Source organism: Centruroides sculpturatus, unplaced genomic scaffold, assembly GCF_000671375.1.
Source record: "Centruroides sculpturatus isolate CEXI.00-Female unplaced genomic scaffold, Cexi_2.0 scaffold77, whole genome shotgun sequence".
Taxonomy (NCBI): Eukaryota; Metazoa; Arthropoda; class Arachnida; order Scorpiones; family Buthidae; genus Centruroides; species Centruroides sculpturatus.
In genome coordinates, this window is record NW_019384320.1 from 1,030,321 (window position 1) to 1,174,499 (window position 144,179).

At 31.5% G+C, this 144,179-nt stretch overlaps 5 protein-coding genes and 1 long non-coding RNA gene across 9 annotated transcripts; 4 read left to right on the top strand and 2 right to left on the bottom strand.

Annotated features, from left to right (window-relative positions):
• Window positions 1-11,708: 11,708 nt before the first annotated feature.
• LOC111625365 (choline O-acetyltransferase-like) lies at window positions 11,709-31,848 on the top strand. Its single transcript, XM_023368506.1, has 15 exons — window positions 11,709-11,986; window positions 12,097-12,285; window positions 12,348-12,463; window positions 13,074-13,127; window positions 13,207-13,372; window positions 17,019-17,196; window positions 17,269-17,462; window positions 17,539-17,639; window positions 17,706-17,834; window positions 18,595-18,717; window positions 18,799-18,937; window positions 19,006-19,065; window positions 19,145-19,282; window positions 19,354-19,568; window positions 31,673-31,848. The coding sequence occupies exons 1-15, from the start codon at window positions 11,966-11,968 to the stop codon at window positions 31,713-31,715; spliced, it is 1,866 nt and encodes a 621-aa protein (XP_023224274.1). The 5' UTR covers window positions 11,709-11,965; the 3' UTR covers window positions 31,716-31,848.
• LOC111625415 lies at window positions 22,608-23,072 on the bottom strand. Its single transcript, XR_002756725.1, has 3 exons — window positions 23,004-23,072; window positions 22,820-22,909; window positions 22,608-22,736 (listed from the first exon to the last, which is right to left on the bottom strand). It is a non-coding gene; the product is annotated as an uncharacterized LOC111625415 (long non-coding RNA).
• Window positions 26,204-29,366, top strand: LOC111625394 (choline O-acetyltransferase-like). The gene is made up of 7 exons (XM_023368532.1): window positions 26,204-26,327; window positions 26,438-26,626; window positions 26,689-26,807; window positions 26,878-26,931; window positions 27,003-27,171; window positions 28,878-29,052; window positions 29,127-29,366. The coding sequence occupies exons 1-7, from the start codon at window positions 26,307-26,309 to the stop codon at window positions 29,363-29,365; spliced, it is 966 nt and encodes a 321-aa protein (XP_023224300.1). The 5' UTR covers window positions 26,204-26,306; the 3' UTR covers window position 29,366.
• Window positions 31,849-32,113: 265 nt separating the features above from the next.
• Window positions 32,114-33,074, top strand: LOC111624998 (choline O-acetyltransferase-like). The gene is made up of 5 exons (XM_023368011.1): window positions 32,114-32,239; window positions 32,309-32,368; window positions 32,448-32,585; window positions 32,657-32,874; window positions 32,945-33,074. Exons 1-5 carry the CDS (start codon window positions 32,114-32,116, stop codon window positions 32,985-32,987), a joined length of 585 nt encoding a protein of 194 aa, XP_023223779.1. The 3' UTR covers window positions 32,988-33,074.
• A 3,762-nt stretch (window positions 33,075-36,836) lies between these two features.
• On the top strand, window positions 36,837-45,082 carry LOC111625007 (choline O-acetyltransferase-like). Its single transcript, XM_023368021.1, has 15 exons — window positions 36,837-36,946; window positions 37,058-37,246; window positions 37,309-37,424; window positions 37,495-37,548; window positions 37,656-37,791; window positions 41,747-41,924; window positions 41,997-42,199; window positions 42,663-42,763; window positions 42,830-42,955; window positions 43,942-44,064; window positions 44,149-44,287; window positions 44,356-44,415; window positions 44,496-44,633; window positions 44,704-44,921; window positions 44,992-45,082. Exons 1-15 carry the CDS (start codon window positions 36,926-36,928, stop codon window positions 45,029-45,031), a joined length of 1,842 nt encoding a protein of 613 aa, XP_023223789.1. The 5' UTR covers window positions 36,837-36,925; the 3' UTR covers window positions 45,032-45,082.
• A 10,160-nt stretch (window positions 45,083-55,242) lies between these two features.
• On the bottom strand, window positions 55,243-100,459 carry LOC111625331. Of its 4 annotated transcripts, XM_023368472.1 has the most exons (5): window positions 100,259-100,459; window positions 97,545-97,599; window positions 63,250-67,879; window positions 56,030-56,155; window positions 55,243-55,948 (listed from the first exon to the last, which is right to left on the bottom strand). In XM_023368472.1, exons 3-5 carry the CDS (start codon window positions 67,876-67,878, stop codon window positions 55,913-55,915), a joined length of 4,791 nt encoding a protein of 1,596 aa, XP_023224240.1. In that variant the 5' UTR covers window position 67,879; window positions 97,545-97,599; window positions 100,259-100,459; the 3' UTR covers window positions 55,243-55,912. The 4 variants fall into 4 exon arrangements, with proteins under 4 accessions (XP_023224240.1, XP_023224253.1, XP_023224232.1 ...); XM_023368485.1 differs by lacking the exons at window positions 97,545-97,599; window positions 100,259-100,459 and adding an exon at window positions 84,243-85,382; XM_023368464.1 differs by lacking the exons at window positions 97,545-97,599; window positions 100,259-100,459 and adding an exon at window positions 76,575-76,766.
• Window positions 100,460-144,179: the final 43,720 nt, after the last annotated feature.

Here is a 144,179-nt window from a genome sequence, read left to right on the forward strand (position 1 = left end):
AAATTCATAAACTTATTTTTTTATTAACTTTTACCTCTTTAGGTAGAAATTTGGTACAGCTGCAATTTAGTTCTAATTATTTAATATTTGAGTGGTTTATTTTGGTTTATTTAGGAAATATTTTTTAGGAAAATGTAAAAATAAAAAAATTTCATCGCCAGATTGCATTTCTCACGAAATTTTATACAATGTGGGCAAACTTTTTAAAACAGCTTAGCTGCACAGCGAGAATATTTACGATTAAAACCAAAAACCGTTAAGTTTTGACTTCGATTATTTCAATAGATGGCACCACCAAACGTTGCCGAAATAGTTAAATAACTCGTTGCTGGTTTTTTTAATAAGATACAATTATCATTATTTATCAATAGGCACTCGCGTACAATGGACAGAGATTCATCGAATACGAGCGGTTTTATAATTCACGGGAAAAGAAATAAATAAATAAACAGGTTCGAATAAGAGATACAGTATCTCCGTCGCACACGTGTTGCGCTGGAAACCTCCCCGCTTCGCTCACCTTTACTTCACTTCCACGTTTAAAATAAACATCGTGTTAAGTGCCTATCTGCCTAGAAAGTACACAAAGACATATTCGATAAATTGGAGAATGCACTTAACTTAATAAGAAAGTTTCTATAAACATTAATTGTCGTGTTTGTTCAAAAATTAAAATTACAAAGACTTTCTGGAAATATCGCATCAAAATTCCATATCACTTAAAGTGCAATAAAAATCTCATTTATATAACTAATCAATACATATTATTATAATAATATCACTTATGTTACATAAGTGACTACGCAGTAATATTTAAATAGAAAGCTAGCATTCAGTCTGCTTTCTACACAGAAGTGTTGGATTTACTTTTACGTGAGAAAAGAACAACTGCGAGTGATTGTTTTAAATTAAATTGTATATTTTATTGTACCATCACTTAATTCGGTTATTTAAAAAATATGATAAGAATCATCTCTAGCGAAAGTCCCGCGGTTGATAATCAGAAAGAGAGGAAATATGTCAGCAGTGTTTTCTCTCTTCAGTTACTTCAATTTCGAAAGTCTACGGCTTGGAATTTTTTACTCCTTGCTCCCGTAACTTAAACACTGACGGTCGCTTCCGCGTACCTTTCAACTTTTACATCTCGTTTATTGAATGTCTTCATTGGATGCATTTCTTTCATTTTCTATGTATGACAATTCCTTACGTATCGAATGCAACTCCTTGCTTTTCCTGGTTCTCGGTAGTCGAGTATGACATATTCGTCAGAGTAGCATCTGTGACTATTAACTTAGCCATGGCTGTAATATTCACTATTGTCAGAAGAGTCGAACTGAATCCGAAAATACAATTAAAAAAGTCGTATCGCTTCCCTAAACATCAGTTATATGCTACTGTTAATTTTCTACAACTTTTCGCAGTAATTATAACTGTTACTTTTACGATAATTTTTCAATGTATAATTTGTTTTTTACTTTATCCTGCTTTAGAAAAAGAAAAGTCTTTTAAATACGAACCATTTATCTGCTCAATTGAAACCGGTATCTGCGGCACTTTAGTCATTGGTGCTTCAGTATACATCATTATGTTCCTCGTTCTGTTTCACTTTATTGTAATGAAAGCATTCGAAAAACTATCAGAAAATCTGTATTTGACGAGAAAGAACATTCGAAACTTGAAATCTCGACTGAATGAAATTATAGAGCAGCACGATGAACTTTGGAATTTTACCAATCAACTGAACGGACCGTTTAATTACGTATTCGCAATATTGTACGGTATTTTGTTAATGGAAACGAGTCTAATGTACTTCATTTTCAACTTTTCTGAGTTGCATTTTGCGTTGAAAGTTGTCTTTTCTTTGCTGTGCGTTGAAAGTTGTCTTTTCTTTGCTTTTGCTGTTTCTCTTACTTTTGCCTGTATTTTAATCGGATTCTCGTTATCCGCCTTCACGTCTACTGTAATGTATTTCTGTCGAAAATTCAAGCTTCTACTACATTTGCTGGTATTTTAAAATTCGTTAAATATATTTTTTTTCAGATGCAAACGTCTTTTCAAGACATCGGCAGATTTGCTGATGGCGATTTCGAATTGGAACAGAAATTAAAGGTTTTATATATTTAGAACATATCTTTATGTAGTAATTATTAATTACGTTTACGTGTAATTATAATATAATAATAGAAATTAATAACTTTTCAGATTTTGAATTTTATGAAAAGATTCGGTAAAGAATCCCTCTGTCTGTCTTGCAGAAGTTACTTTAAGATTACAAAGAAGTTTCCAATAAAGGTAATAATTTCTAAGAAAATAAAGTATTGTTTTTGTAATTTGTAATGTTTTTTGTAAATCCATGTTTTAATTGAATTTTTCATTGAAACATTTCAGATGGGAAGTTCTCTACATTCCATGTTTTCTGGTCTTTTAAATATAAAGAATGCTTCGAAACGTAAAACTTAATAACACGAAATAAGATTCTCCTTTTGAATGACAACCGTAAATGACAGTTATTTCTTAAACTACCACCTCGCAATCACTAAAATTTATTAGATTCCACAAGTAATTTGCTTTAATTGTCCGATATTGAGTTTTACTCTTGTGGTCACCCTTCGTTTAATGAAGATCACGCATTGTAGTAAGTGAGGAAATTTTCCGCCGCGATGAGTAATAAATCTTAATTTTAAGATCGGCACTCGAAAATTGAGCGAGAAAGTGATAAAACTACACATTAATATTCACGTAGATTTATGTAGATGAATAATACTCGACCATAAAGACAAATAATAGTTGTATAATGTAATAATTTCTGATGAAAATCTGAAATAGACTGAAATAATTTAATTTTAACATAAAACGTCGTGAATTATAATTCATCGAAAGACATTTCATTATATAAAACGTTGATCGTAAAAGTCTGGAATACCGCATTCATAATCGTAAATTTAACAGAATTCTCTGTTGTCATAGAAATGTATTGGCCAAAATGGTCGAAATCAATATATCGAACAGTAATGTACTGAATAGGGTTTAGGATGAAAGACACAATCGATTGTTTTCTGTTATTACGTATTCTAAATTTAAAGAAATTGTTTTTAATTATGTAATGATTTGTCGAATTATAATTACAAAAGAGAAAATTTAAACGTTTATAAGCGATAATAAAAAAAATAGTCTTGAATCTGTTTCTTCAGAGTTTTCTGTTTTAAATCATTTGCATTTTTCATAGTAATTAAACAATTGTTTAAAATAGAATAAGAAACAATAAATGTTGTTATCGTATTTTTACTTTTCAGACAATTACAATTTGAAAAAAGAAAACTTTTAATGTATAATTTTCTTTATGAAGAGACTAGCTGTTACCCGCAACTTCGTCCGCGGAGGTTTTGCAAGCAAACCCCATTTACATTCAATATTTCAATAACCATAGTGATTGTCATACACTATCTGGCCAAAAGTATTCGGACACCCAGTAGTACGAACTCGGAGAGTCCTGAGGCATATATTAATGTGATGTTGGTCCTCCTTTTGCATCGATGACAGACTGTACACGTCTGAGGAGACTTTCCACTAGTTTTTGATAGGTGGCCATTGGAATTGACTTCCAGCGTCCATCACGGCTGAAGTGAGTGCTGGCAGTGAGGATGGTCGATGTGACTGACTACGTAATCTGTGTCCTAATTCGTCCCAAAGGTGTTCTATGGGATTTAGATCTGGATTCTGAGAAGGCCAGTCCATTTTTGAACATCCATTTCATCAAACCATGCCTGCGCAAGTCTCGATGTGTGAATGGAGCAGTTATCCTGCTGGAAGAGAAATGGGCCTTCCCCGAAATATTTCCATAGAGTTGGGAGAGCAGCATTGTCCAGAATGTCCACATACATAATAGAGTTCAGGTTTCCAACCACAGGAACTAAGGGATCCAGGCCAAACCATGAAAAGCACCCCACACCATGATGCTGCCACCACCAAACTTTACAGTCAGCACAATACAGTCACGTAAAAAGTGCTCACCAAGCATCCGCCAAACCCAGACACGTCCATCGGACTGCCAGATTGTAAAGCGAGATTCATCACTCCAAAGAACACTTTTCCACATGTCCACAGTCCATTGACTGTGAGCTTTGCACCACGTGTTTTCACGACGTGTTACGTTTAAAATAGAATAAGAAACAATAGACGCCGTTTTCATGTTTTTACTTTTCAGACAATTACAATTTGAAAAAAGAAAACTTTTAATGTATAATTTTTTTTATGAAGAGACTAGCTGTAGGGCCGTGCCGTAGATTTTCTCAGTGTGATGCAAGTCTTCGAAATGTTGCCCCTTAAATGTTTTTCTCTAAAATACCTTCGGTTGTGATTTTAAAAAACTGCAGAATTGTACCAATGCTAGTTTTATTTTGAAAATAAAAATTTCTTTAAAGTAATGATATCAAGTATTAACTACAAGAATCTACTACAGTTTTACCCTTCTAACTTTAGCAAATTCGTTAATTAGGGAATCGTAATCTAGAGTGGCAACTAGGGTTTCTCATTTCCCGGTCTTTTGCTTGTCCCGGGATCCCGGGATAAAAGTGAACTGTTTCCCGGGATCCTGGGAAATCCCGGGATAGAATTAATTATTTTTAAGGTATACAAAATATCTTGAAATCAAATGATATAATTATTTTCCATTTTTTAAAGTAATTTTAAAGTTCTGTAACCTCCAAAATCATATTAATAATGCTGTGTAAGGTCTATAGGCCTATAATAAAAATTACCTTTAAATAACGTAGAAATTTTCACAAATAGAAAAAAATTAATTAAAGTTTGCTGGAAACTGCATACAACAACAACAAAAAAAATGTTTTGAATTGAGTTAAAAATTAAAAAAAATGAACTTCTAATTTAGAAGGTAATTTTCGTTTTTTAAATAAAATATAATACAAAATATTGCAAACTTTTATAAGATTTTAAAAAGCAAAGATGGTCAATACTCCGATAACTCACTCTAATTCTTATTTTAGTAATGAAAAGTCTTGCCACCGAGAATGCCCTTTCCGATTCAATTGATGTGATTGGAATAGTGTTTAATGCATTTAAGAGAAGACAGATATTATGTGTTTTTTCACCTGTAGCCTGGAAGATTTCGAGTTCGTTTTCGAGATTGTAGTACTTCTTTCGCTCTCTAGTATTCTTGATTTGTCTACCTTGGCTGCTTTAATAGCGGCATCAAGCTTAGAGCTCGATAATTCGGCAATTCATTTGGCTTTAATAATCAGGTTTATGAAGAAAAACTTCATACTTGCAGACTTTGTACTCGTTTGTATCCTTGCCCAATTTGCACAATCTGGCGTCAGGCATTTATTGAAGCTACTGGGCATGGTTAAAACTCAAGACAGCGTAAGCACAATTATTCCAGATATTACAGGTTCCGACAAGTAAAGAATTTTTATAGTCCTGCCACAAATAAGCTATATATTGATTATTGACCATTTGTGACATGCTATAACGAGCAAAAATTTAAAAAAACTAATAGGTAGGTTTAAAATTAATAAATACAAATGTATTCTGACAGTGAATGAGTTAATTATGCTTCCTATTTGCAAAATTCCTCAACCTTAACACAAAATAAGAAAAAAAGTGAATTGTTAAGAAATTTGCGGGATTTCCCGGGATAAGAAAAATTTCCCGGGATATTTCCCGGGTTGAAAAACAACCGGGATCCCGGAATCCCGTTTGAGAAACCCTAGTGGCAACCGATGTAGATTCAATAGAAATGAATGATAGATTTCTAAGTTTTGTTTGACTTATTGAACTTCTTAAGTAGCGTTTTATTAATCTTAATTTGGAAAAACTTCTTTCCCCACTACTTACAGAGACAGGGAGTGTTAAACCCGCGGGAGAGAAGGACAGGGTTAAGGATTATCTTAAAGAACTCTGCTTTACTGTACTATTTTAGATGCGGTTTTTTTCGTTTTTGCAGAAAATCCAACATATTTTCAGACCATATAAAAATTCTCTAATTAATCTCGGAAGAGGGAGACCTAATTCTTGCATCCGGTGAAATCGGCTATAATCTAAAAATCTTAATCTTCGCTATCGTTATTTTTTGCCCGTGCAACGCTGGGCTCATCCGCTAGTAAAGAGATAACGAATATCTGTCAAATTGACAGCTAGCAGCCGTTTTGACATACGCCTTTCCTTAACTTGTCATTGTATTGGCTCCACTTAAACGTATATAAATTTAGTAAAAATAGAGCAAAAAATAACCAACGCAAAAGTAGCAAATGCAAATATTTCCTAAGCAAATCTCTCTATCACATACAGAATTTAAAAGTAGTCCAATATTACCTAAATAACTATCACACACAGGCACACGTTCCCCACCCGATATATACCCAGTTCATGCAAAGGCTACTTTTTAACTCCAGTTCTAATTGTCACAACATAATCCTTTTCAATGATAATAAGTAACTAAAATTGCTGTAAAAAAACAGATATATATTTGATTCACTGATTTAAACACACCACAGCCACTCGCTACTTACAGAGACAAACTAACGTTAAAACCAAATATTTTCAATAATTTAAGGTCAAAGCAGAACTATCAACACGTTACACGTGCAATTGTCTTTTATGATAATTGCCGCCTCAGCTTTTAGGAGAGTCGCGCGGTATATTACGAACAATAACAATAGCTTTGCGCTGTCTTGTCAAAAGCCTTTTGACTGCCGCTCTCCAACAATGCATTTGCACCATAAACCGAAATCAAAGGGTACCGAAAGCACTTAAGCACAGGCGTGCGATAAATCATTAATTAATAGTATACATCAATACCGGAATAACATAGATCAATATAAAAAAGCGTTGCGTAAAAATTTTTAATTATTGAATGGGACACGTGGTTTTTGTTCTAACAATGGCGGCAATGAGGGTTAATCCTACAATTGTGACGGTCTGGAAAAAACGAAAAATAAATGAAATAGAGGAGTTTATTGAATCCGTTCGACCACATCGGTATCATGTATAAAGACACTGTATTTAAACAACGTTCATGGATGGCTATAGGTGTTAAATTTCAAATAACAGATAGGTCTAGTAGAATCTATATATAGGCCTAATATTTAGATCATACGTTCTTTATTTAAATTCGGAATACGAGTCTATTAATTGAAATTTTCTATATTATAACTGAGGAAGTGGAGAAAAACTGGAAAGTACAAAGTGATAGATAGCCTATATTAGAGGAAAAAAAATTAATAAAATTAGCACTCTAGGTGGCAGTGGTGTTTCCTATTCGGCCAGAATTTTTACGTATGTGTGCTCTGGGATAAAAGCGTAAAACAGAAACAGAAAGCTGATTTCTGATTCGGTTTTCTGCCACACAATTTCACGCATGTGCGTTTCCATGACGTACCCTAACTGTCTACCAAATTTCACCTATTTAGGTTAAGCGGTTTGCTCTGGGCGATGATGAATCGGTGAGTGAATGAGTCAGTCAGTCAGGACAGAAGCAATTTTATATATTTAGATTCACCGAGTTCCAGCAAGTTACTCCGTTAATTTACAATTCAAAACATTTATACAATACTTAACGTCACTACGAAAAAATCATCTTTCATGTTTTCCTTTACACAGGTTTCATTTTATATCGAATATGCTTCGGACAAATTGGGGTATATATTTATTTCAACTGTTTCTTTTCACTACTGACAAATCTTATGATATTCATTTACATTATTACGTTAGATCGCAGTTTAGCATGATACTAATTACTTTACAGATAAAATTTTCTTATTACGCAACGTTACTAGCATTTTGAACAGGTCTTAATCCTATGAGGGTTATTGAACTGTACATCTTATACATTTTCATGTTTTATATTTATCTTGACTCGTTTATAATATATTCGTAATTATAACGATTCGCTTTAATACAAACTCCCGTAATTGCATTCTAAAAAATACACGAAAATTAAATTTTCGTTTCGTTCCGACTTATGGAGGATAAACAACTTTAAGCTTTAAAACATCAAATACCGTTCACAGCCCGGCACACGTATTTGTAAAATCTAAGTGACTCGTACAACATGGAATTCATATAACACGGAATTATCTACGGTGTTATAGGGGGGTCTAGTAAGCGGCTGGATGGCCGAGTGGTCAGGATGACAGCCTACCGCTCTGGGAGACTCGGGATTGAATCCGAACGGGTCGAAAAATCCCCAGGAATCTTTCTGGGGGTGGTCCGTTTGGATATGTCGGACCCGCCCCTCACCCCCCCCGGCAGCCCCATTGTGGGCCAGGCCGAACCCATAATGGGCTTGCAAAAAGAGGCCCTCTTAGTGCCCACAGGGCGGAAAGAGTAAAAAAGGGGGTCTACTGTATTAACGCAAACAGCCATAAAAAACTAAATTTAATGCATATTTACGTATTGCTGGGCAGAGCAGTGTAACAGTACAACGTGGGCTGTAAGCTCGACATCGGTCACAAAACTAAAGATACTTGCGCAAAGCGGAAACAACACAAAAATAAATTATGAACTATGTAAAATTCTGGCGGTCAATAGACTTTAGTGTACTAAAACACCAAAACCGTGTTTTAGGCTGAGACTCCACTACCGTAAAAACCCCTCGCGGTAAAAGCTTTTAATCACGTGATCCTGATATTTTACGCCTGAGCAGGTCGTAAAACCAGCCTAAAAGCGAGTTGAGCAGTGTTCAACTTTCGACGCGAATACGGCCGTAAAGAGGTACATTCCACCAATCAGAAGTCAGTGAAATCTAGGTCATCGCGATACGGAGCTAAAATGGCGGAAAACGAGCTTTTGTGTACGTTCCCTCGTGGCTACTCTAGAACAGATCCGGAAGAATCTACGACAACAGGTAACCTGATTATAATAATGGATACCGAAGGAAATCCTTCAATTTAGAGGAGTACAGTATATAATAAAAAAGCTAAGCTTATAAGTGCTGTATATTATTTTAATAATACGATAATAAAAGTTAGTATATGAAAGTAAAGATATTATATTTACTATATTTGTAATTATAGTACAGAAAAAACTCGTAGAATATAATCATTGTCTTTATATCGATACATCACGTATACAACCGTCTTCCGTTTCTACCAATTCACGTGCGAAGAAGTATTTACTTTCGACACTTGGCGCAGCACCGTCGCCGTAAAAACGTCGCGCTAGCCTGACCTCCACCGTAATTCGAGCGCAAACGCAAATAGGTCACGTGATTAAAAGCTTTTACGGGAACGGATTTTTACGCCGTTTTTACGGTAGTGGAGTCTTTGCCTTAGCCTAAGGCCAGGAACACACGTGCGTAAAATTCCGCGTAAAATCTAGCATAAAACAGAAAACGTAAAATTTTTTCTGAAATTTTGGCTAAAACAGAGTAGAGCGTGTCTCTACTTTTTACACCGAAAAATTTTTACTCCAAAATTCCTCCAATAAAGAGAAGTGTTTCCTGTGACGACAAAGTAGACACGTGGTTTTTATTCTAACAATGGCGGCAACGAGGGTTAATCCTACAATTGTGACGGTCTGGAAAAATAGAGGAGTTTGTTGAATCCGTTCGACCACGTCGATATCATGTATAAAGACACTGTATTTAAACAACGTTTATGGATGGCTACAGGTGTTAAATTTCAAATAACAGGTAAGTCTAGTAGAATCGATATATAGGCCTAATATTTAGATCACACGTTCTTTATTTGAATTTGGAAGACAAGTCTATTAATCTAAATTTTCTATATTATAGCGGAGGAAGTGGTGAAAAAAAAATGGAAAGTACAATGGGATAGATAGCCTATATGAGAGGAAAAAAATTAATAAAATTAGCACTGTTGGTGGCAGTGGTGTTTCCTATTCGGCCAGAATTTTTACGTATGTGTGCTCTGGCATAAAAGCCTAAAACAGAAACTGAACTAAAAGCTGATTTCTGGTTCAGTTTTCTGCCACACAATTTTACGCATGTGTGTTCCTGGCCTAAGTTTTAACTAACAAATACCAGAAATGTGGACGTAAAGGAGCAACGACTGGCAGGGACAAGAGAAACTGGAAAAGGATTGTCGTCCGAAACCGCTTTTAAAGCGTTAAACACTCGCATGCACAATGGACAGCAACCGAAGTAAACGTTAGTAGCCGAACCGCGTGCCGAAGGTTGCTCGACTCGCGCTTCTGTGGCCGTCGGCCATATATATATTTGTATAAATCGAAACCTGTATATTTATATAGTCGTAATTCTATTTTATTTCGGTGATTTCCTCTATTTCATTCTTCTATCCGTTCCTGGAACTTTCTGGGACGACGGTTATTGCCTTTGGGTAGGATTAGCTATTCCTCGAACAGAAGCATAACAATAGGAGATAGGGTGACCGGGTGAAAAACGACCGACGTGTTAGTCAGTTTTTGGACTGGAGACGAAAGGGGTTAATTTAAAATCCATGTTTCCTTTCACGAGAGGATTTTGACCTTACCCGAAGAAGTTAATGAACAAGAATACGAATTTCAATTAATTCGACTATTTAGGGATTAGGTAAAGGAAAACATCTTTATGTGGAAGTTAATGATGTTCCTAATAGTACTAATGAGAATATACTGGATTGCGCTGTAAAAAGTATTTAAATTGAACTGATATCGAGCCTGACTTTTGAAGTCCGAGCGTGATAAGCACTTGTAGAGTAAACAATAATAAACTTAATTCGTAGAAACTGGATTCGGCTATTACTAAACAAACACTAATAACCGTTTACTGCCATAATGTTTATTTATTTGCTTGCTTAATCCTATTATCAACACCAGAATTAAAAATACAGTATCTGTCCCTTAAGGACCATTTTTTTATTATCATTGATAATTAATATTGATGTCGAAATAAAAGCAAATTCCTATTTAAAAAATTAGAAAGTAAAATTTTTCGCGAAAAGAACACTCACAAAATGTGTTTTTATAGGAAAAACTATTATAAAAACATAAAATAATTAAAAATAAATGCTTTTAGTTATAAACTATGGCTTCGGAGATACAAAATTTGTCTTTTTATTTTATCATCTAATAAAAACCGCAGCGAAATACGTACAGTCTAATGTTTGAAACTCTTTCACCTTCAAACAACTACTGGTCGACGATTGCGAGGAATTTTCGTGAACGACTCAGGGGAATACGGGGTTCTAGCAGAATCTTTACTAGCTAATGTAAGTACTCAAACATATCACGAGATTTTCGGTCATTTCTACTATTTATATAGAAAGAGACCGAAAAACTTCAAAAACAAAAACTACTATTCGGTATAGCATTACAAAATTTGCTGAGGACATAGACAACTTTTAATAGAACTTAAATAAATTTCAAAGAAAACTTTCAATTGATATAACGTGGTTTCTAGTTTTCATCGGAGGTTCGTATATGGTAATCCGAATTTCAAGACACTAATCACTCTATATCTGGTCACGTCTATCTAACTGTGTTCTGGAGATTAGGACAGAGAAACGGACTACAATGGAAATTTACAGGTCTACAAATTTTTTAATTTGCAGTCCAATAACATTACAAATTAAATGACAAATTCAAAGCGAACAGATAACTAACGAACATTGGTAATTGGTCGCAAGTTCCCACCTGTATAACATACTGGCCAAGTCAACTTTCCGGCTTTTCTTAACGTTTATAACAACTAAATTGGATCGAATTTCCCATAAAAAGTCCTCCCAGAAGCATTACCTCTCCACGTCATACACGTGTCGTATACAAACAAATAAAAATTTTAAAGTAATTTTATTGACATCAATTAAATACAAATGAATGCACAAAATAGATCTTGGAATAACGTTATAATTTTATTTTATTAATTATGTATTAATATCATCAACGCATTATTGTGCAACAACCGATTAGCATTGTTTCAACTTTAACAAAAGTCTTCAGCAAATTAACAAGTCGCAATTCGAGCTCTTTCTAGAGAAAGAAAGTGAAAATGACTGAAATGAATGAAACTGTGAGTCTAAGTCGCCAATTAAGATAAAAATGATATATTTTGTATCGTAATTGATGATGAATTCAACGAGCAGTGCTCATTTACATTTGACAAATCATTTTTCCTTGTAGGAATTGCCAAAGCCGTCGGTTCCCGAGCTCTCCGTCACTCTAAACAGATTCTTGGAAGGAATCAGAGCAATTGTTCCCGGTGACAAATACGAGGAAGCTCGAAGATTGGTCGAAGATTATAAAAAGTCGGAAGAAATGCAAAAGCTGCAGGAGTTCTTGAAGGAATATGCAGAAAGCCATGAAAATTACGTGAGTGTTTCTTCTTTCTCAACATGTCCTTTCACTAGAAATAATAATAAACGCCCTTGCAGGTGACCGAATTCTGGCTGAAAGAAACTTTGAAAAATCCTTTGCCTCTCCCCATCAACTCCAGTCCGTTCTTCCTTCTGCCGAAGCGGATATTCAATACGGATGACGAAAGATTTCGGTAATACAGATAAACACCAACCGAATGCCGAAAATCTATCGGGCTAGTTTAAGGCTAATTACTAAATGATTTACGTAACCAATTTGGCTCTAGAAGTAAGCGTCAGGCGCCATCTCTTATTAACATTAATAATTATAAATTAATTAATTAATTTAAATAATTTAGAACCGCTGGAGAAAAAATCGGCTTGGAGCGGATTCAAACCCACAACCCCTGCTTACCGTGCAGATGCGTTGCCAGTTACGCTATCCGGACCTCCAGTCCGATCTCCTCCTCCAGCGTATAGAAGCTAACTATATAACCATCGACGGTTATTACAACGCCGGTTTTTTCTCTTAGAGGTTCTAAATTATTTAAATTAATTAATTTATTTATAATTATTAATGTTAATAAGAGATGGAGCCTAACGCTTACCTCTAGAGCCAAATTGGTTACGTAATTCATTTAGTAATTAGCCTTAAACTAGCCCGATAGATTTTCGGCATTCGGTTGGTGTTTAGCTTTAATATTATATATCGGGTATAGCGATGTCTGCATAGATTTCAGTAATGGTTTCTAGTTAAATAATCATTTTTAATTGTCTTATTGATGACTGTGGATTATTTCTCAGATTTATAGCGAGATTTATCCTCTTCTCTCTTAATTTCAACAAAAGAGTTGACAGGTAAACAGAAATTATAAACAAGAAACAAATTATTTACACGAGAAAAACTGAATAAAATCATTGATTTTAATTATTGTAGATGCGAATTAAAACATGAATTTGCTGGGGGACAGGAGAAAAAGAATGCACTTTCCATGGCCACGTATCGTCACTTCTTCACGGCTTACAGGAGACCAGGCGCGATTAAAGACGAACACATTTTTAGTGAAGGCGGCAGATATTTCATTGTGGTCTGCAACAATCAGGTAATGAGGATGAAAACAATGCGATATATTGTCTTTATAACTTTCCGATTTTCAAGTTGACTTTTTATGATGAAATATATTACGTTGAATGTCTCCCTATTAGTTTATTAAAACCCTTTCTACGTGTATTGCTAGACTCTATTATACGGGTTCGCAGTTATTCTCTTGTATTGGCCCTTATATAAAAATATTTTTTAATCGATTCTCTTAAAGCTTTTTTTATTTCTCAAAATATTTTGTAATTCACCAAATATATTATTTAATCGGTTAATAAATTTCCCACGTGATATTTCTTATTCTTATTTGAAATTCTCGATTTCTGTTTTATTGCGAACCATAAGATGAATTTTTAAATTTCTGGTATTCGTAACATTCCTATTTTATTGAATATTCACCACTCATTCCCATTTTTGTGCTGACAAGAAAACTTATATGAAAATAATGGAAGAAAGTATAATTGATCGATGAGTCAATCGATAATCAAAATCACCCTCTGCAAAACAATTCAAAATATATCACTAAATACTTTTTTGCCGCCGAGATTCGTTTTATTTGGCAAACGTTTTCAACCTATTAAATAGACCGTCCTCGGGCTACATTTTCTTGGAACATATTTAGTGTTAAATATCGTTTCAAAATACAATACATGAAAAGAGTAACAGAAAACAGAACGACGTTTAAATGTCGAATATAAAGCAAAACTAACTAAAATAAATATTAACAAAATAAAATAGAAAATAAATAACTCAAAATTACACAGAAATATATAGGCCTGCTGTAGTAGTAAATTACGAGATTTTAGCAAACTTATTTTCTACAATGTATTTGCATGCTATTGCTAAGCTGTTCGCATCCCTTGTATTAATGCATTTATCTTTTAATCTGCTTCTGCATATTTCTAGCTTTTTAGCGTTCTTGCTAATGTTGGCCTGTATACACGTAGACCTAATGACCTTTCTCCATTTTATCACACAGCCCTCGGCCTGCGTCATCTTGGATAGTAGCGTGCTATCGGATCCCTTTCTTACCTTTTATTAATTTGGTTAAGTCTACCTCTCAAGTTTCGTGTGGCGACACCGATGTAATCCTCGTCTATCCCAAATGTGTGTTTTCATACGGCACTTTATACACACCTGCCATTTTTTTCTTTTTCTAATCTATCCTTATCGGTTTTTAAAATTCGATACATAGTTCGGGTTCTTTTTACAACCATACTGGACCCTTAACGTTCTGCCATTTCTTTCATAATATTCTTTAGGTCCCTCTTAAAGTAAACGACAGCAATATTTTTTTAAATATCAAAAATAGAAACAATTTCACAAAATGTCGAATAAGTAATGTATATTAAAAACTAAAATTGCATTTAAATTTATAACTGTACAATCGTTGTATTCTTAGTTGACTGAAAAACAATGATAACAATTTAAGATAAAATGTTCATTTTGACTTTTCTTTAGTCTAATCTGCAAACATGACACTCGTAATGTCAGCTTCTTTGTAGAGATAAAGCATCCGGATACCGATTTTATGGCTTACTGATAAGCCGTTTTACTTGAATTCGATGGATATTACATACCTGCCCCACGAAATTCTATATTACGAACATCGCCATTTGAAAAGTCTGAAGTCTAACGTTAAACGAACGGGAATAAATATGTTCAATCACGCGAAGTGTTGGACGACAAAACGTAAAAAAGTGCGTGGTTCTAGAAGTTATAAGTTAATCACGGCCAAGAAAAAAAATTTGTATATCTTTAAAACAAACAGAAAATTACCGCTGTTACAAAACTAGAGACTCCCTTCAATAATACATAAGGCTTTGGCATCCACCAGAAATTCAAAGCTTGGAGACAACAATATCGATAAATTTACAGTCGACTCCCTTATAACACTGTTGATAATTCCGTTTTATATGAATTCCATGTTGTACGAGTCACTTAGATTTTGCAAATACGTGAGCCGTTCACAACACGGCACACGTATTTGTAAAACCTAAGTGACTCGTATAACATGGAATTCATATAAAACAGAATTATCAACAATGTTATACGGGGGGTCGAATGTACTTAATTATTTAATATTTTAGTTTTCTTCACAAGTACAGTACAGTACAGTAATGAATCAATGCTATCATGGTCGGGAGTTCATATAATGAGATGCGTTAATATCACGGGTTTCGTATCCAAATCAACTTTACGATTATAATTTATGGCATTTTTAGTGAGTTCAAGGTAGGCATTGTGATATATATATATATTCCATAAGAGAAACAATCTCGCTGAAGTTGTTGCTACGTCAAAATAGGCAATTGTCTTTTAAGTCGTTAGAGGAATAGGCCTGCTATTTTTTTCTCTTCCGCTCGTAGATGTAATTTCACTATATTTTCGTTGTACGATGTTTAGTCGAACCTCTCGTTTCTCAAAGACTTCCATTTAATGCTTTCAGTTAATTATTTTGGCATAGTAAACTTACTTTCTCTTTCAACAATCACTTAGGAGTATTATAAACATTATCTACCTATTGCAACTCCCTTTTCTAGACAGTTATTATAAACTTTGTGACTTTGTTGCCTATAATGTTTTGTTGTTAACGACAGAAACAAAGCCAAAATATGTTAACGTTGACCTCCATCAGATGCCAGGTATATACAAGTCAATTCGAAAATCTCAGACACAGTTCAAAAATAAATCAAGAATACAAATAAAGAACAATTTCTACCTGGAAACATGTAGCTCAAACACCACCCGAGTGAGGTAATAAAAATCATGTATACATTATGTGTATTCCTTTCTGCGTCGTTTTTTCTACACTTTGGAAGAACTTTGTGTGTTCCAAAGTATAGAAAAACGTCTATACGTTCCTTGCTAAGAATTGTCTGATTTTGTATATCTGGCTTATCTTTAAAGTTTGTCTAAGACTTTTCAATGAAGCAACGTATACAGAATATCAATTTCAATATAGAGTAGAGCGTTGTTTATCCGAATCAATTGGTGACTGGGGTCGTTCGGATAACCGATTATGAACGAAAAATATATTAACCTATTCCGTGTTGAAAATTTTATCCGTTGCGTATCGCTTCGCGTTGAATTTTCGTCGATGTTAAGCCTAACGAAGACTATTGTATCGTTAAAAATTATTTTTTTTTTTAGTCCAAACAAAATAAATATATTGAAAAATATAAAAACAAAATAAAAAATTATACTTCAGAAATTAATTTAGAATCAAAAACGTAAAGTATTTGAGTAGCCCAAGACATAGCCAAAGATTGCAGCGCCACAGCACTGGCGAAAAAATTTAAATTTGCCGACTGGAATTCTTTCGGATAACCGACTTTCGGATAAACGACGCTCTACTGTATTAATAATAAGATAAATCGAGTAGTGTATATATGCATTATATATATACACTACTCGTATACTGTGCGGTATACAAATCCTTTGCAGTAATTAGTAAATGTATCTTCTCAAAGACATTAACATTTCCATTACTTATATTACCACAGAAGGATTCCAGTGTTAAGAAAATACTTTCTCTTTCTCTATTTGATTTGCATTTCTTATTTAATTAATTCTAATTAAATGCGTTTATTGGATATTATGTTGATACAAGTGACGTTACCACAATTGTATTTTTAAATATTCAACAGTTATTTCAAGTAAAGGTGACTCCCTTTATAGACAGTAATCCAAGTGAAAACGTTCTCATAAAAGAGCTCAAGAAAATAGAAGCGTTAAGTAAGCAGGTGCCACACTACCCGCCAGTGGGAATTCTCACAGCTCTCAACCGAAAAGAATGGGCGAGGATAAGAGAACAAATGATCGAAGGTGAGAGCAAAACCAAAAATTTCTTACATATTAAAAATCTTCGATGTTTGACCGAAATTTACGAATACGCAGATGATAATAATAAAGAATCCATTCGGATTATTGAAAATTGTCTGTTTGTGGTGTGCATGGACGAATCGATCGAAGATCTGAGGAAAGACACAAAATCGAAAAGTTATTACTTCGAAGATTTGGCTCACCACATCATTCACGGCAAAAAAAGCGAACATTCCACCGGTAACAGATGGTTCGATAAATTTATTCAGGTATTCATTCATCTAATTTGCCTATTAAAATTATAGATAAATCGATGCCCGATTATTCACTCTTTCCGTTTTGTAGTTTATCGTGACCAAAAATGGTGTAAATGGAATCGTAATCGAACGTTCGGTGTCGGAAGGGATTGAGGTTTTAAAATTCTGTGAAGAATTCCTGGATTTCGTGTAAGATACTTTTATGTCTCGAATTAAATATCAGAAATGGAAGTGAAGTGTTTAATCTATTTGCAGAAAAAATGACACTCAGTTGAGTGTCATACGACATTCAGACGATAATCGTACGGCAGTTAGAAGACTTAAGTGGAATATCAGCGAATCTCTGGCAGAAGAGATCAAAAATGCATCGGCCGTCACAGACGCGTAAGATACTGTAATTTTCACAATCCGCGAATAATAATTTTTATTGACGCGTAGAAAACGTCAGTTCACGCTTTGCCTGTCTTTAGAATCGTAACTAATTACACATTATGATACTAAAAACACCTAAAAGTAAAATAACACGTAAAATCACTAAATATGTGGTGTTCATGCTTGAAAAGGCTTTTATTTACAGAAAATTGTCATAATTAGATATCGATCCACCATTTAGTAGATTCTTTTGATTCTTTCAATTGAAAAATGTTAAGGAAACTATTATTATTTCTCGAGAGAAATTAATCACTAAGAAACATTCCAGCAATCTCGGCTCGATCTTCTGTTTTTTTTTTTTTTTTTTAAATTTATTTGAAAAATGCAACTTCTAAAAATGTTCATTATTTCATTTTATATTATTATTTTATAAATTATTTGTCACTCGAACACAGTGTTATTTGATCTTTAAAATAATTATGATTTAAGGCAGGGGTCGGCAACCTTTTGAGTCGGAAGCGAATCACGGGGGAGAGGTGCGATGAAAATCGAGTACAAGTGGCTGAGAGATAGAATCGGTGCCGAATCCTCGTTAATCGATTCAGAACGATTTTTAATTTTTTTTTTTTTTTTATAAAATAAATAATATTTGCGTATGGAACTAAAGAGCCGCAGCTTCACATCCAAAGAGCCGCATGTGGCTCGCGAGCCGCAGGTTGCCGACCCCTGGTTTAAGGCACGAACATATATTCACTATAGACGTTGTTTTCAGAATGATCGACACGTTAGAACTTAATGTTTTTAGTTTCATCGATTACGGCAAAAGATTTTCGGAGAAACACGAAATCAATCCGGATGTGTTCATTCTGTTGTCTTTGCAGTTGACGTACTTCAGGTTTGTTTAAACGACGATTCTCTTTCTTTTAATGCCTATTTCAGGGTAATTAAAACAACGATAGTGTTATTTTCTCGTCAGAACGCATGGCAAAGTGACAGCCACTTACGAAAGTGGAGCTTTGAGAAAATTCAGATTCGGTCGCGTCGACAACATCCGCGCTTCCAGCCAAGAGGCTTTGGAATTCTCAAAGTCCGTGTTAGATCCTTCCCTGAGTCAGGTCAGTCGAATGCAAATTTTTCAATTATTACAACATCTTATTCACATTGACTCCTTCGATATTTTTAGGCTGAAAAATGGGAGAAATTTCAAAAAGCCGTGAAGAAGCAAACCGAAATTCTTCTCTACGTAAGTAGTAAAAAACCGTAAATGAATCATCAGAATTATTTATGAATTTTATAATTTGATAATATATGTTATTGTTCAGACAATCAACGGAGAAGGACCGGATAACCATCTTTTGTGCCTAAAGGAAATGGCTGCTCTACACGGCTTAGAAGAACCGGCACTTTATCAAACAGATTATTACAAAGAGTTCTTGAATTTCCGCTTATCCACCAGTCAGGTCGGGCATCTTTCTATGTATTGTTTAAGTGTTAGCGATTGGAAGAGAATTAATTGATTGATTTTTTGTAGCTTCCCACGACCTACGACATCGTAGTTGGATACGGTCCCGTAGTGCCCGACGGATACGGATGTTCGTACAATCCACAGGAGAATCGTATCGTCTTTTGCATTTCGTCGTTCAAAAACGCCTCGACGGACTCGGAAAAATTTGCACAAAATTTGCACGTGAGCTTGATTGAGTTGAAGGAGCTTTGTGAGAGTGGGAAGACTGCAGTTTCCACCAGGTTGTTCTTTGTTGTTTAACAATTCGTTGGTGTTTTAGACAATTGAATTACTCACGTGATGTTCTTTTAGCTCACGGACAAAAAGTGCAGTTAAAGCCGAAGCAAAGTAAATGAATGAAGAAAATTTTAAACTATTCGAATGTTTTTGGTCTAAGCTGAAGAAATTCGGCTTCAAACTTTTAGAACTGAGCAAAATTGTTTAATAATGATTAAAATTGATTTAATAAAAATCACGAAAACTTGCGTTCTGCGTTTAATTCATTTAGTCACAGTGATTCAATATACATATGGAATTTCGACAATGTTTATCGTTTACTTTGTGAGAATTCGGACTTCAACATAAACAATTCAACCTCGTAACATCAACTTCGTCAACTATCTGTCAATTTTTACACCTGGTACTATATCTTCTTTTAACTTCTCAAAGTTGATAAAGACGCTTTCTCCTCAGTTCCTGACCTGATCTTCCGATTTTGTCGCTTAATATAACAGGTAGCTACCAACTATAGGCATCAGCGATAGTTGCTAGCTTGCCGTTTGGGATTGACATTTTCAACGAAAATCGCCCGAGAATAAAATCAGCAGTAAATTCACACCATGAGGTCAGGTAATCAAAATGCAGTGATGTTGGAGCACAATATTGCGTTGCCAGGAAACCCCATATTCAACAATTCCGATTATTCGCCGCTTCATCTAAGGAAAAGTGCGACTCGTCTGACCAAAGAATTTTCTAAAGCAACACTCATCAATTGCCATTCTCTCCAAAATCCAGAAAGCAAACAGTGCGTTTTTGCGGGTCTTCGGGTTGCAGCTTTTGCCAAATGTGAATTTTATAGGAATATTATTTTAAAATAGACGAAGAGATTTACGTACGGTCGGCCAAGGGATAGACGTATGTCGACCACGTGTTGAGGAATATTGTGAACTGGAAACTCAGGAAAAAACTGTAACAGCAGCTTCATCGACAATATTTTTAACAATCGGTTTCTGTCCTCTTCTAAACAGCACATCCAAGTCTCCAGTCTCTTCAAATTTCGAAATCGTTTCTTTGACGTAGATCAGGGGTGTCCAAAACATGGCGCATTGGACGACTACAAGTGGCGCTTCAGTCGGTTTTGAGCAACATTGCTAGATTTGGCTTCTTTGCGATTAAGAATATTACATAGAAAAATTAATTTTTTATATTCTTGGCAAGTTCATTTGTTGCACAATTCGTTGCAATCTACTTTTCAGATAAAATGATTGTTCTCCACATAGTAAATTACAGTGTATGCATGCATTTTGAGTCTTGCAATCTTTATTTCCGATCAGTTTACAGGCGTGTAAATGGCAGAAAACATTTGTTGCGATTAAAGTTATTGCCGGAAAATCACGAATGGTTTTTTTAATTTTATCATCAAATTTCGGATTATTAAAAGGTTTTGTAGGTGTTGGCTTCTTTTGGGATACTTTTTAAAAAATTGTTGTTTACAAACACTAAAAACATCTGGCAACTCTAGCCCTTAGTGAGCCCTGGTGTAAGACGGTATAAAAAAGTGTTCGAGTTATATGGCGCATCTGAACTCGTCTGTCAAAAAATTGGCGCATGGTATGCAAAAGGTTGGCCCCCCTGACCCTGTAGATCCTTCTAGCAATTCTAGCAATTCTTCTTTCACTTCTGTTAAGAGCGGTTCGGAAAAATTCGAATTGAAACAATAAACTTACCATTAAATTGAATAACAACCTCAGCTTTTTTTAAACATTTAATAAAACACTTAACACCTTAATGCTGAGAAATATTTATTAAAACACCAACGTTTTCAGCCTAATGAAATAGGCCATCTTCAGGTGAACTGACATTCGAACGTATTTGAAAATTGTATTAAATGGAACGTTCGATCATTATAAATTCAAAATTAAAACGAAAAATAAATTAACCAATCAATATTCAAAATAACTATAATAAATAGATCGACGCCATATTAATATAAATAATAAAATAAGGCGATATAAAAATAGAAACAAAATAAAAATAGAAACAAAAATAAATAAACCTAAAAGATTAAATGCAGAAAAGGATTAAATTCATAAAATATATACATAAAAAAGCATCACATTATAAAGGGCAGATAGGAACTAAGAATTTGTGTGTTTTAACTTTTCTTTTACAAGGAACTTCCATGCCGATGGTAAATCATCAGCATCCCTCGCATTGATACAGCCGTCTCTTAATTTACTCTTATAAATTACAATTTTTTCATGTTGCAACGCCAAAGATGGGGACCTCAACGTCTTCAGAATAGATGCTTCATTCCATTTAACTACCGAAGCCTCCACTTGTGCCATATTTGACAAAACAGTAGTACAATGTCCTTTGCTAATGTCATATCTGTGTTCTTTAAGCCTAATAGCCAAATTTCGTCTTGTGACTCCAATATAGTCCTTCATAATTCCTAGCTGTTGGTTTTCAAATGGAATTTTATACACGCCCGCTGTTTCTTCTTTCTTAAGTTTGTCTTTGTCGTTTCTAAGAATACTGTATAAATTAGAACCTCTTTTGTAAACAATTTTGGAGCATTTTTTTTTTATCTGAAACTCGTTTAATGATGTCCTTAAAGTTTTTATTATACGTAAATTTTGTGATCTTATATTGATCTGTTCCCGTTCTTAGCCATAGTGCAATAGTGTTTTTACCTTATTTTTCACGTGTAGTATAGAAATTTGTAATAAGATACGTAATGCGGTTATAATAAAATATTGCGCGATTATTTTTGTATAATTAAAATTAATATGTATTTATTTTTTAGAAGATACGAGGGAAGCGTCACATGCACCGCTTGCAATGACGGCACGCCAACTGAGTTTTATCACTTTCTCGCTCAATTTTCGAGTGCCGATCTTAAAATTAAGATTTATTACTCATCGCTGTGCGAAATTTCCTAATTTACTATAATGTGTGAATCTTCATTAAATGACCACAAGAGTAAAACTCAATATCGGACATTTAAAGCAAATTACTTATGAATTCTAATAAATTTTAGTCATTGCGACGTGGCAGTTTAGCAAATAAATGTCATTTAGAGTCGTCTTTCAAAACGACAATATTCTGTGCGATTATTAAGTTTTACGTATCGAAGCATTCTTTATATTTAAAAGACCAGAAAATATGGAATGTAGAGAACTTCCCATCTGAAATGTTTAAATGAGGGATTCAATTAAGGCATGGATATTAAAATTACAAAAACAATACTTTATTTTCTTAAAAATATTACCTTTATTGGAAACTTCTTTGTAATCTTAAAGTAATTTCTGCATGACAGACACAGGGATTCTTTACCGAATCTTTTCATAAAATTCAAAATCTAAAAAGTTATTAACTTTTATTATTGTATTATAATTATACGAAAACTTAATAAACGAATTACTACGTAAAGATATGTTTTAAATATATAAAACCTTTAATTTCTGTTCCAATTCCAGATCGCAGTCAGCAAATCTTCCGATGTCTTGAAAAGACGTTTGCATCTNATTTTTATATATGTGCATTATATATATATATATATATATAATGCATTTAAAAAACCTGCAAATGTAGTAAATCTTAGAATTTTCGATAAAAAATACATTACAGCAGACGTGAAGGCAGATAACAGAAATCCGATTAAAATACAGGCAAAAGTAACAAGAGCGCACATTAATAAATAGAAAATTTTCAATGCAAAATTCACTTCAGAAAAGTTGAAAATGAAGTTGAAAATAAAGTTGAAGTACATTAGACTCGTTTCCATTAACAAATTACCGTACAATATTGTGAATACGTAATTGAACGGTCCGTTGAGTTGATTGGTAAAATTCCAAAGTTCGTCGTGTTGCTCTGAAATTTCATTCACTTGAGATTTCAAATTTGGAATGTTCTTTCTCGTCAGATACAAATTCTCTGAGAGTTTTTCGAATGCTTTTATTACAATAAAGTGAAACAGAACGAGGAACGTAAAGATGTGTACTAAAGCACCAACGAGTAAAGTGCCACAGATACCAACTTCGATGCAGCAGATAAATGGTTCGTATTTAAAGGTCTTTCGTTTTTCTAAAGCAGGATAAAATAAAAAAGCTATTATACATTCAATGAATATCGTAAAAGTAACAGTTATAATTTCTGTGAGAGTATCGATAGTAGCATATAATTGATGTTTAGGAAAACGATACGACTTTTTTAATTGTATTTTCAGATTCAGTTTAACTCTTTTGACAATACTGAATATTGCAGCCACGGCCAGAGTAGTACTCGCAGCAGTTACTCTGACGAATATGTCATACTCGAATATCGAGAACCAGGAAAAGCAAGGAGTTACATCCGATACGTAAGGAAGTGTCATACATATAAGAAGAAAGGAATGGATCCAATACAGGCATTCAATAAACGAGATGTAAAAGTTGAAAGGTACGCGGAAGCCACCGTCAGTGTTTAAAATACAGCAGCAAGGATTAAAAAATTCCAAGCCGTAGAACCTCGAAATTGCAGTAAATGAAGAGACAAAACATTGCAGACATATTTCGTCCTTCTGATTATCAACCGCGGGACTTTCGCTCGAAATGATTCTTATCATAATTTTTAAGTAACTAAATTAAGTGTTAGTAAAATAAAATATATAATTTAATTTAAAACAATCTCTCGCAGTTGTTCTCTTCTTACCTAAAACTGAATCAAACACTTTTGTGTAGAAAGCAGACTGAATGCCAGCTTTGAATTAAAAGTTTACTCCGTAGTCACTTATGTAACATAAGTGATATTAATATAATAATTGATTAGTTATTGATTAGTTATATAAATGAGATTTTTATTGTTCTTTAAGTGAAATGGAATTTTAATGTGATAAGTTTCAGAAAGTTTGTGGAATGTTAATTTTTGAACAAACACGACAGTTAATATTTATAGAAACTTTCTTATTAAGTTAATTGCATTCTGCAATTTATCGAATATGTCTTTCTGTACTTTCTAGGCACATAGGCACTTAACGTGATGTTTATTTTAAACGTGAAAGTAAAGTGAAGGCGAGCGAAGAGGGGAGGTTTCCAGCCTGACACGTGTGTGACCGAGATACTGTATCTCTTATTCGAACCTGTTTTTTTATTTATTTTCTCTCCCGTGAATTATAAAACCGATCACACGCGACGAATCTCCGTCCATTGTACGCGAGTGCCCATTGATATTATAAATAATGATAATTGTATCTTATACAAAAGAAACCGTAACGAATTATTTAGCTATTCCGGCAACATGTGGTAGCTCCATCTATTGAAATAATTGAAGTCAAAATTTTACGGTTTTTGGTTTTAATCGTAAATATTCTCGCGGTGCAGCTAAGCTGTTCCTGCTGTTCTGAAAAAACACTTTTATCAGCAAAACTCTTTTATCTTTAAGGGCTTTATTAACGATAACAAAGACACACGGAATGATTTTCCGGCTTTCAATGCAGGTTTTTTTTTAAAAAGTTTGCCTACATTGTATAAAATTTCGTGAAAAATGCGATCTAGCGATGAAATTTTTTATTTTGGAAATCTATTCTTCATTATCTATATCAGCGTTTCTGAAACTTTTTGCCCACAAGACCCAATATACTTGTATGTTATGATAAAGCTATTCAAATGCTTATAATATAAAATTTTAAAATAAACCTAGTAAACTGAAGTTACTGTATTATATAAGAAAATAAAATCATGCATTATTGATAATTGCTACTTGTAAAATGCAACATTAAGTACATTTTTGTTAAGAGCTTTTCAGGTTAATTTCAAATTGAAAGGAATAAATTTAATCAATTTCAGGGTTTATTAATCTATTCTTCTTCGGTCTTAGAAGATAATTCATTAATGCATGTGTTACAACTACATCTGTGGTAGGTGATACCATTCCGCGATCCATTAAAATTTGCTAGCGACTCACAGTTTCAGAAATGCTGGTCTATATAACAAATATAGACCAGCATTTCTGATACTCTGAAACCAAATATATACCATTAACAAACACTGACGAGCAAAACGGGCTCTAGAGAAGTCTCAATAGGGCCAGTTTAATTGTAATCGTACTGTATTTTGTCCACTTAATTTTGGCTCTTTTTTTGCTTTCGGGTAAATGAGAAAATATTGAGGTCGAAAAAATGAAATGATTTAAGCTAGAGATTTAATTTATTACAATGTTATATTCATAAAAATGATGGTAAATCTTATATTATTCGGAGACAAGTAAATTTTATCAGCGAGTTTTAAGGCGACAGCGTGCTGTAAAGAAATAAAAGAAAGAACACGTATTTATTTATTTACATTAGAATTTATATTCTGAAAATTTTATTTTCACATTAATTCCTGTCAAACGTTCATTGTGGGTTCCACGTGCCCAAAACAAAGCTGTGGAGTGGTAAGGGATGGCGACCGACGTATCTCTTTTGCCACATCTGATAAATTGCGTGGTGTTTTTCAACCCGTTCAGATTCTATACCAGGTCACACAGAAAGAAAGGACGTAACCTTGCCCACGCGGCCAACCTACCCTGCAAGTTGAAACGAAGCAATAAACAAAAATCTATTTATATATATATATATGAACGGTAAATAAAAACTATTAACATACAGCCGAAAATACAGTATGCGTTAACAATGCATTATTGTGCAACAACCGATTCGCATTGTTTCAACTTTAACAAAAGTCTTCAGCAAATTAACAAGTCGCAATTCGAGCTCCTTCTAAAAAAACGAAGAGAAAATGGCTGAAATGAAAGAAACTGTGAGTCTAAGTTGACAATTAACATAAAGAAGATATATTTTGTATCGTAATTGACGATGCATTCAATAAGCACTGCGCAATTACATTTCATAAATCATTTTCCTTTGTAGGAATTGCCAAAGCCGTCGGTTCCCGAGCTCTCCGTCACTCTAAACAGATTCTTGGAAGGAATCAAAGCAATTGTCCCCGGTGACAAATACCAGGAAGCTCGCAGATTGGTCGAAGATTATAAAACGTTAGGCGAAATGCAAAAGCTGCAGGGGTTCTTGAAGGAATATGCAGAACGCCATGAAAATTACGTAAGTGTTTTTTTTTTCCTGACAAGCGGTGACACTACAAATAACAATATACCTCTTCTTAGATAACCGAGTTCTGGCTGAACGATATGTATTTAAAAAATCCTTTGCCACTGCCCATCAACTCCAATCCATTCTTCCTGCTGCCGAAGCGAGAATTCAAAACGGATGACGACAGATTTCGGTAATGGTTTCTCGTAAAATAATTATTTATAAGCAATTTGTCCTATTGATGACTGTGGATTATTTCTCAGATTTATAGCGAGATTTATCATCTTTTCGCTTATGTTCAAGCAAAGAGTTGACAGGTAAACAGACATTAATTACAAACAAGATTTCCAAGAAGGAAACTGTGACTAAGCTGACTCATTTGTTGCAGCGGTGAATTAAAACAAGAATTTTCTGGGGGACAAAAGAAAGGGAATGCGCTTTCCATGGCCACGTATCATCACTTCTTCACGGCTTACAGAAGACCAGGCGCGACTAAAGACCAGCACGTTTTTAGTGAAGGCGGCAGCAGACATATCATTGTCATCTGCAACAATCAGGTAAGACTTTTGCTGAAGAAAGAAAACAATTTCACTTATCTTCTTTATAACTTTCCGATATCTCGTGCTTGTAATTTCCTTACGGCATACATTATATTATATCTTTTTTCATATGCATATACTACTATTGTTTGTTACATTTATTATTTCTATATAAAAACGTTGACTGTATTAATCGGTATCGATAGATATGATTTAATTACAAACGACTAATTTGGTATATTACATGATAACTTTCGACACCTACTTTATATACAGTAATTGCAATTTCTACTAGAGCTAGACATTATTAATAGATGCGTGCGAGGCGAAACAAGCTGGGACTTTTTCAGATTTTCTTCGTGTTTCTAATACGTAAATAGCGCTCTTATCCCGGATACAATTCCATTTGGGAACATTGCCTATCATATTAATTCAATGCAACCCCTTTACATTTTAAAACAACCACTGCTAATGAGATATTAAGTGATTAAAAGTTAGTGGTTATAATCTTGCACACTTTTGTAAACTAACGAAAACTACTAAATTTTGAATGATCTTTATTGGAAGATGGCAGAAAATATGATTTCGAAGTGATACTATGCTTCAATACAACACTTAGTAACATATAAATAAAAGAATTTAGTTGGATAAGACTCACTCAGATTATTTCGGTCTCTGACTATATTTCTCATGTAGTGGAACATAAAAATACTCGTATAAGATTTCAGAAATTCAATTGTTATAATCTTTCGCGATAGGAAATGTGTCATTTTGTATAAATTCCTCGTGTCTGTTTACATGCAAAGAAAACAATCTCATCGAAGTGTGGAAGGCGAGACGCAAGAACAGGCAACACTATTATGAGTCGAACACTGCTATTCTTGTGTTTTGCACTCGTAGACACAGATTCAGCAATATTTTCAAAACGTTCTTTGTTAGTCAAATCTTTGGTTCTTCAGTGCCTTTTAACGGTTATTTATTTAAAGTAAATTTATACAATTCAGTTTGTCCCAAAATATTCGCGTAGGAATGTTAAAATTATTATTTACCTGTCACAATACAGTTTTCATGACAGTTATTGTAACTGTCGAAATTTCATGCTAATTTGTAACGATTGTAAAAAAACATTATAAAGAAACATTTTCTACTGTCGAGCAATTTTAAACCCGAGGTATATACAGAGGGATTGGTAAGGTCTTAGACATTCTTTAAAGATAAATCAAAAACTCAAAGAAAGAAGCCATTTCTAGTTGCGAACATATTTGTACTTGTACTTGCGAACATAGCCGCAAACACTCGGTTGTTCTAATAAACATGACGTATTCCTTTCTCATTCTTTCCATACTTTGAATAATTCTGGTGGTGTTCACGGCTTGTGTTCTTAGGTAAAATTACATTGTTGTTCTACTGACTTAACTTTAAAGTTTGTATAAGACGTTTGAATCACGCTGCATATATAACAATTTCAATAAGACACATCGTGTAGCGTATATATCTACTGTAGTTAATACGTGCCGTATTAAGCTTATTTGTAGTAGATTACAAAATGTTTATTCTCGAAGACGTTAAAATTTCCATTACTTACGTTACCACAGAACCATTCCAGTGTTAAAAAAAGTACTTTCTCCGTTTTATTGGCATTTCCTACTTGACTAATTCTGATTACACGCGTTTATTAGATACACGCTGATGTCTTCACAATTGTACTTTTAAATATTTAACAGTTATTTGTGTTGATGATACCCGGTAGAATAGCTCTTCCGAGTGAAAAAGCGCTGGTAGAAAAACTTCAGAAAATCGATACTCTCAGCAAGCTGGAGCCACACTATCCACCAGTGGGAATTCTCACGGCTCTCAATCGAAAAGAATGGGCGAGGATAAGAGAACGAATGATCGAAAGTGAGAGAGCAAAGCCAAAATTTTTTTACGTATTAAAAATTCTCGATCGTTAACAGAAATTTACGATTACGCAGACGAAAATAATAAAGAGTCCATTCGGAATATTGAAAATTGTCTGTTTGTGGTGTGCATGGACGAATCGAACGAAGGGGCGAGGAAACAAACGACATCGAAGAGCTTTTCGGACGGGAGTTTGGAAGAGATGGCCCACCACATTCTTCACGGAAATAAAACAGAACATTCCACCGTTAACAGATGGTTCGATAAATTTATTCAGGTAAAATTTATTCGTTGCAAACAACAAACACAATAGGTCGTTAATCTTCAATGGTACGGTTTCATTTTAAAATACTTTCGAAAGACTACTTTCGTGTTCAACATAATTTGATATGAATAAATATATCTACCTGTAGATTCATTTAAAAATAAACTGTGGTTTTTAAATACACAGAAGTAATCGCAGAATGCGATTTATATTTTGAGCGTTTTTGTTTCGTATAGTTGAGTTTTCTTTATATTTTAACCGAAGTGTATCGAGCAGTTTCTATACGAATACAAAAGAACGAATACTTTCTTTTATATTAATTTCACCTGATTGTCATTTTGATTTTACATATATCTGAATTTCGATTTAATTAAAAAAACCATAATAAATTAACTACATTCTTCTAATTTGCCTATAACATGGTACATAAATCGATGCCCAATGTTTTACTCTCACCTTTCTGTAGTTTATCGTGACTAAAAATGGTGTGAACGGAATCGTGATCGAACATTCGGTGTCGGAAAGGATTACAGTTTTAAGATTCTGCGAAGAATTTCTGGATTTTGTGTAAGATTGTTTTATCTTTTCAATTAAATACAGCATTAGGAATGGAAGTAAAGTGTTTATAATTTTTGCAGGAAAAAAGATCAGCCGAAGAGATCGTCCGACGATCAACTGACAGTCAGAAGACTCATCTGGGACCTCGACGAAACTATCAAAGAAGAGATCAAAGATGCATCGGCCGTCACAGACGAGTAAGATACTGTAATTTTGACAATCCGCGAATAATTTTTATTGACGCGTAGAAAACAAGAAGAAACGTTAACTCATTTGTTGCCTATGTTCGGTATTATAACTGCTTAGAAGTTATGATATGTATAACCTCGTAAAATCTTTATGTATATGGTGTTCGTGTTCGAAAAGACTTTGATTTACGGGCAATTGCCATAATTAGATATTGATTCACAATTTAGTATGTTCTTTTAATTCTATCAATCGAGAAATGTTGCGGAATCTATTATTATTTCTCAACAGAAATTTCATTGTAATTAAAAACAAAAGTCGTGGCAATTTCGTCTCAATTCGTCACGCACATTTTAAAACAAAGCTTCCCGTACCCTGTCAGCATTCACAACAAATAACATTTTTGCCCATTGTTTAGTGCTGGAGATAGTCCTATTATTCTTAATATCATTTTTAGTATTCCCAAAAATTATGGTTAGGATTTGCCCCTAGTTTCGTTTAATACTTAAAGAGCATTATTGTCTGAAGGAGGTATAAATATTGTCTGTAAACATTATTTTCAGATTAATCGATACGCTGGAACTCAATGTTTTTATATTTGACAAATACGGCAAAGGTTTTCCGAAGAAACAAAAAATCAGTCCCGATGTGTTCATTCAGTTGTGTTTGCAGTTGACATACTTCAGGTTTGTTTAAACGACGATTTTCTTTTTTTTTAATGCCTGTTTGAGTGTAATTAAATCAACAATGCTGTTGTTTTCTCATCAGAATGTATAACACAATGACGGCCACTTACGAAAGTGCCGCTTTGAGGAAATTCAGATTCGGTCGCATCGACAACATCCGCGCTTCCAGCCAAGAGGCTTTGGATTCTTCAAAGTCCATGTTAGATCCTTCTCTGAGTCAGGTCAGTCGAATGAAAATTTTTCAATTATTACAAATCCTTATTCATACTGACTTATTATATATTTTTAGGCTGAAAAATGGGAGAAATTTCAAAAAGCCGTGAAAAAGCAAACCGAAATTCTTCTCTACGTAAGTAGTAAAGAACCGTAAATGAATCATCAGAATTACTTATCAATTTTATAATTTGATAATACTTGTTATTGTTCAGACAATCAACGGAGAAGGACCGGATAACCATCTTCTGTGCTTAAAGGAAATGGCTGCTCTGCACGGCTTAGAAGAACCGGCACTTTATCAAACAAATTATTACAAAGAGTTCCTGGATTTCCGCTTATCCACCAGTCAGGTCGGGCATCTTTCTATGTATTGTTTAACTGTTAGCGAGTGGAAGAAAATTAATTAATTGGCTTTTTGTAGCTTCCCACGATCTACGACATCGTAGTTGGATACGGTCCCGTAGTGCCCGACGGATACGGTTGTTCGTACAATCCACAGGAGAATCGTATCGTCTTTTGCATTTCGTCGTTCAAAAACGACCCCTCGACGGACTCGGAAAAGTTTGCACGGAATCTGCAAGTGAGCTTGATGGATTTGAAGGAGCTTTCTGAGAGTGGAAAGACTGCAGTTTCCACCAGGTTGTTCTTTGTTTTTTAACAATTCGTTGGTGTTTTAGACAATTGAATTACTCACGTGATGTTGTTTTAGCTCACCGACAAAGGCTGCAGTTAAAGCTGAAGCAAAGAAATAAAATAAATAAAAATATTAGTCCGAATCGGCCAATTGCACGTTTTCGGTTTAAGCTGCAGAATTTCGAGTTCAAAATTGTTTAATAATGGTAAAAATTGATTTAATAAATTTTACGAAATCGTTTTTTGTTCGTCTTTAACTTGTCGGAATTTATAAAATATGTAGTTTTTCAATTACATTCTGAATAAATTAGATTCGGGGTTGTCATAAAGACGTAACACAAAAAAATATTGATAACAGTATAACAAACTTTAATTCAATGTGTAGACCAGTGTTTCCCAAAGTGGGGCGTACGCCCCACAGGGGGGCAATTTGATGGTTGGAGGGGGGCAATTTGAGAATTGACATGACAATTTCTTCCCTTCGCTATGAGCTTTTTTAATGCAACGCTTTAGGTNAATGACGGCCACTTACGAAAGTGCCGCTTTGAGGAAATTCAGATTCGGTCGCATCGACAACATCCGCGCTTCCAGCCAACAGGCGTTGGATTTCTCAAAGTCCATGTTAGATCCTTCTGTGAGTCAGGTCAGTCGAATGAAAATTTTTCAATTATTACAAATCCTTATTCATACTGATTTTATTATATATTTTTAGGCTGAAAAATTGGATAAATTTCAAAAAGCCGTGAAAAAGCAAACCGAAATTCTTCTCTACGTAAGTAGTAAAAAACCGTAAATGAATCATCAGAATTACTTATCAATTTTATAATTTCATAATACTTGTTATTGTTCAGACAATCAACGGAGAAGGACCGGATAACCATCTTCTGTGCTTAAAGGAAATGGCTGCTCTACACGGCTTAGAAGAACCGGCGCTTTATCAAACAAATTATTACAAAGAGTTCCTGGATTTCCGCTTATCCACCAGTCAGGTCGGGCATCTTTCTATGTATTGTTTAACTGTTAGCGAGTGGAAGAAAATTAATTAATTGGCTTTTTGTAGCTTCCCACGACCTACGACATCGTAGTTGGATACGGTCCCGTAGTGCCCGACGGATACGGTTGTTCGTACAATCCACAGGAGAATCGTATCGTCTTTTGCATTTCGTCGTTCAAAAACGACCCCTCGACGGACTCGGAAAAGTTTGCACGGAATCTGCAAGTGAGCTTGATGGATTTGAAGGAGCTTTCTGAGAGTGGAAAGACTGCAGTTTCCACCAGGTTGTTCTTTGTTTTTTAACAATTCGTTGGTGTTTTAGACAATTGAATTACTCACGTGATGTTGTTTTAGCTCACCGACAAAGGCTGCAGTTAAAGCTGAAGCAAAGAAATAAAATAAATAAAAATATTAGTCCGAATCGGCCAATTGCACGTTTTCGGTTTAAGCTGCAGAATTTCGAGTTCAAAATTGTTTAATAATGGTAAAAATTGATTTAATAAATTTTACGAAATCGTTTTTTGTTCGTCTTTAACTTGTCGGAATTTATAAAATATGTAGTTTTTCAATTACATTCTGAATAAATTAGATTCGGGGTTGTCATAAAGACGTAACACAAAAAAATATTGATAACAGTATAACAAACTTTAATTCAATGTGTAGACCATTGACATACGAANATAAATTAGATTCGGGGTTGTCATAAAGACGTAACACAAAAAAATATTGATAACAGTATAACAAACTTTAATTCAATGTGTAGACGTTTGACATACGAAAAATTAATATGCGTTTTTTATATTAGCGATTTTCCTTAATATTAAAAAGTTGAGCAACTTCTTTTTGAAAACTTTTTCCGCCTTCCGGGCACTAAGTGGGCTTCTTTTAGCAGGCCTATTATAGGTTCGCCTAGGACTGCAATGGATCCGACAGGGTGGCGAGATACGGAACCCGTCGTATCCTGAAAACTTGCTGAAAAGTTTTCGATTTGTCCGGATCGATCCCCGGGTCCCCAACGTGACCGGTGACTTAAAGAAGTGTCTGATATTATACTCGCAGTTAGTGTCAGTTTCAGAATGAACAGGTAGCGTACGTTTCGAGTAACACGTAGAAGTAGTGTACAGTACTTATTTGGTTGATTTTAACCTACCACACCAGATTCTATTGGCTCTTTCTCATCGCTGCCTGTTTCGTTTCTTATATCATTTTCCCTCTATCTAGGGGTTTAGCATTAACGAGTTTTAGAAATCATAGTACGATTATAAAATCATGTAATGCAAAACGTTGAAACACTTGTCATGTTTTAAGCTCACGTAGGAAAACATGATTTATAAAAGAAATGATGGGTCTTTCGAAGAAATTGTATTCAAAGAAGCGTATCAACAAATTTATTAAATAACTTCGTAGATAATTTATATTCTTCACATCTATTTATGGAAAAGATTGAAGAAAATAAGTGAAACAATTTACAGAATAGTTGAAAGTTTTAAATTAAGCGAAGAAATGTCTTGTGTATCGAATCCAGCCTGCATTGACGGATTTCTTTCCGCCGGTTTGTCGTACTGAATTAAAGCAGTGAAATGTCTTACCAAAACTAAACTTTTTATCGCTTTCGATCATGTACAGTAGAAACTCGATTTCATGCAGTTAACGATATTCGTCTTATTCTTCCTTGCCTAAATTCGAACTCCTCCTCTCTTCACTAACTCTACCGTCTTCCCACCTCTACTCTCTTTCTTTAACTCTCTCTTCGTCTTTTTTTACTTCTCTTTCCTTTCTGACAACCCTTTGTCTACCCTTTTTTATTACTTTTACGACTGCTCGCGAAGAGGTTGGATATGGGCCGACACATTACAGTCGGGGGAGGAAAAGAATAGGCCCAATATCATTACATGGTGAAAGACAAGTCTCGGAGTTAGGAGACGGGTTTCCAAAAAGTTGTAAAGACTAAGAGATAATTAATTGAAATAAAACAAGACACGGATTAATCTGAACTCTGAATTGTGACATCCTAAGGATGTCACAATTACCTATAGGTAAAAGGAGGTAGGAATTACAATTACAATAGGTAAAAGGAGATCAGAAATAATAATTAATTAAATAATTACGTTATATTTTAATTTAATGTCGAAAAATCAGACAGGAAGTGGACAAAACCCACACACATCCTATTTCTTCCGATTTCTCAATAGATAAGGCCGATCGAATATCTCTCCAAGAAATGAAAGTGAAATTATTATTGAAAGAGAAAGTAAGTTTGCTGTATCTAAATAATTGCCTGAAAGCATTAAATGGAAGTCTTTAAACGAGAGGTTCGACTAAACAACGCACAACGAAAATATAGGTGAAAATACATCTACGAGCGGAAGAGAATAAAATAGCAGGCCTATTCCTCTTACTTAATATATATAGGCTATATCTCAGAAGAAACATAATGCCCAACTTTAAACAAACTAAAAATTCTATAGATTATGATCGTAAAATTGATTGAGATATGAAACTGTTAATGCTAGACTTTGCTTTACACAAGAAAAGACACCTTCAGTTATAATCCAACAACCTTTACTTGTAACTTATTAAACAAAAAATACAAACAGACTTGCCTATCCTTAAAGTACACCTCTAGTCACTTGTCTTTAACTCCGGCACCGACCGACAACGACTCTGGCCCCCTCGCGCTCTCTCTGGATTTTACTTTCTAAATTAAATACTCCCACACTCTCCCTTAAGTCAAAATTAAGGACACGGGTCCGTCCTTTGATAGGACGGACCCGTGTATTGAATCCTTTGATAGGACGGACCCGTGTTTAATGAACCTTATTTGCCTACATCTGTTTAGGTAATGACGCTATACAAACACTTTGTTTGGTTTGTTCTTAATTTCATTTTCAGATCGAACAGGTACATTCTGAATAAGACGTATTACAAATTAGTTAGCGGCCGGACGACCGAGCGATCTAAGTTGACAGCCTGTCGTCCTGGGGGACACCGGATCGAATCCAGACAAAGTCCAAAAATTTCGCTGAGATGGATATCTTACATCACTTCTAGGAGTATTACGATAATTCAACAGGGCTGAGTAAATATCGATTCCATCAGTTGGAACCACTACGAAAATATAAACTAATTTAAAATAAATGCTCTTAGTTATAAAACATACATTCAGGGATACTAAATTTGTATTCTTTTTCGTCACAACGCGCTACCAGACTACACGTCAAACACGTCTAGTGTAGTGTTTACAAATGTTTGACTTTGAGAATAGCTTTTTTCGACTTTCGCAGTAAGTTTACATGAACACCTTAGGAAAGGTCGGGTATCTAGCAGAATGTGTACTGGCTAACGCAAGTACTCAAACATATCGCGAAATGTTTGGTCATTTGTATTATTTATATAGGAGGGGCCCAGAAAAACGATTCAAAACAGAAACTTCTATTCAGTGTAGAATTACGAAATTTGGTGAGCTCAAACACAACGTTTAATAGAAGATAAATAAATTTCAACCGATTCAAATCCACGCATAAAACGATAATTAATGTAAATGTTAATTACTTAGTTTTAATATTCATGATACCTAAATGACCTATTAATTTCATCTCTTGTATATTAATGGTAAATTACTATCTACCTCTAATTAGTAGTGTCTTGCCCCTGTACAGTACGTCATGTTTTTTTCTGTTAGCAATAGAGTAGCAGTCATCTCTCTAACTTCTTTCGGGGAAAATTTTCAATTGAAATAACATGACTTCTGGTTAGCATCGAACGTTCGTATATCCGGACTTCCAGTCACTAATATCTCTATATCCAGTCTAGTCTTTCATCTATCTAACTCTGTCCTCGAGATTTAGGAAGGGCAGTTAGATCGACGACAGTACGGCCCAATAATACTATAAAGGAAATGACAAATTTCAAGCCAACTAGTGGCAGAGTGAATAAAACTAACAAAAACAATTGTAATTGGTCGCGGGTTCGCACGTGGATAACGGTTTGGCCACGTGAAGTTTCCAGCTTTTCTTAACGTTTATAACACCTAAATTGGGGCAAATTTCCCACAAAAAGTTCTCCCGGTAAGCATCACCTCTTCAGATCACACACGTGTCATATACAAACAAACAAAAATTTTAAAGTAGCTTCATTGACGTCAATTACAATAATTGAATGCACAAAATAGATCTTGGAATGATTTTATAATTTTATTTTATCAATTATGTATTAATATTATCAACGCATTATTGTGCAACAACGATTCGCATTGTTTCAACTTTAAAAAAATCTTCAGCAAATTGCAAATTAACAGGTTGCATTTCGAGATCCTTTTACAGAAACAAAGAAAAAATGTCTGCAATAAAAGAAAGTGTAAGTCTAAATCTTCAATTGTGATAAACGACTTTATATTCTGTAACGTAATTTACGATGCATTCGAGAACCATTGTGCATTTACATTTGACAAATCACTTTCCTTTTTAGGAATTGCCGAAGCCGTCGGTTCCCGAGCTCTCCGTCACTCTAAACAGATTCTTGGAAGGAATCAGAGCAATTGTCCCCAGTGACAAATACCAGGAAGCTCGAAAATTAGTCGAAGATTATAAAACGTCGGGGGAAATGCAAAAGCTGCAGGGGTTCTTGAAGGAATATGCAGAAAGCCACGAAAATTACGTGAGTTTTTCTTCTTTCTCGACATGCCCTTTCACTAGAAATAATAATAAACGCCTTTGCAGGTGACCGAATTTTGGCTGAAAGATAATTTGAAAAATACTTTGCCTCTCCCCATCAACTCCAGTCCGTTCTTCCTTCTGCCGAAGCGGTTATTCAATACAGATGACGAAAGATTTCGGTAATGGTTTCTCGTGAAATAGTCATTTCTAAGTAATTTATCTTATTGATGAGTGTGTATTATTTTTCAGATTCGTTGCAAAATTTATCATCTTTTCGCTTATGTTCAAGGAAAGAGTTGATAGGTAAACAGAATTCAATAGCAAGAAAACAATTATTTACACGAGAAAAACTGTGAGTAAAATGAGTCATTGTACTGTACAGGTGAATTAAAACAAGAATTTGATGGAAGACAAGAAAAAAAGAATGCACTTTCCATGGCCACGTATCGTCACTTTTTCACGGCTTACAGGAGACCAGGCGCTATTAAAGACGAGCACATTTTTAGTGAAGGTGGTCCCTATTTCATTGTGGTGTGTAACAATCAGGTAATATGCAAGAAAACAATGCGATTTATATTCTTTATAACTTTCCGAATTTCAAGTTGACTTTTTAAGATTAAATATATTGCATTAAATTTTTTCTTTTGGGCTTATTAATTTAAAATATCTCTACGTGTATTGCTATATTCTATTACAGGAGTTCGCAGTCGTTTTCTTGCATTGGCCCATATAGAAAATATGCAATTTCAGTCGATTATTTTAAAATTTTTCTTATTTCTCATGATTTTTTGTAATACAACAAATAAATTATTTAATCAATTAATGAATTCTCCACGTGATATTTATTATTCTTATTTGAAATTCTCGATAAAATACAATAAGTATCTGATTTTTCCATCGTCCATATCGACCCATTTGGGAATCTCTGCTCCAGTATATTTATTAGATATTAATCAGCATGGGAAAAACTGGAAATACGGAACCAAGATTTGTTTTTGAGCCTTTTATTGTAAACGACTGACTTACGAGTCTGATAATGAAAAGCTCATAGGTTGCCTTTTAGCAAAAGTGAAACTGTCACTCAAGAAATAGGAGAATTAATTCATGTAAATATTGGAGGATCAATGGAAATTAGGTCTATAGGTGGCTCCAAATAATACATTTTGTTCAGAGATGATTTCTCGAATTTTCGAGCTGTAAAAACACTAAAGGCAAAAAAGAAGCACCTTACCAAATAAAGAACTTCATAGCATATATGGAGCATCAAACAGGAAAAACAGTGAAAGCTATTCGTACCGATAGAGGACGTGAGTTTGTGAATCAAAAATTGTCTAGTTACTAAGAGGGTACATCTGTCATCAGACAACAGTAGGGTATTCTCCGGAACAAAATGGAAAAATAGAAAGAGATAATAGAACAGTAGTTGAGCTAGCAAGATCCATGCTGTATGCAAGAGGACTCGACAAAAACTTGTGGGCTGAAGCAATACATACAGCACTAAAATATAAATTTTCGTCTATAATTTCGTATTTTTTTATTTTACTTAATATACCTGACATATTAAGTAAAATAAAAAATGTTTTCCTGTAAAACTTTGTAACATTATCTGTAAAGCCAGTATAATAAGTCCTAATAATAGAAAGATACGAAATTATAGACGAAAATTTATATTTTAGTAAGAAAAAAGACATTGAGGCATTTTAATTAATACATACAGCAGTTCATGTCAAAAAAAAAAAAGCAATGTCACAGACAGAACCCAAATTGAAGCATTAACAGGAAAGAGAATCCGCATTGATCATTTGCGTGTATTTGGCTCCAGAAGTTTCATACACGTTCCTGAAGAAGACAAAAATCAGACCCAAAGAGCAAGAAAGGAATCTTTGTAGGGTATGATCAAAATATAAAAGGATACAGAGTTTTGGTTGGAGGAAAGGTTGGAATCTTCAGAGATGTTGTCTTTGACAAGGAACTAACAGCAACAACACAAATGAAAATGGATGTGAATAAAAGTGAAATAAATAATCACCTTGTTATAGTAGTGAAGAAACTGGAGTACAAGTGCAAATGCAACAAAAAGACAAAAAAAAGTACATTGGACTGCTGTTCAACGTATTTTTCGCTATCTAATGGGAACTGCGAACCATGGATTAGTGTTGATGGGAAACAGAAGTGAATTACTTGAAGTATTTAATGATTCTGATCATCGGGAGATCTAGATGATCGAAAATCCACTACTGGATACGTAGTTAAAGTACTGGAAAACACAGTGGGGTGGGGCAGCCGAAAGCAAGCCAAGCTACCGTTCCATTATCCTCAACTGAAAGCTGCAAGTAAATCAACGAAAGAACTTCTCTGGTTCAAGCGCCTAATTGTCGACCTGGGACTCAAGAGTGCAATAAAACCCATATTACACGTGGATAATAAAAGCGCCATATGCCTAGCTAAAACTCCAGAATTCTCAGAGGACAAAGCATTTGGACACTAGATACTACTTTGTTAGAGAAAAATTTCATGAAGGAGAATTTGAGAACACATATTGTCAAAGCAATATCCAGCTGGCAGACATCCTAACCAAAGCTCTGCCTAGAAAAAGCTTTGAGCGGATCAAGAACAGATTGAGTGTGGGTTAGAAAGAATTATTACCCAGAGATTCGCGTTCTCTTTGGTTTTTGACTTAAGGGAGAGTTTGGGAGTATTTAATTTAGTAAGTAAAAATCAGAGAGAGAGCGAGGGGGCCAAAGTTGTTGTCAGTTAACGCCAGAGTTAAAAACAAGTAACTAGAAATGTACTGTACGTTAATGATAAACAAATTTATTTGCATTTTTTGTTTAATAAGTTACAAATAAAGGTTGTTGGATTATAACTGAAGGTGTCCTTTATTGTGTAAAGCAAAGTCTAGCATTAACAGTTTCATCTCTCAATCAATTTTACGATTATAATTTATGGAATTTTTAGTGGATTTTAAAGTGGGGCATTATGTTTCTTCTGAGATATATATATATATATTAAATAAGAGGAATAGGCCTGCTAGTGTTTTCTCTTCCTCTCGTAAATGTATTTTCACTTATATTTTCGTTGTACGATGTTTAGTCGAACCTGTCGTTTCTCAAAGACTTCCATTTAATACTTTCATTTAATTATTTAGGCATAGTAAACTTACTTTCTCTTTCAACAATCACTTAGGAGTATTATAAACATTATCTACCTATTGCAACTCCCTTTTCTGGACAGTTATTGTAAACTTCGTGACTTTCTTGCCTATAATGTTTTGTTCATATCGACAGAAACAAAGCCAAAATATTTTAACGTCGACCTCCATTAGATGCCAGGTATATACAGGTTAATTCGAAAATCTCAGACACAATTTAAAAATAAATCAAGAATACAAATAAAGAACCATTCTTATCTGGAAACATATAGCCTCAAACAACACCCGAGTGATCTAATAAAAATGATGTATACTTTATGTGTATTCCTTTCTGTGTCATTTTTCTATACTTTCGAGCAACTCGGACTGGCGATTACGGCGTGGTAAAGATTGTTTGTTTATACCTGACTTCCCTTTACAGTTTGTCTAAGACTTTTCAATGAAGTGACATAGTGTATATACAGTCGATCCCCCTATAACACGGTAGATACGTTCCTGTTTTTATGAATCCATTTCTTACGAGTCCAGCCAATCATAGCCCTGCACGTATGCAGTTTACGGACTACGGCTGTTTGAAAGGTTTCTTCCATAAAATTAATCGATTCTAGACTAATTCGACTCAACATTTCCAAAATAAGTATAATTTTTTGGGAATAATCCATATAAACTATGCTATAAACAAAAAATGGTAGAATTACTTACCGAGTGTGCACCATTCGATTACGTCGTTGCTTAAGCTTGTTTTCGTCGTGGAGATTGACATAAAATGGCGCTCGCGTGCTTCCTGATAAATTATTTTTTTGCGAAAAATTCGCTGAACTTTGGAGACATCATTAATTTAAATATAATTTTTTTGGACGTTAAATAATAACTTGTTTTTAGTAGATCCGCTGCTCGTTTAAACTCAACGGTTTGTGCGATCCTGTCGCTACACGATCCTGTCGCCACAAACGTCATCGCCGACTCGTGTCGGCGATGACGTTTTACCGAATTATAGGAGGTGTTTTTAGCACGTTTGTACGAATACTGTCGCAATTTTTTCGCCGTCATATAGGAACCCGTGCTATAGGAACCCGTGTTATAGGGGGGTCGACTGTATATATATATATATATACTACCTACGAGCCGTATTCAGCATATTTGTAGAAATTAGAAAATGTATCTTCTCGAAGAAGTTTTCATTTGCATTATTTATATCACCATAGAACCATTCAAGTGTTAAGGAAATACTTTCTCTTTCTCTATTTGATTTGCATTTTATACTTAATTAATTTTAATTAAATGCGTTTATTGGATATTAGGTTGATATACGCTGATGTTTCCACAATTGTATTTTTAAATATTCAACAGATATTTCAAGTGAAGGCGACTTCTTTTATAGACAGTTATACAAGTGAAAAAGCTCTCATAGAAGAGCTCAAGAAAATAGAAGCGTTAAGTAAGCAGGTGCCACACTACCCGCCAGTGGGGATTCTCACAGCTCTCAACCGAAAAGAATGGGCGAGGATAAGAGAACAAATGATCCAAAGTAACATCAAAGCCAAAAATTTCTTAGATATTGATAATTTTCGATGGTTAACTCAAATTTACGAATACGCAGATGATAATAATAAAGAATCAATTCGGATTATTGAAAATTGTCTGTTTGTGGTGTGCATGGACGAATCGAACGAATGGATAAGGAAACGAACCAAACCGAAAAGCTTTTCGTACAAGAGGTTGGAAGATAGGGCTTACCACATCCTTCACGGCAATAAAAGTGGACATTCCACCGGTAACAGATGGTTCGATAAATTTATTCAGGTAAAATTTATTCATTGCAAACAAATCACTCAATAGGTCGATAATTTTCAATCGTACTCTTTCATTTTAAAATACTCTGGGAGGACTCTTTTCATATCAAATAGAATTTGATATGAATATGATAGAATAAATATATCTATCAGGGTATTAATCCAAACATAAATTGCAATACGTAAAAGACACAGAAATAATCTCACAATGCGATTTATATTTTGAATGTTTTAGTTTCGTAAAATTGAGCTTCTTTATATTCTAATCGAAGTGTGTTTAGCAGTTTGTATGTCGGCACAGAAGAAAAAATAATTTCTATGTTGATTTTAGCCACATTATCATTTTACTTCTGTCTAAAACTGAATTTCAACATAATTAAATTGAAAGTTCTAAATAAAATATATTCATCTAATTTGCATATTAAAGTTATAGATAAATCGATGCCCGATTGTTTACTCTTTTTGTTCTGTAGTTTATCGTAACCAAAAATGGTGTAAATGGAATTGCAATGGAACGTTCGGTGTCGGAAGGGAGTGAGGTTTTAAGATTCTGCGAAGAATTCCTGGATTTCGTGTAAGATATTTTTATGTCTCGAATTAAATATCAGAAATGGAAGTGAAGTGTTTAATCTACTTGCAGGAAAAAAGACTTACGGGTGCTTCCTACGAGATCATCAGACGATTCGGAGAGAGTTACGAGACTTACTTGGAATATCAGCGAATCTGTGGCAGATGTGATCAAAAATGCATCGGCCGTCATAGACGCGTAAGATACTGTAATTTTGACGATCAACGAATAATAATTTTTATTGAAGCGTAGAAAACGTCAGTTCACCCTTTGCCTGTCTTTATTATCATAACTGCTTACAAGTTATGATACAAAAATAGCTAGAAGTAAAACAACACGTAAAATCACTATGTGATGTTCATACTTGAAAAGGCTTTTATTTACAGAAAATTTTCATCATTAGATATCGATCAGTAAATTCTTTCGATTATTCGAATCGAGAAATGTTACGGAAAGTATTATTTCTCTAGAGAAATTTCATTGTAATCACAAACAAACGTTGTGGCAATCTCGTTTGAATCTTCTGTTCTTTTCAACAAGTTCTTTGACAAATGCAATTTCTGAAAATTTTGATTGTTTTATTTATATTATTACTAGCAGGTGGGCCCGGCGTTGCTCGGGCAAAAGTAACGATAACTAAGATAAAGATTATTACGTTACAGTAAACCTTACCCGTTTTCACAGAATGCAATAATTGTTTCCAGACTAATTAGAGAATTTTTAGATGGGTCTAAAAATATGTTCGATTTCCCACAAAAACGAAAAAAACTGCATCTGCGTCTTGCACGTCGCTTTCTCTTAACAATTCCATTGTTACGTAGCATTTTCATTGTTCACACTTCCATTGTTACGTAGCATTTTCATTGTTCACACTTCCATTGTTACTCAGCACTTCCATTGTTGATGGAAGTGTTAAGCCTTAATCCTGTCCCTCTACCCCGTGGGGAGGAATTTCGAAAAATCCTTTCTTAGTGTGCGTTCTCCTAACGTACCATAACTGTGTACCAAATTTCAAGTTTCAACTCCTAACCGTTTGGGCTCTGCGCTTATTATTATTATTATTATCATCAACCCGTCTCGATTATATATTAGATTTTATAATTTCCGGAAACAGTTTCTTCTGATCTTTAAAATAATTTTGGTTTAAGACCCGAACAAATATTCATTATAGACGTTGTTTTCAGAATGATCGACACATTAGAACTTAAAATTTTTATATTTAACGATTACGGCAAAGACTTTCCGGAAAAACAAGAAATCAGTCCCGATGTGTTCATTCAGTTGTGTTTGCAGTTGACATACTTCAGGTTTGTTTAAACGACGATTCTCTTTCCTTTAATGCCTATTTGAGTGTAATTAATTAAATCAACAACTTGTTATTTACTCATCAGAATGCATGGAAAAATGACGGCCACTTACGAAAGTGCCTCTTTGAGGAAATTCAGATTCGGTTGCGTCGACAACATCCGCGCTTCCAGCCAAGAGGCTTTGGATTTTTCAAAGTCCATGTTAGATCCTTCCCTGAGTCAGGTCAGTCGAACGAAAACTTCTGAATTATTACAAAACCTTATTCAAATTGACTCCTTCGATATTTTTAGAAAGAAAAATTTATTAAGTTCCGGAAAGCTGTTAAAAAGCAAACCGAAAATCACCTCTATGTAAGTACCAAAGAGCTATAAATTAACCGAGAAAAGTAATTAACAATTCCGTAATCGTTGTAATATGTATTTTCGTGCAGACAATCAACGGAGAAAGACCGGATAACCATCTTCTCTGTCTAAAGGAAATGGCTGCTCTACACGGTTTACAAGAACCGGCACTTTATAAAACAGATTATTACAAAGAGTTTCTGGATTTCCGCTTATCCACCAGTCAGGTCGATCATCTTTTTGTGCATTGATTAAGTATTAACGAGTGGAAGGGTAACAAATGAATAGCATTTGTAGTTTCCCACGACCTACGACATCATAGTTGGATACGGTCCCGTGGTGCCCGACGGATACGGATGTTCGTACAATCCACTGCACGATCGTATCGTCTTTTGCATTTCTTCCTTCAAAAATGATCTCTCCACGGACTCGGAGAAGTTTGCACAGGACCTGCAATTGAGTTTGATGGAGTTGAAGGCGCTTTGTGAGAGTGGGAAGACTGCAGTTTCCACCAGGTTGTTCTCTATTGTTTAACAATTCGTTGGTGTTTTAGACAGTTTAATTACTCGAATAATGTTGTTTTAGCTCACCGAAAAAGGCTGCAGTTAATGCGGAAGCAAAGTAATTAAACAAGAAAAAAATTCAACCATTCGGATGTTTTCGGTTTAAGCTGCGGAATTTCTACATCAAAATTTCCGAGTTAAGCAAAATTGTTTAATAATGATTAAAAATTGATTTTATAAATTTCACGTAAACCTTCGTTGTTCGTTTTAATCATTTACTCATAATTGATTCAATATATATATAGAAGTTCGACATAAGGAAAAGTATAGGTTATCTTTATTCAAAAATATTAGAGTTACTTAACTAACACATAAATAATTAATATCTTTCGTGACTTATAAAATAATTTAAATATTAAATTCCATTATTATTTCAATGTACATTCTGTCTGTTTGGAGATTCCGAACGTGTTGTGGGTTTTTTTTTTTACTCTTTCCGCTCTGTGGGCACTAAGAGGGCCTCTTATAGCAGTCCTATTATGGGTTCGGCCAGGTCCACAATGGGGCGACCGGGTGGTGGGGGACGGCCCCGACATATCCGAACAGACCACTCCAAGAAATTTTCGGGGGGTGGTTCGATGACTCGTTCGATCCCGGGTCCCCCAGGGCGGTAGGCTGCAACCTTGACATCCGAAATTTAAGCGTTGTAAAAGTGCAAAATTGACCAAATACGTATTTTCTTCTTCCTTTTCTTCACCCGACATTACAGACCCTTCTAGAGAATCACTCAACTTTAAGGTAGCCAGGATAAAATTGCAGGGAAACGAATGATCTTCATTCAAAATGTCGTCTCGGACCCGTATTAACGAACTTCTAGAAGATGCGACATAGTATTCTCCAATATAGGAAAGTTACCAGAAGCTGACAATATTTTTATATTTCGTATTCACAAAACGCGTGGCAACAATTACGATAAAACAGAAGGAATTAACAACGAGTGTGTCTTATGACATCACTAGTGACATCTTCCGTTTTAATAAAGCCAATACGAAGATCTTTCTTTTAGATTTTTCTCGCAGCACGCGGTATTTAATCGCTGGCTTAGGGAAAATAGTATTGTATTTGTTTAGAATTAAAATGGATAATTATGTAAAAAGTAAGTATTGATAATTAATATTTATATGTACCTACCTAGACTTATGAGAGAGCTCTTAGTTACGAAACTTTGTACAATATTGTAGCTTACCGTGTGCTTTGTCAATACTAGATTCGTGAATCTGGCAACTTAACATTAATTTTTTCGTAAGTTACCATACGAGGAGTTTGCGAATTATTCCCAGAATTACAAAAGCTAAAATTTATGCCAATTAAAACATTTTATAACGAAGTATCGAAAGTGTACGTCATTACGTTAGTAGTGTTTCTTTGGTGAAGATAAGTTCGGCGCTCGAAAGTTGTATCTACAAAATTTTTAATTTTTGTTTTCTATATTTCGCTTCGAAGCGTCAAGCTTATCTTTACCATTATTATCGTCATTAATTGTCTGGTTGCACTGAAATTTTCTGACATCCGTTACGCGGAATCATCTAAAATCTAAACGTACTTTGTTACCAACTAAAAGTCAAAAATGACAAGTAAACCGAATGATATCCTTTTCATTGTTCAAAACAGGTAAAACCGATTTTGTTGCCAGTACTTGATAAAATTATTCATCACCTAAATAGAGGGCAGTTTCTCATACGAGTCTTTCCGGAAGCACTCCGTTGGCAGACCGATCGCGTGTTGCGAATCTAGGTCAAGTTTTCAGCACGATTCAAATATGGAGGTATTTTAGGTATTCTGGCATTCCATATGGTGGCGTAAAGCTACCAGTCATTCCATAGATTCAGATTCAGATTCAGATATTTATTTTGTATATGTCACAAGACATATCCCGGTGCCGCTTGTGCATAACCGGGTGAATACAAGTATATAATATTAATTACATAATATATGAGTATAACCTTGATTACATAAAATATGAGTAAAATTAAATACATAATATATGATTATAATATATATACATTTTTAAATAATAAACGCGTACAATAGTATATAGTTAATTGCACGCGCGTGCAGTAACTTATTGCAGAAGCATCTTGTATTGCAGGACAACACTTATGATGTGCCATCAAAGGCAATACTCTCACACTCAATTGATACACAGTATCATTTGTAATCATATTAATTAACACTTAACAATTAATTAACACGATCAATTATTAAGAATAATAAATTTACAGTTCGACTATGCAAGTGCATATCACAAATACATCACATATGTTACATAAATTAATACCAGTGAGATAGATATCAATTACATGAACTCAATATTATACAATCAGAATTATGAAATACATAAAAATTAACTACATTATGTCACGTATGTTACATAGATTACTATAGATGATAAAGTATCAATTACATGAGAACAATATTATACAATCAGAATTATGTGATACATAAAAATTAACTACATCTCAAGTTTTCATACATAGCTATGTATATAAGTTAGTCATATCCATTTATCATTATTATTAATAACTTGCATTAATTAACATACATCGAATCTTCCTACAATGTTTGTCAATTACTCACGTTATACATACAATCTATAATTATACGTTGTGTATGTTATATACAATTTACACATCACTATGGTAATTCTCATGATGACATCATCTACATGTTCTCCTGAATAACATTCCAGTTATGCTTCCAGTTAGCTGCCGTAAGACAAGGGTCCTCACATCCATAGATACACTACTCATCATAAAAGTGAAATCTTAGCGTTGTGAGTCACTTATCATCTCGTAAGTTCTTGAGTTCACAGTTTAAGCCATATGTGGCTTAATTGAAGACAATAGCTCATAAGATCCAAAGTTTGGTAGTTGAGCATGTTCCAAAGTGCTCTCAGTATGTAAATGTCTCACTTAATAGTGCATTACTTATAATATAATGTTGAAAGGAACACCACAAGAGGACGCTCACAAATTTTACTGAAAAATCAGTTAAGTGTTACTAGTTCGGAGATCAATCCAGCCAGAGTGACCTAAAGTTGAAGATATGACGAAAAGTCCACTCCTTACAAGAACGTTACAGTCATTAATATGGTAATCCTGTAGCAAATACCTATAAGTACGCTACTGTTATAGTGTATAATAATGTGGACTCTTCTTGAATCCAATGAAAGACACAGTTCTAACTGAACCATAGTTACTCTATACAAAACAAAATCAGTTGTAACTCAGGTTGAATAACACTAGAGTTGATCCAGTTACTTCTGTTTAATATTCTGCATAGCTTTGATTACTGAAATAATTGGATTACAAAGTGCTACAGAGACGATAATTGAGTTGAGCTAGCAGTTTAATCGTTCCGCAATAACGTTTAAATATTATCCAGTGTGTTTTTAGAATGACCTATATATTGGTTATGATACCTAATGATTGACATAGATAATAGCTTCAGTGACCGCTATAGGCTGGTACGTTGGTTCTTAGATGGTACATTTCAACAAGTTGTAAGAATGCATCAAGGGTATCCTTATGATCAAATACAATATCCAATGTAGGTGGTGGCCAGTTTATTTTGTGGGAATATAATAGAGTTTTTAATGTTGATCTTTCTACTTCTAACATTGGACAATCATATATGTAATGACTACTCCCATCAATAATGTCACAGGTAGTGCAATTTGGATTTATTGCACCTTTAAATCTGGACAGATACGAAAAAAAACGACCGTGGTTTGTGAGTATTTGTGTCAGATGGCTAGTGGGTTTGTACCATTTGTTTGTACCAGTCATTCCATAGTCCATCTTCGGCTGCAAGTAGATGCACTCTTATAACAAGATCTCGCCAAACCGCATACTGCGTGCTAAATTAGTGTTTGGTTTCGCCAGAATCCAGTTCAACTCCTGGACTAAATTCCAAATTCACCCGATCTGAAAGTAATCGAGGACCTTTGGTTCTCGAGAAAGAGTTACGAAAACGCCGAATCTTCTTCAGCAAGTCTGAACCAATATTCCACAAGATTTTTGCTTAGGTCTAGGAGAGTTACCGACGTGTACGCTACAAGGTGTTTTCATTTATTTGAACAGCAGTTGAACTCTTCTTATATTTTAAAATATTGTGGCATCAATTACGCTAAATTATGTAATGAAATTTAACACGGTAACTTGTGTATAAGGGGCATTGATTGTATTAAATTTTGGAGTACGCAATTAAAGTGAGTGATGCGTAACATAAATAATCTCAAGGGGGGTCAGACTTAATGAAAATTTTACTCGTTATTAGTATTTATATTTTAAAAATCATTTCTATTCTCAAAATCCGACCCTTTGTTGTATTTTATAATAATAATAATTTAACTTATTTTTTAATATCTCGTAAGAGACATAAATGCTGTTCTCACGAGTATTGTAGCGTCATTTCATGTATGGACGGAAACGAAATGACCTAAAATCCGTATTTATTTTTAAATCGTTAGTTAAACTTCCCATTTAACTCCATTCTAATAAATAAGTTAAAATAATTACATTCTGTACGGTCCCACCCCCGTTAAATCTATTGTGACAGGCTGGCGGATATCTATGACCTTGACTCACTTATACAATAAGTCAGACAATGAAGAGACTTTATGTCGTGACAACCGGATAATGACGCGTAAACGTATCGAATTTCTTTAATATCGAACGATCGATAGTATATTTTTAAATTATATTTTAGATAGAAGCATTACATCCCAGTACATGAAATTGCTTAATTACACAAAGAAAACAAAGTTACGATTGTGGGAGATAAATGTGTTTACTACTCTCGAGACCTGCCTTATGACCTTCAACAAAATTTAGGTTACCTATTCACGTTTGTTTGTGTTACTAAACACGGTTCTACCCTAGGAATAAATTATTTAATTTGTGTTAGATATAGCATAATGTTATTTTATTATTTGGCGTAATAATAAAACCGTCGATACCCATGTAAAATTCTTCGATGTAATTATAATAAAATATTGTATGAATTTATAAATAATTTACTTTTCCGGCTGTTATATACGACAGGAGAAAGTATAAGATCGGTGAAAAATGACCCCCCTCCCCAAGATTTTTACAGTTTTGGATTCAGGACACCTTGAAACGTCGAGAAATGCAGAAAAAACCTGTATGTATGGATGTTAGTGTTTTTGGGGGGGGCAGGATTTTGTTCACCCCGTTTCGAGCTTAATAACTCCTGTGTTTTTTGTCGAATATTTCTGAAATTTTACAGGGAGGTTTGTTTATTAGAGAAATCGATGCTATTAAATTTTGGTAATTAAAGGTCGAGTGGGCGAGGAGATAAAGGGGGTCGTGTATATCTCCAGTAAGATCAGACTTAATGACGATTTTACTTATTACCATTTACAATTTTTTTTATAAAACCCATCCCTACCTCAAAATTAAGCTTTATGCTATTTTAAAATAAATATAAAAACATTTTAACATCGCGGAGGCGCCAAATAATGCCTGAAAGCAACTCGTTGTTGCATTTTTTAGAATTTGTTACGTAAGATCTGTGTTTACTGTATATTAAAATACAACGAATAGTCTATCAATGTTCAATGTTACTTAGTTGAATTTCCGGCATTACTAAAATAATGGCGAACAACTCCCGATCAGAACCCTTAATAGCGATGGGCTGTTAATGGTTCGAGTTCACTGATAACATTTGCCAGTTGAAGAATTTATTAAAGATTTTGCATGCAAAAAGTATAGAAAAATGTACATAAAATAAACTGACTGAGCAGAAATAGAGAGTTTTGATACAATCTATTGATCTTATTGTTAAATATTGAGAATCAATATCTTCTTCTGTGCCATATTCTCGATATAAAGTACGTTGCAACTCCATAGTAATCTATAACTGGTGACTGTACAATTCAAGTTGTCATTCCTTTTAGTTTAAATGTAGATATTTCAGCATTCTTTATTTCTTTCTAAACATTCGCACTTGAGATACATTATCACTTATCAATACATTATTTATTTTTTCTTGAAAAAATATTATTTGGGCGCTTGGCGTGTAAAATAATCTGTAAGAATTCCATAACTGTGTATTTGTACACAACAGAAAATTTAGGAAATAACACTAAACCTGTCTATCGTATACTTAATGCAAACAGAACGTTTCATAAAGAAGTGTTTAATGAAAGCTAATTTTTGCATGGTTAAATAATACCGTTTACGAAATACTTAAGTACCAGATATGATGAATTATGTGGCAATATTTTGAGAAATTTGATACTAAAAGTCTTAGTCTAGTCTGTGCAACTGAATGATAAGTTCTGTTGCATTGTGTTCTATTTTCATTCCAATCGATTTCAGGATAGTTCATCCCTCTCTTTCATTTTATCCTTTTATTTTTGATATCCATTTAATTGCACTTTATTGAGAAATGAGTCCTCCAATCTTATTCGTTGAACGTTAAGTAGGTGGGGCATTTTGTCTCGAAGCCCCCAAAAATCTGCTCTTATAAAATCTCTTTAATATAGTCTCTGTATAAAATAATTTTCGTAAACATTATTAGTGGAAACATTCACATTATTTTCATCCATGTAAGGAATGCATCCACGATGCCACTTTATACAAACATTTATGATAATAATTCAATTTTTGTGGGCCCGGGGCTTAAGTCCTATTAGTCCTATGTAAATCCGCCCTTGCCATATGTTTTATGACAGTTTAATTCAGTGGCGGTTTATCCTATGGGCAGAAAAGACAATTGTCTGATGCCCCTTGACGAATCGTTTTATCGAAATTTAAAATATAAACTCTCCACCTCAAATAAGTAGTGTCTTGACCTCTGTACTGTACATCATACTTTTTATGTAGCAATTCAGTCATCTATCTTAACTCCTTTCAGGGGAGAATTTTTGAATTGAAATAACGTGACTTCTGATTTGTATCGGAAGTTCGTATATAGTTAATCGGGGTCTCCTACTCCTACTCTTTCCGTATCTGGTCTCGGATTACATCTATCTAACCCCGTCTCGAGATTAAGGAAGGGCAGACAGAAGAACAGAGGGGATTTATGTCTACAATTTTTTGAATTACAGCCCAATGAAACTAAAATATTATGTGTTCTTACGTTCAGTTACTGTAAATATTAATATTATATACGATACATAACACGGGGATAGTTTTACTGATTACATTGTGAATATGAGGATGTTTTTAAATTATTACGATTATTCTGTATAATTTTGTTAATGTAAAAAGTAACGTCGAGTAGGATTAGCATTTTCAAAGACAAATAGATTTGATCTTCTGCTTGACTGAATTGCTTTTACCGGGGAACAATCCTCTTTGTAATTAACGAAATTAGTTATGACCCCGCGACTGCTTAGGTTCTAACCAATCAGGACGCTCCCCACCTATTGGCTCAGGTCCAGATTGGAGAACCTTCAGATCCACAATCCCTTATGAAGAAGAATCAGAAAGAAAAGTCTGTCTCCTCCATATTAACACAGAAGAAGAAGAAGCAAAAAGAAAGAAAAGTCTGTCTCGACCAAGTAGACCCGTTCGCTAAACACTGGCAGTACGGGCGCGAGTTTGCACCTCGCCAGGACGGATTGACCATTAGAGTTTTTCGGATTTTCTCCACCTAAATATGGATCCGTTTTCTTTAAAAGACTCTCGGAAAGCATTTTGCCAGTTCTTCGCCAGTAATTTCAAGCAAAAAATCTTCGGCCGGTTCTTCAGGAGGATAACGATTTCGCGTAACCTTCGTATTAAACTCCGATACCAAACAAAGAGTCTCGCTTTCATATGGATTTCCCGTCATTCAGCATTTAAACCACTGCTATTCGTATTCTCGTAGGCATCAGTAAATAAGACAAGTTGCAACACGGCAGTCGTAATGGCGTCCTTCACGATGGATGATGATACGTATAACAAAGACCTCGGGATTAACCAGAAATGCACAGGTACTGTATGTATTAGGTAAATTATTAAATTTCAGAATGTTATCATTATTCTTGAGCTTTTTCAGGATTATATTGACATTACAATGTATAAATCGTGAGTTTCTTTCGTATGGATTTCCCGTCATTCAGCATTCAAACCACTATCTTATTTCCAATGTAAAAAAACCACCCTTTCCTCTTTTTTAGGTTACATAAACTGACCTAGATTTTTTATCCAAACTCATTGCATTCTTTATATTTGAAGGTCTTTTTCTTCATAACCAAACATCTCATTGAAATCTTTGTCACGCAAAGTTGTATTGAGATTTTCAAATTTCATCTAGTCCTTGAAACAACTTATTTTCTAAATTATTCCGAATTTAACGAGAATTTCAATTATCAAATGCCAATCTAACTTCGAGGACAATATCCTCCAATAAATCTATTACGAAACAGAAAATAGGTAAAAAAACACAGGTTATAAATTAAGTGTTCCACTTTTTCCTTCCTGGTAACGATAAAATTATTCATTATATTGAAATACCGGTTTGTCTAGCACTCTTTCCAATTGGTAATGTGGCCATTTCGAAATTACTCAAGCATATAGGGAGGGAAATAAATAGGGTACTGTTTTTGAAGTTTAGTAAAATCTTGAAATCCTGTTTATGCCATAACCTATTTAAAATATTTTCCAGGAAAATCCTCTTTGATTTCCCACGTTGTATTCTTATCACCACAAATTTTTAGAAATAACTGAAAGGTTTATACAGGTTGAACCAACAAGAGTTGCATTTACTGTAGAATTGTAACACAAGATTACTCATGCATACAGTTTGATTTCAAGGTGTAATCGCAGTTGAAGAAATCCTTTTATGTCTTGTAATAATTTTAAGCCATAAAAATCTTTATCTTATGCTTGTAGTCTGTAAGTGGTTTGTATTTGTTACAGATTTAATATCTTGATGCAAGTTTAATTATTGATAATCCAGATGAATCTCTCTGAAGTTCTGAAGTTAAAAATTTGATTTAGGAGTGCCCATATGTCATCAAGAATGCCACTCATCTTGGCCTATTAATTAAAAACACACATTTCCTAGTAGCAAAATGCAATCTGTTTAGTATTTTTCTTATTTCCTAGAATATACTTTTATATTTCAATTTTCTTTTATAAAAAACTCGTTTGCCTCCTCTGTTTTTCCTGTTGTATTAAACTAGTTCCTTTTCTTTTTCTTTAAATAAAACCATATTTGTATAGAATTAGATGCTTAAACTGAAAAAATTACTCAAAGAACATAATAATATGTCTTGCTTAACATGTTGTATTTTTAAATTCCATTCATATTTTTCTTAAAAATCCAAAGAGAAAGTATAAAAAAACTTTTTTAAGTGTAATATAAATTATAATTTAATCTACCATATATATGTGCACACTGTAAGATGACACAACACATTCTTTATAGTTTCCTGTATTAACTGAAATTATTACAGAAGCAGGAAGAGAAATTTATCATTAAAAACCAGTTTCTGAACATTACACAATTATTGTTAGAATAAAAATATTCTTATCACTTAAACCTATTTTGAGAAATTTTGAAAGAATTCTTTTATGTATGACCTTCATACCATGAATGAATGATCTATTAAAGCATTTAAGAGCAATTCTATAACAGAATAGTATTAACACTGTACTTTGAAATGAATCATTCTTCTTTAATTTAACATATGCACTTTATATCATCAAAGAATTTCTACTGTTTTTCAAGAAACAATTTTGTAACTTTGCACTCCCTTTCATCACATTCTGCAACTTTGAATAATGAACATTAATCAGTTGAATGTTTATCATCACACAGCATTTTTTTGTGAAAATTCCACTTATATATACTTCCTGTTTGGCTATTGCTTTCTCATCTTTATTGACAGAATGACATCATCAATTAACTATTTCACAGACTGACGTTAAATTGTCATCATTCAAAATAGGTCTGAACAGAAGACGCCTTCAATTATATTTATACAATGACGAATCTAAATCTTAAGGTGACACTTTCGAAGTAATTGTTATTCATAAGAAGTCTTCGGATATTAAAAACTGCTTGAAAATGTAAATACATCCAACAATATGGTGAAGCAATACAACGTTTAATATTGCATCACTTCAGATAAACTTATTAATTTTATATGGAAGGAATAGAACATACATTATGATATTCATGTATGTAGAAAATTAACAGAAGAAGTTACAAAACATCAAACTGCTTTTATTGATGTAAACTACATAAATCAGAAGACTATTATTGAAATAAACTGACATCAAATTTTATATATATACATATATATATGTATATATCATATTATAGACAACAAATAAGAATCATGTATTTGTATGAGATCAAAACAATTTCTCTTGAAATTTCAGTAGATCGCATTTGAATATAAAAAATGCATTTGGGAATGGATATTTAAGTATAAAAGTTATCTAATATAAAAAAGATTTTATTAAAATATGTAACTGCATTCATCTTTGGTCAGGTTTCTCTATACATCATCATTAATGTGTTAGTAACAATTTAGTTATTCTTGTGTAGAGGATGAAATTAAAGTACAATAAAAATCGTAAATTAAAATTAACAGAACAAAATATGCGCAATACATCCAAATAAATATATCAATTATTAAATGAAAAAAATGATTTTTTTATGTAAAATAATACACTATCAAATGAACACATGAAATAAAATGTAATCTATGTACAATATATACAAAATTTCAAGGAAATTCTGTTGTTTCAAATTCTGTAAACGACAGAAAAGCTTAAAACAAGTCGAGCGAGAAAAACGGTATTTTTAAACTTATATAAATAATCTGATAAATAAATAGGAATTTCTTGATGTCAGATATGTTATCCAATATGGAAAGAAATATTGAAATCTCGGACGAGATGATATAAGACGACGTTCTACCGAGCAAATAAAATTCTCGTAAAAAAAGCAAATGGATATTTGCTGTCGAAACATCATCATCTGTAGTTTGGGAACATGGCGCAGTACGTTTTCTGTAATATAAATTAATTCTATGATAAAATCCAGCAAAACTTACAAGTAAGGATACAGTTAGGGAAAAACGGGATACTCACTTTACAGATTTCGCTACAAAACATTCCCGTCGGGCACGTCATGCTAATGGGTTTCCTGCAAGTAATGCAAACAATAGGACTTTGAGATGATTGATGACTCGAAACTTGAGCAGGAGCATTAGGTGGCTAAAATAAATATATGGTATTTATCTAAATGAAAAACAGAAATATCTAGAAGCTGAGTATTTATTTACAGAAAAAAAAATGACTATAATACAAATTAAGAAGGAAGATCGAGTATGAAACATTCTGTATGATATCTGAAGCAACATGAAGGCAAATTGTCTTACTGCAAAGTTTAATTTGAAGTAAACTTTTTTATTAAACAAAAATATAAAAATACTTTAAAGCAGAGAAAAAAAAATTATATATTTTACACACATCCGACAAAGTTAATTGCACTTTGCTGCTTGATTTAATTACTTAATTAAATTAAACCACTTTAGAAAAAAATCATCTCAAAGGATATTAAGAGATGATGATTTAAGAAGAGTTAAGTGAAAATAATGCTCTTATAAAATTCATATTCTGGCTTATAAAGCTGATATTTAAAAAATGGGATTCGATTAGTATTTAAAATTAATATTATCCTTTTCCATGACATTGAGAATTTTTCAAACTACTTTTTATGTATTTAAACAAATTAATTATTAAACAATGGCATAAAATCTATCATCTTTGTAATTACCTTAACATAATTCTATATAATTTGAGCATAAATAGTTAAGTAAATAAGGGAACTTTTCTTAATATTCTATATACAGCAATAACAATAAATTCATTTACTAATTATCATTTCATAATTCTAAATTTTTAAATCCATGCTTAGCTTCATTTATTGCTTTACATAACAATATCACATAAAATATTCATTAATCTGATTTAAAAGAGAGATTTTATTGAATATTTTACCACTTAAAACAAAAAATTTCATATACAATTGTTATCAAAATATGCAATCATCAGTGTTGATAATATATTTAAATGAGCCGATACTCAAGTTTGGTATTATAGAAATAATATTAAAAATTAATCTTTAATAAGAGAACTTTTTATTAAAATATTTTTTCAAAACAAGATTTTACAGTTTAGAATTATGTCTGATTCAAGTTACAGAGGGCTACATTATATGCTACTTGCCTCTTAATAACTTCCTTTTACCAGAGTTTTTAACCTCCGTATTATCTTTGGTTTTTGTCAAATCACAAAAAAAGAAAAAACGTTTAGACGGTTCAAGGACGACCGGTCGAGTCATTGACTCCTTGGTTGACGACTCCTTAAATTCAGACTTATCCTTGAACTGTCAAATTTTTTTGGTTTTGCAATTCGATGACTAAATAACAGGTTGAATCCTAAATTCGGAATCTTAATTAAAGGATTACTTACCTTGATAACAAGTTTTATTTGTAACTATCAAATAAAACTGTCTGTAAATCTTAAGTTCAGTCATTCATTTTTTATAATAGAAGTTGAGATTTCTATTGTATTTTCAAGATATTTAAATAAAATACTGTTCATATTTAATTAATTAAGTAAAACCAATTTATATTTTTGTAGTTTATGATAGCTGTAAATTTAAATTTCTTCCGAATCACAAATTATTGTTCTAAATTATTATCTTTTAAACTCAGTTATTTGTTAATATATTGATAAAAAATATTACATGTAAAAAAAGTATTGTTTTCTTTCATACACCTTTCTTAAGATCTAATCAAATAAAACTTTATAAAGCACTTTGATAGAAAATATGAAGCAATGCTATAGTAGACTAAATCTTGTAAAGCATTTATATATGTGATTTTATTATCGTAATAGAGAAGTTAAAGTTCACAAAACATTCATTATCTACAGAAGAAGCGATCATCAGACCAAGCTATAAAATCAACTCGGAAACATGTCTTCATATGTTATAATTTTCTTTATATAAATTTCTTTGCTTCATGAAGACCCACTTGATGTTTTTTATAATTTCTAATTTCCAGTATATCTTACAAAAAAATGCATGTAAACTTATTTTTGATTCAAAATCATCAGTTGTTCTTTATATCATTACTTTTTATATTTCTTCTTACATATTAACAGTAACTATATATAATTTCTGCATTATTTATTGCAATCGTTAATGCCTTCCATGTCAATAATTAGCATTGTTTTCTTACTCTTTTTCCTTATTTTATTCAGTTAAAGCATTTTGAATTACAGTTTTACTTTATTTCCGATCAGAACTCCTTTTTAAAAATCAATTATAGGAAGATGTTGCAAATGAATGATGATTTATAAATGATCAATATTTGATCCTTTTTAAATTGATAATGCTCTAAAATGATACATTTAAAAAAATTCAAGAATTTCTCAGAGTAAACTCTTCAAAGCAGTATTATCGTCGGCTTGTGCAGAAAAAATACATTGCTTAAGCATCCAAATTGATAGATCAGTTGACAATCTGCATTCTGTCTCTGTCAATATTGATGATGTTACAGTATTTAATATAATGAATGAATATTAAAAAAAAAAACAAAGTATTCTTCATGAACAAATGCACAAGTATTTCATGTTCTGTTCAAACATTGATTTTATAATTCTGCACTAGTAAGATACTGAAATATTCGATAGACTGTTAATGGAAAAACGTTCTTTTGACTTCATATTTTTGCAAAAAGTAGCTTCCTGCCAGTACCACGATGAATACTCTAACCATCGAAATCATCAGGTATTCATTAAAATCTTCAATTATTTGTAATTCCCATACACTTTATGATTAATGTAAAAATTTAATATATTAAGGAGTTTATTTTTATTTAACACTGTATTTTCAGAAATAGGGCTTTGTTATAAACACTTTTATTTTAGTGAACAGCAAATTTAATGCCTTCTTTGTGAGAAATTTCTATTTATGAAAGTTCTAAGATTAAGTATACATGTCAATATTGTTACTTTAATCATATTTCATAAATATATCAGGTATGTTCTTCACATAAAATAAACAATGTTTTCATATATTTTCAACTAATATTCAGACAATTTCATGTAAAAACATATTTATTTATTTAATTTCTAAAATTAAATGACTGCTTAAACAAATAAACTTAGCATTCTACATTTACTCAATTATTAATCCTTATTTTCATTAAAAATTGCATGTTTGTATGTATTTACTAATTAAGCACCTTCTAAATTTATCATTTATTCCAATTGTATCATCATATTTCAGATGACGAAAAAAGTTCAGAATTTATAGCTTATATTAACATAACTTACTTTAAAAACCTACAGTATTTAGTTCTTAAATGAATTAATCAATTGCTAATGACCTGTAAAAAGGAAAACCTGTATATGCAAATGGAGACAAAATTCAAGTAGCAACAAAATAATACTTGTATTAACTAAATCAAAGTACAGTGGTGCCTCGTATAACGTACTTAATCTGTTCCAGGTGCACATCCGTTAAGTGAATCGTCCGTTATACGAAACGCATTTTCCCATAGAAATACATGTTAAAACATATAATTCGTTCTGCAGCATAAAATAACCATACTGTACCATAAAAAAACGAAAATGGAGCAGTCACCAATTATGCCGGGTAGTCAGATGTTGTGAGGAGGAGGTGGAGGAACACTTTCTTCATACATTCATACAGATACAGACTTTTTACACATTGCAGCGGGCCTTTTTTTTTTAATTGTTTTTTAATCGGATTCAAATTCAGGAGAGGCTACCGGAGCTTGCGGGGTCAACTCCTCTTGTTCCATCCTTTGTTTTTTCCCTGCTGGCTTCTTGAAAAACATGTCCAAGCTGGTCTGTTTCTCTCTCTTCTTCAACATCTGTTGCAAATGACAGGCAAGAGTGTCATTGTAGAGATCATTGATCCTGTTGGCCTCAATTCTGTTTGGATAATGAGTGTTGGTAAACTCCTGAACCTCTCCCCATTCGACAAGGAAGTTTTTGTCAACTTTCACTCCTTCTGATGATTTCTTGCATTGTTTCAATTGAAATCACTTTTCTGGTTTGTAAATACCCTGCACTGTGTTGATGTACCTAATAAACAAAGGAGCAAGCCTAATCCCAACGCTCTGTACTTCAGATATACTGATAATATATTCTAATAATACTAATATATTATAAAAATAACATATTGTCATTGGCAACGGCAAAAGAGTGGAAACATCATTTGCACTTGTTCGTAGAAAGTCCATTGGTCGCCTCACATAACTGCCGAATGGAAAGTCCGTTGTCCGCAGCGTCCATTATTCGAGGCGTACTTTATACGAGGCACCACTGTATTTTTAATACTGTTACCATTTGAATGCAATTTTTAGCACAGGTAAGTTAGACAGAAAACTGTTAATTATGAAAAGGAATACCAAGTGTTATTTACCCAGCCAGATACTGTAGCTGTTCCTAGTACAATTTTAATAGGATATATGCTAAAACTGATTGCTGCATAAGGAATGCATGCAAGAGCCCACATAAAATATGAGAAGATTCAAAGAGTAAATACAGAGTAAAATTACTTCAGATCAAATTTGATCATTAATTTTTAATTTTGGATGGTTTATGTAGGTAATTTCATACCAATGTTGGGGTGTTTTCATAGAATGCCTCAGTACTACATGTTCCTATTCTGATGACTGATACTGTTTCGACACTATTGGTTGACTCAGAACAAAGAGTAGAAATTATGATACATCAAACATCATATTTTTATATATGATTCTGCTTGTTTCTATGAGTATCAAGGTGTAAAAAATATTCAAGGAGTGTTCAGAAAGTATTGATCATTACTTATTCCCACAAAATAAGTAATATGCAAGACATGTCTAATGATCAGGATATCTCCTGACCAGCAGACATGCCAGTGACTAATGGTTTCTGTTGGTGAAAAAAAATTCACACATGTGCACGTAGGTCCCCCAAGGAATGCTCATGCACATGTATGAATTTTGAGGGACAAATTTGCTCATGCAGGGTGTCCTTGAAATTTGCTTCGGCAGTACTAATGATGGAATAGAAGCAACTCTGGAAGTCTTTGCAAGACATGCTGTGCAAATGATGACCCCACTTCCTAGACTCGGTGATTACAGGTGATGATGAATCATGAGTTTATAGATATGACCTGGAAACCAAGATGCAGTCATCACAGTGGAGACAATCATCAATCATCATCCAAAGCTAAAAAATTATGGCAGATGCATAGCAACATCAAAGCAAATTTGACTGTCTTCTTTGACTTCTATGATATGGTGCATCACAAATACACACCACAAGACTAAACTGTTACCTGATCATCCAACATTGCCTTCATGATGCTGAGATATAAATGATCAGCCCGTGCAGCAGGAACTTGGAAGTTCCATTATGACAATGCACCTGCTCATGTTTTGCATCCAATTCAGACTTTCTTGTTCAAACACATTTCTCTATTTTCGTCTAAATTTCACCATATTTGCAAGAGATGGAAATGCCCAAAAAGTTTATAGATTGAGTGTTGAACACAAGATTGTGTTATTAATTAAACACTTGGCTTTTTTTCATCTTTATTCAATTGATATGGGTACTTCTACACGTTTCGGACACTTAGTCCCTCATCAGTGAAACAAAAAAAAAGTTTACAGATGTTTCACCCTCCTGGAGAGTTATCATTGATCTCCTTTAAAAATTGCTGTAGGTTTGGTTTTCTCTGCCACAAGATGAAAATATCATCAACATATCTAGTGTATAAGATAATAAGTTATTGGAATTTGGGTAGAATTTTATTTTCTAATTGCCGCACCACAAGCTCACAAAATATTGCTGGGGTGGGACTGCCCATGGGTACTTCTCTTCCTTGTAAGTATACTTTGTTCTCAAATTCAAAGAATGATGTAAAAGATACAAGATGCACCAGCTCCAGTATATGATTGTGATGTTATCATGCATCATCGATGTAGGTAAACAGGAAGACCCATATAGCACAAAAACAAAAAGGTATTTTTATAGATGGATACATTGTCTAAGACAGTCATGTATTCCTTGTCCACCTTGGTATTGTCCTTGGTATTGAGACATTCTATCACCTGCAGCAAGTTGTTAACTGAAAGTGGATGTTAAGTAGCCTTAGCATGGTAGAATTTGACCAGCTGTTCTTCGATCAAAACTGTCGGAGAATTACATTTCTCAATAACCGGACGTATTTGGTTTCCTGGCTTGTGCATGGACTATGGAGCTGTGTAAAAGTCATGCCAAGGGAGCAGAGGTGAATCTTTTAACCCTCTGTTGTAATGTTTCTAAAAAGTTGACGGGTGCTAGCTGGCATTCATGTAGGCTGATCATTTGAGCAACATTACATTACTCCTTTCGATTTAGCCGCTTTCATCAGAACTTTGTTATTTTGTTCCAACCATTGGCACGATTTGTGTATAACATTCCGAAAATGTTGCGTGTCCGAATCATTGCTTTTCTTGTGTGCTGGTCTGGAAATCTTTCTACAAGTAGACCAGGAGAGTGAAATATCTGTAAACTTTTTGGGCATTTCTCTATTTTGTTAGGCTGTCTACTGTCCTGATCTGGCTCCATGTTGATTTTTGGCTGTTCTCTAACCTAAAGGTGCTGCTGAAAATAAACCAATTTGAGTCACAAAAAGACATTACACAGAACACAACTGTGCAGCTGAATTCCATTCCCAAAGTGGCCTTCCTGATGTGCTTCCAACAATAAAGGAACTGCTGGGAAAGTGTATACAAGTCCAAGCAGACTACATTGAAAGAGATTAGGGTTTCTGATCTTCAAGTGGATAATTCTATTCTTTCCAGCTAAATGATTGATACTTTTTGAACACTCCTCATGTATGTGATCATGATGTCTGATGTCTCTTCACATATTTAGGTCCATCTATCTATGATGATGGACCTAATACATGTCATTAGAAAGAAATAATCTCTAAACACATAACTGGATAGTTTCCAATAATTAATTTTGTTTCTAAATAGATCAAATAAGTAAAGATCAAAGAATATATTCAATAATATTGAAAGTATTTTATTAAACAAACAAGTTGAATTTTATAATATTCAAACTTATTAAAATTTTTCTTACAAATTTTGATTTTCATGTTACATTTTATAACATGTGTTAACAAAATAAATGTTTATATAGTAAATTAGCAATAATTTCAAGTTGAAACTAAATACAATTCTACATTTATTAAAACATATTTAAATCAAATGATTATTCAAAACAGTTACCTGATGCCAAGTTCTTATAACTCCTTGAGTATGAATGTTAAACATAGGCACTGAAGCTATATTTCTTCCTGTAGGTACAGGTAGATTTCCTTGAAGAAGAGGTGGTCTTGCAACTAAAGTCCCAAACTGATTTATTATTGGAACTAATGTTGAAGGTCTTATGTTTGGTTGTATAGGTCTCTGCTGATTAGGCACTGAAACTGCACTATGAGCTGAAATGTTATTTCTCCATGCGGGACTTCCTGCATTTCTATCGGTAGTTGTCTGGGTTATTGTGATTCCTTGTTTACCTAATGACTGTGAAGTCCACTGATTCTGAATTCGGGATATATTTCTTACTTCAGTTGTATTAGTCGGGCCCCAATTTGAAGTAGCAGTTTTATCGACCTGTGACTGAGGCGACTGTTTCCGTTCATCTGCTCCTCTCTGTGCAACAGTAGAAGACTGATTAGTGGGTGGTGTAAAATTTCCATTTTCATTAAAACCAAATGAAATTTTCTGATAAACTGGAGTATTATTTACAATATTTACAGTTACTTGATTGTTCTTTGAAAGAACTTTATTAATGGCTTGCGAAGGAGATTTAGTATTCCCACTAGCTTCAACCTGGAGATTATTTGTCTTTGCCAATTCAGATAACGTTATAGCTTGTTTAGGAGTCAAATTTCCTATTCTTTCATCTTTATTGCTTACTGAAACAGGAAAACTTTTACTTTGACTAACTTTGCTCACTGTTATTTGTTCTTTAGGTTGGGAATTATGTATAACCGAAGTCCTCAAATGACTTGTACCTAAACAAATTACATCATCATCCGATTTATTTACAGTCATAGTAATATTTTGTGGATTATGAAAGTTCGGATGAGGACCGTAATTCATTGAGGCTGGAATAATTGGCATAGGATTGTAAGCTGGTGGCATTAATAAACTATTAATAGTATTTTGTATATTAAGTGTCTGTTGAGAAATATCTGAGTGAACACCATTTTTTTTAGTTACATTATTTGAATCAATTTTATCTGATGTAGATTTATTTTGACTAACTTCTTCACTCTTGGAAAAAGCTTCTGAAAGTTTGGAATGATACATATCATTACATAATACTAATAACTGTGACATTTCTTCTGATGACATATCTAACATGTGCGGAGAAAGTTCTTTCTTACACTTTTGTCCTTTAGTCAATAAAATACAAGCTAATTGCAAGCTTCTTATTGTATCAATTTTCCTCATTTTAACTTTGTATAATTCTAAAGAAAACTGTGAAGCCTTTTCCATTAAATGAATTTTATGCAGTTCTTTAAATTCCCTTGCCAGGATTGAAGTCAGAAGTATAACCGAATGCTCTTGACTCTGTTCGAGTTCTAAAATGCTAGCTGTAGCGTAAGCATCTAACTCATTATAAACGTTGTAGTTACTCAAGGAGGGAATGGGCCGTAAAAGTTTATCTTCTTGTAAGCGTTCAATTGGCATGTCTCTTAAACTAAACACATTTTCAATTTTTGGTATGGATTTGTTAACAGATAAATCTTTATTTACTACAGAAGATTCTATTTCACTGTTTTTAGAGTTGGCTGTTTTGGTCATGAGATCTAATGGATCAGTTTGTATTGGATGTGAATTATCACTACACAATTCTGAAGACTTTTCTTGTACATTATCTGTAGGCACATTTGTAGTCTGTACATCAGGAAGAGATTTTTTGTTAAGTGTATCACTTGGACTTGTTAAAAGATCTTCAGCAGTAGCAGCAACAGCACTTACAACAGTAATAGTAGTATTAGTTGCGGAAGCAGATTCGGGTGTAGTTTTTTCATTGTTTTTTACTTCTTTTTCGGAACCAACACTTGATGCATCGTCTGTTTTTTGTTGATTGTCTTTTGTAGCATTTTCAGTTAAAGAAATTTTTAAAGGTGCATCTGATTCATCATTATGAATTTCAGATTTTTCTGGAAAAGCAAAAATATTTGGATCAAGATCATCTTCCTCGGGAAAACTTAAAAGAAACAATCCTCTATTAACATTGATGACTTCACAGGATCCTTTCTTATTCTTTTCTTTTTCAGGATTTTCTTTTGTTTTATCATTTTGTGTTGATTCAAAATTTTCAGTTTGTACAGGATCTTTAAGAGAAATTGTTTCGGAACTTGTTTTACTAATTTTGAGTTTCTTCAGTTTAGATTCGTACTTTTCATTAAAACTGTTCTCCGAATGAACTTTTTCCACAGTTTCATAATCTGTATTATCTTTTGACTTTTTTCTTTTCTTTAACAAGTCTTTATGCTTTCGTTTCCTTAGAATCTTGCACACAAGATTTTCATTTTCCCGATGTTCAGAATTATGTATTATATTATGTACCTTATACATTTTGTGTGCATTAATACTTGAATTTTTCTTTCTCTGTTTTTTAAATTTCAAATCAAAGTTAGTTTTTTCAGTATCTTCAGAGTTTTTAAGGTTTTTCTGATTAATAGACACTATTAATTTTAAAGGAGGAACAGCTGTAGTTTTATCCTGAGCATCTTGTTTATTTATCGATAAATCCATTGGATTATTATGAAAAGTGTTTGTTTTATCAGTAAGATCCTTACTTAAAGAGTGCACAGTCGAACTTTCCTTTGAACTTTTTGGAACTTGTTCATGTTCAGCTTCTTTTATAAATTTCTTATACAATTTAAATTGCGAAAAACATGGTTCAGATACAGTTGAGTGATCCGATTGATCACCCGCTACTGTTTCTTTATCTGAAAAACATTCACCATCACTACAGGATTTTAAATTTGTATTATTTAGTTTTGTATAATCTAACAATGTGCACCGTCTACAAAGACGGTCATTAGAATTTTGAACGGTATATTTTTTCCCACATCTCCAACACGATCTTAATTTTTTATATCCGTAAAGTTTAAGTTTCTTAGTATCAGTGTATAATGGAATGTTTGACTTTCTTTTATTTATTCGTTTCACATTTAGATCAGTACTATCAGATGATGCATAATTTTCCTTTGACTTCACACCAGATTTTGAATCAGCCATATTCTGTAAATTCATTGTTTTATTTGAGGTACTAATACAGGATGCATCATCACTAGATGAATCTCTATGGATTAAAAGTTTGGCCGAACCCATACTCATTCGAGCTTTCTTCTGTTTAAAACTGCATATCGAAGATGAATCGCTTCTAACTGGGCTCTTCTCGTTTTCTGAAGATCTTGTACTTTCATTTTCAGTATTTTCTATAGACAACTTTCTTGTCACGGAAAATGACTTATCCATAGTTTTCAAAATATGACCTACAACATCATATTGATTATTACTACTTTTGTTATCTGATATGTTTTGCAATTGAAGACTTTCAGCTTCATCGTCAATATTTTTTGAATTTAATGCATCTGATTTATTCATAATTTTTAAAGACGTCAATGTATTTTCATTATTTGTATCATTGCTGTTTTGAAAAATAGGAGTTATGGATAAACCTGCTGGAAGTAATTTTGTAATTGGGAGATTTCTTTCCATTTGCTCACTTTGCAAACTTTCCGAAGATGTCGAATGTTTCATATTAGAACTCTGATAACCAATTTTAAATATACTTGTTGATAAACTACTCATTTCTTGTTTCTGGTTTGTTAATTGTAAGCTTTTATCTTCAAAAGTTTCACTTTGTGAATTACTGAAAATTTGGCTAAGATTATTTAGCACAGTTTTCTCTGTCTTATCATCATTCTTACAGGAACTATTAGAAACAGATTCATCCTTTTGTGATTTATAAGAATGTTCAGAATACTGCTCACTTGTATCTGATATTTTTAAATTAAGAGGACTATTGATGTCATTATCTTCACAGTCGGATTTATACGGTTCTGTTAGCTTATCATCTTCTTCAAATGCATACACATCACAACATTCAGAAAGAACAATAGTTTTATATACTTCATTTTTATTTGTGCACTCTTCATTTTCAAGATTGGTGGAATGTTTCGTCCTGTCTGACAATGCTGCATTGTAGCTATTTGTATTTTCGGTTGACTTATACGGACAATCTTCGTCAAATGGAGATGAACTTCTGCTAGCATCTGAACAAGAAGCCTCAGATATTATTTGCCATTCTTCGTTATAGAAGTTATCACTACAGTCTGATGATGGTGGATTTGCTACTGATAGCTTTACGTTTTGAAGAGAGTTTGCATGTGCTTCTGTTTCCATATTAACATTTTCTCCATTATTAGTAGATTCAATTTCATTACTATTATTTATCCCTTCTATTGATGTATTAATACTTGTTTCACTAGGTATAGCATTAGAGTATTTTCCACCAATTGGCAATGGAGGTTCTGGTACCTTTATCTGCCTCAGTATACGAAGTAAATTGCTTTTTTCAGAACTGTTATTCGTCATCGAAGTATTCTTATTTGAAATCTCCCATTCATTTGCTTCAGAATCAAATGGGTTTTCTGCATTGATTTTCTTTTGCTTTTTCTTCCTGTAATGCAATCTTCTACTTTTTCTAAATTTTTCTAGTGTCAAATTACTAAACTTATAGTTATATCCACTTTTCTTCAATTTCTGTAAATAATATTCCACCACCGTTTCAGGCAGCCTTTCCATTACAACCACAGGCTGATCCATTCTGAAAATACACATAAATGTTACAATAAATTTTAAAATTTCCAATACATTAATTGTGTCCTTCAAAATATATTAAATAAAAGAAATTTATTTAGCATTTAAAAATTACATTATATTAAAATATATTTATGTCTTAACTTTAAAATATAATTTAATTATGTACAGTACACTATAATCTATTCATTTCAATCAGAGCTGGCCCAAAAGTTTTTGGCACCCTAAGCAGATTTTTGTCGCCACAGCCAGCATCATACCCGTTGTAGGGTGACACAGTCAACTGATGCTGGCTGCGATACTTTAAACTTTTACACTCCATGTGACTGCCTAGTGGCATATGACTCAAGCCAACCCTGATTGTAATCCAAGATAGTTATCAAAATTAGCAAGACTCAAAAGATATATATTAAAATTTACTTCAATAACCTTTATCTTCAAGAAAATAAGCATTTTTAATCCATTTTTTTCTGCTGCAGACTTACATTTTTGAATTGTTTTAATGTGTGCATTTAATGTTAGTATCAATAAAACCAGAATTTATACTACTTATACTCTCATTTATTTAACTACTTGATGTTAACAATCAATTGATAACACCAGTACAAGAGTCCCAAAATGATCACATTAGCTTAATTAATGTTTTGTATTATGTTATTGAGTTTTATACAAATTTTATTATATTATGTGGCGTATACACTTTTCCTTATACAGTGAAATTTGTTAACTTGGCAAATCCACTATGCCAGCAAACCTGATAAGTCAGCATGCCAAGCTCATTGTGGGTGGAGTTATCAATGCATTAGGGTGGAAACCCTGGGGTTACTGGCATGCCAGTTAAAGATAAAAATTCACATCACCACTCGCAACTGGATAAACATGATTAAAAAGTCACCAAAACCAAATAACCAGCAGAGAAAAGGGGGGATGGAGCTAATGCTTTAGCCCATGTTGAATGGACATCAAGCTAAATGACCCTGTAGCTGTTGAAACAATGGAGAATTGCATATACATGTGAAGAGGGAAGGTAACGTAAGAAAGAGAGAGGTGAGAGGGACAGGATAGTAAGTTTACAATTCATCAAACAATTTCCATACCAGGGGAAGGAATCTACATCATGAAAGTTAATGGCGATATATTTCCCTACAGCCTTATAAATTTTAACTTGCTCTAAATGTCTGAGATGTATAGGCATGTAAATCTATACAGTTTTACATGCAAAGATATCAGAAATTATATCCAGGGGAGTGAAAAAACTGAGAAAATTTCTGCTGTCTGATAAGGTGGCATATTTAATTCCATTAATCCAGTATCTTCGGGTCTGACATGGTGCCACCACATCAGACCCAAAGATACTGGATTAATGGAATTTCACTGTACAATGGTCGTAAAGTAGTGGCAATATACCTAAATGTTACAAATGTGTATATTGTAGGATCAATGTACTTTTACATTCCTTCAATATCAACAACCATCTTTCTGCCAGATACCTCACAGATGTTGAATGCCAGTAACAGAGTTGTTTGCTGATATCCTCAAATTAGTGTCTTACTACATGGATATACCACTCAGATGTAAAAACACTTTCCTGTAAGTGGTTCTTTCCATTGTCTGAATAGATCAAAGTTACAGGTAATCATGTCTAGAGGGTATTGCATATGTTCAAGAACTTGTCATCTAACGTATCCATATATATATCTCTATAATATATAACATGCCACTAAACACATCCCTGGTCCTGTAAGGGCATAGAAGCAGAAGTGTAACATCAAGTACTTTCATGCAAGGCAGATGTGTTCTGAAATACTGCTGTTTCTTCCATACAGCAGTATTTCAAGAAATGCTGATAATTATGCAACACTCACAACTGGATTAACTAAGTACAAATAATGACTATAATTACTGGTGTTATTTTTTTAAACGTTGGTAGTATACATTATTAACAGTCTTGTTCTAAACAACTTCATGATATCACATCTTGTGCTATAATTTTTCAATATCCAAGTATAACTTTCAATTATTTTTGGCTTCTTCTTCCTCTGCAACTAACTGTCTAGCCATCATCAATCCACCTCCATCAGCAACTCAATCAACTGGATATGATGAGATTCGATAACAGAATGACCAAAACATGCCATATCATCCACACTATTACAGCCTTCATGGAATGTTTTTACCTACCATGCCACCATTCAATATGATAATCCATCAGGGCTGCATGCTTCTAGCAATCCTTTGTAACATTCTTTAGCATTCCTTCTGCAATGCACACCAATCTTTACATGCATGTTATTCTCTATTTGAAAACATTAAGGTAGTCTAGTTTGACACAATAAATTCAATATTTTGTACTCATCCATCTTTATGAGCTTCCAAACAGACTAGTGGTTGGCTATCTTTTTTTGCCACTGAACACACAGTCTCTCTTGATCACATCACTGATGTGGCAATTAAAAACTTCCATTGATATATGTACATGCACACACAAATTTTATTATGATTTCATTATTAACAAAAACTGTAGCAATATTCTCAATGTCTAGTTACTTACCACCTAGTCTGTATATTCTGCAAAATACCTAAAATTGTTTTTTTAGTATTGGAATCTTTTATTTTCATTTTTACTAATGGTTACTACAAAAATGTCACTGAATATAAGCTACTATATCATTATGTTTACATTAACACAGCATTGCAGTGCCAAAACAAGCTTGTTTTAGCACTTATAAGGAGCATGCTATCATAATATGAAGCAGAACACATTTCAAAACTGCATAAACAAAGAATTTTCATATATAATAGCATGCTCTTATATGTGATAAAAATAAGAAATTAATCGCTTATAGTTTTTCATTTGAAAATTTCTTTCATATTCCCTATATTTCTGTTATATATCTCTGACTTTCCAGAATTTACAAACTTAAAATAGTAGATTTTAAATAAGATTTCTATTAAATAACGCAAGAGTCAAATAATATCTTGAGTATTTTCAGAGTTATAATTTCATATTTTAAATGAAAATTGTAGAATGTGTTATCTTTCGTGTCTGTCATCATAATGAAGAGCTGAAAATTTTTAAAACAAATTCACTGTAAAATAAGTAATTTTTACTACTTTGTTCTAAGTTTTTAGGATATAACAACTTTGTATTTAAATATTAACATTAGACGTAACTGGGAATTTTAAAGATTAATATTACAATCATAAATTCTACTAATGTACATAAATATATAGTTTAAGAGAAAGCATTAAAATATATTCATATTCTTGTAGTCTTTCAATACCTTTTAATAAAAAAAATTATTTTTATTTCAATAAGTAACTTAAGTACATAGAGGGGATATCATGCCAACAATTTTACTGATTTAAGAGAAAAATTCATATAAAAAGGCATTAAAGAACTTTTATAAAAAAAACGTTTTAATATCCTGCGAATGCTTTCGATATAGCTTCTTACTCTTGTTGTGGACCCTTTGTACATACTGTCAATCTACTTCATCTTCTCCTTTTTCCATGTTTATATTGCGTTGGCATTTCCTTCTTTAATATGTTTTTTCCATTTCTCTCTATCAAAGGCTTTTTCGCTCTTAAGTCCCCTCAGGTTCAAGTCTTCTTCTTGAACCAGAGGGGACTTCTTATGTTGGATCTTCTTATGTTGGAACAATTATGTTGGATCTTCTTTCCAACATAATCGTTCACTCTATGTGGCCAAACCACCTCAACCTACATTCTTACATCTTTTTGCTCAAGAGGCACACCTTAACAGAACCTTTAATAAAATCATTCCTTATTCTATCCTTCCTTGACACTCCACACATCCATCTCAACATTCTCATCTCTGCCACCTCCATCTTTCTATCTTGGGCTCTTGTTATTGCCCATGTCTCAGCTCCATATAACATTACTGGTCTAACAACTGATTTATACATTTTCTTTTCAGATTGTAGCTAACTTTCTTGTCACATAACACACTGCTCAGCTTCCTCCAGTTCATCCATCCACATTGAATTCTATGCTGCACCTCTGAGTTCAATGATGCACCTCCTCTCATCTCGACAAATGTCCCAAAATATTTAAAACTCAGAACAAAAGGAAGTGGCACATTTTGGATTTTAATATTACACTCATCTCTACCATTCAGAGTCATATAAGCTGTTTTAGTTCTGCTAATCTTCATGCCCCTTTCTTCCAAAACTTTCCTCCAATCTTCCAGTTTCTTCTCAGCCTTGGTTTGGGAAAGTTCACACAGCACAATATCATCCACAAACAGCATACTCTACGGAGCCTCACATTTCATGTCACACACCAACATGTCCATTTTCAGGTCAAACAAATAATGGCTAAGGGCTGATCCCTGATGCAAACCGACATTAATGAAGAACCCTTCTGTAGTACCCACACTACTCTTAACTTGGATCTTTGCTCCCTCGTACAGTACATTTCCTTGATGAGCCTAACATATTTTTCTGGAACATTCTTTTCCCTCAAACATCTCCATATCTCTTGCCTTGGTACCCTATCATATGCCTTTTCTAGATCTGTGAACACCACGTGCAAATCTTCCTGCATTTCCCTGTGCCTTTCCATCAGCTGTTTTAGAGCAAATATAGCATTAGTCGTACTCCTTCCCATCAAAAAGCCAAACTGTTCCTCTCCAATCTCAGATTCCTGCCTAATCCTTTTTTTCTACAATTTTCTCTCAAATCTTCATAGTATGGGACAATATCTTTATACCTCTGTAATTTCCGCAATTCTGTACATCCCTTTTACCTTTAAAGATCGGCATAAGAATGTTCTTCCTCCATTCATCTGGGATCTTCTCCTGCTGCTAGTTTCTTCATAAGGTCCCAGAAAATATCAATTCCTTACCCAAATCTCTCCAACCCTCAACCAAAATCTGATCAGTGCCTTCTGCTTTCCCCATCTTCATTTTCCTAAGCATACTTTCCACTTCTATGCTAATATCTTGCACCACTCCTTCATTTGTCTCTCCATTCTTATATAAAGTTCTGGAGTTTTCTTCATTCAATAAATTCTTAAAATATACTTTCCATCTTTCCTTGACCCTTTCCTAATCTTGTAATACCACTCCTTTATCATCTTTAATCAGTTTAATAGAGGTAAAATCTTTTGATGCCTTACCTCTTCCTTTGGCAATTCTCATCAACTGCCTTTCACCACCTTTCCTTTCAAAACCTTTATAAGCCTCTTCTAAAGCCTTTGATTTTGAAATAGTCACTGCCTTATTAGTCATTTTATTTCCAAAATGGTAAGTTTCTTTATCTTCGGGCCTTCCCATCCAATCCCACCTTTTCTTAACTGCAGATTTTACCTCAGTATTCCACCACCAAAGTTCCTTTCCTTCTGGCGATCTCTTTCCTGAAGTTTTCCCTAAAACCTTTCCTCCAACTTTCAAAATGCAATTGTTATTCAGCTACCACCATATTTGCACATCATCTGGGAACTGGATTTTTTTTAAACACTTTTACCTTAAACTCATTCCTTAATTCCTTTTCTTTCAATCTCCACCATTTGATCCTTTGTTCAATCTGGCCAACACAATTCTTACAATGGCCCATAAGAAAGTCACAATCCACCAGGAAAACTCGTGCAGCAACACAGCTTTCTCCATTTAGCACCTTACTGTTTCTCACTTCACTCGGATGTCTCCTGCAGCACAAAGAAACAATTAATCTGGCTGGATCTAACTCCACTCATGTATGTAACCAGCTGATTCGCTTTCTTCTCAAAGTAGGTGTTAACTAGTGCAAGGTCAAAAGCCACAGCATGATTGACTAGTCTTTCTCCCACTCTCCACCTCCCAAGAACTCTTCTTTCTGCATTCCTCATCTTCCCAACATGACCATTTAAATTGCCCCCACAGATTAATCTCTCATTAGGAACATATATTATAACTTGATCAAGATATGTCCAAAAGTTTGTCTTTTCTTCTTCTCCACTACCTGGCTGAGGAACAGATACACAATCATAATGAAAATTTCATCAACATCCAACTAACGCACATAATTCTATCACACCTTCATTTAACCTCACAGATTTTGTCTTTTAGAACTTTATCAATTATGATACCTACTCCATTCCTTCCTCCCTTATTCGCTCCAGTCACGAACAGTTTGTACCCTTTACCAAGTTCTTTAGCTTTATTTCCTTTTCATCTTGTCTCTTGCATGCACAAAATGTTCACTCTCCTTCTTTGCATAAGATCGACCAACTCTCTACTCTTCCCATTCAATGTTACGATGTTTAAAATACCTATTCTTATACTTGTCTTCTTCCTCTTCTCTTTCTGGACTAGCTTCTTTCTCTGAACCTGTCCTTGGTTCGGTAGTCCTAGCTCATTTGAAAGTTTTTGGGCAACATGACTGCACATTGTTTCAGGGGGACATCCTAACACAGTCATAACTTACTTGTAGTCTAGCAGACTAAAAGTAAGTTATAATTGTCATACTGTCAATGACCTTAATATATCCCTTGTTTACTGCTTTACTCCTTAATGCTCACCAAATCACTTCTCTTGGAATTCTATTGTAGACTCTCTCCAGGTCAATTAAAATCACTTATAAATCTTTTTTCTTTTCTAGATGCTTTTCTATCAGTTGGCACAGGAGGAAAATGGCCTACTGTTGATCTTCCTAGCATGAACTCACACTGATTTTCCTTGACGTTCAAACACATTCTCAACTTTCTCTCAATAAGTCTCTCCCAGATTTTCAATGTATGGCTCATCAACTTTATGCCTCTGTAATCTGGGAATCATGAATGTCATCTTTGTTCTTGTATACTGATACAAGATAGCTTTTTCTTCATTCCTCTGGCATATTTCCCATGTTCAAAACTTTATTAAATAATCCAGTTATCCATTCATGGCCTCAGTTGCCCAATGACTTCCAAATCTTCACTGGTATTCCAACTGGGCCCATAGCTTTCCTATTTTTCATTCTACTCAGAGCATTTTGACCTCATTTACAATTATTACTTCAATCCTGCTTTCCTTCTTGTCCATCTCCAGATCCATATCAACGTTAGATAGAAAGTTCAATAGACAATAGAAGTATTGTTTCCAATGCTCTCTAATGTCTCTCTCATCAGTTAGAACTGCATCTGTATAAAATTCCTGCTCTTCTTTTCTCTTAACAAAAACTTCTCAACACATATACAACAAAAATCCATCAAATGAATACATTTTAACCAGGACGCATAAATTTGTAAAATACTATTTGATACAATTGCCAGAAAATTGATGAAACCATATTGCAGTAAGAGTTTATAATTTTAAAAAAGTGATCAGAATAATAAAGAAATGGAGTTTGAATGATTTTTTACTCACCCTTGAAAAAGCAAGATCAATGAATAGCCCAATTCCAAGTTTGTTAAAGAAATGGTGGTAAAAGCAAGGTCCATTAAGAGTAAAGAAAAATATTTTAAGAAGATACAATGCTTCTTCAAAATAATTAAAATAAAAGTTGGCGTGACATCCAACCTCAATACGTTTTTACTACTCCTAACAAGATACAATGCTTTTTCTGATACTTGATTCTGCCTGCAACCATATAAGAATGAACACTTACAGAATAAAGTAATGGTATATCAAAGTAGCTTTAATTAATACAGCTGGATAAGCAAACCAATGACAATTGGTTTGCTTATCCAGCTGTAAATTGTTCATTTGAAACACTACATTTCAAATAAAACATGCAGATAAGCTATCAAAGACAAAAGACATTCATATCATTAGTTCCTAGAATTATCAAGGAAATGAATGTCTTTGTTAGCTTATCCACTTATAGCTCACTATATACCACTGCATTACAAAATAACACATCCTGTAAGTGTTCATTCTTATATGGTTACAAAATCAAGTATCAGAAACAATATTGTTTCTTAAAATATTTTAAAAATCTTAACAGACTCTACTTTTACCACCATTTCTTTAACAAACTTGGAATCGGGCTATTCATTGATCCTGCTTTTTCAAGGATGAGTAAAACTCCATTTCTTTATTGTATTATTACGATCACTTTTTTAAAATCGTAAAATATTACCGCAATACGATTTCATCAATTTTCTGGAGGTTCTATCAAATAAACTTGACAGGAAAATTTGTACTATGCGTCATGGTTAAAGACCAAATTAAATAAGCAATTATGATTATAAAATAGTAAGAAAAATGCTAAATTCAAGTAACCGAATTTAGATTTTTTTTTGTTATTTTAACCTGGAGGGTTTATTTTAACCCTTTGACAACATATTAGGGTGTTGTTTTTACAAATACTTTTTACTTTTTCCTGCTTTAGATTCAATATTATTTTTCAGTCTTTTAAGTAATTTATTAGTATGTGCAGTATATTACTCTTACAATTTTTATTTTACTTCTGAATACCATTTTAAATTACACATTAAATTACAGTACAGTTTCAACAAGATGTTGGTGCACAAGAATAGTGACACAACTCAAAAACATAGTTCTTCCAGAACCATTTTTTTGAGTTGTGTCACTATTCTTGTGCACCAACGAAGAAATGAACCTGGAGATGGGGCGGGTCATAAGTAATTTTATTCTGATAAAATTACTTATTTTCTTAAAACTGTGTTATGCACATTTCTGTTTATGTAAATACGATTCAAATTACTTGTTTATAGTAGATTATAAAGGATATAAATTGATGAAAACTTAAAATTACTTCCAAATTAAACGATTTTTATCAAATTTCTTATGTTTTTTCGGCATTTCACAGACTTTTCGAACATACGAATTTAAAAATCACGAGGCTTCGTTCCACGTTGCGAAATCGTGCCGTTTTCCCGCCAAATTATTGCATATAAAATATGACAGGTGGCGCAATAATGTTATTAATTTGCTTTTTTTTAAAGATTTTAAAATAATTTCTGTTAATAATTGTTATTAATTAATAACGGTGAGAATTATATTAATAATAATAAAAGCTTAAAGAATTGTAAAAATAGCTGCGTAATAAAATCTGAAACGACCTTGAAACACACTTTCAAGGTCAGCGCGATGTCTACTAAAATTATGATAATCCGCTTTCGCGAGAAAAATTCGCAACGAGATAACTGATAAAATCGTTGCTGACAAAGCCGTTTATCTATTGAAAGAATTTTAAATAGATAAAATCTTTCATACAGCATAATTTCGTTTTGGCATTTGTTTTCTCATTTCTACAACGTACTCCATTGCTTTCTAAGCGGTACTAAATGATTTATTACGGGAGATTATCGCAATTAATCAGAACCACTTCCTGAAGCTTAACTTATTTCAAACAAACGTTATCTATATTCAACTCGAGGAGGATAGTTTTTCCTTAATGGTTGTTTTCAAAAACCCTAACGGTCTTTATAATGGTTTGCAGAAGCTTTCAAACACCCGAACAGTCCTTAATGGCTTACAAAAGCTTCAAAACACCCGAGGGTTTTGTACACAGTTGTGATCAATTAAGAAATTTTAACCCCATTCTTTTAGTAACTAACGCCCTAAGGGATTCAATCTGGATAGCGATTTGACAATTTGCACTGCTGCGAGTTAATTCATAAAAGAACATTGCACAGGTTTATAATTAAAAACACGTTTTAGAACAAGCAAGATAAGAAGTTCAGTATCTCCTGCTGAGAAAATTGCGGTCTTCATAAGCCCAACAAAAGTAGGTCAATTACTTGTACAAACACTGATATCAATGGGACAGGAGATAGAGGAACCACTCGATCCAGTTTTTGACGGCCGAAAATGCCGGCCTGTCCGATCGGGCCAAAGGATAAAACCATTCGCACAGCTCTCCGGAGCCAGAGAGCCACACTTACTGAAGTTTATAAAACAGAAGTGTATTATCGAACGATTAACAATGGCTAATTGTGTACATTTATGAATACTAACTATATGATGTTTGCATAACTATTATAAATTACTTTCCACGCAGCTATTATTTTAATATCTGTAATATTAGCCCACCAGTGGTGGTGTGGATAAAACTACTGAACACACTAGTTAGTTGTGGGTTCTCGCTTGACCACGTGGAATGCTCCGGGTTTTCTTCACTAAATGGAAGCCAGTTTCTCTTAAAACATCTCCAAGGAGTCATTTCCTTCGGCAGATCGTTTATGTGTCGCGTTGTCATAACCTAACATCTGTAATATTAACAGAAGTTATATATGCACGATATATATATATGACACGGTAGTAACAAGATATCTAACGAGACAGTAACATTGTACTTCGTCCAGTGTGTTTCGTTTTTACCTTCCCCGCTACCATCTTTTCAAACGTGACATCCTCAGTGCACTGCCAGAAAAGGCCAAAGAGGACGAACCGATCTGTGGGTCCGGCAATTCGTAACAAAAGACCGGATTCGGCAATTCCACTATGGCTTTTCAGGATTTCTGAACAGTACTCCATTACCATTTTCATTCATAAATAAAGAAAAGGGGAACGTTTATGTAACGAATTCAATCTTATTCGTTATCTTGGATCTTTCATTTCGAAATGCTCATGTATTCGAGACTCATCACAAAACAATGAGTCAATTCACTATTCTGGAGGATTCCGGTTCAAGTCAAACCCGTTTATTCTTGGTTATGTGAGAGGAAAAAGGTTTCTGTTAAGAGGTATCACATGGTTCAAAATCCTTCAGGTGCATCAAATTTGAGTGATTTCACCTGATTTACCTCGTTGCTTCCCTCGAAACCTCCCCCACCGAGGACACCCGAGGTAATAGCCTCGAGTCAAAAACTCTGGGGGGTCTAAAATTGAATCCAGATGGTCGGCAAACTTCAATGTATTTTTCGGATGGTTTGAACCGGATAAGTCAATTATCGTCTCTCAAAGCCCCTCGTGGTTATAGCCCACTATGGGGCCAAACACGAAGGGTAAGAGGAAAAGCGGTTTGTGCCCGCAAGGAAAGAGCTAAAAATGAAAAAGAAAATTAATGAAGTATCTATTTTTTATTTCATATTTGTAATTTCACAGAATTTTAAAAATGTTTTCTATAAAATATATGAAGCATGCTAAAAATATTTAATTTTGTGGTATTATCATATTTCAAAACTAATTAACAATATCATATTGGACTAAAAAAAATACGTTCAATTGTTTCGTCATTGATTAATACAAGAATATATCATTTCGTATTATTAACTGTTCAAGGATACTTTTCAAGGTACTTTTAATTTATTAACAATAAAAAAAAATATTGTTATTATTCTCATTTCGCATATAATAAATGTAAAAATTATTATTAAAACTCCCTTACTAACAATTTTTCTATTGGTACTTTTATAATTCAAAGATTTAGGCGAATAAATTTTAAATTTCATCATCATGAAATTTTTTATACAAAGGACATAAACACAATATTCTTTCTGCTTGAAAATCAATACTGCTCTTTGTTCCAGAACGAAAGTAGTAACGTTACTCCAAATGCTATTAATGTACCAGTACGTCTCCTCCCCTCCTGGCACATCCGTCAAATACTGAAACTAGATACGCCCTATGACACATAATTACAGTCTATAAGAGCATTCTGAATCATCATCATCGTCCGTATCCCCTTATGCTTCCACATTATATACTTTATCATCATTCTACTTCTTAAACCATACTTTCTATTGAAGTGGCATTATTTTTACTTTAAATACTGATCCATTGTTTATTTAGTCTCTAGTTTTGTATTAATAAAGATTAAGCATCAAAATTAATCTTGAGTTTCTTCTATTAATTGAACATTTAATTAATCTCTACTTAATGTAGCGTAAAGATTAGTTCAATGCCATCTTGAATTTTTTCTATTCGATTCAATACACATCTACTGAAGATAGGTTCAAGATCCATACGATCCAAACCATTTATATTATCTTTTTTTCGCTTTTAGCACTTACTGTGTGCTTAAATTATGCGGTATTTTAATGACAATCGTAATAAAATAAAATTATTTTTTATTAAAATCTTGCTGGGTATTAAAATTACAGTCGACCACCTATAACACTGTTAATTATTCCGTTTTATATGAATTCCATGTTGTACACACGTATTTGTAAAATCTAAGTGACTCGTACAACATGGAATTCATATAAAATGGAATAATCAACAGTGTTATAGGGGGGTCGACTTGTATTTTATTAATCTTCAATTCTGGAACGTATTCAAAATTCTTCGATCATCCCATCCGTCACGAATGCAATTATGTTGACGGTAATAAAGAGATTAAATCATCACAACTCTCTTGAACATAGAAAAAAAAATTATTATTAGAATTTCTAATGCATTAAATACACATATAAAAACAATATTACTTTATTTTCATCACTTAAAAAAAACCTTTATTAAGTTTCACATACTTTTCACGAAATATTAAAGAAAATTTCGTGAGGAATTTGAATTATCACCACGATTTATTATATAATTAATTATAATTACCCTGTTTATATATTCTTACCACGTTTTATAATAATAATTATTATTAAAAAAAAACAGTAAGCGAGTCCTCGATATTCATTAAATATATTTATTGTTAAAAAGCACGTGTATTTCGTACACGGGAAAATACATCACCCTTATTAAGATTTATTGTGTTAAGTATCAAGGTAGCACGATAAAAAAAAAACATATATATGCCCAGTGTGCTGTGTAATAAATAAATAAATAACAAAAGATATATCGCAGCCGGTCGTTAGACTAAGCACTAGTGTACTCGCTTTACAACTACAACCCCCGTGGCCTCATTTATCCGAGGGGGTACATTCTTTCGTGTAGTTGTACAGCAGCTGCAGAGAATCTGTTCCCAGTTTCTCATTCGTACAGAACAGACGTTCCTTTTTGTTCATCGAATTGTTGTGCGTGTTTAAAATATTTACACACACGAATTTTAAGAATTTAATATGTAAAAAAAAAGCTTTAGTTTATTTAATTTTAGTTGTTAAAAATATATATGTTTAGATAGAGCTTAAGATAGAGGAGGAAAGAAAAAATAAAAATCTTAAGTAAACATTGCTCACTAAAGTTGGCAAAATTTCCTTTGGCAAACAGTTCGATTGCTTAAAGCGTGCAGTAGTAGTAGTGATTAATGTCATTACGGATTTAAAATTACAACACTCCCTTCGAAATTTAATTTAGTTCTTTTACGAAGGGAATTAAATTTAAATTCTAATCTTAAAAAAAAAATGGAAACGGAAGAGATTTATCCGCTTGAAAGTACAAAAATAACATCCTGTTCTTGCTTCCCCCATTTTTTTCTCTCTCCCTCTCTCTAAACAACGTTAAAATATCCTCTTACGTGTAAGAGGCCCAAACGCCCTTTTATTTACTTCGAATTTCGACCAATCAGAAACGCAGAAATTTGCCACATCATCAATCACTACGTATTTCACAACCTACGTGTTATCGCCCCCCACATTCTCGTGTATATAAATAATCAAAATTTAAACACGTACGAGTAATAATCTACGACCAATCAGAGCGCTTTTTTTAAAAAAAAAACAAGATAACGAAAAAGAAAAGTAGTATATTACTCCTTCTCTACCGTCCAATCTTTTTCAAATTACGTTAGAAACAGGAACGACAATTTCCTGTTCACTAACACAGGAAGCCGTAACCATGGAGACTGGTATTACGTCACGCAGATAGACACGGTTGCTTGTTGTCTGCATTTTTTTTTCTTTCCTTCGCGTGTGTTTGTATGTGTATGTGCGCTTGTGTGTGTGTGTGTGGAGGGGGGTCTGTATGTCGAGTGTGTGCGCTTGGGCTATGTGCGAGCGTATTAGTTTTTTGTATGCCCTTTATCTGTTTACGTATCGATTAAAACACAAAACGTCTATTTACGAAACACTAAAATTTGTATACGTAACTAAAACACGGGCAAAAACACACCAGTTATTTTAATTACACGAAACGATTTATTGCCCTTTATACTATTTAAATTTCGTGAATTCTCTCTCTTTCTCTTATGCTGTAAGTGATTACCAATTTGATAAAGACCATTAACAGCACAATGTAAACTCACAGATGGTCTACTACACCCTTACACGTCGCAGCCCCACAAATCACATGAGCTAGCAATCCGCTTATTGGTTGTGGCGTACCCGTAGCAACAGCAGCATGAAGACGTTTGTCTGGTCCGTGAAGTCAGTTTTGCGAACCCCGTACGCCATTTGTCCTTACTTTAAGAGACGAGTTTCAAAATAAAAATGTTGATGATGAAATATCCTTTGGCAATTTTGCAAAATGTAACGAATCGTAAAACACGTAGGATCGTTACAACAAAGAAAAGATTGACTGTAACGAAATAAGTCTAATTTCCCTCCCTCTCGAAAACGTCACAGGGGTTTAATTATATATTTATTGTTTCTATTATTAATTTTGCTTTGCAGCAAACATGTTTGCTCTTTCGTGTCGTAAACAGAAACGATTCCGATACACGGAACGGGTCATCGAGATGTTTATGTACTGTACAATAACACATTTATTACCCCTTTCTCTACTGCTCTGTTGATAATTTAAGTAAACACATTCTGGTAATGGATCATTTTTCAATTTTTTATTATGTTTTTTTTACTTATCTCGATATATTCTTTATTGCTACGTACAAGTATTTTTTTTTCTTTCTTCTATTCTGTGATAAGGAATACGTTTAGTCTCCCGATAAGCTTATCTTAGAATTACTACTCTTCGTAGCCGATAGGCTATAAAATCTCTTATATATATGGATCGTTTCTGCTCGAATTAATCAAAATCGTTGAAGATCATCCGAGCGCATGCTGTAATTTTCTACTTTAGAAGAATGGTGAGAACTTTGATGATTTCTTCTGGATGATCTTCCTGAAATTCCTCATCGAAAATTTATCACTTTCTCTTCTTAATTTACGTTCCTATCCTCTTAGAAATTACTCCAGTTGAGCTTAAATCTCTTCAATAATCCCATTTTTTTTTTCTTTTTTCGAAATTAATATATCAATCTTCTATGACTTTTGAGGAATTTAATAACGGATATATTGCTTTACCATAAAGTGGAGTTTCTAAATTTTTGCCAATTCTGGAATACCACTGTTTAATAAACTGCATATCTCTTGGTGTTTTATTAAATGGAAATAGTTTTCAAGATGCCAAAGAAACCGATACAGTTTTTTTTTTAATATTTCTTTTTTACCATTCTTTAAGGCACCGTCTTCAATATCGGGAATTTAAGGGTTGAGAAAGAAGAAGGAAGGAAGGAAGAAAGAAAATCTCTTTAAAGTTTTCCATCCATTTTTAGTCCAGAAAATTCAGGAACCGACTTCGATCGATCAGAAATTCCATTACGTGTTTTGCCTGGAATGGTAACAGTCCTGACAGAATATTGATGTGTGCAAAGAGGATCATTTTTCATGCTTGTTTTCATTTTGCTGCACACAATTTTTTTTTGTTTTTGTAGGTTTATTTGCCAAAAAAAAAACAAGAAGAAAAAATTCAAACCAATTCTTGTCGTACAACATCTTCTTCTTCGCCAAGAAGTAAATACATTGTTACTCCTTCCATAATGTAATGTATACATAAAGGAGAGAGGGGTCGTTAAGGCGTACTTTATCCTCAAATCTCTTTGCAAACGAGGACAGTAAGCACTAAAATCCCATTTGATCTATGCAGCTCATTAGCTTTAACTTAAAAGTCATCGTGCTGAAGCTCTTATTTTTAAGTTTCTGTTCTTTCTCCTCTTCACTTAAGGGGTAGAGGGGGAGGAGGGTTCGTTATTTATACTGTTGCCCGGCTCCTTAACTCAATAAATGCCTTCAAAATGAGATCTTTTCGAATATTTATAATGAACTATGTGAGACGATCGATAGAATTCTATTTAGAAGAGGCTGACTTAATGCTGTTAATATTATTATTAATGGCTTTTAGTAAAATTTCCCTCCTGTACGAGCGTACACAGATTTAATTAATTACAATCATTTTATACTTTTTACATACATTTAACACTAAAGTTTAACTTAAAATAATTAATTAATTAATTAAATTCTTTCTTATTATAAAGAAATTGGGTAGATAGAAGTCATCTTTGGGTGATTTATTTTAAACAAATTATTAATAAAACGACCTACCTAATTGGGTAATTTGAATTAATTACCGTTATATTTAACTCCGTTAATTATAGTAATGATGTCGAGGGCTTAAAACCTTAAAATACTGATTTAGAATTGAGAGATTAATTATAAAAATCTTAATTTTTAACACCAATATATGCATATAAACATGAAAGGATACACATGCAACACGAACAGTTGTCAAAAGAGAAAGTAACTAAAAGTAAAACTGCCCACGTGGTCAAGTTATTTTAAGTAGTAGTAGTAGTATAATGAATGAAAACTCTTACCATTGATTATAACATGATCTCTCCCCCTTATGGAGGAGAGTGAATCTTCCGATACGATTATAGAATTATAACATATACATATATGTATATAATATAGCAACGGTTGGGGTGAGCGAAGCACTAGAACCGTAGACGAGGATAGTAAACAGCGGTTATCTGAACACACACGCAGCTCTACACGTTACTGCTATAGGAGTGGCTTCTCGTCTTACGTCATCTCGGCGCTCCCCTTTCGTTGGTCGGAGGGTGGTGACTGAAGGTATAGCGGGGAATTTGTTATAAATTGCAATAGTATTATTATTATTATTATTACAAGCGATTTTTCTATTTTTTGATTACGTTTCACGACGTTTATTGTTTCTTACGATTTATATTTTTTCATTTTCTCACGTGATATTTTTCTAACTATGTTTGTAAAATTAAATTCCCTGTTTCCCCCCTTTAAACTTCATACAATTTTCCACACTTCTAACATTTTTTTAAAATCAATTTATCAAGACTTTAATGATAAAAGATGGATAGCGATGAGACAGAGAGAGAGAGGGGGGTGAGGGGATAACTTAAAATTTAACTCGATTAAAATCTTATTGTCGTTAACTAATTAATGCTAATTAAATTTAATTCCCTTCAAAGTACGTTATATCTGCAAAGTTAAAAGCATGGCGATGGTAATTCGAACGTATTTGACACGTAATTAAATAAAACAATAACGTAGAAACTCCCTCCCCTCTTGACTTCCTGTTAAGATTTCGAGAGAGGAAATTTATGAAAGAAAAGAAGGAGTTTTTCCCCCCTTAAAACTTATACGAAAATTAATTTAATTCCCTATCATTTTATACATTTTGTATCGAGATATATGCAGTTATGTAGTTGCGTGAATCAAATTATCGACATTTTAATTCCTCAAGTTGCATATTAATTATGTTACTGTAACAATTTAGCATAATAATTATTCGACAATCCATTAACTGAGGAATTTAATTCGATAATTAAAAAAATGATAATCACTTTGTCTTTTTTTCAATGATGAAAGAAGGAAATTTGAATGAAAATAATATATATTTATATACTATTTTGCCGTCTTGTAATGTTTATGTGGCATCTGGCATTAAAACTTGCAGCTGTAGTGTTTAATAACTGCGATAAATATGAAAAGAAAAAAGAATAATAAAAGGAAAAAATAGTTTATATATACACATAAAATAATAAATAATGTGTATTTTTCACGCGTAGATGCTTAAAGTAGAAAAAAAGTATGATAGAACTGTATATATATATATACAGTATACTCTAGTAAACTTAAAGTACAGGAAAATTATTCATAGATTATATAATACACAACACAGATGTAATAAATAACAAAACGTATATATGAATTACATATACAGTTATATATATATATAATATTTAAGACTTTATATACTTGTACTTTTCATGTATGAGTACTTTAAAAAAAATAAATATCCGTATACAGTCGACTCCCCCTATAACATTGTTAATTATTCCGTTTTATATGAATTCCATGTTGTACGAGTCACTTAGATTTTACAAATACGTGAGCCGTTCACAGCCCGTATTTGTAAAATCTAAATGACTCGTACAACATGGAATTCATATAAAACGCAATAATCAACAGTATTATAGGGGGTTCGACTGTACAAATATTTCCTCGATTAAATCATAGAAGGTTTTATTTTTAAAAGTACAGTACGTATCCCCCATGTTTTTTGTCGAAGTCTCGGGAAGTTTTTCGAGGTCGGTGTTTATTATCTGGCAACAGGATAAAAAACTGAAACAAATACCCTAATTACTTGTACATTTTCATAGCGATTTTCCATTTCGGAAACATTTTCTTGACTACAAATTCGAGTTTTCCTAATTACAATTCGTCCGATAAGCTCTCAACTTATGAACTAGTTCGCCACTTTCCCACGCTCGACATTCGACAATATTTATAATAATATTCTCAGATATGTTCCCGTGAACCTTGGTATAAACTTCTACAGAATTTGAGTTAAATTTCTCACGTATCATACTAAAGTACATTACTCTATACCGTGTAGTATTTCATGTTTCTAGACTGCTCAACCTATATATATATATATATATAAATGCTTAAGCTCTGATAAGAAAGAGGAGAGATTATATATTATTTATCACACAACTTCAACAGAAGGTAGAAAATTTATACTGGATGCAGGGAAGACGAAAAAAACACACTAATTTTTTCCATTTTCTAATTGATCTTTTCTCACATCAAATGACAATATTCTTTAGCGAAACTTTCCAAACTATTCTGAAATTTAAAAAAAAGAAGAAGAAGAAGCTGAAAATTTCCAAGGAACACAAAAAATTGGCTGAACCGAAAAAATGTATGTAAAAAAAAGGGGAAAGAAAAGAAAAAAATTGATGAAAAGACTCCAGTATTTTTTTTTTCTTTCCTCCTTGTTTATTTTTTTTTCTTTCCTCCACTTATTTTCTCCAATTGAAAACATAAATATAAAAATAAACTGTTTCTATTTTTCGCAAATATGTAAACAATTGTTCTTCTTGTAACAAAATATCACGAGACGATAATCAGATATAATTATTCCCTTTTGTTTTTTAGGCAAGGAATTTAATTTAATTTTAATTTCTTTGTAAATATTTCTCTTTCATTTTATTCTTTCTCTTACATTAAATAAAAATATATATATTCTATACTCAAGTAATTAAGTTAATTTAAATGTAGAATATCCACTAACAATGTATAGTTTATGTGCCATAATTTAAATATAATTATGCAAATAATCGATCGTAATTAAATTTTTTTTAAAAAAATAAGTGTATTTTCAGTAAAAAAAATTGCTATTTTTTTTTTGAAGTTTATTATATGTAGTCTTATGTAATAAATATATTAAATTTTTTATAAGATTATAAAACATATTTAAAATTTATTAAAGTATATATTGAACGAATCTCATATTACACTTTTTTATTTTTAAATTTCAAGAAGAAAATTGATAAAAAGAAAAAATTCTATTCATTGATTCAATAGAATTTTTATCGCCTTTATTCTACGATAATCGTGAATTTTTAATAATTTACACGTTATTTATTATAAATATTTTTCCTTTATGACGTGTATAAATATTTAATAATATTCTTTATGAATAATTTGAAGCAAACTTAAAACGAATCGATTCATTGGTGCCTTATTTAGAAGCCAAGCTACGTGGTTCCCTGCAGTGGAAGTGACAGTAAAATCCAATTTTCTGTTATATCCAGTAGGGATATTTTTACTGCGGGTGGTCAGAGAGTTGCGGTAAGGTTTGAAAAGAATATTTACAATGTCAAATGTCATTATACATTCACTCAAAACAGAAAATCCATTAGTTTGAGCAGAGCTCATCCACCATGTAAGTTAACCATAAATCAATCGATACGATAGTAATTTATGGTGTTTTCTATGTAATATTTGCCAAAAATGTTACCATTTATTGAAATTCTTACTTAATTGAGATATCGGAATCAATTTTCTGCAAGATTTCAATTGTTTAATTAGTGTGTTGCCGGTTTCTGAATGAATTTATAGTTAAATAAAAGATTATTCGTAATTAAAATAGAACTTAAATTGTCTGAAACGTTCTCTTTGTAATATTTATCGTTGAAAAGTAATTTGCTTCATGTATTATTACAACAACACTGTTCTTACACGTTATACAAAAGCAGAAACTGTGTGTTTCAATCTGACCTGCAAGAACACAAAATGTTCTTGCAGGTCAGATTGAAAGAATGTGGTTAATTATACTGAAAGTTGTAAATGGTGCCATTAAAAGGTAATAAAACGTGCTAAGAAGTGTTCTTTTCGAGAAATTCTCTTTACTTACACTTTGTTGTACCTATAACTTTTCCATTTCTGTTATGGATTTAAATTACATTGTCGGTTAGTGAATGCTCGTACCATATTATACTAATAATATTTACGTTTTATTCTCTATTAAATAAAGGTTGTTTTTAAAATAAAACACAGAATAATGATCAATAAAAAAAGGTCTCTTTATATACGTGACCGAAAAACCTTTCGTGTACAGATGAACGTATTCATTCATACTACTTTTATTAACGTCATTTAGAAATATTCATTAGTGAAAATAATTGTATTATAAATTATTCATATTTTCTATACTAATTAATACATACAAACGATATAAATTGACAATCAATAGAAGAATAATGCGCTGAATCCAATACTTTTACTTATTAAATTAACATACATCTGTATTGTAAATTATAATTCATAAATATATAACTCCGTGAAGAAAATCATAATTTCAGTTGCATATAAAATGAAATAATCTTGAAATGGTGCACAATCTCACAAGAATGCAATTGGTTCTGGTGTATTTTTTCCATTTATCAAAAATCAATGAAATTAATTACTGAATCCGATAATAGTAATATAAAATTTAAATCTAGCTGAACGTTTTCCACAATAAATTTTAATCATTAATTAAATTTCTAATTAGTTCTGACATTTTCGTATCAAACAATATGAAAATCAACTACAAGTCGACCCCCTATAACACTGTTGATTATTCCGTTTTNCAACAGTATTATAGGGGGTTCGACTGTACAAATATTTCCCCCCCTTATAACACTGTTAATTATTCCGTTTTATATGAATTCCATGTTGTACGAGTCACTTAGATTTTACAAATACGTGAGCCGTTCACAGCCCGTATTTGTAAAATCTAAATGACTCGTACAACATGGAATTCATATAAAACGCAATAATCAACAGTATTATAGGGGGTTCGACTGTACAAATATTTCCTCGATTAAATCATAGAAGGTTTTATTTTTAAAAGTACAGTACGTATCCCCCATGTTTTTTGTCGAAGTCTCGGGAAGTTTTTCGAGGTCGGTGTTTATTATCTGGCAACAGGATAAAAAACTGAAACAAATACCCTAATTACTTGTACATTTTCATAGCGATTTTCCATTTCGGAAACATTTTCTTGACTACAAATTCGAGTTTTCCTAATTACAATTCGTCCGATAAGCTCTCAACTTATGAACTAGTTCGCCACTTTCCCACGCTCGACATTCGACAATATTTATAATAATATTCTCAGATATGTTCCCGTGAACCTTGGTATAAACTTCTACAGAATTTGAGTTAAATTTCTCACGTATCATACTAAAGTACATTACTCTATACCGTGTAGTATTTCATGTTTCTAGACTGCTCAACCTATATATATATATATATATATATAAATGCTTAAGCTCTGATAAGAAAGAGGAGAGATTATATATTATTTATCACACAACTTCAACAGAAGGTAGAAAATTTATACTGGATGCAGGGAAGACGAAAAAAACACACTAATTTTTTCCATTTTCTAATTGATCTTTTCTCACATCAAATGACAATATTCTTTAGCGAAACTTTCCAAACTATTCTGAAATTTAAAAAAAAGAAGAAGAAGAAGCTGAAAATTTCCAAGGAACACAAAAAATTGGCTGAACCGAAAAAATGTATGTAAAAAAAAGGGGAAAGAAAAGAAAAAAATTGATGAAAAGACTCCAGTATTTTTTTTTTCTTTCCTCCTTGTTTATTTTTTTTTCTTTCCTCCACTTATTTTCTCCAATTGAAAACATAAATATAAAAATAAACTGTTTCTATTTTTCGCAAATATGTAAACAATTGTTCTTCTTGTAACAAAATATCACGAGACGATAATCAGATATAATTATTCCCTTTTGTTTTTTAGGCAAGGAATTTAATTTAATTTTAATTTCTTTGTAAATATTTCTCTTTCATTTTATTCTTTCTCTTACATTAAATAAAAATATATATATTCTATACTCAAGTAATTAAGTTAATTTAAATGTAGAATATCCACTAACAATGTATAGTTTATGTGCCATAATTTAAATATAATTATGCAAATAATCGATCGTAATTAAATTTTTTTTAAAAAAATAAGTGTATTTTCAGTAAAAAAAATTGCTATTTTTTTTTTGAAGTTTATTATATGTAGTCTTATGTAATAAATATATTAAATTTTTTATAAGATTATAAAACATATTTAAAATTTATTAAAGTATATATTGAACGAATCTCATATTACACTTTTTTATTTTTAAATTTCAAGAAGAAAATTGATAAAAAGAAAAAATTCTATTCATTGATTCAATAGAATTTTTATCGCCTTTATTCTACGATAATCGTGAATTTTTAATAATTTACACGTTATTTATTATAAATATTTTTCCTTTATGACGTGTATAAATATTTAATAATATTCTTTATGAATAATTTGAAGCAAACTTAAAACGAATCGATTCATTGGTGCCTTATTTAGAAGCCAAGCTACGTGGTTCCCTGCAGTGGAAGTGACAGTAAAATCCAATTTTCTGTTATATCCAGTAGGGATATTTTTACTGCGGGTGGTCAGAGAGTTGCGGTAAGGTTTGAAAAGAATATTTACAATGTCAAATGTCATTATACATTCACTCAAAACAGAAAATCCATTAGTTTGAGCAGAGCTCATCCACCATGTAAGTTAACCATAAATCAATCGATACGATAGTAATTTATGGTGTTTTCTATGTAATATTTGCCAAAAATGTTACCATTTATTGAAATTCTTACTTAATTGAGATATCGGAATCAATTTTCTGCAAGATTTCAATTGTTTAATTAGTGTGTTGCCGGTTTCTGAATGAATTTATAGTTAAATAAAAGATTATTCGTAATTAAAATAGAACTTAAATTGTCTGAAACGTTCTCTTTGTAATATTTATCGTTGAAAAGTAATTTGCTTCATGTATTATTACAACAACACTGTTCTTACACGTTATACAAAAGCAGAAACTGTGTGTTTCAATCTGACCTGCAAGAACACAAAATGTTCTTGCAGGTCAGATTGAAAGAATGTGGTTAATTATACTGAAAGTTGTAAATGGTGCCATTAAAAGGTAATAAAACGTGCTAAGAAGTGTTCTTTTCGAGAAATTCTCTTTACTTACACTTTGTTGTACCTATAACTTTTCCATTTCTGTTATGGATTTAAATTACATTGTCGGTTAGTGAATGCTCGTACCATATTATACTAATAATATTTACGTTCTATTCTCTATTAAATAAAGGTTGTTTTTAAAATAAAACACAGAATAATGATCAATAAAAAAAGGTCTCTTTATATACGTGACCGAAAAACCTTTCGTGTACAGATGAACGTATTCATTCATACTACTTTTATTAACGTCATTTAGAAATATTCATTAGTGAAAATAATTGTATTATAAATTATTCATATTTTCTATACTAATTAATACATACAAACGATATAAATTGACAATCAATAGAAGAATAATGCGCTGAATCCAATACTTTTACTTATTAAATTAACATACATCTGTATTGTAAATTATAATTCATAAATATATAACTCCGTGAAGAAAATCATAATTTCAGTTGCATATAAAATGAAATAATCTTGAAATGGTGCACAATCTCACAAGAATGCAATTGGTTCTGGTGTATTTTTTCCATTTATCAAAAATCAATGAAATTAATTACTGAATCCGATAATAGTAATATAAAATTTAAATCTAGCTGAACGTTTTCCACAATAAATTTTAATCATTAATTAAATTTCTAATTAGTTCTGACATTTTCGTATCAAACAATATGAAAATCAACTACAAGTCGACCCCCTATAACACTGTTGATTATTCCGTTTTATATGAATTCCATTTCGTACGAGTCACTTAGATTTTACAAATACGTGTGCCAGGATGTGAACGGCTCACGTATTTGTAAAATCTAAGTGACTCGTATAACATGGAATTCACATAAAACGGAATAATCAACAGTGTTATAGGGGGTTGACTATACAGTTTTTAACAGAATACATAAATTTGATGCTCTTTGAAGAAGGAAAATCCGTAAATATGCTTTGATATTGAAGCATTAATGATGACTAATTCGATTAGTATCCTTCATACTATAATCTTTTATGATATAACGTAATGGAAGAGTGATTGATAAATAATGCTGTTACACCTACACTTAACAGTATACAAGGCATTATTATGCAATGCAAAATAATGAAGTTCTTCATTCAAATAATCAGATAAAAGATCTAACACGAAAATCATTGCGAAAAAGAGTTTAAAAAACTGGATAATACAAAGGAACAAAGAATGGCGTAACTTAGTTGCGTGTTTTGCAATTTGCAATCGCTCTTACAGCAATTTAAAACTATTACAGAAAATACCAGCTATATTATGAGATTGCTAATTGATTTCGTGTATTACCGTAACATTATCCAGATAGTGAATATTGAATTACAAATTACAAGAAAGGGTATTTCCAAATACATCAAACTGATTATTCAACAATTTCGGTTGAAAATTTCAAGTATCTACTTAACTAAATATGCAATTACATATATGACAATGAATCAAAGACATTTTAAGCCTACCTTTTTGTAAAAGTAATGAAGAATTTACTGTACAAATATTTAGGTGACAATAACAGAAGATTTTCTTATAAAATATTTTGAAGTTTACCTTTAATTTCCAAAAAAATAAAAAAATAATAATGATTATACTATTTTTTTAATATAAAATTGAGAAACCACGAAAAAAATCGACGATTCACGTTCTGTAATCATTTAATGCTTTTAACCAATCAGAAATGTTTGGCAATATCATTTCATTAGAATTAATATTTTAAAATGTTTACGAAAAACAAGAATTATATCAAAGAAAGTAAAATATTTAAGTACCGCACACATACGAAAAGCGGTTTATTAACTGTTAAAGCATGCAAACCATTTATACAGTACGATAAACAGTTAGGACATACGCGATTTCACTTAAATTCGCAGAATTTCATGCACTGCCATACAAATTTCTTTTAAAAAACACAATTCAATGTATTGTTCTTTGATCATAAAGATTTTTCATTAAAATTCCAATTCGAACCATCTATGAAATCGATGAAAGATTCCACAACTGTGAGCAAATTATAACGCGTAAAGAACACGGCATCGATAACGAGCAATTATTTATTGTTCGTCACAATTCCGGGATGCAATTTTTAATTTATTTAATATATGCTCTCCACCTCAAATTAGTAGTGCCTTACCCTTGTACATCATACTTTTTGTTACACTAGAGTTTTAAATAACATTACTTCCAGTTTGCATTGGAAGTTCGTATATAGTTAGCCGGGGCCTCCTGCCCCTAATCTTTCCATATCTGGTCTCGGCTTTCATCTATCTAACTTTGTTCTCGAGATTACAGAAAGACAGACGAGTGAGAATTGGGCTTTTCAAATTGCGGCCCAATAAAATGCAAAGCATCAGCAATGTAATGAGTTGAAAAATCTTAATAATCATGTAAGCATTTCATGCATCTCTCAGTCCAATCATAACCATGTGGACTTTCAATAAATGAGCTTTCTTTTGATGCCATAATCCTCCAACATACTTAAACTCTTGGACAAATGGTACATTATGATCCTAACTATAGAAAATAAACCCTGCGTGACGTTGATGAGCAACTAATTATGATTAACAACAGAAAATCATTCCTCAACGATCACAACAAAAGGAATGTAGTAGATCCAATCCTGGATTCCTCATTATAATTTCGTGAATCAAAGTAAAAGTCTTTGAAGAGTCGTGTTTTTACACAATTGCACTTTTATTCCCCAAAAACAAGTGTTCCGATTGACATTTCTTTCGTTCAAATTCATTGATCTTGAAAATTCTTTTATTCCTCATGAACTTTAAAGTTCATTGATTAAAAGAATTAATCTCTTGAAAATCTGTTTACACAATGCTAATTAATTAAGGAATGTCGAGAAGTAAAATGAAGGAATACTCTTACAATACAAAGACCCTAAATTAAAAGTATCTATATGGAATCGAACTTGAAATCCTCTAGCAGCGGGCCATAAGTCTAGTTGATAATTCATTCCATAAATTAAAATCCATTTTGAGACTACAGTACATTTCAAAAATATTATACAGGAAGCAAATATTTAGTTTATAATTACTGTTTTTACCTTTTTAAAAACGTTTTCCATCCTGAAAATATCCTCTGAGCAAAAATTTCTGTAAATCCAACCCCGTACTCGAACCCAAATCATGAGCATGGCACATGGAAGTATTCGTGGCTTCAGACATCTAAGAAATTCGATTTCCGTATTTCATTTATGTCGATATGCGGGATGAAGATTGTGAATGTGGCCAACTTGACATATCATTTTTGCTTTTCATTTTAATAAGCATTTTTTCCATGCTTATTTATAGGAATTAATTGTACATGAAAAACTGTATAATTCCTAACAATATGACTTTATAGAAACGATGGAAAATGTCTCAAAATTCATGAATAAATTAAAATATTGCACAATTTGATAAATTAATTTCAGGAAAATTCATAATATAATCATGCAACGTGACATACGTAAGGGTAGTTAACTGAGGTGATGCAGTCTGAAGTAATGAACTAAAGTGATGCAACGTCAGTATTGTAAAGTAACATGATATTATTAAGTAAAGATAAAACTTGACTTCACAAAGAAATAATTTATCTTCACATTAGTGTTGTTCACAACTGAACAGAATCAGAACACAATTCATTTGTGAAAATGTTGAAAAATCAAATTAGCAACAATTCAAAGCGGTTGTTCCCAACCTTTTTTCACTTCACCTACTCTTTCACGAAAATTGGAAATTTCGCACACTTCTAAATATTCAAAAACTGTAAATTAGTTCAAGAAATCGAACGATTCGGTAGTTGCAACATCGATTTTTACGTATTTTCAATTTAAATTACTCTGATTCTAGTAAAATAAACACGTACTTAGTCACTAGAAAATAAAAATTCATTTGAAGTATATGAACTCAAAGCTTTAGAAATGTATAAAATTCAGTAAAAACTGTGATTTTTGTATCTTGTATAAACTTATAAAATCTCGAAAGATTTTTTATTGTTTATGTATTTTAAGATTTTACTTATCACTTTACTCATTTCAACATAGCACTTATTTATATTTCATTAATCAGCATTCACTAATCATTGTTTATCAATTATCTTCCTTATCGAGTCATGTGATAAAATTATTTCATAATTGTAACCGAAACTATTCCATGTACAGTAGTGTACATCATCAGAATGTGTAATTCAGTAATTCTTTTATCTGATTGCAAAAATGTGTAGAAACTAACAAAGGTGAATCCATATTTTTATTGAGAAATATCATTATTATTACATGATATCTTCTTGTTGTAAATTATAAAATTCCATCTAGTGTAGTTTCATGAAATGTATAACTGGTATAATGTATATTTCATAATGTTCAAACCTCTGAAAATCATAAAATACAAGAAAACATTAGAAAATCTATGTTTAAAATGAAATTTTCTTAAGACACGTATTGCCTTATTCTTACATTTTCCATATATAAGTTAAGTTTTAATAAAAAAAATATATAAAGAGTTAAAGCATTACAATGCTTCTCTACATCATAAAGCATATTACACACTTGAATACAAGTGTACTTTTAGATTTCATCATTATTAATAATATTCCAGTGCTATTTTTATTTTAATCAGAAGAGAATTGTTGATAACTTGCTTTATAAGGGATCAAAATCATCTTTAATCAATACATAATAAATTCCATTTTTAGTAAATCTGTAACCATCATGAAATACGCTTCAGTCTATTATTACAAATAAACATTTCTCTTAATAAATATTGTATATATTTTAACAATAAGAATATAAAATATTCCTTAGCAATTCATAATTACTTCAGAAAACGTATCATAAAACAGCAATATAATAAAATATTTTAAAATGAAGAAGATACTGACAATAGAGAAGTATCATTTGTACTTCTTTTCAAATTCTCTTATAAAATATTTATTCTGGCTGTAAAGTATATTGCAATGGAGAGTTTCTCTTCCATATATGCCATTCGAAATATAAATAAATAATCAATTTGTATGGCACTTTGCGAAAACATATCTATAACTTCATTTGAAGAAAATATCCATTTACTGCACTTTAATCAATATTTCAGAAAATGTATTAAAATAATTGAATTACTACAGTTTCATTTTAACTTAATGGCTCTTTTTCATTAATGTTTGCATGCTTCACCAAATGGCAAAGTTCATTTCTTCCATCAATAAGTAACGAAATTTACGATCATCGAGGGTCATAATATGGATTCCCCTGAAAAACGTTTCTGAAGATTCGTTGGCTCCAGCTGAATTAATAAAGCAGTTAATTGTTTTATTATTTAATTTTTCCAGTTATTTTCCATTATAAAATGCAAATTAACCATAAAATAGATTAATTTTCATTTCTAATACACATTTTTCTCATTAAGGTTAATTACACTTTGCTGAAAATAGTTCATACTTTGTTTACCATCCAAAAAATATTCTTTTTTTTTCTTTTGTATTTTCACTTATAAATTTTGCAATTTAATTCTATAAATATTAATGAGTTTAAATTTCATTTAACATCTAATTAACATACGAAACATGATGCTACAACGTCAACTGCAGTACAAGTAAGTAGTTTTAAGTAAATGGAATTCGATAATTTAAATAATATTAATAATAATTATTTAAAATAAATAAAATTAAGAATATAAATATAAGATTTTCTTACATTTACACACAAAAATTTACACAAATTTCTTAATCATCCATTGACTACACTTTCAAAAGTATAGTATTGTTTTTAATCTTTATAGGCCTATATATATAATGCCTTTTTAAATATTTCTAAATGTGGAAATAAAATATATATATATATATTATTCAGTAAATTCAAAGAACGTTATTAACTCGTTTCCTAATAAATATTTCTTCATAAAATTATTTCAGTACTTTGAAAAATTCATTATGAAACTGAAATTCTTCGAAAGTAAAACAATTTTCTTCAAAAATTCCAATTAAAAATCAAAAATAATAATTAAATTCTTTTTAAAAAAAGTATTTCTTACATTATTTAATTTATTTATAATACACGTCAGACGATAAATTAGGAGACATTCCATACCATATCAAAGGATGAGAAGAGGGGTGCAAATTCCACCAACTTCTATCCACGTGATTCGAAAATGTGTTTCACGTCTGACTGAACATCGAATGACTTTTTTTGTTTCTATTTTTTTCCTTTGTTAAATTAGTACGAGATAATCAAGTTCAATGATTTTTAACTTATCTTATAAACTTTCTGAAACCAATTTAATAGTTAAAAAGTGCACTTACCTGTAATTTTTTTTATATTTAAACAGCTAAATAAACAACTTGTGCTTTATTTTTTCTGTAATAAAATAAAGAAGATTAATTAATTAATTAAACATTTTAAATTTAAAGTTTTATCTAAAAGATTCAGGTTTATAAAATATATTCTTAAGAAGAAGATTCTGGTGTTTATGTTTTGACAGACACGCCCTTAACTAAATTCCAGAAAGAGTGCTTTTAGTCGAAGCATTTCGTTGGTCAATGGAACGCCCTTTGTTGTGAGAAAACAGGTTCCTCTATGGTCATTGAACTTTCTATTTGTAATTTACCACTTGCACTTTAGATTTTATAATACTTGTTGATTAATAGAAAACAGAAAACTGTCTGGCTCCTGTGAAATTATTAATCTGTAATCAATTTTTTTTGTGGATATTTTTAGTGTTATTCTCTATATATTTTTGTTATTTTAATGATAATTTAGTTGAGATTTTCTTATCTTAATTGTGAACGTCTACAACATTATAAATTTCCAAAGTATTAATACATTATCACTGCTTTATGTAAGAGATATATATAGAAAAATTTATAATTTCAATTATAATAATAATTATTATTAACTAATTTCATATAATATATATTACGAGATAATTAGGAAATTATATATATATCATATTTATTAATAAAGAGAATATAAAAATGATTTTCGAAGGTATAAAGAAATTTTACTGGGTATTTCTTTTAAAGTTGCTGCATGTTGCATGGTGAAACAAGAGACTAATCAATAGTGGATTAAATGGTAATCCTCTTATGATAATATCTGTCTTGATGATGAATTTTGTTTTGAAATATTTCTTTCGTATCAAATAACATTGTGAAGCAATGTGCCTTCTTCTTGAAGCACGTTTAAATTATCATCATTTGTTTCTAAATTCCTATTTCTAAATTCCTATTTCAACAGATTCGTGATATCTAAAAAATCCATTAAAATATCCAAAGAAAGCATTTATCAAGTGTAAACAACAAACACTGATTGCATAAAATAAATCTAAACACATCTAAAAGATTAAAGTTCATTTTAAATAATTATGGAATATTTTCCTTCACACATTGAAGGCCATTCAGGTATAATTAAGAAATAAATTGAATTATTGGGCTGCAATTTGAAAAAATTGCTGCCCAATGATTTCCCCCAAAAGGAAATAAATGACCAGCACGAATCCATTGCTAACGGAAAACTATGATGTACAGGGAGAAAATACAACAGTATAAATTGAGGTGGAGAGCATATATTTCATGGAAAAACATATGATTTAGATTAATAAAAGATTATTTTAACGTAACAAATCTTTGATGGTTATCAATAACCATCAGTTCAATTGCATCAAGAAGTTGCTGATTCATCCGTTCCGTATCACTGTCTTTTCATGAAATACCATTAGGAAGGTGAATCTCTTATTGAAATACCAGCTTACAATTCGAAATTTAAAACCAATATGCCACTAAATACTTCAAAGATTCAATGAATGATCCATCATATGAAATGCAACACAAATACGAACATGAAATTTTCAATGAAATATCTTCCATTTATTGTAATAATGTTTTAGTACATTAATTACTTTATTTTATCCTATTGTTAATTTGATATCAATAAAAATATCCTCTGCTTCATATGAATCAAAACTTTCATAAAATTTCATAACCTTCTATACACGAAACCAGTGTCTAATGGTTCCTAACGCACGTGGCGCCAGACAAAGAAGCAGTATCAAATTCTATTTTCAAAACTTTTTAGCTTCACGTTGCTCAAAGCCAAGATCTTTACAAGAATATTTTAGATATAAACCTAAATATCAACAAAGAATCCATTAAATAAATCAGCATAAATCATTAAAAATAACTTTTTTTTTTTTTCATTGTTAAGTACCAAAACAGGCTTAAACAAATTATCAATCAATTGCTCAATTACAAGATCATAACCGATAAAATGTTTACAAAGCCATTTTACATCCATTATATAATGATTCAGTAACAACGTCATAAAAATTTTCACCAAAGTGATATCATTGTCTGAAAATCTTTCGTGAGAAGCTCAATACGCCCAGTCTATTCAGGATAACGAATTATAAATTACATAAACGAATAAATATATCAGATTCAATATTATCTTGCCAATATTATAATATAAAATGCCTTTATTTAAAAAAAAAGGAAGCAGCTGCTCGTTAATCATCGAGACATGTGGCACAACTTTCACGAAATCATGTCAGAAGAAAACTTTTACCCTCTAAACAACACTAAAAACAATTTATACTTTTCTCCTATACAAAAACGAAGAAAGTGACATTTCATTAACCAAAAAAACTATATTTAAAACACTATAAATTATTTACAAGTCTTTAATAACGCAATAAATATTCTTTAATTTATAATGCACTGTATTATTATTATATAATATTCGAACACGTGATTAGAAAAGTCGCGTCAACGCTAGAAACAAACGACACGAATCACATGTTAAACACGTAATTCTAACTTAAAATACAACTAAAACTACATTTAATATCATGCATCTAATAAATCTCCGTGTGTTTTAATTATTATAAACCTTTAATTAATTTAGTAATTAACGGGTATGTTAAGGATTTTAGTTTATACACACCACCTTTTCTTATCGTTTAAGATATATATTTTTTTTATTATTATTTTTAGAAAATTATCATTAATAAACAACGTACCGTTAATAAAGTGAATACGCACATGACGTCATCGACGTGATAATCAGAATCAGTACCAGAAACGCCGAATAGACTTTGCACATCCTGTCTCCCAACTGACTATACAGTACGAAGCTAGGATGTTAGGCGGGGTGTAAGATTGGGTATCAGGATCTGTCCCATTTATTTCCTGAGGGGGAGCGCGAAAACAGGACGGTGTGTACAAAACCAGTCTACTGTATTTATTCCAACAGGGTAGAGAAGTAATATAACACCTGTCAGACTTCTATTATTCACTAAAAGTATGATGCGACTGTTAAAAATCGATATAAATTTATACTGTTCATATACAGTATAAAAAGTGTCGAATACGTGATTCGCTAGTAATTATAATAAGCGTGTTTATCGTACAAGTTTTCTTTAAATATAATTGTCATATTTAAAAAAAAAAAATGGCTATTTTGTATACCTCATTATGCAAAGTGATACTTTTAAAAAATACATACGACGATGATATCGCTGTTAATTCACTTATAGACGTTACTGTTATTTTATTGTATAAATATAGTAATTATTTACCTAATTAATACAAATTTTTTAAAGAATAACGTGTAGAAACATATATATATTACAAACTTCTAAGTACTTTTTTTCTCTTGATTACTACTTGTTAAACTAGTAATGTTAATTTTTGTTTGTAATTTATATAGTAGATATATTTTTCTTATTAACAATTATTGATGATAATAAAAATATGTAAGCACTTAATAATGATTTTAATATTTATTCTAATTTTTATCTGATATTTTATTATTTCGTTCAAGGACGACACAAGACGGTTAATTTAACATTAGATACTTTTTGGATATTTTCCATACTTTTTGAAATATTGCCAAATGAAAATTCCCTATTCTTTCGACTTTACGAAAATTACTTGTTAAATTATTTTATTATTTTTTTCCATATTTTAAATAATTCTTTTGGGAATTATTAATTTAATTATTGTTATTATCATCATCATCATCCTCACCATAACCACTATGAATATACAGTAAATACTAATATTCTGTTAATTAATTTAATATCTGAGGATGTCTTCACAACTGTTTTTTTATATATATTTTAAGTTGTTTTTTTTTTAATTCTCTGGTCAAAAAATTTCAATGGAAATTGAACGTCTCTTGAATACTAATTGAAATTTTTAATTGTGTTTGGATTGGTAATTTGCATATTGATGACCTTGCTGTTCAAAATTTCTAGAGAATTTCAATGAAATATTTTACAAAACTCTCATTTTCTTGAGAAAATGAAATATTATGAAATTTACCTTACTTTTAATCTTATTTTTATGTGATAATCTGATGCCAAGCTTGTTGCAAGATGCTTTGCTACATTAATTAAACTCGTGACAAAACATTTTATTATAAATCATTATAATTTTATAATAGTTCAGTTATTCTTTCAAAGGATACTTTTTACAAGAGATTTATATATTTTCTTACGAATTAGAAAAAAGTTGGTTTGAAAGAACCGTATGTAAAACCACGTAAACATGTTTCTATTTCGGAGCTACTTGTTTTAATTTCAAACATTTGCATGTACTACACGTGAAGAAAATATTAATACTTTTCTAATTATTTAAATGGAAACTCCATTCGCTAATTAAAAACATGATTAAAAATACTTTTCTACACTTACATCAAACAATAACAATACGCAAATACTATCCAGTATCCACTCGCATGTATGCTACAGCTATAAATTAATATTGTAGATGTTACATTGTTTATGAAAAGAAGTTAAATTTAAATTAAAATATTCATATTTATTACAAAATTAATTGAATTTCTAGGAAGGATCTCGAACAATCAATATGGCTGAACACGAAACAATATTATAGTTTATAACGGTAGTTTTATATGAAAGAATAGCAATTTCTCTGAAGGCAAATCGTTAAAAATCATTCAGGATTATATAAATTTAAGAATTAGTTGAATTAAATTATAAATAAATAACGAGCAATACGGTTTTATCTTAAATTTTATATGCAGAATACCATTGATCCTAACTGTGGTTAGGATTCATTCATCTTCGTATAAAAGTTAATTTATTTTAAAAATTATACATATACACATACAATGTTCTTCTTTTATATATTAAAAGAAATTTGTTTTGCATCGTTGTGATAGCAACGAGAAAATTTAATGTTTTGAAAGGTCAGCAAACCATCTAATTGGTATATCGACTTTAACGTATTCGTGAGATAAAACGATAATATAGCATGTAGAGGTAAACATTTACTTTATTTTAGAACTCATATTATTGGTAATACCATAAAATGCAATTTATACAGCTATTTAATTCTGTATCTATATCGAATATATTCATGAATACTGCACATATATCGTAAAAAAAGAATAATTATAATTAAAGATATCGAGCATTTCTTTCCTGAAGGTCCCTACTGGAGACATCAGATAAGTAGGTGTACGTAAAAGATATATTACTTTTTCAACAAGATAGGTGTATAAAATCCTATCAGCAACGTCTCACGCATTCGTACGAACTTATATTTTCCTTACATATTAAAAGAAAACAACGTTTTTTAATATAGATTTGACTATTAATTTCCTTCTGACAGACTGTATTTAGGTTACTCAATAGTTTTTGAATTTTTCCTGGTAACAGTTCATTACTCTTAAATAATTATTTTGACATTTAATTGCCGTATATGTAGGTTTTTACTGTAGTGCAACAGACAGGAACTAAAGTAATATAAAAGCATTGAACTGTATTAAGACAAGAAACAACAGCAATGTACTGGTAAACTTTCAAGTAAAATAAACAACCGAAACTAATGTACCATTGTTTTCGTAAATATTTTTATTTTAAAATATTAAATGTTTAACTTTTTTTCTACAGTAGAAGAATTTCGTAATAACGAACTTGGGGAAGACTCAAAAATGTTTGTTGTAATGAAAAACGTAAAGAATTATCAAATTCATTGTTAAATATTAAGTCCACGTAAGAAGCAAAGATGTTATATAGTGTTACTTCGATTGTTTATTACTTATTTTATGTAAATAAATTCAACGTAATTCACGCTTCCGAATATTTTTCCTACTCTTTGATTTCTTCTGAAAAGGGCTGACGAATACCAGAAGGATCTCAATGACATTTCCCTTCCCCGTTTGTCTCTCAATGCAATTGGATATATTCCAGTATACATCTTGTTCGGTTGCCATACGTTCCAGTAAAAGCTTGTTAAAGCTTTTACTGGAACGTATGGCAACCGAACAAGATGGCGGAAGCAAACAAAGCTATATAGGCATTTGTAGACTTATTTTGTCAAAATAACTCAAATAAACTTATATTTAATTACAACATATGAGATTAAATAATATTACATTTTTGGACATTGCGGTTCATCAATGCGCTGTTTGATTCATACTGGAATGTGCCCATTTTATCTTCGTGCCTTATTACAACTAAATTTTTAAAAAGGCTTAAATAGCCTGTGGCTATAACAACTTGCAATTCTTGTTCAGATACATGTGCAACTCGTTACTTGTCAGTTCATTCGGTACAGTCGATTAACCAGTGGAAAACAATACACAAACGGACAATTGGAAGATTTCATTCCACAAGATCGAATACCACCGTATTCGATCTTGTGGAATGAAATCTTCCAATTGTCCGTTTTCAACCTGACGATGGCCTATGGAATAGGTCGAAAACGTTTGTTTTAAATAAACTTTCTCGGCAACGATAAAGGTGTTTGGTTATTGTTTGAAGTTTCTCATACCAATGAAAGATCTTGTCATGGATTCCTACCGAAGTTGATTGAGAAAAATGTAAAAGTTCGTTATAATAGATTCCATTGTACTTTAATTATAATATTCAAAGCCATGAATTTAAATTAAGACGTAAAATTTCAGAATCAAGAAATTCAAACCGACTCCACTATTTAGTTCTAAGAATAACTGAATGTTTTTAAAAAGTCAGTACTTATATCATTAAATTTTCAATTATTTAAAAGTAATGTTATCGCCTTTGTTTATAGCAAACGGACTGGACTAATGGGATAAGGCAATGCAACAGGGGGTAAGGAGGGACTGAGATTATTTGACCCGTTCGTCACAGAATTGTTATAGAGAACGTATCGTACAGGAACAGTGTTTATTGGCTACGTAGAAGTTTACATTACCAATCAAGTGTTCCTGTATGTTAAGTTCGCCATAGCAATTCTGCAAAGACAGAAATAGATTTCCCATGTTCAAATGTTTCCTCCGAGATGATAATGAATTAACCTATACTTTATTAAGTTTATTCCCCTTATGAGTTTAACTGCCAAGTAATAATTTCTTTCTGGGTTGTAGTTAATGGCTTGGAGCTTTGCACCTCCTCTTATAAATCTATAATAGATAGAATTTTTCCCACTTATGACAAATGATCGTTCCCGTGAGTAAAAGACATGAAAATGACATTTTTGGTTGAATATTTAAGCTAGATGAGAAATAATATAAGATTTTCCAAATACCTTCAAAACAATCACTCGTCATTAGAGTTTAAGCGAAACGCAATAAAGTAAATCAGATATTCGAAAAAAAAAAATTTCCACAAGTAAATTTTCATCTATAAATCCACATAATGGACACCGAAACAAAACTATCTGAGCCATAGAAGCAAATCATTTCTATTAGATTGCCTTTCAGTCTTTGTCCTGTTTAATAGTTTATATGGAGATTCTAGCGTTACATGTTCTTTCTCCGATTGTTTGGTGTTTGATCGCTATCTAACGAAGAACCGGCCTTATAGAACTTGCCTGAACGCCTAGTCCTAAGTTCTATTCTATTCTCTCCCCCTTGTTCATATGGAGATAATTTTAAAGTTTGAGGGATCAATGATCCCGCTAAGCACCACCGTCGGTTACCTAAACAAGGGCCTTGGGTAGTGCCCAAGGCTGCAAAAATAAGCCGTCAGAAGCTCCGACATGTCCCCACAACAGATAGGTGGGAACCAGATACACACGTTTCTATCCAGTCAGCAACATTGTATACCTGTCTGTGCTTAGATTTGTTGCGGTGTCGTTAAATTACGTCTTCTTTTCTCTTAACATTTTCGGAAAATTTGTCATTCTTTTTATTGGAATAATTTCCTACAAACTCGTTCCGTCGTATTTTATAGAAAAATTCGTGAAAGTTCGTCTACAAATTTTAATTGCAAATATGTAGTTAAAAACGAAACCATAAAACTAAAAACGAACAAAAAATATATATAGTAAAATAAGTTGTATCTAAGTATATGCTCGTACTTTGTACTTATAATAAATTATTAATTTAAAAAGTTTAGAAGCACATATAAATGCAAATTTTTGAGCCGCACAGCCTCGCAAATGTTTACCCCTGTTCTGTATTCGGACAAGAAGACTGTGCTTCCGTATGAAATTCCGTCACGTAGTTGTCCATCTAAGTGTATTTAATCTATGATTGGAATAAGCAAGAAGAGAAACGGCCGAATATTATGAATTACATTCCGAATGCTAATTGAGTGTGCCAAAGGATTTAGATCTTTCTATGATTAACCGTAAGAAACAAAAGATATAGTGACAATGAAAAGAGGTACCAGCCTGGAAAGCAATTCTTTTCTGAGAATCTTTCCTTTAACATTTTATGAACACCATAAAGACAAAATTTTACTCTTTCCTCGTTTTTATCCGATAGACACGAGGTTAAACACAATTCTTCAAAAGATAAATGACCAAATGTTGGGAAATAGGCATGCTGAAAATCTGAATGTATTCTCTGTATGGAAATTGTCCTTTCAGACACAGGCAATTTCCATACAGAGAATACAGGATAGTGTAAAGATTATTATACTACGACTACATTCGTGTCGCACGATAAATGAATACAATAAATAGACTTTATATCAATGTGTTCGAACTATGAAAATACAAAATTCGAGTCAAAGTTTCGGTCCATTTTCAAGACGGCTCATTGGGTACCCACAGAATCAGTCCGTTCGTCCGTGCAAGAGAACAATTTGAGAAATTTACATAGGAAAATATCCTATTTATACGTAAAAAATTTAAAGAAAATCTTTGTTCATTGGTTTTTCTTTCGAGTCGAGCACTGGTGGACACTTAAACAATGGTCACATCTAGCCATTTTCATCCGCACAGGCAACTGCAACTGCAAGATGTGACCAGGGTTTAAAACAAAAAGAGCAATCGAATATCAATGACTTTGGAAGTGACTTTAAATAATCATGGATAGTAGAAAAGCAATTACTTAATGAATAATTTCAATATACAAATAAAAAATACGAACCTTTACAAATACTTGTATTTGTTTAAATTAAAAATTCACACATCTCAAAAATTGCAAATTCTATCAATAAATTTAAATCAAAGTCCGAAACTTAAAATCTGTCTTTTGGACTTTAGCGAGTCAAACAAATGATTAAAATTTACATTGCAATGCAAACAATATGTTTCAGTTAAATGAAAAAGCTATACAGTTTTATAAATTCAGCAACGAGTTGCTTAACTTTTCCGGCAACATTTGAAATTGCATTTAAAACATTTAACTCCCCACCTCCTCGACCATTAACTAGTAAAATTTAACATCAATTCCCTAATAAACGAACCTCCATGCAAAATTTCAGAAATTTTCGACAAAAAGCACAGGAGTTTAATTATTAAGCTCCAGACGGGTTGAACGAAATCGTGCCACACACACACACACTATACATACAGAAAAGAAACACGAAATTCAAGACTCATTCTCTATCTCTATCTCATTGGTTTATATGAAGTGTGCAGCCTTTCCGGCTGCATTACTCCGAAAGAGCGATGACGTTAGCATCCGATAATTCGGCCAAAGCTTTTTTAATTGCTTGGCCTTGCGTGAGAGCGGAGGAATAATGCCTTCCGGGTGGTCTTTTAAGGATAACTGGCCCCTATCCAGGCGTTACAGACGTGGGGAATACCCAGAAAACTTCACGTGGCTAGCCCGTCCTGGCGAGGAGAGAACCCACGACCAAACTACCAGTGTTCAGGGAACGGAAGCCTTCAAAACTTATTCAAAAACTAAGCCAATTTTTAAAAATGCAAGGACTTTCTCCACTTTAGATTATGTAAACAGTAGACTATTAATAAAAAATTTCCAAGAAAAAAACAAATTAAAGAATTTTACTAAATTTAATCGAATAAAAATATCGTTTATACTTTCCTAAAAAATTCAATATTATTCAATGAATATCTTAATGATATTTTATGTAAGTAAAAGTAACTTGAAAGCACTCTCAAAAGTTGATCTAATTATAAGAAAAAGTAAACGAATTCGAAGAAATGTTTTTCATTACGGTTTCTAAAAATACAACTTGATTCGTCTTTACTTAATATTTCAGTCTACATTTATATCGAATTACATTCTTTTCCTTCCTAATCTATTTATAAATTGATCTAGTCCGAAAAAAAGAAAATAATTAGAATTAAGTACATTTACGTTGAAACAATATAGAGAAATAATTATAAATTCAGGAAATTCGTGGAAAATATATAAAATGTAGCTGTTTTAAAAATACAATGGTATAATAACAAAACAACATATTATTTAACAGATGTATTGCTCACTAATCTAATTTGAGAACGAAAAACTGTAGTTACAGACCTCTCAATGGCGATTTCAATCGTTAGAAACTTAACTTTTTTGTACGTTTCGCGATTTTAGGATATCGAAAATACGTATTTTGCGACTTCGTCGTGATACAGTATTCAGAATTTGATATTAGGTAGGATACGAATCTAGATTGTGTGTTGAAATCCATTACAAACCTTGATCACATCCATTACTTGCTAAGATTCTAGTAGTTAGCACAATGGTGTAAATGATGTGAGGACCTNTGATTTTTTTTAATTTTATAATTAAATATTAATTATTTAAAAAGAATTACTATATAAAACATTAAGTTAAATAATTATCTTTATCTTTCCAGTTGCACGAAGCTCGAAAAGAAAGAATGACCTAATTTATTAAAACAGTTCATGGACATAAACTTGTATGGCATTCCTCATTTTAAAATAAGGTTTCTCGTAACAGTTATAACTAACTGTTTAAAAACAATTGTTTTCTGATTTGTTTGTTTTATATTTTATAGAAATATAAGTAATTTTTATTTGTTTAACTGTATATACAATCCAGGAATGATTTCCCCTCTCAGAACCTTGAACTTTGAACCTTACATATATAGTACTTTATATTGTTGTTATTTAAAAATATATTTTAAAGAAAAACCCAGGAATTTTTCGGGAAAAAGTCTGTCCAGATATGTCGACCCCTCTCCCACACTTCCCGCTGTGCACCTGTTTGAATCCACAGTAACGATGGCGACTTCTTGGAATGTGTCGTTTAATCATCTTGAACTTACGTGCAGAACTTGCGCAAAATGTTTTTGGTTTAACGACACATGCTGTGATACCGTTAGACATGGATGATACGAATCTAGATTGTGTGTTGAAATCCATTACAAACCTTGATCACATCCATTACTTGCTAAGATTCTAGTAGTTAGCACAATGGTGTAAATGATGTGAGGACCTTGTGCAATGTTGATTATCGTACGATATTTTTCATGTTTTCTAAATATATTGACCTATAAATACTCAGTGATAAAAAGTTGCAAACCGAGAAGAAGTCGTTGGAATCGAATAAACTTTTATTGCCTTTGAACGTAATGATGGTAATAGATGGGCAGATGATCGAGTGGTTGGCACGACAGCCTACCGATCTGGGAGACCCGGGATCGAAAAACCCAGGAATTTTTCGGGAAAAAGTCTGTCCAGATATGTCGACCCCTCTCCCACACTTCCCGCTGTGCACCTGTTTGAACCCACAGTAACGATGGCGACTTCTTGGAATGTGTCGTTTAATCATCTTGAACTTACGTGCAGAACTTGCGCAAAATGTTTTTGGTTTAACGACACATGCTGTGATACCGTTAGACATGGATGTGTACAGGCACCATACTGCGACACATTTTCCTATTGCAATTACCACTCGAGATCTCTCATACTCGTAGATAGCCAAAGCTGCCAACTGGCTGCCAACTGCTTGATGGATGACAAATCCGGACAACAGGCAGGTCGAGGTACTATGAAAACGTTACGAAGACATTTCTGAAAAACACTACCTGTGTGTGGACAAACACTATCTTGCTGGAAAATGGATGTTTTCAGTGTTGCTATGAAATACAACACACGACTATGCAGGAGTTCATAAACTTACTGTTCCAAAAGTCTTTCGTATCATTATTTAGGAGTGACCGACTGCCATACGAGATATATTCCCAGATCAGTACGCCAGCAGGGAGGGCAGTGTGGTGCCACTTAAAAGTAAAGGCGAAATTGAAGCGCACACCAATGGTTTTCCACACTGTAACATTATGGTTGTCCATTAAAAAACAGAACCAGTGTTTGTCACTAAAGATGATAAACTACCAATCCACAGCAGTCCGTGCTTCTCTGTTACCTCACTGCAAACAAAACTAACTATATTGGGGTGTTAATGGCAGAAGATGTAGCGGTCGCCGTGAATGCAAATTTGTCTTCACTAGTGCCTGCCAATGATATGGGAAGAAGCAGTTCTGTAGCAAGGCTTTCCCTTTACTTATTCAACGATCACGTCTCCTGGTGGTCTGTCCAGAGCCTGCCCATCGTGCACGTGTGCACTCATGGATCTACTTTCTTCAACAGCTCTCACAGTCAGGTCAGAACAACGTAGATGGAGGGCAATTCGCCGAAATGGCCATCCTATGCCTTCAGCCCAATGATGCGATCTTTATCAAATTCCGCCAGTTGGGCGTAATGTTTCTAACTGAGCCTTATAGGCTTGTTTGGCTTTCGAAGATCTGCAAACAATAGGTACTCTGAAAATTCTTAACACAATGATCCTCGGCAAGTTTTTCTAAAAGCTACTGAAATAGCTATTTTAAGGCACTCTGGTACGATAAGTTATTTTGTAAATCGCAGGTTATTTCTTGGAACTTCTTAATTTTCTTCTTATTTTACGTAATTCATTGGAAAATGAGATGTTAAATAAGATATTAAAATGCATAATTTTTCAAAAATACCGTTGAAGATATGTAAAATCGTATATTTTAATTACAATCACCGTTAATTATTCTTAGAATAATTAATACTTTTAGTGATATAATGAAAAATTCCCATTGGAATCTTATTAAATTCCTGTTGCAGAATTAATGCTAATTACAGAAGTGGCAGTCATTGACACTGAAAAATCAGTGGAAGAACATTTATAAAATAAATTTTACAAGAACTTAACGAAAGTTAAAGTTATGCTATATTTTATGCGAAATTAGTAAAGCAAATGATTAATAATTACGAATTTTTCAAATTAAAATCGTGCCAGCCTTACATTAACACCTAGTAAACATAGAAATCTGAAACATTGGGAGGATTAATTGGGAAAGAAATCACTGTAAACACATCTTCTATTATTTCTTTATAGTGTCTGATTATTCTATAGATAAATTATATTGAAACATATTAGTGAACATAGCAGATCTAGTTTTTCAAGTATAAAACATTAAAAATCTTGCAAAATATGCCACAAGATATGGTTGACTATTCGAAATTTCAAAGTTACAACCGTTGAAAGGACAAAGGTCAAACTATCAAAATACCACGATAAAGTGCCAGTGTTTAAATCGTTTAATATTGCCACAGTTTTATATTTAAACCAAGATGTTGGCACCAGAGATACGGTTCTTTCTTGTTGCATTATGAAAAATTAAAAGAAAAAATGAAATAATAAAATTTTTAAAATTTATCTGAAGCTAAAAGCATTCAAAAATAGTACATTTAAAATATAAAAATCTGAAAATTTTACATAAAAATTAATATTTTTCCAACTATATCTTTATTGGAGGATTCGATTCTTCTTCAGAAAAGTTCATCAACAATGGACTCTTTGTTAAATATTTCTAAATTTTTATAATTAAACTATAAAAACTTAATAATAATTTTAAAATATTTAAAAATTTATATAAGAAACGTAATATTTTATGTATATTTATAAATTATAAAGATAAAAATACTTGAAATCTTACATACGTTCATTGAAATCAGCTAGATCATCCGATAATATAGAGATTTTCATATTGATGATTTTTTTTAATTTTATAATTAAATATTAATTATTTAAAAAGAATTACTATATAAAACATTAAGTTAAATAATTATCTTTATCTTTCCAGTTGCACGAAGCTCGAAAAGAAAGAATGACCTAATTTATTAAAACAGTTCATGGACATAAACTTGTATGGCATTCCTCATTTTAAAATAAGGTTTCTCGTAACAGTTATAACTAACTGTTTAAAAACAATTGTTTTCTGATTTGTTTGTTTTATATTTTATAGAAATATAAGTAATTTTTATTTGTTTAACTGTATATACAATCCAGGAATGATTTCCCCTCTCAGAACCTTGAACTTTGAACCTTACATATATAGTACTTTATATTGTTGTTATTTAAAAATATATTTTAAAGAATTTTCGGAAAAAATAAACTTTATATATTACATTTTTGTAAAATAAAACATTACATTAGTAAAATTATATAGAAGTTATAATTTTATGCAATGGTTTCCTGTATCCTCAAGAGATTCCTCTTAAGAACTATGAAGTTGCGATGCGTTTCATTAAATAAACATTAAATGTCTTTTAAAAAGATAAAAATAATAATGCTATTGTTTGTTCTACAATATTAATTAAATCGAGAAAAATATAATGCATGTTAAACGGGAATCATAACTAGAGCACAGACAATAATTTCAAATGAAGTTCTTTATACACTGGAAAAAAGACTGGGAACTTGCAGTTCTAAATATAAGTATGTCATTATTACTTAAGTTGTTTACAAAGACCTAGTTTCAGCAACCATATATTTTAGAAGAACATTCATTTTTTTAAAACTAGAACAATCGATAAGACCATTCTCGTGAATTCAAAACAGCCGGATGATGACCTACTTATAACTATTATAGGATCTATAAATATGTACCTTTCTTGCAGAAAATAAACAATAAAATTACCAGTTTAATCCGATATTTAAATACAGTCGAAGTTCTTTTATATCTACATTTAAATATTCTTGCTTGTGTTAAAGATTCTTATATCTTTGCAAAAGGAACAAAGTGGACAAGAATGTTCAAGATTACACAGACTGGACGCGAATCCTTTAAGATGTCAACAATGTAAATGAAATTACCATAATTACATAGTAATTTAAATAAAATAAAATAACAAAATTAATGAATTTATGACATTTTATGATGGTTAATAAGCCTGAAAAATATACGTTATTTCCTGGTAAATTTGTAAAAACAGGTAAATTTTTAAAACTTAAGAAAGAACTATTTCAAATTTCAAATTATATTTCACTATATGCTGATGGTCTTTGATTAGAACAGTGCTTTGCAATCTTTCACGGCATCTCACAGTGTAACGAGAAGCTACTAGCGATTTCGTACGATTACTTGAAAACATATATATTCATTTAAAATTTAAATAAATATTGTATATTAAGAATGTCACACTTACGCAAATATGCCAGAGTGCCCGCTTTAAAAAACACAAATAAATTTTAATCCAAAGTAGTTCGTATGAATATTTGTTTGAAAAAGAGCTAATCATTCATATTATCCTTCAGCAGATTCTTATATTCAAAGTTATGAATGTACTTTAAATATATCAGAATATCGAAAGTTTTACCAGCTGTAATTTCATATCAAGATTATTCATGGGAATAATTTCACTTTTTATCTGTATTGCTAACACGAAGGACGTATAATCAAAATTTTCACACCTGCAAAGATACATTATCTAATCGTAAATCTGAAAATTACCACATTGTAAATTCTTGTCGTTTTTGTAATACAGAAAAATCAGCAGTTTCATGGATTTGAGTAAGTTGGCCTTACTCAATTACTTAATTTTGTAACGAAAATATGAGAAAATAAATTCGGGAATTTCTCAATTATCTAGTTTATATAGTCTAGAACTTCAAAACATTTTAAGATCTAAAAGTAATGATGACCTTCCATCTATGTGCATCTATGGACATGATTAGATACTGAATCACTTCTCAAAATAATAGTCTTTTATGTTCTTCTACGTTTACTGTATCTTTTCTCTTTACTCATACACTCAGAAACGTCTCTAATCCATTAAATAATGTGTATAAAATCACAAGAACTGTACTTCGTGGAGGTATCCGTAGCGATATTCTTAATGATATATAGATGTTGAATATCTTTCTGGATTAAAAATTGCTAAATTGTGATTTATTCGCATTAAACTTCTTCAAAAATACGATCCAATGCTGAAGACTTCACTATATTTATTAAGCAGACTTTATAAATTGAGGGTTTCCTGTTAAACACTCAAAAACTGAATTTTGAAAAAGTACAGATTTGTTTCAACTTTTAAAAACATTTATTTAAAATTTTGTCTTGAAAAAACAAACGATTTAATTGAGGAAATTGAGGAACGTGAATATTTTTCAAAACAATCCTTCAATTTAATCGCTGCAATTTAAAAGCAAGAAGAAATTACAGACTACCACTAATAAAAATGAAATTACATGATATAAAATTTATTTTACCCCTTGTTATGAATCAAAAATATTTTATGCATTTTTCAAAAAAACAATGATGATTATGATCCATACAATTATTTATAAAACTATAATCAATAATCATACAAGGAAGGCAATTCACGATGACATTCAAAAAACTTTTACCGATACTATTTTTATGGCATTTTTTTTAATAATAATGCATAAAGAAAAATAATGCAATGTCATTTTTTAAAACATCACAATGAGATAGGAATAATTTAAAGTATTTTTAGAATATTGTAGACTATTTTCAGAGATTCAATCACTCTTGCAATATTAAAATTACAAAACCATCATATCTAGTTTTGAATTAATTCCAAGTTAATTTTCGTAAGAGGAGCTTAGTTCTTCTTTAATATATTTGATGTCAGAAAGCATTATCATTCCTGAATTGTTCATTTAATATCAGCTAATGAGACAACATCAATATCGCTTTTAGTGGCCTTATAGATCCATATCGCATCTCTTCATTTTTTACTATTTCTTGATTGTCTTTCAATTCTTAGCCTTGGCACCTTTATTTACAGCTTTGTTGCCTTTTGTTAATTTAATGTACATAGAATTTTTTAAATTTTCTATCATTCGTACTAGCAACATCTGCACATTTAAGTTTTCGTCTATTCCAGGATCAAATTCTTCAAACATTTCACACACTTTATGAAATAACAACACTAACAATTTTTAATATTAGAAATCAAACTGTGGTATCACGCAACATCACTAAACTTCAACTCGAATAATTTTATGAAATTTCACGGATCAAAATTTCTTATTGATAATAATGAATTCTCGACAATCATTTATGAAGATTTTGTTTTAAAAAAATGCAGTTACTACGACTTGCATAAACTTGAATTTCTATAGAGATTTATGATGCATTAAAAATGAAATAAATAGTTAAATCCATTATAATATTCGATGATTAACGTGTATTAAGGAAACCACTCGAAGAAAAATATTGGATTCCTAAGTTAATATTTTTCTGATTCATATTTAGCACAAGCGAGGATTTTGCAGGAAATTCAAATAAGAAATTCTATATTTTAAGTAAAATAAGTAACCTTTGACCTGAGTTTGATATAATCAAACATGATTTATCTCTTGTAATATTGCTTCATCCAAGAACAAAGTACTTTAATTCTTGTAATTCTTTAAAGCACCCTCAAGATTTCTTATAATTCTTTAAAGCACCCTCTAGAGGGTACCTTAAAGATTCAGCAATTAGTAGATACATAATTTCACATTGCAAACGTTGTTCTTGAAACTGAAATTATGACATCTTTTGTTAATTTTTCAATTGGGCTGAAATTTGAAAAAAATGTAGACATATAAATGCCCATCTTCTGTCTGTCCTTTACTAATCTCAAGAACAGTGTTAGGTAGATGAAAGACGAGACCAAATATGAAAGCCATAGGAGCAGGAGGCTCCGATTAACTAAATAAGAACTTCTGATGCAAAATGAGAGTCATATTATTTCAATTCAAATATTTTCCCCTAAAACGTATTAGGTAGATGACTGGCACGACTCTATTGTTAAAGGAAAAGTATGATGTACAGGGGCAAGACATTACTAATTTGAGGTGGAGAGCATATATTAAATAAATTTAAAAATATGCCCGGCATTGTGATGATGTGATAATAAATAATTGCTAGTGAAGTAATAAATTTTTATAATTTCTTTAAAATTAACGAATCGTAACGTTATTTATCTTGTTAATTCTACAAAAAAATTTCAGGCATTTTTCAAGTGTTTTCCTCAGGTTACCTCGGACACCATCTCTGACATTCCGCCCCCATTATAGGCCTGGCCAAATCCACAGTGTGCTTGATTATAAAAGCCCTATTTGTGCCAACAATGCAGAAAGAGTAAAAAATCAAGATTTCAGTTCATGTGTTCTTCGGTAATCCGCCTATCGAAAAGTATCTTATACCTTTGGTACTCTTGAAATATCCATTCGTTCCATACTCGTCTGTCTCTCTCTATATAAATAATTTTCTATGGTCTATTTTTATTGTTTTTTTTAATAATAATAGTTTTTTCTGATATATCATTTGTGGGACTGTTCTTCGTATAAAAGATATTGACCATTCTTTGCTGATTTCTTGCTCCGAATGTTCATATCTTGCTCGGTTTTTAAACAATGTCATAAATTCTTCTTCTTGTGTTTCTAAATGTAAACAAATTTGCAGATGTTGTATATTGTATTCAATATTTTCAATTGTATCTTTTCAATTTGTTGACGTTAGGGAAATAAACTTCTTAATAATTAAACTTCAACAATCTCAATTGGACACAGATTCAAGGTAATATGTTTAAGCTGCAATCCCTTGAATCTGTGAAGCATAAGAACAAGTTTTTCATAAGAAAACATTACAAATAAACGTATGCTTCATAATTATACCGAATAACTTATGTACATATAATATTACCAAATGTATTCTTGTAAATCTGCCAAGAATTTCTACATGTACAATGATTACGAAATAGAATTTTGTAATTACATAGCAGGGAAGTAGGTATGAAAAGTTCTTGAAATAAGTTATATTAGCACACAAATTTCCTATGTTAATATTTCATTAATAGTAATTCGATATGGTATATTTATTACACTGTAATATGATTTCAAATAGATAATCAAATGGATCCAAAGGAAGCAAAAGGACAAATAAAAATCTATTTTTCATTAATTTAAATATAAATTATAACATGATATTAAAAGTAATCACGATTTTACGAAGAAATAACAAACAAACCTTTTTAAATAATAATAATAATTTTCGGTTTTTCTGCAATATTCAAATTTCTTATTACCAGTCGACCTCCCTATAACACTTGATTTTTCCGTTTTATATGAATTCCATGTTGTACGAGTCACTTCGATTTTACAAATACGTGTGCCGGGCTGTGAACGGCTCACGTATTTGTAAAATCTAAAAGACTCGTACAACATATATGGAATTCATATAAAACGGAATTATCAACAGTGTTATAGGGGGTCCACTGTATTATTCATATTTGAATAACACTTTCATGTATATTAAATTATATAAAAATGAATAATAACGATATATTTTTATATGAAAATAAAAGGATATCGCTTATGAATAGAAAGTACAGGTATGACACTACTGCACTGATAAATTCGATTACAGATAATACAGGAAATTTTATCAATACATTCATAGAATTTTCTCAATATAACAAGAATTCATGTATATTTATTACGAATTAAGTTCGATAATGAATATATTTAATATATTATTAAATTTTAGAATTACAAAATGTGTACAAGTACAGTGATAATACAGAATGAAGCCGCCATTTTTTTTTATTATTTCAAGTTAGGTTAAAGACTCGTATCTCCACTCCCCCAAAATAATAATTAAATAAATAAATTTAACGTATACAAAAAATATTTAAGAATTTTTTAAGACATTTATCAACATATGTGTAAGTTTAAATAACGATTTTTATAGTTTAAAAGCTCAGAATATTCTTTATTAAATAATATTCTTTGTCTTGTTTTGAAAAGGAACATTTTGTATTGCGCAAAACGTCTGTACCTCTACATTGACACGAAACTCCTCGTGCATGTGAGTCACTATCATATTGACAAATGTTAACTAACAGGAAATGATTCATCTATCTAATCACTGAAGGTCTTTTGTTATAGCCAGTCAATTTTCCTCATAATTTATAAGGAATTTTGAAATTTTTACTAAAACAAAACACACAATAGAAAGCTTTATCACAATTGAAATTTCCAAAAAAAACCCTCCTTTGTTATACAAAAACAAAACGCAACAACTGCAATCTGTAATGCGTGAACAACAAAATAATACAATAGTAAATTCTGACATTTATGACTTACATATAAAAATACCACCCTTCACAGCTGAATACTATCGAAATAATTAAAAAAAACTAATTTATATATTATTATATAAATTAATGTATTATCATTTATATAATATACTAATTTTCATAGATTGCATAAAGAACGAATACCATCAATCATGGTAAATTTTTTTCGAACTTTATCATTGTATAATTATATAATTTTTGTATTTTTATGCTGTTTATGATCTAGAAAACCGTCAAGTGGGATTAGGGAGGAAAAAAAAAACACAGGAAACAATTACAGTTGAACACCTACACGATTCTAATTTTAGAAGGTTTTGCAACAGCGCGTAGGCTGAAGAGAAATGCATGGATTTCATTTTTTTTTTTTTTTTTTTTTTTGCCGTCCTATTTTATGAGGAAATAACCTGTTTTCTTGTTATATTTTTCATTCTTTTTATCGATTCTTTATGCTCGTTTACCAGAAATGAGTTCGGGTTGACGACCTCTTGAGCTGATTAAATTGTCATTGGGGCACGTTGCGCAATGGAAGCACTTGGATGTTTGCCAAAATAGAAAATTATAAATAAGTACCTCTACCGATGTCGTTATCTCTTTAATTTTATTACAAAAATATTGCAAAATATTATAATTTGCATACATAAATATTTTTTAAATACGTATTTTTATTATCGCCTGTACTAAAATATTCCTTAAATTTTAGCATTAATTATCTAATAATACAGGATATTTTGCATGTATTACACAAGGACGTTCTCTTGCAAAATACTTTGCAAACTGGGACTTTTACAACATTTGTTTTTTTTTTATTTCCTAAGACATTTTTACAATTTAATTGGTATATAATTAATTTGCATTCAGGAGTTAAATTAATGATAGACTTAGTCAATTAGACGGATGGTTAATTAACATAATTAGTATTTAATTTAACTTTATTTTAATTTTAAATTAAAATTTACTGTGTCTGTGTGTGTGTGTGTGTGTGTGGATGTGTGTGAATCGTTACAGACTTTATCGATTCGACTGTTATCGAATTTCCATTAGGGTTTTTCCAGGGATTCCGAGTTGATTGATTGTTATCATGATAGAAAATCATTCGGATGTATTTATTTCTATTTTTTCCCCTATAGTTTTCCCCATTTCCCCCAGTTTTTTTACGAGAGTTTTAATGAAGCTACATCCTTAACTTAATCAACTCGTGTTTAATTCTATGTAAATTAAATCACCTCGAATGTAATTTCGTTGAATTTTTACATCATCAAAGACCTTATCGAATTTTAAATCGAATGAAATTCTTTATCATTTTTCTATCTTTTACATCTGTTCGTAAGTTGCTGTACTGCATCTTTCAGTAACATCGAGTTCAATTTCTTAACACGAACTCGTATGTCACATTGATAAATACGAATTTTTGATAAGAAAAATACATAAATCCTAATATATTTTGCACGAATTCGATATTCTTATGCAATATAATACGATTTCCATACATACAATCCATATTGCAAGAGTCGTACAGGCGTAATCGCGATATGAAATTTCATAACTCTGCACAAATCGATATAAAAACTTCTACCATTCTATTACATTTAATGCCACTTTTGAGAATAGTTACAGGAATTTTAATTTTAATAAATGAATTAATTAAATTGGGTTGAAAGTTTATTATATAATTAATTGCAAATAGCGTAATAATGTAAGATAGAACTGTTGATTAATTACTGTAAATTAATGTTTATTTTTTAATTAAATAATACGTAAATATTATAAAAATTAAATCTTTTTAGCGTAATTTAAGCGCTATTTATGTAATTTTTCACATAGAATCACGAAACGATTCAATGAAATGATTGAGGTTTATTGTGCAAAATTACTCTCGATGAGCAGTGCTTAAACATGATAATGTTATCCGCTTATCCATGTTAAGATAACATTTTAAGTACAAAGATTAAAATCCTTGACAGCAAATTATATCATAACCTAAAGATTAGGGAGGGGGAAAAAAGATAATACAATTATTTATTTTTCAATTATCAAATTGTGCCATTGTCGATGGTAAGAAATTTTTGATAAGCTGCGATATCTTTTTTTATTTTCTTTGAAATTAAATAAGATCCTTCCCCCTTTCTTTCTCTTCTTCTCCCCCTTTTTTTTACATCAATTGCAGAAAAATACAACTCTGGCAATTTGTAACGAAGAAGGGAATCAAATATGGCGGCTCATATTGATTTCTATGTCATTTGCAGACGTGCATCCTCAGTTCAATGAACCAGTATGTAACAAGAATAAGGTAATTTTATTCTTTGGTGGCACGAAAACTATGGATTCTGTCTTAATAATCATTAAGTTCCATGTGTAAGATTGTTTTTTTTTTTTTTTCCTTTTCCTTACGTGCTTCGAATAATTTATCGCTTCTATATTTACTGAATTAATGGCTGCCGTGTTTATTATGGAGTTTATTGTGATTTATTTACCATTAAAACAATAAAAACATGAACTGAAACATAAAAATACATACTTTTAATACCCTGTTTTCCTGCTTATAAATTAAGAAGTAATACTAAATACAGTAAAACCTGCCAAACCGGGAAAAAAAATAATTCGGTACAGTGCGAGCCGGTTTACACAGCTTTTATTATATACAATAAAAACCTGTGTAAACCGGAATCGCACCAGACATTTTTCGGTTTGACAGGTTTCCGTTTTAAACAGGTTTTTCTTTAACGTAAAAAAAAATCGCTTCGTTTAGGCAGGTTTCTGGTTCGTTTTGAACAGGTTTTACTGCATTAATTTATATAAATTCAATGTGTTTCATAATTAATTACTAATTTTTCCTTATTCCTTTCGTAAAAATTCAATTTATTCACTTGTCATATTTTAAATTTATTAAATTCAACCCCGTAATGACAGTTCAATACGAAAAGTGATAAGTATTCAATGTTCATTGCTTTACCACAATGTAGTTTTTTTTTTATCAAGTGTCAAATGGTTTATATGCATCCTTGACCAATTTCTATTTGTAAATATATAAGGAAATTTGATTTAAGTTCTGAACTGAATTAAAAATTAGTGTCACTTCATACTTAGCTATAATAAAAATAAACAAGCTGTTAATTTTGATTAATTTTACAATTAAAATTTGCTAGTTTAACTTCATTAAAACCTCTAAAAAAAGGCATCAAAATGTACTTTTACTTAGAAAATTATTATTATTATTATTATTTTAATTTAAATAAATATCTTTTTTATTATTAAAGCACTAAAATTTATTAAATACAGATACTAAGATGAATTCAGCTTGTATTATTAACTTCTACTCTCATTGAAGCCTTAAAAAGTATTAAATAAAGATGCAAAACAGGCTTTAAAACAATAAACACACGTCTTCTAGTGCTTATTTTCTTGATTTTTTTAGTTTTAGAATACATTTAAAAGCTGTATAATAGCACAAAAAATACACTAAGCAAGCAAAAAAAAAGGAGTGAGAATTAACAGTATTAAAAAACTATTTAATAAACATTAACACAATATCAATATTTCTCTATCGAATTAATTAAATATATATATTACAATTTATAATATTTTTAGCGATTTTTTTTAAAAACTATCCACCACTTCATACATTATTCAATGGTAAAGTAATGTACCCCAGTATCAACTGATCAATGTCAAAATCCTATAAACCATTCATTTCGAATTGTGTATAGGGACATAACATGCAAATAATATTAGAAAATAAAAACAATTTAATTGGTTTTTCTAACTTTATTTAAACCCCCCTAAAAAAATATTTTAAAGCTGACTAATTTTTAGGGTTTTTAATCCCTATTTAATAGTCTCAGTGTTCCACTGAAAATAAGGAGAAGCCATTAATTAATTATAATATAAAGAAAATAAACTGTTTAAAAGTATTTATTTACATTTATTATTATATAAATAAATACAACTGAAACAGAAAAAGGGGTGAAGAAAGAAAAAAAAAACGAATTTATTAAATTGAATTTTCGTGAAACAGCACCCAAAATCGATTGGCATTTTCAAATTTTATTTTGTTTAAATTGAAAAATATATATTTTATAGTCGTAGATTTTCTTGTAAACAATTTTAAACTAAGTTACTTTCTAATCAATACGTTTACCATTAATATAATTACTATTTGCTTTATATATTTAGAAGATTGTAATTGTTATTTACAATCTTTTAACCGCTTAATATTAATGTAGAAAAATATATATCGTTGAAAGTTTTAGGATCTATAATAAGGAACATATTAAATTATGTTTTTACCTGATCGATAACAATTTCATTTCGAGTGCACGAACGTTAAGCTGCACCAAAACAGAATACACCTAAATGTACTGTATATATATAGATTTTATTTTCTTTCTTTCTTCTTTTAAGTGCTTTTTAAATAAATTAATACATATTTTTTTATATTTTTTAATTGTTTATTAATGTATTAAACATTTATAAAACAGTAAAACACTTAAAAATAAATAGGAATTTCTTCTAGAAAAACAGGTTTACTTTATCCATAAAGATAATGTTTTTTTATTTTATTTTTTTGTAAATTTAGGAGCTTACTAAATAAATTAATGTATTTTAAATTGTATACAAGCATATAATTAAATTAACCACCCCAAAAAACTGGGATTTCTTCTTAAAAAAAGTGTATATTGTACCCCCTCAAGAGATGACGTTTTTCATTGTTTTTTAATGATAAATAATTAATAACGTTGTCTTTGTAGATAAATTATGCAACTAGAAAGTGGATAAATTAAAAATTTAATGAATTTTTTAATCTAAACTTCAAGAATTTCCTGCAAAAATAATGAGAAAAAAAGTCTATTATGAATACTAAAAACAATCGATGAAACACTTAATATATATTTTCAAGAAAAACAGCAGATAAATGCATTAATTCTTAGAACAAATCTATTTTTCACCCTTCTTTCATTTGACTTACGTTGGTTTAAATATAGAAATGTAAAGGGAAGAAGTAAAAAAATATAATAATAATAATAATAATAATACAACCTTCCTGCCTGTATAAATTATTTATAAGTCTCAAATAATAATAAAAATGTATGCAAATTATGTATAAAATAATACATACTTAGAAAGTATAATAAGTAGTTTTATTATTATTATTATTTTTTTCTTCGGATAATTATAAATCAATTATGTAATTAACATAAATTAATCACGTGTACCAAACTGAGTCGCCATTTTGAAAACATGGCAACTGGAAATGACACGTGATCATATTAATAACGTGTTTAAGATCCAAAACAAGTTTAAAAATAAATCAATACGTTTACAATTTAAATATAATTAAAGTTTTAATAAGTTTAAGCGTTAATTTATATATTATTTTTTTTAAAAAAAAGGTAAAAAATTATTAAATTAATTAAAGATTTAAATACAGAAATTAAACGAAAAAATTAATAAATATTTCATTTTTTTATGCTTAAAAATCGTTATTTAATTATTAATTTAATATATTTATATAATATGTACGTAAACTAATTAAAATTTTAATTATTATTATTATAATCACTAAGTTATATTAAACTTATAATTAATAATTGAATAGTAAAATAAAAAAACAAATCAAACGTAGAGAGACGTTTAAAATAATACATTTTTGTTTAAATATTGTTAAAAATAGATTAAAAAGTTTAAAAAATCTTGGATTAAACGAATAGATTATTTGTCTGTACAGACAAACAGACGTTTGTTCGTTATAGAAAAAAACATACGAAGCAAAGAAGAGGAGGAGGAGTGAAAGAAAGATATGAAGAAAGGCAGAAAATACTCACACTGAAAATAGACAGACAGCTAAAGTAGCGCACGTGTGTTTGGACGGAAACTACTGTCTGTCACTACTGTCTAGTTGCGCACGCGTCGTATCGATAGCCCTGCTATGTCAAATTATAGGAGACTATCAATAAAGAGAGAACGTGTTTTACGATACAACCGTTGTAACTCTAACAAATTTATTTCTGCTTTCGAACAAAAATCTCTTCCACTCTTTAATATCGCTTATTCTTATGCAGAAAAAGTCACAATTTCCTAAAACAAATTTATTCTCCTACCTAACAAAATCCTCGATTCTCTAAAAATATCTATTTTTATCCTAATAAAATCTATATAATTCTTCCTAACGCTAAAAATATCTACTCCTATTTCCTAGATTTTTTCCTAACATATTTATTATACACGCTAATAAAACTTACTCTTACTCCCAAATAAAATTTATTACTACCTTAAAAAAAACTATTTTACTCCCTAATAATGCATATTCCTACCCTTTAAGAAAATTTACTACTCCCTAAAAAATTTTTCTGTTCTCTAATAATGGGTATTCCTATCCCTAATAGTCTAGAATTTCCTTTAAAAATCTATTATACTCCCCAACAACACTTATTTCCACTCTCTCCCTCTCTAAATCTGCGATTCTGAATAAATCTATTCTAATATCTGAGTACATATACTCCTACTCCCTAGCAAAATCCACTCTCATTCTTTCACAGAATCCATATTTTAACCCCAAACAAACCCACACCTCCTTCATAAAAATGTACATTTAGTCCTTAAATAAGCCCACACATCCAAAATATCTGCTTTTAACTCCGACTAAATCCACACCGCCTTCAAAAAAATGTACATTTAGTCCTTAAATAAGCCCACACCTCCACACAATCTACATTTAACCGTAAATAAGCCCACACCTCCACACAATCTACATTTAACCGTAAACAAACCCACGACTCCCTAAAAAATCTCCATTTAATCCTCAAACAAGCCCACACCTCCACACAATTTACATTTAACCCCTAACTAAACTCACAGCTCTATATGACAAAATCTACTTTTTTAAACACCCTACACTTAATCAACACGAAAGAAAATAATAAATTAAATATTCATAAAACTAAAACTTATATATATATATATATATTTTACTAATAAAAAAGTATATAAATAAATTAACAATGAACAAGAAACAATTTCATTGCTAAACGAGGTCATACGACAATATAGAATAGTAGATAAACTGGTACACGATTTAGTATCAAACACGCGATCATGTCGATAAAATTAATGTTTTAAAATAAATGTTATCAAATCGAATTTATTTATTTTAATTATGTAAAAACATCAAATAATTAATCAAAAACACTTAATATTTATTTATTTATTTATATTTAAGAATGACGAAATATTTACGCTTGGTTTAAATGGGTCAACGATCTTTTGATAGGATTCAAAGTTAGCGTACAGGTTCGTGACTTCTTAATGGTTTCTTGAATCTATATCGAAAGGTCAAAGGTTATTGACTAATTTAAATGATTTAAAATATTCTACAGTTTGTTTTAAGAAAGCGTACGTATNTTATTTACATTTATTATTATATAAATAAATACAACTGAAACAGAAAAAGGGGTGAAGAAAGAAAAAAAAAACGAATTTATTAAATTGAATTTTCGTGAAACAGCACCCAAAATCGATTGGCATTTTCAAATTTTATTTTGTTTAAATTGAAAAATATATATTTTATAGTCGTAGATTTTCTTGTAAACAATTTTAAACTAAGTTACTTTCTAATCAATACGTTTACCATTAATATAATTACTATTTGCTTTATATATTTAGAAGTTCGTAATTGTTATTTACAATCTTTTAACCGCTTAATATTAATGTAGAAAAATATATATCGTTGAAAGTTTTAGGATCTATAATAAGGAACATATTAAATTATGTTTTTACCTGATCGATAACAATTTCATTTCGAGTGCACGAACGTTAAGCTGCACCAAAACAGAATACACCTAAATGTACTGTATATATATAGATTTTATTTTCTTTCTTTCTTCTTTTAAGTGCTTTTTAAATAAATTAATACATATTTTTTTATATTTTTTAATTGTTTATTAATGTATTAAACATTTATAAAACAGTAAAACACTTAAAAATAAATAGGAATTTCTTCTAGAAAAACAGGTTTACTTTATCCATAAAGATAATGTTTTTTTATTTTATTTTTTTGTAAATTTAGGAGCTTACTAAATAAATTAATGTATTTTAAATTGTATACAAGCATATAATTAAATTAACCACCCCAAAAAACTGGGATTTCTTCTTAAAAAAAGTGTATATTGTACCCCCTCAAGAGATGACGTTTTTCATTGTTTTTTAATGATAAATAATTAATAACGTTGTCTTTGTAGATAAATTATGCAACTAGAAAGTGGATAAATTAAAAATTTAATGAATTTTTTAATCTAAACTTCAAGAATTTCCTGCAAAAATAATGAGAAAAAAAGTCTATTATGAATACTAAAAACAATCGATGAAACACTTAATATATATTTTCAAGAAAAACAGTAGATAAATGCATTAATTCTTAGAACAAATCTATTTTTCACCCTTCTTTCATTTGACTTACGTTGGTTTAAATATAGAAATGTAAAGGGAAGAAGTAAAAAAATATAATAATAATAATAATAATATGTGTATGTAAGATTGTTTTTTTTTCCTTTTCCTTACGTGCTTCGAATAATTTATCGCTTCTATATTTACTGAATTAATGGCTGCCGTGTTTATTATGGAGTTTATTGTGATTTATTTACCATTAAAACAATAAAAACATGGACTGAAACATAAAAATACATACTTTTAATACCCTGTTTTCCTGCTTATAAATTAAGAAGTAATACTAAATACAGTAAAACCTGCCAAACCGGGAAAAAAAATAATTCGGTACAGTGCGAGCCGGTTTACACAGCTTTTATTATATACAATAAAAACCTGTGTAAACCGGAATCGCACCAGACATTTTTCGGTTTGACAGGTTTCCGTTTTAAACAGGTTTTTCTTTAACGTAAAAAAAAATCGCTTCGTTTAGGCAGGTTTCTGGTTCGTTTTGAACAGGTTTTACTGCATTAATTTATATAAATTCAATGTGTTTCATAATTAATTACTAATTTTTCCTTATTCCTTTCGTAAAAATTCAATTTATTCACTTGTCATATTTTAAATTTATTAAATTCAACCCCGTAATGACAGTTCAATACGAAAAGTGATAAGTATTCAATGTTCATTGCTTTACCACAATGTAGTTTTTTTTTATCAAGTGTCAAATGGTTTATATGCATCCTTGACCAATTTCTATTTGTAAATATATAAGGAAATTTGATTTAAGTTCTGAACTGAATTAAAAATTAGTGTCACTTTATACTTAGCTATAATAAAAATAAACAAGCTGTTAATTTTGATTAATTTTACAATTAAAATTTGCTAGTTTAACTTCATTAAAACCTCTAAAAAAAGGCATCAAAATGTACTTTTACTTAGAAAATTATTATTATTATTATTATTTTAATTTAAATAAATATCTTTTTTATTATTAAAGCACTAAAATTTATTAAATACAGATACTAAGATGAATTCAGCTTGTATTATTAACTTCTACTCTCATTGAAGCCTTAAAAAGTATTAAATAAAGATGCAAAACAGGCTTTAAAACAATAAACACACGTCTTCTAGTGCTTATTTTCTTGATTTTTTTAGTTTTAGAATACATTTAAAAGCTGTATAATAGCACAAAAAATACACTAAGCAAGCAAAAAAAAAGGAGTGAGAATTAACAGTATTAAAAAACTATTTAATAAACATTAACACAATATCAATATTTCTCTATCGAATTAATTAAATATATATATTACAATTTATAATATTTTTAGCGATTTTTTTTAAAAACTATCCACCACTTCATACATTATTCAATGGTAAAGTAATGTACCCCAGTATCAACTGATCAATGTCAAAATCCTATAAACCATTCATTTCGAATTGTGTATAGGGACATAACATGCAAATAATATTAGAAAATAAAAACAATTTAATTGGTTTTTCTAACTTTATTTAAACCCCCCTAAAAAAATATTTTAAAGCTGACTAATTTTTAGGGTTTTTAATCCCTATTTAATAGTCTCAGTGTTCCACTGAAAATAAGGAGAAGCCATTAATTAATTATAATATAAAGAAAATAAACTGTTTAAAAGTATTTATTTACATTTATTATTATATAAATAAATACAACTGAAACAGAAAAAGGGGTGAAGAAAGAAAAAAAAAACGAATTTATTAAATTGAATTTTCGTGAAACAGCACCCAAAATCGATTGGCATTTTCAAATTTTATTTTGTTTAAATTGAAAAATATATATTTTATAGTCGTAGATTTTCTTGTAAACAATTTTAAACTAAGTTACTTTCTAATCAATACGTTTACCATTAATATAATTACTATTTGCTTTATATATTTAGAAGTTCGTAATTGTTATTTACAATCTTTTAACCGCTTAATATTAATGTAGAAAAATATATATCGTTGAAAGTTTTAGGATCTATAATAAGGAACATATTAAATTATGTTTTTACCTGATCGATAACAATTTCATTTCGAGTGCACGAACGTTAAGCTGCACCAAAACAGAATACACCTAAATGTACTGTATATATATAGATTTTATTTTCTTTCTTTCTTCTTTTAAGTGCTTTTTAAATAAATTAATACATATTTTTTTATATTTTTTAATTGTTTATTAATGTATTAAACATTTATAAAACAGTAAAACACTTAAAAATAAATAGGAATTTCTTCTAGAAAAACAGGTTTACTTTATCCATAAAGATAATGTTTTTTTATTTTATTTTTTTGTAAATTTAGGAGCTTACTAAATAAATTAATGTATTTTAAATTGTATACAAGCATATAATTAAATTAACCACCCCAAAAAACTGGGATTTCTTCTTAAAAAAAGTGTATATTGTACCCCCTCAAGAGATGACGTTTTTCATTGTTTTTTAATGATAAATAATTAATAACGTTGTCTTTGTAGANAATACATCAATGAATCAGCCCGGAAAGTAGGGATCAGCAGATAGCACGTGTGAAGGGCCTGATTAAAATGGGAGCCTAAGAGACCTGACATATGAGGAGATTTAAAAAACACATCTTACAAATGATTCATTCTATTGCATTTATGGGGTATTAAACAGGGAAATAATGTCGTTATTTTTGACAAATTTGTATGTTTAAAAATTACACTCATTGCCATAAAAATCAGCACGAAATAAATGTCGCAATCAACGAAATTGTACATGTCTGAGTGTAACGATGATATAAATGATTACAAAAAGAAAGTAAAAAGGATCTTTTATTGCAGGAAAAATTTCAAATGAGACGAAGTTCTACTACCCTGTTAGGCCACCTCCAGCGTGAATACCCGATGTAATACTGGCGGGCAAGGATGCTTATAGGTGCCTTACGGTATAACGCGACATCTCGGTCTATTGTTGCTGCAATGTTAAAAATGGCTCTTGGTAATCCTTCCACGAGAGGTAACACATGTGACTGCAGGATGTTACCAACTTACCGCTGGGCTGTCATGGTTCCTTGGATCACTACTACAAGTGGTCGGCTGTCGTGTGTGATCGCATCCCAGACCATCACACAGGCTGCGGTGGCAGTGTGCCGCTCCGTAGAGTAGGCAGAATTGAGGCGTTTACCACGGAACCTCCAGACACTCCACCTGTGTTCGGATGGCGGACAATGATACTGTAGGCTGTGTACGTGCTTGTCTGAGAATCAGCCATTCCTCTCGGCTAGTGCTCTGCCGAAGGTGTCCCAAGACTGGGCGCTGTGTGTGCAAGCTCTCTCTCTCCCACTAGTCCCATTCACAGTGTAGATGGCGGGCGAGCTATTCGACGATATCATCATCCTACTTCTCTCGACCCAATGATCCTCCTCCTCTCAAACTTGTTATATGGTCATCACGACATAAAAACATCTGTAGTGATGCAGCGACTCTTTGCAACAGAAACTAAACTACAGACAGGATGACCTTGCGCGATTTTGTTTATAGGCCAAGGAAGAAAGAGTTTAACGCCATATCCTAGCATTATGCAACGAGCAATCATGCTATAACGCTAATAATTTCCATATCTGCATGCCAAATTTCTCAAAGATAGCGCACCAAGAAACAGTTGTCGTAATTTTTATGGCAACGAGTGTATACACTCGGGCCATAAAAATTGTTTTCTGGTTTGTTTGTTGAGACCTGAAAACAAGTTTAATTTATTCGTAATTAGCAATGCGACACGTGCGTGATATGTCAAGTAGAATGCCTCGAGGGAGGTCTTTTAAGAGAAACCGGTCCGTATTTAGATGTTATTACGTGAAGAAAACCCGGTAAACTTAACGTAGCTAGTATCTTGGCGAGGCGTCAACCCACGACCAAACATACCAGTGTACAGTGGTTTTATCCACGCGGTCACTGATGGGCTGCTTCAGTTGGTTAATATAAATTATTTGAAGCATATTGTTTTAAAAAATTATGTTATATTTTTTCAATATTCTAACGGTTTTATGTACTTCTCATTGTTGTGGTATTACACAATTTGAATCCATACTTTTATAATTGTTAAGTTTCAAACCTACGAAAAAATATCCGAAATTTTTAAATATTTAAAGGCGTTTGAATCTTATTTGCTCATCTTCAACATAATAATTTAAATTTATTTAGGATTCATATATAACAATTGGGAGTACTGTACTGTACTTGATTGAATGCGAAAGACTATTGATAAATCAGCAATTTTCTGCTCAATACGACAATAAGAATATTATTACAACGTATAAGAAGCTTGTTATAGCAATTATTATACTGAAATCTTTGAAAATTGCAATACTTTAATATTTATACTTACAATGAAATTGAATCTGAATGATGAAAAGATATTAAAATTGTTTCGTTGATGAAATATAGCAATGCAACACTTAAGCGATCTGAAAAGAGGGGTGCTTAACGGGAAACTGGACTAAATTTAGGTGTTATACACGTGAAGGAAATACGAATAATTCACGTGGCCAGCCAGTGAAACAGAATTCCAATCTCCAATCTGATCTTTAAGAAAATCTGAATGAACTTATAAAATAATTTCATAAAAATTCTCCAGTAAATTAAGAATAAATTGCTTAACAAATGTAATTTAGTTTAGTGCCTTGATCCTAGAAACAGACTAGAACAGACTTAGAAACAGTCACAAAAAGTATTCGTGAGATGATGCGCTAGTTACCACGACGAAGGCCATTCAATCGTACCGAAAATAGTACAAATTCACAGTAGAATAACGAAATACAAATGAAAATAATGTAATTATAATTACATTTTACTTCCATAATATATTTAACGACTGTTTTTATTCATCAAAAATATCCATCCTTCGATATTTTTCTGAGGTAAGTACATTGAGCATCTTGGCATGTTCGCGATATTTTATATTTCTCGTTTGCAAAATAATATAACAAAAAATCACTATGTTTATTATACTAATAATCATAATATATAAGAAATTCGAACTTTATGCTTCGTTTTTTGCATATAGAAATTAAAAGTGAATAGACTTATAATGGGTTTTTGGTTTAAATGTATTCATAACCTTGGATATTAATTAATATTTCTCCAGTTCTTTGAATCTGAACACTACGTCAGATATCTCATTGGAAAATGAGCATTTACCCTACAGTAATGATTATCAAATAATAATTTGACGTGGATAAAATCACCATACAGAACTAAATTCCAACAATGAAATAAAAAAAACAAAGAAAAATTTGTAGTCTTTTTATATTTTTTTTGTATGAAGAAAATTCCATTTAATATAGGATCCTAACGTGTAGTATAAATTCTAGCGTGGCCTGATAATAACATAAAATGGTATACCTAACTTTAATTTTATTGTGATGAATTTTGAGTTTGAAATTGCTTTCTATTCTGTCTTCAAGAAAGAAATTTCAATACAGTTTACGCATATCGATGAACGGAGATGTTACCTTTCGATAAGTAAACGGGATTTTCTCAGTGTGAAAAATTTTGTTGGATTTTAAACACCGAAATCAGTTCATTGTAATCTTCAGAAATACAGACTATCTGGAACCATCTGTCCTAACAGAGCTTTCGATGAATGTGGTTATCGTGTATTTTGGTGTTACTTTAGAAAGAAAAATCGAGTTCAGTTAATTGCAGGGATTACAGAATGGGTTAAAAAACACTTTAAACAAGATGCTTGTGAATGCACTGTTAGAAAATGCTTAAAATGCAACACTATGAACAGTCAAAATGTTCCTTGAACAAGTTAAACAAGCGAAGTCGCCTTACGTGGTTAAGGTAGTAGATCTATTGGACTACAGCTAAATGGAAAACGGTTCTGTGATCTGACGAGTCGACCCTCCAGGTTCATTTCGGAAATATTGACAACAAAGCGATTCGAACAAGTAACGAAACAAACAATCAAAGTCAGTATCGCTAATGATAATGGATGTATTTCAAAGTAATCAAAGTAAGCATCACGTTTCCATTTCGGAAAGTAGCTTACTTTATTCTGGAAAGATACTGTTAGGGAAATGGTCCATTTCTGTTCCAGCAAGAAAATGCTAGATCCCACACGGCTAAGATAACAAGTGTCTGGATTCACCGAATAAAAGGATTACCAATGTACATCGCTCGCTTATAGAAAACGTTTGGAGATTTCTGAAGAGAAAGGAGGTGACGGCCAAGAAGTCTGGATCAGTTAAAAACAGTATTTTCTAAAGAATGAGAAAAGTGTTCATTGAAAAGCTTTCATAGCTCGTCAAAGCATCTAAAGAATCTTGGTAATCTGCCAAGTGATCTATTATCATTGATTTCCGTCAGAATTTTAAGTAACAGTTAGAGGCATTATTATGCAGATGAAAATGTCAACATGGTGTTTTTTCGTTATTTAAATATCCTAATGTGATTACATTTTGTCACTGACCTCACAAGTCAGTGATAAAGACATTCGACACACACATTTTATTTGCAACATAACTGTAACGCAATAATGAGTATTCATGTACACTCGTTGCCATAAAAATTAGCGCACCGAGAAAGAGTTGTCATATCGCTGCGAAATTTGGCATGCAGATAAGTCACAAGTAGATGTCGAAATGATTGCAGTTATAGCATGATGGTTCATTGCGTAATGCCAGCAGAGAGCGTTAAAGAGCATATTCCTTGGCCTATAAACAAAATCGCGCAAGGACATCCTGTCTGTACTTTAGTTTCTGTTGCAGAGAGTCGCTGTATCACTAGAGATACTTTTACGTCACAACCAAAGACCACATGAACAACTAACCGACTTTCACAGAAGGATCATCGGGTTGAGAGAAGCGGGATGATCATATCGTCGAATAGCCCGCCATTTAGACCGTTCTAACAACACTGTGAGTAGGTGTTAGGACCAGTAGATGATAGAGAGCTCAAACACAGGCACCCAGGCACAGGACGACCTCGACAGACAACTAGCCGAGAAGAATGCCTGATCCTCCGACAAGCAAGCACACCCGTCCGTATCGTTGTCCGCCATCCGGACACAGATAGCACCATTATTACAGACCCATGTATCTGTCCAAACCATTTTGAGTCGCTTGGGTGAAGAACATTTAGTATTGCGGTGACCATTACGTGATTATATTGACCACATCCATCATCGTCTCCGTTTGGAGCGGTGATGCTGCCGACAAGTTTGGACTGCAACGGAATGGAATCGGGTCGTCTACAGAGACGAATCCAGATTTAGTTTGGGCACTGACGACGGCGATGTTCGTGTCTGGAGGTTCAGTGGTAAACGCCTCAATCCTACCTACTCTTTGGAGCGAAACACCGATCCCGCAGCTGGTGTGATAGTTTCGGATGCCATCACACACAACAGCCAATCACCTGTAGTAGTGATCTAAGGGACTATGTCAGCCCAGCGGTATGTTGGTGACATCCTGGAGTCATATGTGTCACCTCTTAAAGCAGGACTACCAAGAGCCATTTTCTGACAGCCAAATGCTCGACCGCACACAGCAAGGGTGTCACAGGAGTGCATCCACCACATTTCCACACATCTCCTGTCTGCCCGATTCCCTGATTTGTCACCGATCGAACATGTCTGGGATCACCTGGGATGCCGAGGTTGACAGACTATGAGTTTGGCCAACTAGAGGACTGCTTAAAACAACTGTGAACGAAATGCCCCAGAACATTGTACGGCACCTGTACTCCTCCATGTTTGTCCATATCACATTGTGTACTCAAGCTAGAGATGACCCAACAGGGTACTAGAACCTCCTTTCATTTGTAATTTTTTTACAATAAATGGTCCTTTTGTTTTTATTTTGTAATCACTTATTGCAATTTGGTTCGATTCCGACGTTCACTTCTTGATACGCTAATTTTTATGGCAATGGGTGTGTTTAAACATATCTAATTGTAAAAAGAAAGGTATAGGGGTCTATGAATTTTTTAGCTCTATTATTTTCTTATGTGACCTCCATCGTTTAGGAATCCATCATTAAGTTGCGCATACTTATAAACATTTAAACAATATTCCTCCCTCCTACATTGTAAGCGAAAGGCCTCTTTTATAAGCGAAAGAGGCCTTTCGCTTACAAAAGATTCTTCAAATCCGGCTCGCACCTTTTAATGTGTTTTAAAAGAAGAATAGGGAAATAGTCGCTGAAAAATAATACTTTACTGTAAGAAAAGACAGAGACAAACTAGCCGCCATTCAAGAAAATAATTAAAATCATTACACACCTCCTAATAATTACCAATTTAAATTAAATTAACTCTCCTAAAAGTTAGCTGCACCTTATATTATGGATATTTTCCATTAATACTTACGTTTACGTGTTAATAATCGAAAGAAAATTAAGAATTTTTCTAAACATAAATATATACATTTAAAAAAATAATTTCGAAGTGGTGTATGAAAAAAGACATTTATTTATATACTATCGTTAAATGTCAAGTGAATTTTTGAAGCTGAGCCAGTAATATTCAAATATAATGGCTGCTTGACCACGTGAGCTATTACCAAGGACAAACTGTCAATTATAATTATTTATGACTGTATAGCCATTATTCTTTGTTCTTTAAATAATAACAGGCGGTGTCACTAATGTAAAACAATGGAAGCCTTTCCCACTTTTACAATAAAATAAAACTAGTTAAATATTGATAAAAATACCAAAAAAAAAAGAGTACAACATAACAATAAATAGCAATTTTCTAGCTGAACTTGACTATAAAATGACGAAAAATAGCAAGTTTATTGTCTTAAAATATTTAACGTTTTATAAAATGTTTAAATTGTTACATTAATTAAACACTATGGTAATTTCTATTATTATATTGTCTAGATTCAAAGACACGGCCATTTTCTAAAGAGGTCCTCTTTCTTCGAATGGATACTTGTATTCTTTGTTTAGCTGAATTAAGTTCGTATAAACTATGCAACCTTGATGTCTGTCATATTATAATTAACCTGGATGATTATGATTAATGAACAATTCACAGAAATGTATTATAGTTAATGTAGTGATTCCAGGTAATGCATATTCCAGGTAGTGTTAGCCTTTACCTATTTTCCTCTCAAGACTAAATGAGTAATTAATGGAAAATTTCAATTTTAAAACTATTTTAACAGCTGAATAAATTAAAGCTCGTACTAATTTAATATATGAGATCGATTTAAATATAATGGGAACAAGAATATCACGAATGTAAATAACACGTGGGAGTTGTTGTATATTCAGGTGACACGTATCTTTAAACTAAGGATATACAGTGCAATTTAATACACTTATCTCGTGTCTTTAAATTAATTATTTAATTCTACACGATCAGCTCATTAGTGAGATGCGAACTAGTGTGTTCAGTGGTTTTAATCTACACAGCCTTGGAGGATTCTAAAGAAATGTGGGTTACACCAAGGAAATCTATACTCCATTTCTTTTAATTAAAAAACGAAACAGGTTTAAAGCTACTTTTGCATACATTAAACGGGGGGAAACTAACTTTACTGTCTTATGTTACAGTGCATAAATAAATTGCATAATACATATAAGAATTTTATACAAATAACACGAAAACAACGATTTATAAATTCCAAATTTTGAATAAATCAAACGAAACAAGTACATGAGGATCTTTCGTAAGATTTCAAACAAGGAATTGGAGGAAAAATTAAATTGAAATCTGGCATTTAAAACTAATTGATGTATGCAACTGATGCTGTTTTTAATGATAATTTTATGGCTAAAATTCAAAAATAAAGCTTAATGAATTATTCATTATTTCGAATTGTGACGATGGCACAATAAACAATTCCCACTTTTCTATTAAATTCTATACTATTTAGATGTGTTTTTTTCCAGGGAAATATACAAAACATTTTTGAATTCTGAAATTTTGCTGAATCACTATTTGGAGTGTGGAATTTTTGAAAACTCAGCATGGTTGAAGAGTATTACCAGTAAAAAAACCCATTATTAAATGAATGTCATGACAGTGACTTTTATAGCTTTTAGGAATTCAATGCCATAGCATTTCTCATGTATTGTATTCAGTAAATTTCCGTATGACGAAACAAAATTATTTAACACAATTTTCTATCATCAACGTTAAAAATTTGAAAATTCATTGTATTTAATTATTTATATCTTTTCTGTATTCGAATTATACTCAGTTTTATTACATTATTTTATGTTCTGTTACTAAAAATTTATCATTATTTACGCTTCACCACCATGTCTATGTCACTCTATTGGTACTAGGAACCACCCGCACATGAAAATAAAACGAGAATATAATCTTTTTTCTATAATAATTAGGCCAAAAAACGAAAACATTTCGCTATTTTCGACATATAGTTTCGCTTTACTTTATTGCAAACACAAGAAAGGTTCGTAACAAATACGTTTTATATTGTTAATTATTATAAAACAGTAAAAGACTTAATGTTTTTGGTGTAGAGATGAGTTTTATTTTTAAAAAAAGCAATTGTAAATGTTAATAACGAGTAAATTCTATCCCCACTCGAGACGTCCCCCTCTATCTCTCTACCCCGTCGACATTTAACCACCAAAATTTAATTGCATTACTGTGTCTAATACACATACTTCCCAGCAAAATTTCAGAAATTTTCGACAGAAGGCACGGAAGTTATTAAGCTTCAAATTTGGTGAACAGAATCGTGGCCTCCACACTAACATTCATACATATAGAGAAACCCTGAATATTTTTGCATACTTTTCCTATAGTATATATTCTATAAAAGCCGGAAAAGTAAAAATAAACTCGTATTTCAACAAATGGACTGTATAGTTGTCAAATGGCGAGGAAAAACCCGCCATATTTGAGAAATTGACGTTATCAAGGTCAACACTACCATTGGATACGGCTAGACATGATATTTAAATATTATTCAACTTACGTTTTTCTGTGTTTAACTCCTGATTCATACTTCCTGTATTGATTTTCTGCATTGAAAATTCTTTATTTATACTTTCCTGCAATAGACATGACACAGCTTATATCATTTACACCGAAAACATAGTGATCAAATGATCATCACGTGCTAGGGACTATTCCATTATGTATTTGAGGACAATACATGTAAATGTAATTGAGAAAGAGAATACATGTACCTGTACTTTATCTCCTAAAACCGGTTAATTATAAATAGTTAAGAAAGTATTAGCATTAATAATTATATATTATGAATTATTTTATTTGTTCTTCACTACACTACGTTCTAATTTATATAAGAATATAGAATATCATAATTATTATAAAATCTCTGTAAGTTGGACACTGATTTCAATTGAAAGATTCCAATTTAGAAGGGCATTTAATGTATCAAAATGTCCAACTTGAAGATTATTTTTTATTGTAGTTTAGAGGAAAACCGTGCTATTGTGGACTATTCTTGTGGATAAGTGTTCAAAATATTGTATCTGAATGTTAGTGTCTGAAACAAAGAATTCAGATTATGATAGAAAACAAACATATGCCAAGTTCAGATCACTTTGCTTGATATTTATTTCATAATTTAATTACATTAGAAACACAAAATCTTAAATTAATAATAGTACTATATACAACCATTTTCGTTACATGAAACTAGGATTTTATACGGAATTTAGGCCTTTTGTTAGAAATTACATATAAGTTTACTGATAACAATTACGTGCCTGACTAACGTTTATTTCTAAAGTCATTAGTTTCAATTGATGATCATAGTGCGATTTGTTGATCGATTGATCGACCCTATTATATATGTATTAGTTTACTAATCGATCGCCGTGTGAATCTATTATCGTCAATCTTTACGTTTATTATTATCATATGAATTCAGCTTTCGGAGCAAATACATGTGGATTTTTAAGTGCCCTAACTTGTTGTAGAACACTAGTTAAATAATTTTAATTAAATCAGCTTACCTTGTAAATTAAAATTCAAGTTATTCATTACGATGTCGTATATAAAAGTATAAAGAATCAGAAAAACAACATCAATCATAGTGCAGGAAGATTTTCAAGAACACGCGTGTTATTGGGATGGTCTTCAATTTGAGTATTTACAATATGGTAAATGATGTGGACACAATGTGGCAATGTTTCGTGTTAATCAATTAATCAATCGGTTTCCAATTTGCACAGTTATTTAAATATTATGAAAATGTTTTAATAGAATATAGTGTTCTTCCTAATGAATTACGTTATGAATTTTGCAAGAAAGGTCAGAACTAGAGTTATAATATGTCCCGGAATTTATCATATTTGGAACACTTCGTCTCAATCTGAAAATATTATCCGGAATTTTCCAATATGTCCATTTCTACCAGAAAATATTCCAATTTGTATTGAAAACAGTCAAATAAGAATTGTAAATAGTAAGTGTCTTACCGGATTTATAATGTTAAGAAGAGCCAAACAGTAATATAAAATAACTAGAATAAGCCAAATTGTTATGATTTTGAATTTTATCGTGGCATTCACTAAAGAGAAATTCAAGAGAAAACTGATGAGACAACTTGAGATAATAAAGATAAATTTCAGACAGACATAAAAAAAATTATAAACTAAAAACCATTCATTAGAGGACACTTGACAGCAGCTGCATAATTAAAAAGTACATATTCAGAATAGAAGATCACAGAGAAAGAAGAAAAAACACCGTACAATATTTTACTATGTTGGCTTCCAGGAAGACAATGAATGTTTTTCTGAATTTTTCTAAATTTCACATAAAAAATGTAAATAATTTATAAATAAAATGAAAAAGAAAGCCAAATGCCAACCAGATTTCCCGATACCAACCGGCCCTCAAAAGGGTCAAATTCTAGGGATTTAACTTAATGTAAAAAAGAGCTTGTCTGGCAGCCTTGATCTTCGGTGTCATACTTGCATACTCCACCTGTGGAGTATGCAAGTAACATACCCATACAATGTTCCGATTTCTGGTTTTCAACTTATGGTTCGAACTTATTATATTTTGAGGCCTTTAACATCCAATACATCTTCATGAATAAGTCTAATACTTAATTCTGCTTTATATATTGAGATTATAAGTTAATATAATATTGTTAATGATTTTTCTCAGAATATGGAAGTATAAATAGTGTTTATTTGTGAAAATTCTTCAGCAATAAATTCTGTTAATGGAGAATGCCAAGATGCAATTTATTTGATACAAATTTAAATTTTTTAAAAAAATTAACTTTTTAACTATCTTTCAAAAGATTAATATTATACTAAATTCTATGGCATGTGATAAATATCAAAACGTGCAATGATTTTCTAAGTTGTACTACATGCAACTAGAAATTCATTGCACGTCTTAATCAAAACCTGTAGATAGTGTAACATGATATAGACTACTTTATAAGTCACGATAGAATCCGAACATGAAATTTTTTCATTTTATAAATTATTTAATGCCATTTTTTTTAAGTTTTAAGTTTACTTACTTGAAGTTTTATTGGGAGTTTGCGTGTTAAACCATTATTTCTATTGTGGACAAGTAATCTCATTGTATACGATATACAGGACACTTAGGTATTTCAGAGGACTTAATATATTAACAAAGATAACGTTAAATATTGTATTATTTTGTTTAAAATTCAATGTGGTTCCCATTCTGAAGGCGTAAAACTGATTTTCTGTAATTCTTCTCACATGCAATATGATATTGTCTTTCGAGGTAGCCAAATTTGAGGCATGTTTTCGATAAAACCATACTTCTAAAGTCTCCCCGCAATGTAAAGGCATAAAAATTAAGATACAAAGCACCAAAAGAGCTACAGTACAAGTCGACCCCCCTATAACACTATTGATAATTCCGTTTTATATGAATTCCATGTTGTACGAGTCACTTAGATTTTACAAATACGTGAGCCGTTCACAGCCCGGCAAACGTATTTGTAAAATCTAAGTGACTCGTACAACATGGAATTCATATAAAACGGAATTATCAATAGTGTTATAGGGAGTCGACTGTAGTAAGTTTTTTTATTAATTTTCTTTACTGGAAAAAATTTCCGCGTGTCCTGAAATGTCACCATACCAAATTTAATTGTATTCAGGTTGTTAAATATCTTTATAGATAGCGTTGAATACGGACATTTAATTATAGTCACCGGATATAAGGAAATTATAAATTCCGTTTAAAAGGAAAAATATCTGTTATTGTGTCTTAAAAAGAGGAAAAAATTATAATTATTAAGCAAAATTAGGGAAAATATGTTTCGTACTTTCGTAGATATTTATAGATAATATAGAAGAAGTATACAGTTTTAAGTGTATAGAAATGTATGAAATTTCCCGTGTGGAATTTCCCGTACACTATTTTTAAATAACATTAATTATTCTTGAGAAAATTGATTTCCTGTAGGAATAATTTATTACGAAATCTCAATTGAAATATTAGTTTTAAATAAAGTGAGCCAGAAAAAATTACCGTTTAATTCATCATTTTTTAATAATTTTCTGTACATTTTCATAAAGAAGATAACTTAAATGGCTTTTTAAATGGGAATTGTATAGGCCCGCTTATTTTATTTTACGAATTAATTGTTTTCTGGGAAACTGTCTTAACGTTAAGCGAGGCAACTCTAACTCTTCATAGATTCAGTGTAATGAGGTTCTATTCTGCTCATGAAAATGCTTGAAACTATGTACAATAAAACCTCTTTACGACAACCACCTTCAATACTTAGAAACTTTGGTTATTTGAAGGGGTGGTCTTGTCAAAGGGATGTCTAAAATATAATGGATACAGAAATAAAGTAAATGTCAAACAGAAGCCAACACTTTTATTGCCATACAACTAGGAAGTATAAACCGTTATACGGGATCTATTGTTTATTTTTTAAACTCTTTTCGCCCTGTAGGTATTAAGAAATCCTTTAAAACACGGGTTCACACTATAATTGACGTTTTTCTCTTCCCCCCGTTATACAAGAGGGCCTATTATTTGAGCTCATCGTTATTTCGACCAGGCCCACAATAAGTGAGACACGTGGTTCCGATTCGATCCCGGAGCTACGGACTCCCGTAACACTGCGTAAACATGTTTTTAAAATTAATTAAAATGAAATATTTCAGTCAACTCTTTTTTTTATATTGTAATTAAGTGAAGAAATCCTTGAGGACTTGAAGGCCATTTAAAGAAATTCATTTTATTCGTAAAAAAGCATACATTTGAAAGTTTCTACAGTTTGTTTTAAATTTATGCAACGTGTTTAATCACTTGTGAAAACATTACTTTATTTATTTTTTTAAAAAAAAGTCAAATAAAAACGTGTTTCTGTGGATGCTACTTCACATCCTGCAAAGTCATCAACAATTCAAAATATGAATCGTAATTAAAATACAAATAAAATTAATGCTTTAATAACTTATTTTAAAGGTATGCAACGTGTAAAAACCCACAAATAAACCATTTTTTGTTTTTATTTTAATAGAAAAATAGATAAAAAGACGTGACTCTGTAAATGCAACTCCATGGTTCTCAGAAATAAGAATTTAATTATATTTTGTAGTATTGTTGCTATATAACCGCCAAGAAATTAAGAATTAACGGTAAATTGTATTATATTAAATAGAAAAATTAATAATATACGAGAAAGAACAATTATCTGCATCATTATAATGATAAACCATTTTCAATACGTAATTAGAATTGATCTAACAGACAATAAATTAAAAAGTTCCTCGAATATATTTAAATAAAACGGTCGTTATAAATACATTATCTTACAAATTTTTTCCTTCACAAGGAAAAAATAAATTAAGAAGAATAATTTATAAATAAGAACGTTGTTCCCTTACAATCGTCATTGAAAATAAATGCACACACACCGACAGAAAAAAAAAACGAGGAAAATAAATTTAAAAAATTTATACATTTAATTAAAATTCTAAATATTATAAACAGGATTAAATTTAGAACAAATTAGGTCAATTTTTTTTAATATATATTTTTAATAAATTTACTTATTTTATGCGCTAAATTAGGCAATAACTTTTAAAAAAAAAGAAGAAGAAGAAAGAAATTAGATTTCATCCTAATGAATTTTTAAATTAGAAATTATTTAATTAAATTTTGAATAGTTTATAATTGAATTTTTTAAATTGGTTTTTAAAAATAACAATTGAAACCATCTTCGGATGATATTGCTGTCTTGTTTGAGGTTGCGAAATGTTATTCCATGCAGGTTAGACCATTGATTTCTGCAGCATTGATCCATAGAAAAATCGATACAGGGAAGTGAGAGCGTTGCCCTGTAATGGCATACCATTATTTATACTTCTTCTATTGATCTAACATAATAAAATATTTATTAAATTCGAAATTCGTGAAGAATTTCGAATTTAATAATTAACTTTCCAGCAATGGAATCAATTAAGAAATGACTACGAGTAATGCAATAACCTTATTAATTATATATAAATTATTATAAAATATTATATTAATATAGTAGAATGTATAAAATATTAAGTACGTTACAGTAAAATGTAAGATTTCTTTAAATGATGATGAGTTTTCTGGATACTGCTTAAGATATTGATTTTCTAGGCAAATTATTATACAAATACTCCATGTTATATTGCTGTAATATCATGTATAATCCATGTTATACTGTCTAATTTATTGTATATCTTAAATTATGTACATTTACTCAGATATCGATGTTGATATCTTTCTAATAAGAGGAGTGAAATAAACNAGCAGGGACAAACAGGAAAAAGGGTGTCCAGGATAAAAATTTTGTAATGTTCAGCAGTATTTATTACTTAATTAAAGTGATTATTTTAAAGATTTCGCTTCAAAAAGAAAATGTTGAAACTTCAAATTCAAGGTGTGTCTTAGAATTGAAGAAATACAATATATACCAGTCCAAATTAAATAAATGAATATCTTGTTAAAATCTAACCAAAATTTTCATCTTTAAAATCTTTAAACAAAACTTAAAATTTGTTTACATTTTACAAAATGTTCATTATTTTTTAAATGTATATAAATAATAAATGTATTTTAATGAAATTAAATTAATATTAAAATAAAATAAAACTATTTAAATTCATATAAATGTAAAACAACTAAAAGTATTTAATTTGTACTTTTTGATAGATTTTAATGTTATTTTCTTTGATGCTGATGTAAATTTAATATACATAGTCATACATATATATTTTACATGTTTAATAAATAAAAAAAGATGAAAGAGAAGAGAGAAGAGTAATACATCATCATTTTTTTAGAAAGAAAATATCTTTGATAATGATATACTTACTTTATTCCTCCTTTATTTCATTGACTTGAAGGAATTTATTTGAATTTATATCATACTTCATTACCTAAATCTTTTATCCACTATTCTGCCATCAATTTCTTTCTCTTAAATTAAATTTCTCTTCATAAATCAAGAATGAAATATATTTATTACAAGCATAAAAATATTTATAAATTATTTTATATTTTTTTAAATTAATCTCTTAAACTTTTATAGTATATAAATATGTAAAGGTTGTAAATATTATAAAAAAAATTGTATTAATTTTATTGCTTTTTATATATATATATATAAATAATAAAGAAAATAAATAAATAATACATAAATTTTATCTATTCTCTCAGTTGCATTGAGCAAATAATAAGAGTAATTTAAGCAAACAAACAAGACACTCTGTTCTTAAATATAATTAGATTTTAACAATTGAGAAAGTGAAAATAAATTTTGTTGAGTGTAATAATAAAATATAAATAAAACTCTTATTTTTTAATATAATTTTTTATGTGAATAATTTATTTACACAACGTTAAGGATAATACATGATGACATTAATCATAAATTTATTTGACGTCTTTTATTTGAAAATAGAACTTCAATGCGAAGGTATAACCGAACAATTATGTTTTTCATTATAGTATATAAAAATATATATGTA

Coding starts and splice junctions, on each gene's coding strand:
- LOC111625365 (XM_023368506.1), top strand. CDS start 11,966: ATGACTGAAATGAATGAAACT. Junction 17,197..17,268: donor AAGAGAACAAATGATCGAAG/GTGAGAGCAAAA, acceptor ACGAATACGCAG/ATGATAATAATAAAGAATCC. Junction 19,066..19,144: donor AAACCGAAATTCTTCTCTAC/GTAAGTAGTAAA, acceptor GTTATTGTTCAG/ACAATCAACGGAGAAGGACC.
- LOC111625394 (XM_023368532.1), top strand. CDS start 26,307: ATGGCTGAAATGAAAGAAACT. Junction 26,808..26,877: donor ACGGATGACGACAGATTTCG/GTAATGGTTTCT, acceptor ATTATTTCTCAG/ATTTATAGCGAGATTTATCA. Junction 26,932..27,002: donor TTCAAGCAAAGAGTTGACAG/GTAAACAGACAT, acceptor CATTTGTTGCAG/CGGTGAATTAAAACAAGAAT.
- LOC111624998 (XM_023368011.1), top strand. CDS start 32,114: ATGACGGCCACTTACGAAAGTGCCGCTTTGAGGAAATTCAGATTCGGT. Junction 32,240..32,308: donor TAGATCCTTCTGTGAGTCAG/GTCAGTCGAATG, acceptor ATATATTTTTAG/GCTGAAAAATTGGATAAATT. Junction 32,369..32,447: donor AAACCGAAATTCTTCTCTAC/GTAAGTAGTAAA, acceptor GTTATTGTTCAG/ACAATCAACGGAGAAGGACC.
- LOC111625007 (XM_023368021.1), top strand. CDS start 36,926: ATGTCTGCAATAAAAGAAAGT. Junction 37,549..37,655: donor TTCAAGGAAAGAGTTGATAG/GTAAACAGAATT, acceptor ATTTGATGGAAG/ACAAGAAAAAAAGAATGCAC. Junction 44,288..44,355: donor TAGATCCTTCCCTGAGTCAG/GTCAGTCGAACG, acceptor CGATATTTTTAG/AAAGAAAAATTTATTAAGTT.
- LOC111625331 (XM_023368464.1), bottom strand. CDS start 76,621: ATGCCGAAAAAACATAAGAAATTTGATAAAAATCGTTTAATTTGGAA. Junction 67,880..76,574: donor AAAAATCGTTTAATTTGGAA/GTAATTTTAAGT, acceptor GTGTATTTTCAG/AATGGATCAGCCTGTGGTTG. Junction 55,949..56,029: donor TTTGTAGCGAAATCTGTAAA/GTGAGTATCCCG, acceptor TTTATATTACAG/AAAACGTACTGCGCCATGTT.